At 38.9% G+C, this 144,179-nt stretch overlaps 2 protein-coding genes, 2 long non-coding RNA genes and 3 pseudogenes across 9 annotated transcripts; 2 read left to right on the top strand and 5 right to left on the bottom strand.

Annotated features, from left to right (window-relative positions):
• Positions 1–7,158: 7,158 nt before the first annotated feature.
• On the bottom strand, positions 7,159–8,167 carry LOC122657896 (annotated as a pseudogene).
• Positions 8,168–34,790: 26,623 nt separating this feature from the next.
• On the bottom strand, positions 34,791–34,894 carry LOC122660667 (annotated as a pseudogene).
• A 3,106-nt stretch (positions 34,895–38,000) lies between these two features.
• LOC122657779 lies at positions 38,001–54,321 on the bottom strand. Its single transcript, XR_006332357.1, has 3 exons — positions 54,311–54,321; positions 44,873–44,882; positions 38,001–38,104 (listed from the first exon to the last, which is right to left on the bottom strand). It is a non-coding gene; the product is annotated as an uncharacterized LOC122657779 (long non-coding RNA).
• A 19,708-nt stretch (positions 54,322–74,029) lies between these two features.
• On the top strand, positions 74,030–75,711 carry LOC122659345 (annotated as a pseudogene).
• A 4,504-nt stretch (positions 75,712–80,215) lies between these two features.
• LOC122658708 (pentatricopeptide repeat-containing protein At1g62350-like) lies at positions 80,216–81,799 on the bottom strand. The gene is made up of 2 exons (XM_043853791.1): positions 81,297–81,799; positions 80,216–80,655 (listed from the first exon to the last, which is right to left on the bottom strand). Exons 1-2 carry the CDS (start codon positions 81,387–81,389, stop codon positions 80,239–80,241), a joined length of 510 nt encoding a protein of 169 aa, XP_043709726.1. The 5' UTR covers positions 81,390–81,799; the 3' UTR covers positions 80,216–80,238.
• Positions 81,800–93,450: 11,651 nt separating this feature from the next.
• Positions 93,451–113,649, bottom strand: LOC122658709. Its single transcript, XR_006332481.1, has 5 exons — positions 113,557–113,649; positions 112,806–112,811; positions 103,667–103,675; positions 93,529–93,533; positions 93,451–93,463 (listed from the first exon to the last, which is right to left on the bottom strand). It is a non-coding gene; the product is annotated as an uncharacterized LOC122658709 (long non-coding RNA).
• Positions 97,733–137,224, top strand: LOC122658706. Of its 6 annotated transcripts, XM_043853786.1 has the most exons (15): positions 97,733–97,745; positions 104,472–104,651; positions 106,525–106,652; positions 106,954–107,025; positions 107,106–107,219; positions 107,597–107,665; positions 107,755–107,811; positions 129,477–129,530; positions 129,617–129,679; positions 129,840–129,902; positions 130,149–130,313; positions 130,395–130,550; positions 135,563–135,624; positions 136,025–136,145; positions 136,858–137,224. In XM_043853786.1, exons 2-14 carry the CDS (start codon positions 104,489–104,491, stop codon positions 136,104–136,106), a joined length of 1,248 nt encoding a protein of 415 aa, XP_043709721.1. In that variant the 5' UTR covers positions 97,733–97,745; positions 104,472–104,488; the 3' UTR covers positions 136,107–136,145; positions 136,858–137,224. The 6 variants fall into 6 exon arrangements, with proteins under 6 accessions (XP_043709721.1, XP_043709724.1, XP_043709722.1 ...); XM_043853787.1 differs by lacking the exon at positions 97,733–97,745 and having other exon boundaries at positions 104,397–104,651; positions 136,025–136,155; positions 136,867–137,224; XM_043853785.1 differs by lacking the exon at positions 97,733–97,745 and having other exon boundaries at positions 104,398–104,651.
• The last annotated feature ends 6,955 nt before the right edge of the window (positions 137,225–144,179 follow it).

Genomic DNA, 144,179 nt, shown 5'->3' with positions numbered 1-144,179 from the left:
AAAAACAACTTAACGTAAACGAAATCTGGATCTGTCTTGCGCATCAAGTTGAAGTTCATAACTAACACATGACGGCCAAGATGTAGAGTTGGTAGTTATTGATCAATATTTAGTGGTAATTTATTAATCAATGCCTTTTCACTTGTAGTGTTAGTGATTATTAGGGAATCTATTATTTTTGCCCCACTTTATTTTGCCTTGCTTTTGCATTATATTCTGTCTGGACCATATGTTTCTTATGGAGTTACTTTCTTTTTCTATAGTTTCAAGTTGTTGCCTACTTAAATTGTTGTTTGATGTTTCATTTGTTTGAGAAGCCCATGGTTTAGTTTGACATTGATATCTATACTCTTACAGTCCATGTATTGTTTTATGTGGATTTTGTTTTTAGTTGTGGGTTTTAGTTTTCAATGTGTTGACCGAATTTTTCCTTTCTTGGCTTATTCTTGTCTGGTTTTGTTCCTAAAATTAATTAGAAAACTCATTACATGCTATACCAACTCGACCTTTCAAGTTGATGGGAGGGACAAAACATTCTTCATATTGTAATGAGGAATTATGTTGATTATTATTACTCTCACAAAAATTTTCAACAATTCCTAAAAAAAAAGTTGAGCTTGCAGATCTTTCAAAACAGCCTGATCAAGATGGAAAACATCCCTTTGCATTTTGTAGTCATCTCCCAAGATTAATACTTTCTGGAAATTCTCAAAAAAGATGAAAGAGTAGACCAGTTTGTCATTAACAAGAAGAAGATGACAGCACAGAAAATTATGGCCAATCAACTACTCATTGAAAATAAGGTAATCCTTTTAACTTCCTACAAAAAGTATTAGATAAACACATCTGGAGCACCTCTCTAGAAGTGTACAACTATTTCTGTCATTGGGTTGAGATGACGTTGAGATAGACTCAACGTCTTGGGATAGGGATGAGATGTTTCTATTATAGGATCCCATTTACTGTGGCTGATGGGAAACTCAGGCCTATTTTTTTCTTGGGGAGGTTAAATAACCATACTGATAAAAGAAGGAAGAAAACGAAGCAAACATGAGTAAAGGATTTCCTCAACAAATAAGAGATAACTTAAACCCACAACAATGATATTCTTAATTAATAAGAAAATAACTTACAAGAAAAGTAGTAGTAAAAGAAGTATATGAGTTCAAAAGAAGGTAATAATATGTTGTCTATAAGAAACATAGACCATTATATGGAGTATCTAGGGCCTGGCATACACATTCCTTGATAACACTAACGACTAACCTTTGAAAGTAGAGCTTGTAACTTTCTGTTGTATTCAAAAAATTAGTAGATATTGATATCACTAACGAGTTTTTTATATGCTGATTGAATGAAAAGAGAAGAATAAGATCTATTACAAGTCCTTAAAATCAAACATATATCACACTAATCCGAAGGGTTTCTAAAAGACACATAACAAATATTCAATCATTTTAAAAAAGGAAAAAAAATCTAAGAAAAGGCATTTGGGTAACATCCTCATGTTGATGGGTCCCTATTGTACTCTTGAAACATAAAGTAGCATTACAACAGACACAAACAAAGCAATAAAGTATCCTTGTACATAAATAAATATACTAGCAATAGGTATGCCTCCTACTATGGGCTTGCCAAAGATCAAAGCAACTGCAACAACAAAAATTATAATATTCGGTAGTGTTTTGCTTACACTTATATGTCGACATATGAACCTAAGAGCATATCCTAAAATCTTTTTGATTGATGAAGCAATATGCATGATACTGGTCAATATAATAGTTGTAATTGCAAACTAGGAGTTAGTGGCCTTCTGAAATGTATAAGCACTAATCATAAATGCTACCATCACCCCGTTAACGGATATGAACATAAGGTATGTGATAATTTCATGATAATCTAGGACACCAATCCCCAAGTTTTTTGTTAAGTGTTTCGTCAAAGGGCAGGTATAGCACGAGCATGGATGATAATAGAACTATGGAATTTGATACAGCAAATGCTTTAAAGGAAGCTGTCATGTCTTATTTTGGACCGCCCCTTTCATTACCTCCAGCGATTTGAAAAATAACAGCAAAGGAGATTGTGGCAATAAGTGTTGCCACAATTGTACGTGTTTGGAAAAGTTTGTCTCTTATCCTTTGTCTCTCTTCTTTGGCCAGCATTATCCCTTCATTTTCTTCCTCCACATAATCTTCCTGAGAATTCACTGTACTACATTGTCTATCTCCTTTCTTCAATTTGATAATCTTTTTCAACATAAATCAGAACAAAACATAAGATGATAAACAGATTATCCTTTCACATTTTCATTGATTTAGACAATTCAATATAAGAATAAAATGTATTTATGCATACATGTATAAGAAGACTATGAAAAGGGAAAAGAAAAAGCCAAAAAAAAAAAAGAAGAAGAAATATAGCATTGCTATTCGAAGTATATTTACTAAGGGCAAAAGTTCCATGCGTGGGATGCAAGGCTGGGGCCACGCCCACGCACAGTAGGTGACGGAATGACCGCCATGCCCCTCATGTATGACAAAAATTCTGCCACCCATTGTGCTACCATTCGCGATCTCATTGGTTGGTGTGTGCGGCGTGGCCCTTGTATCCCACACAGAGAACAACTTCCCATATACTAACAAGATTGTAGAGTAGGCTTCCTAGGTTGTCACTAATTCTACTTAAGTAGGTAAGTTTTGATGACAGATACATGGAATTTCTTAAGGAGACTAACAGTTTCAGAAGACTCGAACAGAACAGTACTGGACCCCACAAGAAGGATAAGTAGGTAAGTTTTGATCACCTTGATCTTGCTCATTGTTCTCCCCTGTCGTGGTTGAGGTGATCTATGTTAGGAAATGAATCACACTTTATTAATTGAGTTTATCCCATGTACATACATATCAGGGAGAGGAAATAACTGAGTAATACTAATATAGTTATTACACGTGGCTAATCCTTATCAATCTACACAGCTGAGTGCGTATCTTCTCATTTACTATATATGGCTCATTTGGGATGGCAAAAAATCTGGGCAAATCTAGATTTTGATCAGATAGTGTGGCACAATGGAAGAAAAACTCGACCGAAACCTGTCGAAACCACCGAGTTCACTCGATTTCATAGGTTTCCGAGACGGGTTGAAGGGGGATTTTATAAAATCCCTGGATTCGACCGAGTTTCGATGGTTTAGACCAATTTTGACTGGTTTCGACCATATTTCGGTGGTTTTGACACATATGCCCATTGAAACTAGGAGAAACTTGGATCGAAACTAAGACAGACAGATATTTATGCCAGAAACCAGGACAGACACTTTGTTATGTCTAATATCATTTAAGTAAATGTTTTTGTATTTGTATTTCATTTACTTAAGATATTATTCATAAATAAGCAAATACCCCCTATTTAAATCCAATAAAAATAGTTAAAAAATCAAAATTCCAAAAGAAAAAAAAAAAGTCAACCCCCAGTTCAAGAACAAAAACTAGATTTTCAACGGTAGGTGCAATTTTCAACTTTCTAATGCTGTGGTTTTTCTCAAATCTAAAAAATTTATAAATCTTAATATGGTAAAACATTGCTAAAAACCAAAAGTGTGGTAAAAAATTCATTTGTCTTGATGTCCAAAAAAATATTTTCATTCAGAGCAATTTTTACAGCATTCGCGTACACTAAATTAAGTTTGACCGGTACATAACTCTTTCAATATAAATCAGATTTAAGCAATCTTAAACTTATTGGAAAGCTATCAAAACAAAGTTTTTTAACAAATCCAAGATTGCTTAAATCTCATTTATATTGAAAGAGTTATGTTCTGGTCAAACCTTATTCGATACCATGTCCAAGAACAATATCCAATTTCAAACTTGGATCAAACCACAAGTAATATTTTTATTATTCTCTATGTGAAAATAATGCATGGATTGAGTTTAAAATATCAAAAATAGGCAGCACAACAAGAATCGGGGCAAAAAACAAACTTCTGGACCTCGAAACCAAGGTTCGAGTTAGCTTGGAGAAAGTCCCAGGTTTTGACCGAGATATGGTCGAAACCAAGAGGAACTCGTTTTCTGGCAGGTCGAAACCTAGTCGAAACCCGAGTTTTAGAACCTTGTGTGGCACACATCAATGGCCCAAAGTAGACCAATGGAAGATTTAAAATTTGAAAATCAAACCCTAAAGTGACATCCATTTAACCTTCTTTGGAAGGAATCTTTTCACCTCATTTTTCATTTTTATTATAATGGGCAAGAGATCTCTACTTGATCGCATGGGTATCTATCCAAGGGGCAAAGGCGTCATCTCACAGTGCTTTGTGAGAGGGCGTAGGAAACACCATCAAGTAGAGATCTTTTTTCCTATTATAATTTAGGGTTACTATAATACTATAATGAGAGAAATATTACAACATTACTATTAATATCAGATTATGCATAATCATTCTACTTTGGGGCAGATATTAAAGTAGACCCATGGAAGATTAACTATGGGTTATGTGTTGTTTTTTTTTTTTTTTTTTGGGAATTATGGTATTGTCATTAGTTTCTCATCATATTAATAAAATTTTGTCCCCAAGCATCTTGATCCATGTGAGAAAAAGAGGAAGAAAGTGTTTCTGTAATTTGATCAAAATGATGAATAAAAAATCTAAAGTGGATATTCCTATGCCCAACTCCTGCATGCATGTCATCCCAAAGTTTAACTTGAGATCCTTACATGGAGATCCTATTGGTTATGATTTTTAATCTTTGTTATATAATGCTTTTTGATTAATGAAACAAATGTTATTTTAATTTTTATATCATTTATATATTTACACATATAATAATTGATTGATAATGTGAAACATGTACTACAAATATTAAAAATAACTTTCAAAATTCGAATTACTTTTTTTACGACGAATAATCCTCGAATCCGAATTTTATTTTATCCATACCGCCTTTTTTACCGAGTTCTTAAATGAACAAAACAAATTATTCCAAATGATTCTCTATTCGAATAATTCCTGAATCTGAATTTGCTTATTGTAGTCACAAGTAAGCAGGCTGCCTCTCGGCAAAAGGCATAAACAATTGACTTGAGTGAGGGCCTTATGAGAGTTTTTTCAACAATAATACTCGATTCTCATGTGTTTATCCAACGATTAAAGTGTTGATTGTGTATTAAAACTGATACTTTTTATTTGAATAGATTACATATTGAATGGGTGTATCCATAAAGTCCAATTTAATTATTATATATTAGTATTTTGCATGATATTATTTGGGTTGTGTTAGTCTTTAAATTTATATCTTAAATTGCTCAAAGCTAGAGAGAAATAGGGCATATGTTTACATGGTTGTTGTACCGTATGTTATTAGGAATGATGATTCTGATCAGTAGTGTCAAATTAAATATGTTTGTATGTTGAACTAAATCACTTGAGAATGGTTGAATTGGATTCCTATCACTTGTATGATGAGCAAGATTCTCATTACTATATTGCATTTAAACCCCAAACCTAAGAGGTCCTTATTGTTCCAGTTATGAACTATGAGTTTGATGTACTAAGGGTAGATGCCGACAAGCTATATATAAGTGCACTAAATTCATGCTATGTACTTATGAACAAAAAATATATTTGATATGGAATCCACTTCCTCTCTGTTCATGATTGGACTCAAAATTTAAGATCCGTTGACATGATTTGTAAATTGTTTGCAAAGTGTTTAAATATTATTAATTATTAATACTATTTTTAAGTGTTTTAAAAATTGTTTTAGGTATTCTTATGTATAATTATCTTTAGCAATAGCTAGGGTTCTCACGCTGCCCATGTGGGGATTGTAGGAAAGTTTTCTCTTATCAATATGGGAAAAGTTTTCATACACGACTATGTAAGCCGTGTGTGTGAGAGGGTGGGAGTTTCAAGGCATTAATTAATGGGTGGGGATTTATGACTTTTTCAACTCTTTGTGAGAGGAAACACGACCGTGTATAAAAACTTTCCCCTATCAATATTTTAGAAATAAAGATATACACACTAAAAACATGAGTAAAATTACCCAATCTCTCTCTCTCTCTCTCTCAGTTGTTGGTATTGTCCTCTCACTTCTCCCTAAGGATTGCAAGTCTGCTGCAAGAATTGCATTCCGTAAGGAATACTTGAGCCTGGTGGATATACGTAACTCTAGGCTTCTTTCACACACGAAGTTCTATTCAACAACAAAATTTAAAAACATAATTTTCTCCGACCAATGAACAAGGATTGAGATATCGATATCAGTCTCTGTCGATACCAATCTGATAACAATCTGGATCGACCAATTTTATCCTTACTTTTTCATTGAAAATCAAGTTTTTTGACGATATTACCCTTGATTCAATACCAACACCCGATCCAAGATCGGCCAAGGATCAGTATCGGCCTTGACCTATACTGATCCAATCCAGCCGATCCAATACCGAAACCTCAATCTATGCCCATGAATGAAACTCTAGATCCTACATATTCAAGTTACGTTTGAAGCCCACAGAATGAAGAAGTCTATTCTTTACGAGCTCTTTATGGTTCCCACCATTTTCCTAGCACTTAACAGTACACCAGACCTATGTAATCGAAATAAAAAAATGTTGAATTTAATTTATGGCTAGATCTAGTACCCAAAAAATTAGAAAACCAATAACTCACATAGAAAATAAAGAAAGAAAAAGAGTGAGCAGTCAAAGTTTCCATCAAGGCCATGTACATGATTATTTTTACACGGGAGATGGATTTCGCATGTGGTAGATTGGATGGAATTTTTCTTCTCTCAGGTTCCTGCCCGGTCAAGTTCGTAGGTTCCTCTCATAGAGAGGGTAGAAATGACAACCTCATCCCACCCGGGCAGTGTGTTCAGGAAGAGTAAGATTCAATTGTATAAGGTGATGTAGAGAAGATTTTTGAAGGATTTCTGGATCCGTTGGCCCTGCAGAAATCCACCTCTTTTTTTGTTTTTTGTTTTTTAAACCAAAGATAATAAATTCATCAAATATTTACTGAATCCATGGAAGAAGTGTTATCTACATCCATAATAATAAAATAAACAAAAACAAATTGAGGGCACTAAAATGGATAATTCATGCATATCGGACAAACTCAGACATCAAGTACACCACTGTGGCAGAGGTCTATTTTTTGGGAACTGCAAGCCTAGCACAGAAATCCCCCTCCATGAGGGGCAGGCCCTTACGCAGAGTAATCTTGGGTTCCCGGCCAAGCAACTCTTTCGCCTTGGTGATGTTTGGCTTCCGCTGGCGTGGATCATCCGGAGTGTTATCCACAACTGTTATCTTAACATCGCCATCAATTAGCTCCTTAACTGTCTCCGCAAGTTCCATCATTGTAAATTCACCTAGGTTCCCTAAATTGATTTGCCCAGTCTCAGCTCCTTCCATGAGTCGGATTAGGCCATCGACCAAGTCAGAAACTCCTTGTTTGTGTTCCTGGCGCTTGAACCGTCAAGGGTTCACCTCGAAGTGCTTGAGCTATGAAATTGCTAACAACACGCACATCATCAATATTCATTCGAGGCCCATACGTATTAAAGATCCTAGCAATACGTATTCCGATCCCGTGTTGCCGATGATAATCAAACATCAAAGTTTCAGCTACACGCTTCCCCTCATCATAGCAACTCCTGACTCCAATTGGATTAACATTTCCCCAATAAGACTCTGTCTGTGAGTGCTCAAGAGGATCTCCATATTACCTCAGATGTTGATGTAACCAAAATTCTTGCTCCAACACGTTTGGCAAGTCCCAGCATGTTCAAAGTCCCGATCACATTTGTTTTTATTGTCTTTACAGGATTGTGTTTGTAAAACATTGGGGAAGCAGGGCAAGCAAGATGGTAGATCTGATCAGCTTCGACTAATAATGGTTCTGTGAAATCATGGCGGATAAGCTCAAATCTAGGATGACCAATCCATTTCTTGAGGTTATCCTTTGAGCCAGTGAAGTAGTTATCAGCTACCCATTTTCCATCAATCTATCCACAAAGGTGAGAGCCAATGAATCCAGCTCCTCCGGTTACCAAAATCCTCATATTAGACTGAAAAAATTTGGAGTTTTGCAATGGAGATGGAGTAGGTGCCTTTGGATGGTGATTTCCATTGGAAGATCTTTTGCCATTCCGTAGATCTTCCTTCTGTTAACAGCACCAGATCAGTAGCTTAATCACTGAAATCGCCTTTTAAGACCCTACTTGACTACTTCTCCTTTCTTCGGAATGGAAACTCTAATCCACCTAATCGGGTCAAAGATAATAATTTTTTCAGTTCAACTTTCTTCCAACGGTCATAATTTTTCGTTAGAACAGAGTTACAGGAGCTATAATACCTTTTTGGAAAAGACAGCCAGTGTTCTACAGGTTGCCCAATAAATTCATTTATTGTACTGAAGTTTTGGAGCAATATTCGCATGTTTAAGGGGTCTATGTAGCCTCCGAAGTTTTGTGCGTGATTTCAAGATATTAGTTTCTTATTTAATTTTTATTTGTTTCCTATTTTATTTAGGTTTCCTTTTCCTTTGTATCCGTCCTCCTTATATAATCCAATTGCTTTGTTAAGTCTTCTTCCCCGTTGGAATTAGGGTTTTTTTTACCTTGAGGATTCTAAGGTTGTGAGCGCTAGAATGAGATCTACCCTCCAAACTTTCTACTGTGCCATGGGGTCTAACTGTTGTGAACAGGTAGATCCCGAAGTCCCCTGCTCAGATGTCAAGATCGTTCAGCCTAAACAAAGGAGTTCAGATATGCTACCCACATGGGGACGGGTGGAGACAGATCTGAACCCTCCATGGCGGTTGGGACTCGCCTCTAGGGTGTGGGACCGACGCCCCATGGAGGGGTCAGATCTGTCCCCATCCGTCCCCATGTGGGTAGCTGATCCGGATTCTAAACAAAGCTTATCAAATTACAAAATTGGGATTCAAAAAATTAGTGCAATGTAATATGAAAGCACAGTACCATTTAAATACATGCTCGAGATGCATGATAGTACATGGAGTTATATGTTTGAATTCAAATCTGAACTTGGACTATCCAAGTTTGAAATTAGCATGGGGCCAATGAGAGCACGCAACCAGCCAGGTGGCTGCTTTCTTTCTCCCAAATAATTATTGCTTAATCCCACTAAATTTATCACTCTAGGATTTATATTCCCATACAACATTTTTTTGTTTGGGTGTGCCTATTAACCGTAGTAAGTCGTAACCCATCCCACCCTACAATTCAGATCCTCTACGGCAAGCTGCCCGTAGCAGCCTGAGCAGCGTACAAACAGGGTGTAGCATAATGACCACCTTACCCCTGCCCGAACGCCTTGCCCGAGCTGGGGTAAGGCGGTCATTGTGCTACGCCTTGTTTGTGCACATCTTAGGCCGCTTTGGAAAGCGCACCATAGAAAATCTGGATCCTCCTCCATCTTAGTTACCTTTTTACGTGATAATGCCTATTCATTACATGCAAACTTCTCACAACTAGAGTTTTAGGCCTGTAACTAACAAAATAAGGACTAAAAATAATCATTGATTGTGGCTCCCTCACTTTGTCAGGCAGCAGCAGTCGCATGTGAAACTAGAGATGTGAATGGATATTCAAAAATCCAAAATCAATTCATATCAATATCCGTTTGGAGGTATTTAGATTTGAATTTGAATAATCCAAAACATAATCCATCTGATCCAAATAGTTATTCGACTAATAATAATAATAATAAAAAGTAACTAATGATCTTTAGACTCTTGAAGATTCAACAGGTTTTAGACAATGAGGAAAAGAAAATAATCATGAGACTAAGGTAACTAAGAGACATTGATTATGTTACGAACCTGGATTAGTTCACAACAAAATTCAATCTTCTTAGAGGAAGGATTAACCTTCTGACCTACTTCGAGGGAAGGGTCTTTCCTCCTACGCGTGCAAAGACACAGTTTGGGTTTAAAATTCGTCTCCCTCTTTAAAACAACTCATTACATGATATTTATAACCAGCTAAGTCTACTTAATTGGCACCTGGTGCAAATCTCCTAAAGACTAGGACCACTAACACAATACCTATCACATATTAAAAACTAGGGAAATTAACGAAACACCCCCTGAAAATGGGCCGATACTCAGATCACCCCCTCAAATTTGAAAATACTCAGATCACCCCCTCTACACTAACGGTGTTAGTTTCAGTTAACCCAAAAAAGTGAAAAGACACATTTAGCCTTTTAGGTTTAAACCTTTAAAAATAAATGAATGAAAGGTAAAGATGAATTTTACCGTTGGAGAGCTTTAAGCGTAGAACCTCTTCTCCTCTTCGTCTCTGCTAAGGTAGCCTGGGTTCGTCTGCTACGGTAAGTCCTCTATCTTCCATCTTCTTCTTCTTCTTCTTCTTCTTCTTCTTCTTCTTCTAGTAATGTCTGCTATGGCATTCTACTAGGGATCTCTGCTATGGTAAACCCTTTGATAATCCTCTCTCATTCCATCTTTTTCTCTACTAGGGCATCTTCAGATGCAATCTCTTCTTCTTCACTTATTTTTAGATTCAATCTCTTCTTCTCTGCTGAAATACCCATTATCAAATGCAATAATAATGTGTAATAGAAGCAGGATTTTAGAATCCCTTTAAAATCTGAGGAGCAAACACTTAGGCAAACACTTAGGCAAACATTTCGGTAGCATATGAAAATAGGATGTGAAAGGGCCATCAATTTTCCTGGCTATTTTTATTGTTCACTGAAGTGCTTGAAATGCTTGAAATCTACTTAAGAATAAGCAACCCATGCTGCTTGAAATTTCCTTCACTCTCTAATTCTGTTGTGCTTAACTTACTCTTCTTGATCAATGGTAAGTATAAATTATTGAGTTTCAGCAGGGAATGTATGAACTTTTCTCTGATTCAATTGCATCACATCCCTGTTCATTGTTGAGCACGCATCATGTGTAAAATGTACAGAAGGAAAGCGTTAGAACTACACAATTCTGGGTTTCATGTGAGACTGTCTTCTTGTTCCCTGTATCAGTTAATATCATGGGTCTCACACACACACACACACATATGTTACTTGATTTTCTTATGTTTGTCCATGAAATTTATACCATATTTACAGATGTCCATGTTTCTTTTGTAGATAAACCATGTCACAAACAAGTGTGAATGAAAGCTACAACCAAAGTGATTTGAAGTATCTGAATTGACTCTGTAGTTATAATAAAAGAGCAGCAGTGAGAATATCAGAGTCGCAACAGAATAAGCACAAACTATACTACTGTTGTCAAGATGCACCATCAAATGGATGTAGATACTTCGTATGGTGTGACCCTGTTAGTTCTCCTATAGGATTGTCAGTTCTCCTACAGGATTGTCGTTGACTAGAGAGAATTCCTAGACAGTTGTAGCTGAACCCAATAGAGAATTGCAGCAGATGAATGAAGAAATTCGAAGTCTGAGGAATATTATGGTTAATAGAATGGAGAAGTCAGATTCAAGAGTAGAACTTTTGGGTTATTTTGTATTAGCTTTGTTTGTTTTGGTGGTAGCAATGTTGATTGTAACAAAATGACTATTGGGTTGACTTTGTACTTGGGTTGGTTATTTTGGTATTCACAAAGTTTAATGTAAGGGAATCACAATGTTTAATGTAAGGGAATCACAATGTTTTATGTTTCAATGAAAATTCGGAGTCTTCTTTTTTCATGTATGAGCTTGCTCAACTTGTTGTAAATTAATTCCATGAAATGGCTGGTGTGCTTATAATTGAGAGAAAAAGATAATGCATGGATCCAAACAGCTTCTTCATGTCATGTATACCCACGCACAAGCCAATCTATGTGTTTTTTTTTTTTGGGGGAATGAAGCTATGTGTTAATCAGAAGCCATATCTGATGCTGCTATAAATTCAAGTGTGGTGTGTAAAGCCATAAGGTTTTGCACATGGCCATTGATAGCACCCCCAAGCCATGGAAGAGATTGGGAGGGAACCAACTTCAGAAATGTCAGAGGACTAGATCAAATAGCTCCCTGAGTTGAGTTGTAGCCATCATGAAGGTAATGAGATTGGGAGGGAACCAACTTCAGAAATCTCAGAGGGCATAATAGCAGGTGGATCCCAATCATGATCCAGCCCAATTTGTTTGCATAAACATACTAGATCCCAATCCAGTATGCCGGATTACCAAATCACCTAATTTAAACCTTTGTCTCAAGTCTCAACGGTCAGAACATAACAGTCAAATATGAATTTGGTATACTGGATCCCAATCCGGTATGCCGGATCAGGAATCAGTATGCTGGATCCATTCCAGAGCATTCCATTTGCTCTCTGTGATTGTACATCTGAAAGTTAAATGTGATCCGGTATACCGGATTCAGATTCGGTATACCAAATCAGCTGATTTCTGCAAGTCTTTAAAAGAACAGATATGGGGTGATGTTCAATTGGCAAGGGTATATAAAATTGGGTTATTTTTCACCTCCTAAGGTATTTCTTCATGTATGCATGATTGAATTTCATAAATAATAGATGATTGCATAGATAGTAAAAACTTTCAAGATTACATTTCAACCATGTGGAAACTTTCAAGATTACAAAACAAGTTAGAGGGCTTCGGGATTGGGTTGATCTTGAGAAGCCATCCCGGGAAAAGGTGGAATGGAGGGAATAGAGCTAGATTCTCCAGGGAAGGGTGCCCGAAAAGGTGGTTGAAAGCCTTGAGGTGTAAAACCTTGAGGAGTCGCTCCCGGAGTGTCAAGAGATAGAAAACCAAGATTCATAGTCAAGTTTTGGACCACTGTGAGGATCCGCTCTTGTTTAGAGTTTAACGAATCAAAACCGGTTCGGACTTCTTGACGCAAAGACACCATATCTTGTTGGAGCTGTTGTTGTCCCATTTCAAGATCAATCACTCTTGTGTTGGTCTCCTCCATGTAATACTCCAAGTTGGAAACCCAAGTTCAAAAAACTTTGGATGCCCAAGGTTGTTGACGGGGTTGTCTCCTTGGTTAGCGCTCACCTTCATTTCCTGAGTCTCCCTCCTCATATTCTTCATCAAAGTCCGGAATATTGATGGTATGAAAAGAATTTCGAGTCATGGGAAGGAATGAAGTGGTAGATTCCATCTCACGATCAAGGTCAATGTCATATGCCTTGAAGATGCGTGTAAGATGGCGACCATAAGGAAGGTTTGTGGACCTCCTTGAGTGTGCAATGGACTCAATGTACCACATAATAAAATAAGGTAGGCACAAGGGAGTAGAGGTGTTGACACAATAGGTAAGGTAAGCTTGAGGGGTCAAGCACTTACTCCGATCTCCTCCTCTAGGAATAAAGTTATGTTGGATGATGTATGAAATGACGTGAGGAATGAGCTTGAAACGAGAAATAGGCACCGATTCCTCATCTCCATGATATTAGAATATACTTCTTCATGATCGATGAGGTCACAAAAGGAAGTGCTCTTGGGGGTCTAAAAGATACACGGACCTTCACTAGAGATTTGAAGATATTTAGCAAGATCATCGACAAAAATATCCATTTGATTGCCCTTCACAAATGTATTTATCCTCAACTCCCTTTTCGATCCACTAAATCGGAGATTATTGTAGAAGTATTTAACGAGATTTGGGTAGCAAGGTTCCGAAAGATGAAGGAAGGAATCCCAATCCAAATTCCTAAATTTTTCTTCAAGATGTAGACTTTGGAAAGAGGCAACGTCCACTTCACATCCTTCTTCAATTTTCCTATCACGAAAGAGAGGCCAAGTTTCCCGACATTCATCGTTAGAAAAGATTCTACTAACACGAGCTCCTGCTCCTGAAGAGGCTCCACGAATTGGGCAAAACGACCTCTTTTAGAAGGTGGGGCATCTTGAGGCAATTGTTCCTTTCCTTTACGACTCATGCTTGAATGGAGAATAAGAGATTTAAGAGAAATGAGTGAGAGTAAATGATGTGTTTAACAGAAGGGGAGTGAAAAGTGAGTGAAAAAAAAATGAAGAAGAAGACAAAATAGTGCCCTTTATATAGGCAAAACATAGCCTCCAACAGCTAAAAAACGGCCAAAAAACTGCCAGAAAATTACGATCCGATTGTTGAAGGACTCTGTCATGTTATTGGTTATGTGATCACTCTTACAAGAGAAATCAAATGCATGCCAACTCCAAGTGGAAGGGTGACTCCTCATCAGCCAATCATGTGCTTCCTTCTCACATAACAATATTTTCTTCATTGCCTTCTGAAAGAGAAACTCATTTGGAGCTTTGGCTGCAGCCCAGAATTGTGTCTTCAACCATAGACCAGGAAATTTTTCCTTGAAATTACTGTAGATATGTCTATAGCAATTCCTATGGTTGGCATGGGGAAAAACTTCAGCTAGTGCATCTTGAAGGTCCTACAACATAATTTAGAAATTATATTAGGATGATATCATATTAACAGATATTGTAACTATACGTATACATAACACAATTTAGAAATCATACCTTTTGCTTATCTGACATAAATGTCAAGCCAATTGGTAGGTTGTCCAAGCCAAGTGCTTCTTCTAGGTTGTACATGAACCACCTCCAACTGTCTTTGTTCTCAACTTCAACCACGCTGTATGCAATGGGAAACAACCCATTGTTCCAATCCACAGAAATTGCAGATAATAGTATTCCTGCATATCTGCCCTTCAGATGACAACAATCTAGACCTATAAAAGGTTTGTATCCATTAATAAAGCCTTTCTTACACGCATCAAGACAGATAAACACTCTTTTAAATTTTGAAGCCTCTGCAAAGTCATGTCTTTCATGGCGGTTGATTATAAACACTGTACCAGAGTTCCTATCTATCAAAAGTTTCCCATACATGGGTAATTTTGCATATTACTGCTTATGCATTACCTCATTCTCTCCCTTCACAATCAACCTTGCTCTGTAACATTGCATCCGACCTACTTTTATGCCATACAACTCTCTAATCAAGTCCACCATACACTTAGCCTTCATATCAGGCTCTGTCCTCAACTTGGATTTAAGTTTCTGAGCAATCCATTTCTCAGTGGCATTACTATTTTTTTCAGGTCTTTTACACATATGTTGTGAGTTGCATATCTTGATCATAAAAGTTCTTTTATCTGCAACCACGGATGCATGAACCCTCCATGGGCAACCATCTGCAGCACATATGGCTGTTACCCTGTCCTTTTCATTTTTGGTCTTCAATGTATCAAAATCCATTCTTATAGCACACTCACCAAGTGCAGCCCTAAAGTGGTGCACATCAGTAAATACTGATTCCAAGCCAAAGTCAACATCTACATCATCATTTACATTAAACTCTTTGTCAAATTGCCCATGATATTCATCAGAATCATATTCTGCTAAGTTTTCTTCATCCATTTCTACATTTTTTTCTTCTTCTTCCACTTCATAATTTTCAACTACCTCATCCCTTTCTTCTTCCTCTTCATCTGATGTGACTTTGAGTTCCCTATCAAAGTCATCATCTAATTCCTTGTCACTTCCATCATCTTCTTCATTCCCTTGCTGTCCATACTCTTCTTGAATTTCATTATCACGTCCTCCATCAGCTTCTTCATTCCCTTGCTGTCCATATTCTTCTTGAAGCTGATTATCACTCCCTCCATAATCTTCTCCATTGCCTTACTATCCATATTCTTCTTGAAGCTGATTATCACTCCCTCCATAATCTTCTTCAGTCCCTTGTTGTCCATACACTTCTTTATTTGGATATGTACTTCCAGTTTTACCAGTTGTACTAATGTTAGCACTGGCATTAATTGTATTTCCCTCAACCATAGACTCAGACAGTTGTAAATCATGCACAAAAAAACACAACTGCTCTTCTTTCTTATGCAAACCGATGCACAGTAACTGAGTCTCATCATTTATAACATCTATCTCTTGAGATTCATCTGGTAATAAACAACTCACACTGAAATATACTGTATGCCCCACAGGGGCCTCATCTCCGATCACTGAATTGTAAACATCACATACTGCATCCAAATACCCATACCTATCTATGTCTATCCATTTCTCAGTTGTTTACCCATTGTAGTAGTAAAATATTGGTATCTTGGAATCCATTGCTTGTTGTATCTTTGAAAGGCAACTCTGCAATTCAAAGTAGAATCTCAATAATCAAAGAAGAATCTCAATAACCAGATGAGATCAAACCCAAAAATGAATACCATTAATGCATATATCCTTTATTATGAGATGGCAGGTTCAGAAATTTCCAATTGATAGAGAATATATAGCAAAAAGTACAGAAATTTAAACAAGAAAACTGCAAAATTATTGTGCTTGACTAATGAAGTCCAACAATTTAATTGAATAACTCTTAGCAATAAACAAAGTATAAAGGGCTGAAACCATAGGGTGGGGAAGCCCAACCTTGGCCTGAAAATTCCCAAATATCACAAGCATATCAAAACCGTAATGCAAGCACTTTAGTAGATCAATAAGTGCTTTTTAGTTTCTAAATCTGTGTACTGTTACTCTGAGAGAGAGAGAGAGACAGAGTAAACTAATAAAACCATGGGACCATTTCTAAGTTTTTAATTAGGTAGCTCAATCATTAGGATTAATATGTAATAACAAAAACCCTAACTGTGATTGTCTGAGCTGACCCCAAATTTATGAGCAAAAAATTGAAGTTAGTAATAGCATTGAATAAAAGGATGGGGAAATTGAAGACAATGGTTCAAGAATAACCTTCTATTTACTCTGGTGGCCGAGATGCTTTCCTCTTTCTTGGCCGAGAAGCGTCTCTGTCAGAAATTGAAGCCGATGGTTGAAGAAGAAGGGTACTTGAATAAGGGCGTGAGTGAAAGCAGACTCTTTGTCAGTGGTTTTCGTGTGTATCTCGACAAGCCATGTTTGAAATTTGTTGTCTTTCTTCTCTCCGGCGAACTTCAGTTTTGGAGTTGCAAGTCATTTAGGAAGAGAGTGAAGAACAAAGAGGAAAACAGTCAAATTTGGGGGTTTTTAGGTTGCAAGGGTAATATTGTAACTATACGTTGCACAAGGGTAGTTTAGGGTTTTCAAAAATATTTAAGTAGCTGACTTCATCGTTTAACGGTGTAAAACTAACGGTAGGGTGTAATGTGAGTATAGGGCTCTAATACAGGGGGTGATCTGAGTATTTTCAAATTTGCGGGGGTGATCTAAGTATCGGCCCATTTTCAAGGGTGTTTCGTAAATTTCTCAATTTTTTATTTAGCCCCCAGGTGGGACCCATGTTAGAATCGTTATTCCCTCTAATTCGCTGCCTCTTCCAATTCCTCCAATTCCTCACATGGGGGCGAAAATGACCACCCTACCCCCTGCTCGAATACACTGCCCAAGGTGGGGTCCACTCCCCCCCTATTAGAGGAATTGAAGGAATTGAAGGTGCCCGTGAATTGGAGGTGATAATTATTTCCCATGTTAGCACATAACATTTAATGTTAGGTATTTGATTGATACGCCAAAAGTTCCAAAGCTGATGAAACGCGTTAAATCAAGTCCTTTAACCTATCCCATACTAGGCTGGCCCAATCTAGTATCCATACACTAGAGTGGGTCGACCCATTAGGCACATAATAGATTAACAGCTAATTCTATCTGAGGAAGAAGGTCCGGGTTACACAAGTTAGGATGTAACGGGATAGTCCAAAAAAAATGAGTGGGTAGAGACAGCTTAGATTAATCCTAAAATAAATAAAAAATGGATGACTCAAATTTATCTTGAAATTTTCGGAGAAAAAAATGCCTCATTTGATCTGCCATATGGGTGTTGTTGGCTTTTAAAGTGGGTACATATGGGAAAGAGACCTGCAACCTAAGAATCACTTTGCTCATTAGTCACATTTCCTGGTTCTCTCTACCACTAAACACAATTAAGATGAATGTTGATGGTTCTAGTCATTATAATCATGGTCCAGCTGGAATAGGGGGCGTTAGCAGAGACGACATGGGAAACTTCTTATTTGGCTTCGCAGCGAATGTTGGAAATTCTTACGCTGTATAGTCGAAGCTTTGCAATTCGGTGTGCCTTATGCCTAGCTGTCCAGATGGGATCTAGAGAATCATCATTGAAGGGGACAATCTGATGGTCATCAATTGCATCCTTGGACTAAATGGCTCTATTCTTTCAACGCAAATCTTCTACGGCGCGCTGCCCTGTCCTGCCTATGCTGCACAAACACAGGGCTGCGTGTAATGACCGCCTTACCCCTACTAGGGCAAGGCATTCGGGCAGGTGTAAGGCAGTCAATGGCCTTGTGTCTGCGCAGCACGGCAGGACAGGCAGCCCGCGCCGTAGAAGATCTGAATCCCTATTCTTTGGCGTGTTGCTCACATTATTTCAGACTGCAAAAACGTTGCCTCAATGATTCCCCATGTTGAGTTTTCTCACTCTTTGAGAAGGAAATTTTGTTGCGGGGTTCAATCCTTAGGCTTGTCATCCTGGACTTCCCCTCCACCTTTCTTATTTGTTAAGCTTTTTTATGGTGTTTCTTGTACCCGCCTCCCTAGGGGCTTTCTTCCATGGATTTTCTTTTGATGAAAAAAATAATAAAAAAGGAAAGAGATCCTACCTTGGATGTGTAGGAAACAAACAATCCTCCAATTGAGCTACTGACGACCTCTTCCCTTAGTCTAGTTTATAATTTTTGTGGGAAAGGGTTCTCTCAACAAGCGGCATGCGGGAGAACTTTTATCCTCTCAATTACACTGCATGTACTTGACGTCAAGTACATCTAATAGAGGGAGGTGGACCCCACGTGGACCTCACCTCGGGAAGTGTGTTCGGGCAAGTGATAGGATAGTCATTTCTGCCTCCACTATTAGATGTACTTGACGTCAAGTACGGGCAGTGTAATTGAGAGGATAAAGATCCTATACGGGACCACCGTTTCTTACATAGGGCAAAGTGGCTATTTTAAGAGAGAGATGGGGGGATGCCAGTGCCCCTTTGCGACCTTTTAGAGAACATTTTACCTTAGGACCTGGCTCCTATCCAGTCGTGGAGCTGGATGGTCCAACTCCACTAAACGACAACAAATTCAGGGGTGGGGTGGTCATTTAACATGTGGGGCCCAGGTGGGACCCACCTATGAAGTGACCACCCCACCCTTGATTATTCTATCGTTTACCGGAGCTGAACAGTCCAGCTCCCGCCACGGCTGGACAGAATCCTTTTCCTTTACCTTAGCCAGAACTCATCAATCATGGATAGTCACCAACTTTAGAGATTATTTCCTTCCAACTCCATTAGATAACAAACATATGCTTACATTTTGCGAGTACACAATATGAGTACAATACCATTAGCTAAAAAAATATGAGTAAAATACAAGTGGCTAATTAACATTAAGTAAAAGTGATTCCCCATCATTTTCGGGCATAGTTGAAGAGCTCCATCAACTCCACATCCACCTTGATTGACTCGTAACGGTCGATGTCAGCATGGGCGATTGCTGCTAGTGGGGTTCATTTGAAATTAGTTAAAAAACTAATTAAGTGGTGCCTCGACTCGGTCTATCAAGTTAATGGGAGGGGCCGAAACATTCTTCATATTGTAATGAGGGACTGCAATGATAAGAATTACTCCCACGAGATTTTCCAACATCTCCTACAGAGAGTTGAGGTTGTGGGAATTTTAAATCAGCCTGATCAAGATGGAAACACCCCATTGCATCTTGCAGCCATTACCCAAGATCAATACTGTATGGAGATTCTCCAAAAAGATGAGAGAGTAGACCGGTTTCTCATTAACAAGAAGAATATGACAGCACAAGAAACCATGGACGATCAACTATTCATTGAAAATAAGGTAAAACACTTTTAACTTTTATATTGTCTACATGATGTTTGTATCGTCTACATGATGTTTGTGTCATAATTTATTTCTTTATATATATATTTTACACCCCTTTATGAATTGGCATGGGTCCCACAATCCTAGATTTGTGTTTTTTTTTTTAAATCTTTATTTAATTTTTCACTTGAACGACTCCAAGTAGAAGCTAGGATATTTGACATGTTAGCAAAGATACCTTGGGTCAACCTACAATAAAACTAGAAGCATCATGCAGACAATATAAAGATATCACAGTTTTATTGTACGGCGACCCAAGGTATCTTGCTAACATGTCCAATATCCTAGTTCCCACTTAGAGTCATTCAAGTGGCAAATTAAATAAAGATTTAAAAAAAAAAAAACACAAATCTAGGATTGTGGGATCCATGCCAATTCATAAAGGGGTGTAAAATATATATATAAAGAAATAAATTATGACACAAACATCATGCAGACAATATAAAAGTTAAAAGTGTTTTACCTTATTTTCAATGAATAGTTGATCATCCATGGTTTCTTGTGCTGTCATATTCTTCTTGTTAATGAAAAACCGGTCTACTCTCTCATCTTTTTTGAGAATCTCCATGAAGTATTGATCTTGGGTAACGACTACAAGATGCAATGGGGTGTTTCCATCTTGATCAGGCTGATTTAAAATTCCCACAACCTAAACTCTTTTTAGGAGATGTTGGAAAATCTCGTGGGAGTAATACTCATCATTGCAGTCCCTCATTACAATATGAAGAATGTTTCGGCCCCTCCCATTAACTTGATAGACCGAGTCGGGGCACCACTTAATTAGTTTTTTAACTAATTTCAAATAAACCCCACTAGCAGCAATATGGAGGGGCGTTTGGCCGTCTCGATCTTGAAGGTAGCCAATGCTTCGAGTGGCTTGCAATAACAGTCCAACTGCCGAAGGCTTCAAATTCCTCTTCTTTGAATAATAAGTTACTGCGTAATGCAGAGGTGTCCTCCCACAATCATCCTTCAATGTCACTAGCTCTTGCTTCTCTTTCACTAATTCTTCAAGCCAACCTAGAATAGATTTGATCAAACGGTTAAAAGATGACCTATATTTAATTGAAAATATAAAACATCAAGAATGTTAACCACTTAATCCGGGGGAAGAGAGAAAGAGAATATCATGATTCCCCGTGGATTTTGATTTCATAATGACCTTGCTTTTCTTGCCACATCATCACTTGGATGAATGCAAATAGATATAAATCAAGCACAATAAGTTTTCAAAAAGTGTTTTAAGATTTAATGAAATTATATATATCAGTACTTTTCATTTCTATTGCTTTTAAACTTTAGGCTCCCTCTTTTTGTTTTCCATGTAGTTAAAGTTAACTACTTCTATATGACATTTACGCGGAGCCCTATTTTCATTTAGGGCAAGAGATCTCTACTTGGTTGCAGGGTCTCTACACAAGCGTCTGGGTCAAAGACGTCATCTCACGGTGCCCTGTGAGAGGGCATTGGAAACACCACCAAGTAGAAATCTTTTTCCCTTTCATTGATTACCAAGGTCCTAAATTCCCAACTCTAGTTGGGCTAGGTGATTAGGCTTACCTGGCGCCAACACCAAAAGCATCCCATGTTTTTTCATATGGCATGTCAAATGGGAGAATTCAGAATGCAAGATGGGAGGAGACACCAATGCACTCTCAATGCATCCCATGTTTTGCTGGTTTGGTGGACATTTTGTCCAGTATTATCCTTCTTTCTATCCACTCTAGCCTAATTAATTATTTTCAAAGAAGTTATTAGCCATGTAAATACCTATATGTCCCTCTCTGGCAGCTGCGTACGTGTAAAGTTGTCATACCATTTGGGCCGCCATCAGCATGGGACTGTGAAGATTGCAAGATTTGATGTACTATAGATGTCAATCCATGTGAAGCAGCCATGTAAAGTGGAGACTCTCCGGCATCATTAACAAGTGAACACAATTCAAGATCCTTTTCTATCAACAGCTTTGCGACATCTTGTTGCTTGTATCGCTAAGCTTCATGCAAGGTTGTGTTCTTCAATTTATCTCCCTTGGCCAAAACATCATGCAACTGTCCTCCTCCGCTGCTACTTTCAACATCTTGATCATGAGAAGCCGAAGCCGATGTGTTGGAAATGATCTTCTCAATCAAATAATCAACTACAGAGAGAGATCCATTTCCTACAGCAATATGCAATGGTGTGTCACCGAATGCATTTTGAATGATAACATGTGGCGGAAATTGGTTATATATTTCTGCTACGATGCTTTTTTTTTCCACACATAGTAACCAAATGGAGGGCAGTATTCCCTACTGGATTCAGTTCTTGTAGGATGTCAGGTTTACGCTCTAGAAGTAGTCTTAGAAGATGATCATTGCCTGACTTCGCTATTTCACGAAGTTTGGGATCCATAATAGATTAATCTGATTACCCAATAGAAAAAGGGGAGAGTAAGACAGACAGAGAGAAAGAGAGAGAATAAAAAAATATTATAAATGGATCGCATGATCATAAGAGACTAGAGGACAAAAGAATGTCTCAAGTTCTGATGAGTCACTTATGAGCATGAAATTAAAGAGATCCAAAAAGTGAGTAAGAGAAGCATTGGCCCAAAGTGGGTCCAAGCAGGCAAACCCACCCGGGACCCCCTCAGTTTATACTCAATTACTCTAATGGCTTTGATTGGCCACATCAGCTAATTAATTTTCATAAGTAGAACTAGCCTAAACCTCATTGTTCATCTAAGGACTAAAATCCTTGAGGATTAAAAATCTTCCTTCTCATCTAGGGACAAAAAACACTCAAAAATAAAATCCTCACTCTTCTAGGGATTAAAAATATTGAGGACAAAAAAGCCTTTCTTCTTCAATGAACTAAAAACCTTTTTTCTAGGGACTAAGAACCCTGATGAGAACTAAACCTCACTTTTCTAGGGATTAAAAACCCTATGGAGTAAAACCTTGCTTCTCTAAGGATTAAAAACCCTGGGGACTAAAAACCTGACTCTTCTAAGGACTAAAAATTCTGAGGACTAGAATCCTCATTTTTTAGGGACTAAAAACCCTAAGGACTAAAAACTTCTCTTCTAGGAACTAAAAACTGTAATGGAATATTCAAATGTTGAAAATTTGAATTTTTAGTTGAACAAGTCAAGAGGTGTTGGAATCGTTCCAGTAGATAAAGATAAGAATAATCCCTACAGGTTAGGAGGATTTACATGAGATCAAACTCTATCTCTTGTAACAGATTAAGTGTAACGTTGTACAATCCCAACTACTATAAATTAAACCCCAAAGTCGATGAAGAAGATAAGGGGAATACAACACAGTTTCTATCCAATCTGAGTTTCAAATTCTATCTACAATGAAGACTAAAAACCTCACCATTCTTCTAGAGACTAAAAACCTGTCTCTTCTAGGGCCTCTAAACCTCACTTTTCTAGGAACTAAAAACCTTTCTTCTTCTTCTTGTTCTTTTTTTTTTTTTTTTTTTTTTTTTTTGATATCTCATTAAGATTTAAGACTTGAGGGAATAAAAACATTGGTTTTTTCTTCTTCTTCTTCTTCTTCTTCGTCTTCTTTTTTACCTTAAAAAGAAAAAAAAAAAAAAAAAAAAAATCACGAGAACACAATTAGTAACAATCACACAAGAAAGAAGGGTCGTCTAACGCCGTGTTTATTCAAGAGATTAGGTGCAGGCCACCAATTCAAGTGCAAGATTGAGACAAGCAAAATGGAGTGCAATAAAGTAATGATGTGGAATCGGACTGTATTATAGTCAAATTACAATCATCAACAAAAGGAAAGAAGTGTCGGGAAACAACTTTTGAGTGCAACATCAATTAAATGGAACATGTGAACCGAATAAAAAATAAACAAATTTTAATTCGATCATTATTTCATGCACGATTATTTTTTAGCCCGGCCAGTGGGATCCATTGTCCCAATCGTTTTTTCGCTAAAAGATACCTAATTTTCAATTACCTTGAAGGAGCTTTGAGTCATGAAATTCAGATTTCACATTTAAGGGTTATAATCCTTGAATTTGCAAGGTAACATTTAATCCATCTGAGCTGGGATTTAACCTAGTCTCGTCAGTTTTTTACATTAACCTAGACACCTAGTCTACACGACTCTTGACCAGGTTTTCTAAAATTTTGACTTGACTCGAATGACTCGTCCTAGTCAAAACCCGATTTTCACAGAAAAGTGCAAAACGCTAGAGTCTAGGTCTGGCAGTCGGAAACACAACAGTGAACAAGCGAAGCGAAACGAGCGTAACTAGAAACTTGGCACTTTGTTCTGATTCAAACTCTGTTGATTTTCCTGTAAGAGATGTTCTGGTTCCTGGTTTTTATTTCTTTTGCATAAATATTTGCTTTTAGGGTTTTCGTTTTGTAACGATTGGATGAGTTATGGCCGGTTTAGGAGTGTTGCATATGTGTTTTTTTACCTTGGGCTCCCTATTTTGGTTTGCCTTGCCGTTTGTTCGATTGTGTTGGGGAATTTAGGTTCACCATCTCTGAACCTTAATCCCCACTTTTATCCATCCATCACTGTAATTTGAGTTCTTTTTTATTATTTTTTATTTATTTATGGAACTGTAGTTTGAGTTCTTTGTTACACGAATCCAAATCTATTTAATGGCTTCGTCCGCTTCTATGATTCTTACTAAGTTATCTTGTCTTACAGTTTTTGTGAACTGTTGTTCGAATTTTTTTTTTTCCTTCTAATTTTTTATGAGCACATTTATATGTGAAATCTTAGGGCATAAAACATACATTTTACCACATTGGACAGAGTTACATCGGTGTTTTCTTGTGCTTTTCAGGTTTTAGGTGAATTCTTGTGAAAATTGAGCAAAAGATACCAAGAATAGTCGGAAGCACCCAGGAGCCAAGAAAATCAAGTTTGGATTGAGCACTGAAAGAATCATGCCAATCAATCAAATTTGAATGTGATTACAGTGGGCCCCTTAGCATAATTTTGAGATGTTAATAGTATGGATGCGTAGCCCGTCGAGTCAGCTTCGCCACGGTTCAAACGGCACTTGATTCCAAATTAAAACGAAGAAGTTACGGCCATTTTCGTGGACATGGATTTATTTGTAATTATTGATAATCAACTGGGGACAAAGTAAAATGAAAATTCTGACTCTAGGGGCCTTAGTGCAATTATCAGAAATTATCGTTATGTCAGTCGAAAGATTCCATTTGGAAGGCTCTGGAGCAGTCCAACTTCAACTTGAGATATCTTGGGCTCCAGAACTCTAAATTGGATGAAATTTGGGACTCTTTTGGGTGATTTTTCGTAAGGAATACAACCATGAGGCCCATATAAGCATCCCATGCTCCACTTTTTTGAAGGGCAGATTTGACATTTCATTAATTGTGAGTGGAATCCTAGTCATCATCCTTGCTCTCTCTCTCGTCCAACTTTCCAATGGCACTTTTGGGATTTGACTATTGATAGATTTAATTTGAAAAATATTCTCTCATCTATGGAAGGTTGAAAAGTCAAAGATGCCTTGATCTCATTACTTGGAGAAGACACCTACAAAGAAAATGAAGCACAAGTTAAAATTAGAAAGTTACTTTTTAATAAATAGAAAGTTTATGTATCTAGGATTCTTTTCTCTCCCTCTTTCTATTTTTTTCTTTTTTCTTGGGATTCAAGACAATGTAAAGGAGGAAGGAGAAAAGAGTATTCTCTTTTCTTAGGGAATATTTCTCCTACCATTTCCCTCTTCTCTCTTCTCCCTTCCCCATATAAATACCCCTTGCCCTTTGGGTTGTAAAAAAGTTAGTTTTTAGTTCAGTTTTTAGTTAGTTTCTAATTCAATTTTAATTCAGTTTTTAGTGTAGTTTTTAGTTAAATTTTTAATGAAATTTCTTCTCTTCTTTTCCTTCTAAATTGTGATTTTTGGCTTTCTAGTTTTTAGTTTTGATTTCATAAGATTAGTTCTTTCAAGTTATTAGTTTTGATTTCATAAATCTATATTAATGTTTGCAATGCTTTTGATTCATGCTTTAATTTTTTGTCTTCAATATGGTTGTAATAATTCTAGTTTAGTTTCAAGCTTTCTAGTCTAAGTTCCTAAGTTGATGACAAGACTTGGAGATTTAGAAGAGGAAGCCAAGCTCTTCAACTACAGGTTTACTCTCTAACTCTTAAACTCATTCTCCCTTCCTTCTATCTCATTCTCTCTTCTTCTTCTTCTCCCTCTCTTTCTTTTATTTATTTTTTATGTGGTTGTAAAGTGTGGCTGCAGTTTTATTCCTTTCAATTTGTGTTAGTTTGATAGGTTAGATGCTTATGAGTTAGGACACATTAATTTTCATTAGTTTAATTAGTTTAATTTAACACTTTAATTTGGTTCACTTTGCATTACTTTAAAGTTAGTTAAATAGAGTGACGTATATCTCCTCATGTTCGACTCGTAGCTACGATTGACCCGTACGCTTGCAGTATTATTTTAACTCAAACAATTTTTTCTTGTAATTTCGATATCCCTACACTCTAGACGAGCAGAGAAAACAGAAAAGTGTAGAGAAACCGATTAGGGAAGTTGCAAAGAGAAACAACATGATCCCTATTCCCTTGTGTCCTGTTGTCATCATGTTGACCATCATCTGTTCCATTTTGGCCATTAATCTATTTTCCATCACCTCCCATCCGGATGGGGGATCACCATGCTCACTCATTTTGCTTGAACTCTTGGAAATTTCTGAAATTTCTAATGTGACGTTTGACTGAGGCAAAGAAGGAACTCTGACAAGTCTACCAATAGTAGAATCTCTAACCCAAAACTCTCTTTGATGAGAAATGGTGCGAGACGGGGAAATTATGGTGTGTGACTCCGTATGACTGATAAAAGGATAGAAAGGGGAGTGTGAGAATGATGGAGATGACGATCTATCTTTTAAACATGGCTATAGACATTTGACACATGCAATGAAATTCGAACAAACAAAAATTAGATCAAAAGAGAGTGCCACCAACTCAAGGGCACATTAAAGAAATGTACACCTTAGTTGGGGGAAAGTCTCTTTTGACAAATCAAACAAGGTGGTCCAAACATGAATTTCTATAAAGGTAAAATAAAGGGTTGAAAATGTTTTCTTAATAAAGCCTGGTTTTAAAAGAAAAGTATTTATTGAAGCCCAATTTGATTTTAGTGAGAGAGAGGAAGCTGAACATAAGTTGTAATTATGACATTTAGACGAAAAAACATGATGATTATTAGCAAGGACCACACCACAATCTTTGCAATCCATCGGCCATTATGCAAATTTGAGAAATAAGAAATTTCCCTAGCTGACACGAAGGACAACATTTGTTTGGAACCATTCTTTAGTGTCAGCTGAGGTTTTTATCCGTGTAAACAAAAAAGAAACAAGTTGATGAACAAGTGAAGTGTTTAATTTAAAGGCACCATTCCAAAATTCTACCAAAAGAAAAATAGATAGGGGTCGTAGTACAAATAATACTTCCAAAATTTTATCTTTAGAAAAGGTTAAAACCGTTTCTCTGGTCAATAATTAAAGTGAAAAGCTCTTCACAGACCACAACTAATGTCACAAATTCACAAAGAAAGGTAACAAAGATTTATTAATGAGAATTAATAAGTACAATATCAGTCTAGGGAAGTTTTTGTAATTCTTATTATTTTCTTTCTTAGAAATAATTTGCTGTCCTGTCTCTGAGATTCAAGCATGCTCATGTTAGATTCAGGAGCAACAGTTAGTGGGATTCTAAGGCTCAGTTCTTGTTCTGTTTACAGTCCCAATATATTCAAACTCTTCAGTTCTTTGATCAATACATCTGAGATTCAATTCTAACCTCAGTTGCATCAACCGCAAGCCATTCTAAACCTATCAAACAGTTGGCAACTTATCAAATGTGATTCAAAAAGGCTTGATGATTGCCGGATCACCTCCAAACAAGTAGACAAGTTTCAGACTTTCAGTCATAAAGAGCCCTTATATGTAACTAAACAACCCTCCTTAATCTTATTCTATTTATAAGAAAAGGGGATTTACATGTAAGCCAGCTAACACCCATTGCCATGGTTTTAAGTATCAAGATGGATAAGTGGAATACAATGTAGCTATCCAATACCGATAACAATATTATTTCATAAACTTTCATCCTGGATCAGGATCGATTGGCTAATCCGGATCAGGAATGCCAGTGGCTGATCCGAGTCACATTCCCGAGTTTTAAAATTTTCCCATTGGCCCTCATACTATACATTTGAAAAATATTTAGGAGTGTTGAACTCCGACAAACAAAAATACAAATACCAAGATTTTACACAAAGTTTGAAGATGGCTGTAGTCACGAAACAAATCAAGTGCACCCTAGATGACTTCTCGGAAACAATCAAAACAGCATTTCTCTTTGTTCTCACACGAAAATCAATGGGTTGAAAAAATATTGTTGTTTTTTGGTGCCTAAGATGGTGTTAACAATATTACTGGCCTATTAGCTCTCTACTAAAGAACTTAGAGAAGAGATCATGTGTACCTGCAGATACCAAAACATAATGGCAACCAAAAGGACTCATAAAATAAAAACTTAATTAAAAAAAAAGACTGCCCAATCAGATAGTTATCAAGCTTGAAGAACACAATGGATAGCTATAAGCCTATAACCCACAGTGCCCCTAACTTTAATAAGGGTTTACAACAGGACCTGAAGCAGAATGGTGTTAAGAATCAGATATATCATTCCATCTTATATGAGAGAGTAGAGAACATCATTAAACAGCATCAGATTAAAATATTTAATGACTAAAATAAATCCTATTCATTTTCCCTAAGTCCTAAATTATAATACAAAGATTCTTCTCTTCCTTCACAGGTATGATAGTTTAGAGGTGTGGTATCACGTTGATATATAAAGTGTTAGAACTACATACGTAAAAGAAAATATAGCATTTCTATTTACCCTTTTCCCATCCTGGCCTATATACCACTGACCAATAGACTGGCCTTCCGCATGAACTCGTCTTTTGCCAGCATTTTTTGGCATGCAGGCACTGCTATTGGGGTTAACCCAATCCTCAGAAGGTTGTGAGAGCTTTTTAGCATTAGAACTTTTGACCTTCTTTTGACCTCTTTTTGAGCTTCCTACAAGAGCCTTGTTTCCTGCTCTATCAGGCTGTGGACAGACTCTCTGACCAAATTGACTCCTGAGGTGATAACAGTATACAATGTCAGAAATAAAAATATGAAAATGTTGTCAAACATCACAGGACAACATTAGAAGTAAAATATCTAAATAATCCAAATAAGAGAACTAAAAAAATATCTAAATGAATCAGAGAAAAAAAAAAAAAAACATAGCAGAAGTAACTGAAAATCAAAATCAACAACTGCAACATACAAAAGGAGTATATGAAAAATGATGGTAAAATAAGAATCCAAATGAAGTAGTACGTTGATGTTACCTATTAAAGAAAACAGGGAAATCAACAAATATCAGGGCACGAAGTGCTATTTTCTCACAAGAAGATCTGCAAATTGCATTCATAAAACAATGGTCAAATTAGCTATACAAGGAAAAGTATAAAATGGATAGAAAGTGAAGGGGAAAAAGTGCTTTAAGGTTAATGATCTGGAGGAAGATCTTGTTACTGTAGGAAAAAACTTGAACTACCATAGATTAAAACATGATCAAATTACCATAAATTTGGAGTGGGGGAGAAAAAAAGAAGAGTCAAGCATTGAGATATACTCATTATAGAGAGAATATTCCTCAAGCATCGAGAGATACTCATCATCGTCAAGGCAACATCCGGGGTGACAAAATGAAGTGTCTACACCCTCTCCACCCAAAAAAAATAATACATAGAAAACACCCTAGGCAATTTGAATAATATCACTTCATGATCTAGACAAATTGAATAGGTCTCATGACGGGCCCACTTTGCCCTGACATTCACAGTATTTTACTGAGCATACAATGAGTAGAAGGTGCTAAAGCTAAGAAAGGTTTTCAGACTCTCTTTTCAGGGAGATCAGTGTGATACATTTCAGGACAAGGTTTGCATGCGGGATGGTGCTTCTGTTTCCAAGCTGGGATTACAAGGGAAAAGTTTGTTTGGGCATGTTCTGGGTCAAGGATTAAGTGGTGAAGTTTTATCTGGTAACATCCAGCAATTGAATTCCGTCCCTGGGAATGCACATGTGCAGAAATTACTGGGGAGGCAGGAGCGACCTCGTTGGTCAGGAAACTTGCAAGAAAAGACGATGCCACAGGTTGCTCCTCAGGATTTAGTTGCCCTAGATCCAACAGAAGAAAGGATTTTGTTCAATTCAAATAATGGTATTTAGGATGCTCCTTTGGGCAGGAGCAACAGCATAGGTACAGGAGTCTATGGGCATTCTTTGGAAGGTGCAGATTACATCAGTGCATTTCCTTCCATTCAGAGTGGAAGCTGGAGTGCTCTTATGTATTCTGTTGTTGCAGAAAATTCTAGCAGTGACACTGGGTTACAGGAAGAGTGGAGTGGCTTGAGTTTTTAGAAAACGGAACTATCAACTGGGAATCAGCCAGCAACATTTAATGACACTGGGAAGGGAAAAACAAGTTGGGTTGATGGCAACTTGCAGACTACATCTTCTTTAACTTCCAAGACCTTTTCCTCTATTTGATGATGCTAGTATGAGTCCAACCAGTCGTAATGTTCCTGGTTCTTGGGCTCACCAGCAGAACATATCATCCTACAATATTGGTAGCCATCCCGGTAATAAGCCTAATGGTTGGAATATTAATGAGGCCCTGTCACCAAGTGGTGATGCTACCCTAAAAGATCGTGAGAATGAACACATTGTACTGTATTCTCGGAGCAGTGATGATAAGAGAGCCATGCAAGCAGATGGGTATCATAATAGTCTTTTATGGAAGGCTGATGATAATGCTGTGTCAATGCCCTTCCGTAATTCAGCTTCAGGATTGGAACAAATAAAATCTGGCATTGGTAGTCTACAGGTAAACTCAAAAGATTCCCAGATGAATAACTTTACTGCTTTACCCAATTCAAGCAATAAAAAAAGGAATCAGGAGATTAACCAACAAGTTGCACATAGTCATCCTTTCGATTATGGGCACCATGCTTTTGATTCTACTCTCAAGTATAAGGGAAATGAGAGTCGGGGAGGGTATCAGCATCAGCTCAGCAATGTTCTATAAGTTTTTGAATCATCATCAATTAATTCTAAAAGGCCTTCTGGTGAAACATATGACAACAAGCAGGAGGGCAGCTTCCAGAAAGAGATCTCTAATGACAGCTATAACTCCAGCAGGCCCCATCATACTGTTATAGGAGGGGTTGATAATGCATGGTTAAATACAAATGATTCTAATTCTTTGGCTCAGGCAAACCAAAAGTCTTTGGGTCAGATTGGCCGGAAAACCTCGGGGCCTCGTAAGTTTCAGTATCATCCAATGGGAAGTTTACTTAAAGTTTGTTGGTCATCTTCCTAACAATGTCATGGACATCGATAAGGTCTCTTATGTTGAGGATAATGCCATTGATTGCCATTTCCAGTCTCTCTTATTTAGCTCACAGTTGTTTGTAATCTTCCATTTACAGGGGCAAGTGGCAGAGTTCCAAGGAGGCATGAAAAGATTAGAGGAAACATCCTCACGAGGAGCTCTTCCTGGCTATGGATCCAATATGTCTGCACCCTTTGATGGACCGTCTGGGTTTTATGATCCAAACAGAACAGCTCAGACAACGTTCTGATACATTGAGTTTTTGCTACTTGTATTTGTTGGAGCTTTAAAATTTTATACAATTATATGATTGTTCATAGTAGTTACTTTCATTATTCATTTAATAGTTAGCTATGTTACCTCAACACTTCAAATTATGAGCCATACCCATGTCTGACAATTCATGTGAGCCAATAAAAATGCAAGAAATTTAATCTTTGCCACACCCAAGGTTTATCCTTTGCTGTGTCGGGTTAACAGAGATTGTTAGTTTCATTATTTTCTTGAATATTCCATCAGTATTATTCTCTGCTGTTCTGTTATTGGACCAACCTTGCTGCCAAGCTTGGTTAGTTTTCTATGCATTAAAGTTGGTGTTGCTATGCACATGGATTAATTTCCAAATGCAGCAAAGTGATTCTATGGATTAATCGAAGACTATTACCAACCACAAGGAGTGCAATCCCTGAACTAAGCAGTAGCAGGGCAGCTAACAAGTAGAAAACATCGAGGAGTTCAGATCTTCATAGGAAAAATATAACTGCAGTTCGGATATAATGAAAAATTAATGTCTAAAAACCACTAAATCCCTCTCAGCATGTGCAACAGCACTTTAACTTTTAGAGAGTGAGAATTGACAAGATTAACACATTTATGAAGCCCAGTGCAAATGCAAGATTAAACCCTGACAAGTGATAGAAGGCTTCGAAAAGAACAATAACAACTTCTTTTTAAACTCAAATAGAAAGTAACGAACCTGAAGGGATAAATCATCACTGCTAAAAATCAGATTTTCCAAATAACAAGTACGAACTCCAAAGATTCCTCGACGATAGCCACAGTTATCGGCTCTGCATGCTCAACTACTTTCAAACCACAAAGAGAACAATCAGATTACTCATAAGTAGGAAAAAGAACAAAAAACAAATAAAAGAAACATAAGATGGGAAATGTAAAATCGCACGTGCAAATGCACGTGTGGACAAAAATGTGTGTGTGAGTGAGATAGAGAGAGAGAGAGCGTAAGAAAAGGATGTGGAGTGAGAGCTGTATGGAGAGAGGATGAATTTCATCCAGCATTTTCTCATGATTAATTTTGTAAAATTTTAATTGACTAATCAGCAAATTGCTACCCATATGTCTGAAAAAAGTGGACTAAACAATTTTTGTAGCTTTCCCGTTAGGTGTTTGGGGCACAATTCATTATATTACTTTTTTTATGAAACAAAGTGTAATCACACAAACCACACACCAATAGAGAAGGAGAAAGTGACAGAATTACTAACCTTTTTCTCTTATTTGGCTGTGTCAATTGGTGAGATTAAGAAGTTTCCTATTGCTGTAGGAAATCTAAGAAACAGAGCAATAGAAACAAATTTTGATTTCAGGTAGCAACAGAAAAATAATTGATCGGTTTAATGGACAATATCAATTAGCATCTAAGAGCTAAATATCCCCAAATGGAATCAGTTTGTAACTACAATATTTTACTAAAGGAAATAGCAGAAATCAAAGATTTCCCATTGTTTAGACACCTTATATCAAAGATTTTCTATCCTAAACAGTGGTATTAGTAGACAAAATTTCTCTAATCCACTCTTTCACTGGCCATATGTGGGATGGAGTATGGGAAGGAATCAGTACAGGGAGTCGTATGAGAGTGAGAAGGGAAGAGATGAGAGAGACAATTGATCAAAATTAAGCCTAGAAATCAACTGATACATCTGTGTTTTGAATTGAGAACTAAAGCTACTGAATAAAATTAAAGAGTGGCACAAAGGATTGGCGTAACTATGATGATGAGAGAAATGAGGCCTATGATGAATATCAAGTACTTGACCCTCTTTTCCTGGATATTCACGGCATCTACAGGGTATGAAAGAAGCTTGGAAAGTTGAAGCCTTATCATCTCACCCTGATTTTACCTTCCTTTTTGTGTAAGGAATCCTTGATTCAATTTTTGTATCCATGGAAAGTGGAAAAGAACAGTAAGCGATGGTCATCTTCAAGAGAAGGAACCCAACAGTAGTCAACCCACTAACGATGGAGAAAAAAATAACAAAACAAACATGCAAGAACACGCCAACTTAAAGTGATTTCCAGTTGCACTATATTCAGAGATGATTCAGTCGATTGATGGCCTTTATGAATGGTCTTGCTATTAGTAAAAGAATTCAAGGAAACAGAGAACAAAAAAATGGGGGATTGGCATCAAGAACTTAGAATGTTGCAGTAAGAACTTGAGACACTTGCATCAATTTTAAGACCTTTCTAGGAAAAGTTTGGTGTTGGATCTCAACTTTTGTCTTTAAAAACCGTAATCTGCCCATCTTCTCTACCTCAATACCATCTCCCATAAAAATAATCACAGATTTATTCCGTCAGAATTCTCAAAGAAGCACTTGAACCTTTTACAAAATCCGCTTAAGAAAAGAAATTATGCAACATCTAAGCAATTCAACTATAGTGTATGACAAGTACCTGAGTTCAGCTACATCAATCACATTCCCTGTCTATTTTTACTGACCCAGAAATATAACATCACCAAACAGCATACACGGTGAACTTCATCCAATGTACGGTTAGCTCATCCATAACTAATACTATAAAGGTTACATGCTAAACCTTAGCGTAAACATGTTATGATGGGCATGGGGAATGCTCCTCTCTCCCCCAGCTGCTCTAGCAAGTCACAGCCCCATTATCCATGTCTTATTACACCCATTACATCAGCTTAAAAACTTTTTCTTTTCACACTCACTATCATATGAAAGGAACGTATTGAGTTCAGGGCTCGACTTGTAATTCGTTGATTACAAGTATGCAAATTCTACAATTCATCGGAACAAAATCCAAGGGCTCGGCTCCATTTCCTTTTTTTTTTTCCTGACTACGTATTGATTTCTCAATTCTGTAACCAGGAAAAAAGTCTGCGACCGTACGATGAACAATGGGTAAAGAAACCATGGCAATTAAGTCAAAGTGAGAACCGTGGAAAATTTAAACTTAAAAAAGTAAGTGAACAAAATTCACAGGAAGATTGATAATTCCAGTATGGTAAGGGAAAAATCTCCCCCTCCCCCTGTCAATCGAATGCAAAGAAATTTTCTTGGTTCAAAATTCACAGGAAGATTGATAATTCCAATACAACATAAACCATCAAAATTCAAAATTGAGAATGCTTAAAACCATTGGAAAGGATCAGAAATCTGGCTTATAAATCTCCAAAGATTTGGAGATGATTAAACAGAACAGTTTGAATCAGCGTCAATAATATGGGAAAATTGTCATCACCTCCCTTCTATTCGTTTCAGATTACTTGACCTATGATAATGAAATAGAGAAGACCAACTTTAAAAAAATAATAATTGAAACAAAAGAGATCATTACCTGAAAAAGGTGGAATAGCAGTAATAATTGACATTGCAATCGATAATACTGATTTAATCTGCGAATGGTTCCAACTTTCTAGCACTACTTTTCCATCTCCGATCTCCTCAGTTCCTTGTTTGAGGATCAACTTTGATTGAAGTAGAGTGAAGTGTCTGAGAGAAATCCTTCGGTTCCTTCTCTTTGAAGAGGAACTCAAGAGTTCTGCGAATGGTTCAACTTTCTAGCACTACTCTTCCATCTCCGATCTCCTCAGCTCCTTGCTTGATGATCAAACAAACTTTGATTGAAGCAGAGTGAAGTCTCTGAGAGAAATCGTTCCGATCGACACCACTGATTTAATCTGCGAATGGTTCCAACTTACTCTTCCATCTCCGATCTCCTCAGTTCCTTGCTTGAGGATCAAACAAACTTTGATTGAAGCAGAGTGAAGTCTCTGAGAGAAATCATTCGATTCGTTCTCTTCGAAGAGGAATTCAAGAGTTTGGCTATCCACGGCCACGGGGGAAGAGGTAATTGAAGATTTCCCACTAATTAAAAATTAAAAATAGTAAAAATAACTAACATTAAGGGTACCTAAGATTATAAAATTATTAAAAAAATTGACATAAAGATTAAGAATTGTAGAAGGAAATTTTAGATAAGAATGAAAGGGTAGAATAGGTACCTGAAAGATTTGTCACAACATGCTTTTATATAATAGTATGATAGTATGATATAGTAATTGATAAGCAAACTCAAATAAGTTCGATAAGGATGTGTAACAGGAAAATAATGTTGAAGATATGTATAACACTTACCCTTGATTTTCCTTTTAAAAAAATGCATTTTTTGACCATTTTACCCCTTGTCATTACCGTGCTATCAATACGGTGTCGGTGTCGGTGTCGGTGTCAGTGTCGGTATCGATATCGGTGACTAACAAAACCGATACATACGGGCAATCGATAGGATACCGATACTTAGAACCATGGTAGGGACTGGCTCTCAGATTTGAGTTGGGCTCACGGAAGCGTACGAGAACAGCTCCAGTTGTTCAAATGGAATCCATCCATGTGGGGTCCCATAAAGTGGATTCCATCTGAACAGCTGGGAGCTGTTCTCGTACGCTCACGTACGTGAACGTGAACTGAACTCCTCAGATTTCTCTTTGGGATTGCAATTGGATACCTGGAATTTCCCCTCCTTTTATCAATCAACCATGTCATAACAGACCTCCTTACACGGATCCCCTCTCTCTCTCTCTCTCTCTCTCTCCTCCCTAGGGGAAGAAGGACTTACTAAGCGGGCTGTTGAGGGTGAGAATAATGAACCTAAAGAATGAGATGAGGTGAATTGGTTGGCTCTAGCTTTCAAATTTATTTCAATATCCTGGACTAAGTAATCCCCTTCCCCATTCCCCTCCTCCCTTCCGGGTTCATTTCAATAATTAACATTAGTGTTAAGGGAAAATTACTTGGACACCCCTTGTACTATGGCCTAATTACTTATGATTTCCAACGTTTGAAACAATTACTTGACACCCCCCCCCAAACCTGACAGTGTTAGTCTGCTGTTAGAGCTAGAATGGAAATGTCTTTTTTACCCTTATATTGAAACTTGCAAAGTCGAAATTATAGACTTACCCTTTACATGTTTTAACCCTAAAATACACAAAGAAATTGAAATCAAAATCTTGGAACCGTTGGAGAAGAAGCTTGGCAGTGCTCCATCGCCGGCGAAAGGATAGAGTGAAAAAATCCCATATTTCCGGCAAGAATTGACCGCTGCAACTCTCAGAGAGGTATTTCTCTTCCTTTCCTCTCTTCTAATATCTCTTGTTTTTGTATATGCTCTACCTTACCTCTCTTCTCCAGACGATTTGAAACTAGGGCAAATCCCCAAGGTTTTGTTCCTGTTGTAAAATTAGTGCTCCCATTGTGTTTTGATTCATTGTTTGAAGCCACGGCAGGCCCTGAGAGAAACCCTTGCTGCCAGCATTGTGGTTTGATTCAATCTTGAAAGCCACAGCAAGCCCTGAGAGACTCTGCAAGCCCTTCAATCCCCTTCTCTGCTCTGCTCTTTCTGATTCCCCTCTCATCCCTTCTGCTGCAACTAGCTTCAGAAATTGGTAATTTTTTTCACTGTAATAATCAAGCTTTAGGTATATTTTGGTCCAATGATTAGGCAAAATCCAATCCTAAGATGTAGAGACAACAACCCTTTATCCTTGTCAACTACACTTGTTGCCACCTTCACATGTAAACATACAATTATTACATCCAATAAATGCAGAGGTTGCCCACTTTGCTTTTCCTTTCTATTTTTCGGCTTCTCATTGATTAATTGATATCGATAACCATATGTATTGGCATAGATGGATTTGAAGAAAATCCACGGATAGAAGAAGCTGCATTTACTAACCTAGGCTAGAACAGAATAAATACAAATGTATCTTTAAACAGATGCATTGAATCATAAATACAGGGTACATTTTTTTACATTTACAAATAGAGCAAAGAATTAAGGAAAACTACAAGCAAAATTTGGATTAACGTGAAAAAAAATTAGAAAGAGGATAGCCAAGAGACCTGAAACTCCCAAACAACAGCCTAAATATACAGCATGACTATTATACACAAGAGAAACTGATGCAATTTGGTCTAAGTAGTCTACCAACCATAGATAGGATTTTCTACATGTGGTGGCAACAAATGAAGGTCCTTACAGTGCTGCTTCCCATAATCTCGTGTGCCAAGTATCGCCCCCGTGGCCAACCTCAAAATCTCATTTCCAGTGAGAGAGTAATGGGCAAAAGCCAGACCCCCATCAACCACCTCTGACAAACTAGGCATTGAAATTGATTTGGTCATCTTTCTACTAGCTCTGCTTGAGTCTGCACTCTCCTCAGTGTTATTCAAGACTCTATCTAGCTGAGAATAATCCATGAATCTCTGAGTTGCAGCCTCCCAGGAGAGGTTGTATCTCTGCTCAGAGGTAAGAGGCAGAGGCTGGTTAGCCAATGCTTCTTTCAGCATGGTCCCTCCCCTTCTGAAATTTGAGGTTCAGATCTAACTTTTTGGCAGCAGACTGGACTTCATGTGCATCCTCTCCATTTCCAAAGACATCCAACTTAAAATCCTCAGGGTCATTCTTGTGCTTTGCTAACAAATGTATCAAGTTTCATGTCCAAATTGCATTTCTGCTGCCACTTTTTCTCCAACCTCTAAAAACTTGGGATTTACACCGTGGACATTGCATATGATAGACTTTGGTAGATCCTTTTAGCATGCCTTATTTGAATGCAACTGTTACCCCTACAAGAAGACCAACAAAGCTAATTTACTCAACTCTTACTTTACTCTTTTTCTCTAGCAATCAGATTTCTTCTCTTCAATTTTGCCTTAGTTGTAACTGTTACTCTGTTTTTGCAGATATAATGTCTTCTTCAAGTGTGTGTAACAAGAAGTATGAAGGTCCAAAATATGTTAATATGATTTGCAGATGTGGAGTAAGAGCTATTGTGAGGATATCGGAGTCTGTGGATAATAAGCACAAGCTTTATTATGCATGTGGAGGTCCTAATAACAAGTGTGGGTTATCTCTTGGTGTGATCCCATTAACCCATACCCTACTGATTCTCCGGTCATAGAAGCACCAATGAACAATCTCAATCCTACTGAAAGGCAACAAACGAATGAGGAGATGCAAAATGTGAAGCTGAGATTGCTAATGTTGGAGAAGTTCAATGAATCACTGAAGTGCTTTGGTCAATTTGTGTTTGTTTTCTTTCTTGTAATCGTTGTAGCTGTTATTGTGAAATTAATGTGAATGTAAAAGTATGATGAAGAACATTTGTGGGCACTGGTACTAATGTTTTTGAGACTGTTAAAATGGGATTGAAATGGTTGGAGAAGTAATGGAATGTTTCCTTAGTTCACAACTTTGTTTCTGATTCTCTATGGTGTTTGTGTAATCCCATCAAGACATTTATATCCAAGAAATGGACAGCTCTTACCTAGACTAACTTACTAAAAATTCGTTGCAACCACACATTATGTTTGAATGCTCAAATAAGAGATACTTCATTACCTAGTTGCAAAACAAAGTAAATGGACTGGGAAATGGTTGCACTCCATATTCATCATCCATTTCCCAATCCAATAACAAGACATCCTACTGACTCCAACTAACAAAAAAAGGGGAACTGAACATCATGTTGAATCCAAATAAGAAGAAGAACAAACCATCTCCTTCCCAATCTATATCACAATCCATAGGTCATTACATCCATATTGAATACATGACCAAAACAACCTGTTGAATCCATGAACTAAACATCCATATCACAATCCATGGGTCATCTTAAATTAATGTCAACTCCCAAAATAAACTTCCATTACTAAAGAGAAGTAAACACACATTCCATAAAACAAACCCAAATATCTGCCTTGTTTCTCAAATACAATACATTCATTCCCAATGTTTGAAATAAACAACTACTCTTCATTTTTTCCTATTTTCTAATTTTTTTTGCTTTTCTCCTTGCAATCTTGGCAACCATTCTGACCCTTTATCTTGTTTTCTGGACACTCAGCTATGGTCACATTAGATGTCTGTGATCTAGTAACTCTCTAGGAGCTGCATGCCTCCTCTTGGGTCTGGGTCTCACTTCTTGTTTTTCTCTACATGAAAATGAATGAATTTCATCAGTCAAAACCTTAAGTAATGAAAGATGCTCAAATACAGTTGTTGAATCAAAATTATACCTTCACACCAGTTGTTCTAGTACTAGATCCTCTCTTTTCCTTCACTGATTCTCTCTGGACTTGGTCCTATATTAGCATGAAATTAAACCTTATCAGTACTTCATGGCTCAGTGTATTATAGGATTAAAAAATCCAATAAATATACCTGCACAACAGCCTTTGTCCTACTACTAGATCCTCTCTTTTCCTTCACTGATTCCCTCTAAACTTTGTCCTATATTAGCATGAAATTAAACCTCATTAGTACTTCATGGCTCAGATAAGTATGCATTATAGGATAAAAAAATACAATAAATATACCTGCACAACTGCCTTAGCCCTACTACTAGATGCTCTACTGTCCTTAACTGGTGCTCCTTGCCCTTTTTCCTATAATTCAATAAAATTAAACCTCATAAGTACTTCATGGCTCAGAATAGCATGCTCAAACATAAATATAGGATTAAGAAATTATACCTGCATAACACCCTCTGTCCTACTAGATGCTCTCTTGTCCTTTACTGGTGCTCCCTCACATCTCCTCTTATTGTGACCCAACTGCTTGCAGTTGTCACATCTAACAGTTCAACTTCTCTTTCTGAATTCAGCAACAGGTCCCTCATCTTGTTCCCTTCTTCTATTGACATGGGGTCTACCAGGCATCCTTTTCAAAGGAGGAGGTTGCACTACATAGTTCATAACATCTTCTCTCAACCCATCTAGAGCAAGAAGTGGGGCAATGAACCCAGAGTATGCTGTCATATACTTTTGCATACTATAATATGCATCACAATATGTCTCAAGCAACTCCCTTTTGTGTAAGATAGCTGTTGCTGCATATTTGCATGGCATACCAGTATACTCCCATACTTTGCAACAACATGTACGATCTTTCAAATTGACCACACATCTACTTGCAAAGTTGTCTGTCACCTCATACTGAAAGTCATCTGCCAGTAGGACCCGAAAGACCCTAGACTCTTCTTAGACCTTGTTTAAGTTGCTTCTAGCTTTTGGTGTTAATGTATCATGATAGGTGCACCTCCTTGAATACATCTTGTAAAATCTATCCATCAGTTTGCTCCTTAATGCATCAACCAATATGAGAATTGGTTTGTTCCTCAGATCTATAATCCAGTTGTTGAAGGACTCACTCATATTATTTGTAATATGATCACTTCTTGCTCTATTGTCAAAAGTATGTCTAACCCACATGTCTGGCTTATTTCTCATCAACCACAGGTTGGCATCATTATCAATCTCCTTGACTGAATTCATTTCCCTTTCAAACACAATTGGAGTGTAGGATCTTGAGGCTGCCCAAAAATGATTTTTCAATAACAATCCAGGAAATTTTTTCTTAAATTTTGGTATAAATGCCTACTGTAACACCTTTGATGTGCACGTGGAAAGGTTGCAGTAATGACATCTGACAGTCCCTACAACATATAAAAACAAAGAGTCAAAGTCAATAATATATGGGTAATCATTTGACCTCAAAAAATTGAAATAATCCATAACTATGAACTTAGATTTTTTACCTTCTGTCTATCTGACATAAAGATCAAATCATTTGTACCATTGTGGAGAGCATTTGCTAACATCTCTAGGAAAAACAACCAGCTACTTCTACATTCAACCTCTACTATTCCATATGCAACAGGATATAATGAGTTGTTCCCATCAACAGAAATAGCTGATAACAAAACCCCTCCATATTTTCCCTTCAGATGGCAGCCATCAAGTCCTATAAAGGGTCTACATCCCCTCAAAAATCCTTCACTGCATGCTTTGAAGCAAACAAAAAGCCTCTTGAATCTTGGATTTTTAGACATGTCTTGCCTGTCATCATATCTGAGAATGAACATGCTCCCAGGATTCTTTTCTAACACCAAATTAACATAATGTGGTAACAGTGCATAAGAAAGAGCATGGTTACCTTCATTGATTTCTTCAGCAATTCTTTTTGCCCTCCACAACTTCATGTAAGTAATTGTCAGACCATATTCCCTAACCAAAAAATTCATTAAAGATTTCACTTTCATTTCCGGGTCATTCTTGAGTATAAGAGCAATGGTCTCACCTATCCATCTACAAGTGGCATCCTTATTTGTGCTCAACTTTGAACATGTATGAACATCATTATATGACTTCACCATAAATGTTTAACCATCTTCAGTAAGGGAGGCATTTATTCTCCAAGGACACCAAGAACTTTTACACAATGCAAACACTTTATGTTTCTCATTCTTCCTTCTCAAAAGCTCAATACCCTCTTGTATTGCATATTTTTTACGGGCCTTCCTAAATGCATATACATCAGCAAACACATGACCAACAGCAAAATTTATATTACCTTCAACAGCAATACCTTGTGCAGGCCCCAAAAACTCTTCAGAGTCATAGTCAGATAACTCACATGAAGGAACAACCTCTATGCCAGAATCAGCCATCAAACCATCAATCTTAGTTGGAACATCATCACCATCCTTACCCTCATCACTCCCATCATCGTTCCCCTCATCACTCACCTCATTACTGAGTTGTGTCCAATCTAAGTCATCACTTGAAGAGTTAGCAGATTGTAAAGAATCACTCCTGGTAGCACTCCTGGTCAGAGTCCTAGTAGCACTCCTTGTAGGAGTCTTACTAGTACTCCTGGTCAAACTCCTTGAAGGGGTCTTACTAGCACTCCTGGTCACCCTCCTGGTAGGGGTCTCACCAACATCTGTAATTTTTTTCAATCCACTACTAGTTGCAAAGCTTGTACTAGTACCTTTTCCACTTGGTTCAGTAATACTCTTGGTCTTTGCAATTGCTTTTCCATGATCAGGATACTTGGCATCGACAGTACCTCTGGCAATAACATTACCATTACCATCACCACTACCACTGTTGCTGGCATTTGAAATAGTCTTGCATACACCACCACCCCTTCTAACATTATGCTTTGCCCTATTACACCAAACACTGTTTTGTAGCAAACGAGTCTGACCATAATCATCAACTCTAGAATCAAATTCTACTTCCATATCTCTTTGCCTTTCCTTTTCTCTTTGACTTTCTCTATACACTATACTGTTGGGAAACCCATTTACTGTATAAGTCTCATTGTCAGAAGGACTTGCTTCAACATCATAAACATAGAAATTTATGTCATCCAAACCATGAGAAGTAAAATATTGATACAGAGTGTTATCATTTGCGACTTTCACTTCACCCTGTCTCGACTGTGTACTTCTGACCTTGAATTTCACATTATGTCCTACAGGGACATGGTCAATGACTGAATTATAGATGTCAAAGACCATGTCCACATACCCATATCTATCTGGGTCAAACCATTTCCTTTTCACTATACCATTCCAGTGGAAATAAATTGGATACTCCATACTTAGTGCTGGACAATTGAGGAAAACAAACATAATACATTAGAGGGGTTAACAACATCATATTCAATAGAGAATACAGTTGCAATTTAGAATAAAAAAGCAACTTGTCTCACTTTTTTAACCACAAATGGCCAACAAACAAAAGGAAATCATTAATAGGACAGATGTCTCACTTTTTTTATTCTCTCAAAGATCATTCTACTTGAAATCCCTTTTGAAACTAACATATATACACCCTTAACTGTCACATAAAATCATTTATAGGCTACAAGTGGCTTGTTGTATCTCACCATCCTATACTCATTACAAGTAACTTAAAGGTCCCATAGTTGAATAACCAAGACCCAAGGAAGACAGCACTAAAAACAAATGAAAGCAGAGTACAAACCCATAGTTGAATAACCATGCAAACTTTCAGCCAAATAAGGTATTAGAAGACAAAATCATGATTACATGAACATTTACTTGAATAGATGGGAATTGATATTTAAAGCATCCTCATAAATCTAACAATTGTCAATTGTCTGATTGGATAACCACTCAAAGCATCCTGTCATTCCTATGCACAAGTAGAATTTGTTTACTAAGCACAAAGAAGGTTTTTTTCTATAAGGAAATCTGGTGTAAATGAGTTAAATTCAGAGGACCCACCACTGTGCAATACAGGCTAGCATCTTAAAGCTTGGAAGTATTTGTTTCCTAGAAAAAATATCACAAAAAGCTTTGAGGGAGCATATCATTATGTGCTCTTCTTTGATGTTCTCTTGTACCCAACAGGAAAGTGGGTCATTTTAATCTACCAATGAAATCTGAAAAAAGTATACTTGAGACCTGTCTGGTGGGAACTAAAGAGAAAATATGCATTCCTCACTGGGATAGTTCAGACAAGAACTAAATAAAAAAATTACAGAGTTAATCATATTATGTCATGCAATCTGAAAAGTTCTCATTTTGAGATGAAAAAACTTCTTGCTACATTTAGTAGGCAGTCACAATGAACAATTGAATGGCTTCCATAACCTTCTGTGAAGGGATTTTCATTAAGAATTCGCTGGTGCTTCACTAAATTCAATGATTGTAGTGAATAACTAATTATGAGGCAATCAAACAGAACATACGAGGACTAGTGTTGGGTGTTTATGTCTCCTGTCTTCCAGGTTTCTATGTTCTACACCTCATCTATTAAACTAATCTTGTCTCTGATACAATTGTAACTAGAACTCCATTTGTTTTCAGTTAAAATCTGAATAAAAAAGTGACTTTGAAAATTTTCATTTTACATGGCTTTTACCTGGAAACAAAACAACTTGGGATAGGGGCAAACCTTGCGGAAGAAGCACGACAGAAAGGTATGAAATTGAGCAGATGTGGAGACCCTTTTGAAGATATGGAGACCCTTTTGAAAACGGCAAAGCTGAGTTCCGAAGCCTGATGAGGATGAAATCACCATTAGAATGAAATTAGAGTATGAAATTACTGATTTTTCTAGGTTAGGCTAAGAAGAGATAGAGATTCAGTAAGGTTACGGTAAGCAGAGATAGAGATTCAATAAGGTTAGGGTTTGAGGGTTTTCTTACCTGACCGGTGGTATGCTCACAAGGCAGCACGGTTTACTTCATCGACTCCAGCGACTGCAACTCCGGTGACTGCAACTCGCCTAAGGACTTGTGGAGATTGGAGAGTGGAGAATGGAGAGTTGACGGTGAACGATAGATAACATTAGTCTTTAGGTTTACATTTTGGATAGTAAAGGGTACACTTCACTATACCGAAAGGGTACTTTTGGTATTTAGAAAATATTTAACCCAACCTTTCGTTTACTCACTAACGGAACTGCAGGGGGTGTTCAAGTAATTGTATTAAACCTTGGGGAGACTAAGTAATTAGGCCATAGTACAGAGGATGTCCAAGTAATTTTCGCTTAACATTATGATATCTTTATAACCATCACTTGGTGATTGATCTTTAATTGGTTTTATCATGCAAATCACTTTCTATGAATGCCTTGAAATTACTTGTATTTGTTTTTTTACATCTGTTGACTGATGGAGAGTCATTTATAGACAAATACAAGGAAAGAGGAAAACTCGAAAGAGCAACATGGGGATGCTGAGAGGAATCTCCTAAAAGCTTATGTGACCTCTGAAATAAAGGAAAGTGGGGATGCACACAACACCATCTCTAAAATAGCCATTTTGATGAGAGCTAGGTAATTATGAAATAGAGAGATTTAAGGGGAAAATGATCTTGTGTAATTTCTTGCCCGGTCCAGTTTCCTAGTACCTATAATAAGAGGGGGGTGGACCCCACTCAGGTAGAGTGTTCGAGTAGGGGTGGAATAATCATTGCGCCCCCTTGTTAGGGGCACTAGGGAAACTAAACGAACAGGGAATTGCAGGGGTTAAAGATCCGATTTAAGGTGTAAGAGGTCTCTAATTTCACCAAGTCACATATCACATCCTTCCATCAAGTGTGTGAGTTATTGGGAGACACTATGGAGAAACTAGAAGACCCTCTATAGTGTTCCTGAAGCTCTTTTGTTGCCATGTACCACCGTTGGAACTTAGTAAATTTGCATATTATACGTGTATCCGAATGTTTGATTAAAAAATATATATATATTTTATCATATACATCCATATATATGTTAAAAAAACATGTTTTTAATGGTCCTGCCCGTATTATACACATATAAATTAAAAATTAAATGCATATAATACTTTTTAAACTTAAGATTAGTTTGTGTAAATAAAAATCAAAATTTTAAAAAGAAAAGACGCAAAAAAACCATCTTCTGGTATTCCGTCTTTGACTATTCGAACCCTAGCCACCGATTGCCCCCATTCCATTCATCTTCTTCATCGACCTTCTCTCTCTCTCTCTCTGTCTCTTCCACTTTTTTGCGTTTTTGGTTTTGGTAATTGGTTTTGAGAATAACAGAAATTGGATCAGCTTTCTGTGATTGATTATGTTTTTGTTTCTAAGTAAATGGGTGTAATGTTTGGCGGTTCATTAATTTTATCGCTAAAGAAGATGGAATATCTTATTTTATGTTTGTACTTTATAGCACGTACTCTGCTCTACTTCATTCCTGTTTTGAAAGGAAGAATCAATATTTGTTTTCCCTACACCAATTGATGAATGAATTAAGAATAGGTAAGGTCTCCTCTCAAACATCTCTCTCTTGACTGGCGTCTTAAATCGAACTTGGTGATTCCCTGTTTGATCCATCTCTATGATAATAGATACCACTATTTCTTAGTTGTTCACTTATTCCTCTTCCCTGCTTTGGTTTGTTTCTTTGAACTTGAATTTTCCGATGTAAGTACCGTGGTCCTCGGGACGAGGGTTCCTCAGCCTCTTGGCGACAAGAATTGGCTTTGATGAATAATGGTGTATCGTTCCGATATATCATCATGGGGATTGGGATCATGCTTTATAAAGAAATGGAGTCGCCACCTAGGGTTAGGGCCTAGGACCCAATGGGTGTAGCCCCATCCGGGGTTAGTGGAAAGGGCTAGTGATTCCATTTGGTCTGGTCAGAGATTCATGGTAAGTAGTCAGGTTGCGAGGGTGGGAAGATGTTAGGCACCCACCTCGCCCAGATAAATCGGTCTTTCTACTAGATGCTGGTTTTTGAATATTCCCCCTTAATAATATATCCTATACTAACATGTAAGGCTAAGTTATAATGCACTAATCATGACAAAGAAAGAAAAATCATTTTCTATGTACACTAAAACGAGTTACTTTAATTGTCTACATTATGCCAAAAATAATAAGAAGGAAAGATACAGATACCTGTCAAGAAATACACGAAATAAACGAAAGCGCACTGAGTGTGAAATATGTGATGTCCCACGGCTCAGGTAGAGACGGACGATCGGCTTGGCTCTCTCTTGTCGGATAGAGTAAGGACTATATGAGATGGGTTTCGCTACTCAAACTTCGGGCAGAGTAACGACTATATAAGGGATTTTTGTTATCTGTATGCATACAGAGTAACGACTGTAAAAGGGGTTTTTATATTAAGCGTACACTGACGGGCTAACCAATTCAAATAGCAGAATCGCTCTAAATTCGGATGGGTAATTGAAGGATCTACCCCACCGAAATGACTTTACTCACTCACACACTCACGGTAGAGAGAGTGAGGAAAAGGGGAGAAAAGGAGCAAAAAAGGGATAGAAATCGCCTGTGGAGGATCCTCTAGCCCGAAAAACCTTAAAAAATAAGGGAGGGGGACCCTCCTATTTATAGGGGAGGGGGGACCCTCAACCCTGGCCAGATAAGTCCTCCACGGAGCCATGGAGATGTCCATGGCACTATGGGGGACTTTTCCACGGCGTCGTGTGTGATGTCAATAGGCTGATGTCACACCCCTTCATGGCGCCATGGAAATCAAGTACTCGTCCCTACGGTGTCGTGGGAAGGAGGGTGAGCAGTACCTCCTTCAGCGTTTAGTAAAAGGGTCTGATAAGCCATTTTAGGGATGTTTAGGGTGATTTGGTTCAAATGTAGGGACAAGAGTCCTTCTTGAGAGAGATACCGATGTCTGTCCGTGTCTTGTTGTCATCATCGCCGGGGGGTGACAAAATTTAGTGTCTACACTTGGAAGTGGTTTGGTTTTAGCAAGAATTTTCCCTTTCTTGTTATCTAGCATTGGTTGTTCATTTTAATAAGTTATACACTAATTGAATATGAAGCTGGAATGATTAGTGAAGTAGGACCAGGATGTAAGCAAGGATTTTGATCCTCTACGACTAGGCAGGTAGCGGCCTTGGTGCGACCCACACCTAGACAAGGGAGAAATGATCGCCTTACCTATTGCCCGGGCATCCTACCCAAGTGGGGTCCACGCCCTTGTCTGGGTGTGGGCCACACCAAGGCCACTTTCTGTCCGGCTATAGAGGATCCAAATTGAATGAAGAAAAGGAAAAAATTCAAGGAAAGCCAAGATGCATCATACCTTAGATGAATTGGGAAGCCCATGTCTTGGCAACACCGGAGCGCTTGCTTTCTTCAACATGGTCTACCTAAATCTTGTGAAACTGAGAAGAAATAACTCAATAGTGTCAGCCTAAAAAAGATTGAAGTTTTAAGAAACATTTGGACATAGGTGAATAAATTAATGTTAGCGGGAGGGGACAGTGTGGAGGCAATTCGTGTAAACATCTAGGGGTGTCAAAATTGAGACCAAACCAGGTAAATCGGTCCAAATCAAAATAGCTTAGATCAAACCGCACCAAAGTCTTATTGGACAGGTTTCAGATTTGGGGTATTATGACCCCAAATCGAACCAATCCGAACCAAACCACACCAGACAATGACAGAACTGGAATCAAAACTGAAAAACAAGTTGATAAACTCGATAAGAAACTAATAACAACCTGAAACCCATTAAAATAAATCAGATTTTTCCATAGTTTTGTATAAATATGTATGTTGAACTGAACCCAAACTGGGTTGACACCAAAGCCGATCCTGATAACAAACCAATACAACCTGAAGCTAAGGGTGTTAGTCGGTCAATTTAAGAAACAAAATGTAGAAACCAAAATGAACCGAACCGAAAATAGGAATACATTCAAAACAACTGGTTCAGGTTTGTATTCATCTTCTTAGTGGGTTTTGATTTGGTTTTATATTTGGTTTCTATCCTATTTTAAATGTTTGGCCAATTTTTTTGCATCTTAACCAATAAATAAACCCTTATTTGTTAGGATTATAGTCCACCAAACTTTTCTCAAACACTAAAATGGAAAAGAATTTATCATCTACATTTAATTAAAAAAAATGAAAAACAATATAATTTTATATGGTTCCTTATTCAGTTTGAAAACAGATAATTCGGTTCGGTTTAATAATTTTAGTAATGAAATTGAAACCAAACCGAACCTAAATAAGATTCCAACTTTGGAAACAAAAAACGAACCGATTTAATTCGATTATAAAATGACACCCTTAACCAAAGTCAAACGAACTTTTGGTTTGGTTTTGAATTCACCATTCCCACTTCAAAATCAACTCAACCCTAACCTAATCCGACCCTAACCGATGGATTAACACCCCTACGTACATCCATCCAAATTTCCAATATCCCCCCCCCCACAATTCACTTGAGGACTGATCGGGCAGGGAACCTGAGAGGAGAAAAATTCGAGTGTTTGACCCTTGCCCTCGCCTCTTCTCTTCTCAACTCAGTGCTCCTCACCCAGGCCTAACCCTTACTGGAGGATTGGACTCGAGTAAGTCTTTACCTGCTCAGCGAACCCTATCCTGCAACACAAAAAAAAATAGGAGGATCCCACGTGGACTCCAAGGAATCTGTTCTGTTATAAATCCCTATCATAGGTTGTCCATGAGCTTACCTCTTGGTCAGTTATTGGTCTATGTCATGTACTATATATATATATATGCTAGACCCACCACCTTCACCCAATACTTGTGGAAGAGATCGAAGATGAAGTGGAGCTGGTGAGTGAGAGATCTTTTAACAGTTGAAGTAAGGTGGGTGTTGTACTGAAGTTTTTGAATCAAGAGATCGATGGAGAGAGAGAGAGTTGTAGGGTTTGGATGTGAAGAAGGAAGGAGGAGGGAGAGCAAGGAAGGGTTACAACAAGACAAGACAAGACTATATATGGCACTTGTAGTGGTTCATCATCGGGTTTTATTCTTTTTCTTTTCCCTTCCTTAAAACAGAAATCCAACAAACCAAACAAAGCTAGCTAGCTCCGGATTTTACTCCTCTCCATTTGAGCCAGTGAAGTAGTTATCAGGTTGCAGGTCTCTTTCCCATATGTACCCACTTTAAAAGCCAACAACACGCACGTGGCAGATCAAATGAGGCCTTTTTTTCTCCAAAAATTTCAAGATAAATTCGAGTCATCCATTTTTTATTTATTTTAGGATTAATCTAAGCTGTCTCTACCCACTCATTTTTTTTTTGGACTATCCTGTTACATCCTAACTTGTGTAACCTGGACCTTCTTCCCCAGATAGAATTAGCTGTTAATCTGTTATGTGCCTAATGGGTCGACTCACTCTAGTGTATGGATGCTAGATTGGGCCAACCTAGTATGGGATAGGTTAAAAGACTTTATTTAACGCGTTTCATCAACTTTGGAACTTTTGGCGTGTCAATCAATTACCTTACATTAAATGTTATGTGCTAACATGGGGAATAATTATCACCTCCGATTCGCGGGCACCTTCAATTCCTTCAATTCCTCTAATAGGGGGGAGTGGACCCCACCTTGGGCAGTGTATTAGGGCAGGGGGTAGGTTGGTCATTTCTGCCCCCATGTGAAGAATTGGAGGAGGCAGCGAATTAGAGGGAATAACGATTCTAACATGGGTCCCACTCTCACCTGGGGGCCAAATTAAGGATAGTGCTCAGGTCATGTTGGGTGATGTTTAGTTATCTTCTTTCTTAGATAAGAGTCCATCATGATTGTAGTTAGTTATCATGTTAGTTTTTGATATGTGATAGGTATTGTGTTAGTGGTCCTAATCTTTAGGAGATTTGCACCAGGTGCCAATTAAGCAGACTTAGCTGGTTATAAATATCACGTAATGAGTTGTTTTAAAGAGGGAGACGAATATTAACCTAAGCCGTGTCTTTGCACACGTAGGAGGAAAGACCCTTCCCTCGAAGTAGGTTAGAAGGTTAATCTTTCCTCGAAGAAGATTGAATTTTGTTGTGAACTAATCCAGGTTCGTAACATAATCAATGTCTCTTAGTTACCTTAGTCTCATGATTATTTTCTTTTCCTCATTGTCTAAAACCTGTTGAATCTTCAAGAGTCTAAAGATCATTAGTTACTTTTTATTATTATTATCAGTCGAATAACTATTTGGATCAAATGGATTATAATTTGGATTATTCGAATTCAAATCTGAATAGCTCCAAACGGATATTGATATGAATCGATTTTGGATTTTTGAACATCCATTCACATCTCTAGTTTCACATGCGACTGTTGCTGCCTGACAAAGTGAGGGAGCCACAATGAATGATTATTTTCAGTCCTTATTTTGTTATTAGAGGCCTAAAACTCTAGTTGTGAGAAGTTTGCATGCAATGAATAGGCATTATCACGTAAAAAGGTAACTAAAATGGAGGAGGATCCAGATTTTTTGTGGAGCGCTTTCCATAGCGTCCTGAGCGGTGCACAAACAAGGCATAACGCAATGACCGCCTTACCCCCGCTTGGGCAAGGTGTTCGGGCAAGGGTAAGGCAGTCATTGTGCTATGCCCTGTTTGTGCGCCTCTCAGGCTGCTACGGGCAGCGTGCCGTAGAGGATCTGAATTGTAGGGTGGGATGGGTTACGACTTACTACGATTAGTAGGCACATCCAAACAAAAAAATGTTGTATGGGAATATAAATCCTAGAGTAATAAATTTAGTAGGATTAAGCAATAATTATTTGGGAGAAAGAAAGCAGCCACCTGGCTGGTTGCGTGCTCTCATTGGCCCCATGCTAATTTCAAACTTGGATAGTCCAAGTTCAGATTTGAATTCAACCATATAACTCCATGTACTATCATGCATCCCAAGCATGTATTTAAATGGTATTGTGCTTTCATATTACATAGCACTAATTTTTTGAATCCCAATTTTGTAATTTGATAAGCTTTGTTTAGAATCCGGATCAGCTACCCATATGGGGACGGATGGGGACAGATCTGACCTCTCCATGGCAAGTCGGTCCCACACCCTAGAGGCGAGTCCCAACCCCCATGGAGGCCGGGTTCAGAACTGTCTCCACCCGTCCCCATGTGGGTAGCAGATCTGAACTCCTTTGTTTAGGCTAAACGATCTTGACATCTGAGCAGGGGACTTCGGGATCTACCTGTTCAACAAAGTTAGACCCCATGGCACAGTAGAAAGTAGGGAGGGTAGATCTCATTCTAGTGCTCACAACCTTAGAATCCTCAAGGTAAAAAAAACCCTAATTCCAACGGGGAAGAAGACTTAACAAAGCAATTGGATTATATAAAGAGGACGGATACAAAGGAAAAGGAAACCTAAATAAAATAGGAAACAAATAAAAATTAAATAAGAAACTAATATCTTGAAATCACGCACAAAACTTCGGAGGCTACATAGACCCCTTAAACATGCGAATATTGCTCCCAAACTTTAGTACAATAAATGAATTTATTGGACAACCTGTAGAACACTGGCTATCTTTTCCAAAAAGGTATTATAGCTCCTGTAACCCTGTTCTAATGAAAAATTATGACCGTTGAAAGAAAGTTGAACTGAAAAATTATTATCTTTGACCCGATTAGGTGGATTAGAGTTTCCTTTCTGAAGAAAGGAGAAGTAGTCAAGTAGGGTCTTAAAAGGCGATTTCAGTGATTAAGCTAACGATCTGGTGGTGTTAACAAAAGGAAGATCTGTAAAATGGCAAAAGAATCTTCCAATGGAAATCACCATCTGAAGGTGCCTACTCAATCTACATTGCGGAACTCCAAATTTTTTCAGTCTAATATGAGGATTTTGGTAACCGGAGGAGCTGGATTCAATGGCTCTCACCTTTGTGGATAGATTGATGGAAAATGAGAAAAATGAGGTAATTGTAGCTGATAACAACTTCACTGGCTCAAAGGATAACCTTAGGAAATGGATTGGTCATCCTAGATTTGAGCTTAACCACCTTTGGAACCCTACCATAACGAAGAATCAAGGTCATTCGATCATAGGGGCGCTTCCCCAACGAAGGATCCAAGATCGTCTGTCAATAGGGGCTTGTAGAAACCACTTCCTCTAAACGGCCGACCTTGTAAGAAAGGGAGGAAACAATATGTATATCATACAGGAGCTCTAACACGGCGGACTATCCAAAGGGGGACACAGGTGGATAAATAATTTTTTTAACACCTGCCCGCTCCCAGGGGGACTTGATACCATGATCCCTGCCTGCTCTGATACCATGTAGAAACCGCTTCCTCTAAAAGGCCGACCTTATAGGAAAGGGAGGAAACAATATGTATATCATACAGGAGCTCTAACACGGCAGACTATCCAAAGGGGGACACGGGTGGATAAATAATTTTTTTAACAGGGCTTTTCCCCAATGAAGAATCATGGTAATTCAATCATAGGGGCGTTTCCCCACAAAGGATCCATGATCATCAGATTATAGGGGCGTTTCCCCAACGAAGGATCCATGATCGTCTGTCTATAGGGGCGTTTCCCCAATGAAGAATCATGGTCATTCAATCATAGGAACATTTCCCCACAAAGGATCCATGATCATCAGATCATAGGGGCGCTTCCCCAATGAAGGATCCATGATCATCTATCCATAGGGGCGTTTCCCCAACAAATATTCATGCTCATTCGATCATAGGGGCGTTTCCCTACAAAGGATCCATGATCATCAGATCATAAGGGCGCTTCCCCATCGAAGGATCCATGATCGTCTGTCCATAGGGGCATTTTCCCAATAAAGATTCATGGTCATTCCATCATAGGGGCGTTTTCCCACAAAGGATCCATGATCATCAGATCATAGGGGCGCTTCCCCAATGAAGGATCTATGATCGTCTATCCATAAGGGCATTTCCCCAATGAAGATTCATGGTCATTCAATCATAGGGGCGCTTCCCCACACAAGATCCATGATCATTAGATCATAGGGGTGCTTCCCCAACGAAGGATCCATGATCGTCTGTCCATAAGGGCGTTTCCCCAATGAAGAATCATGCTCATTCAATCATAGGGGCAGTTCCCCACGAAGGATCCATGATCATCAGATCATAGGGGCGCTTCCCCAACGAAGGATCCATGATCATCTGTCCATAGCAGCATTTCCCCAATGAAGAATCATGGTCATTCAATCATAGGGGCGTTTCCCCACAGAGGATCCATGATCATCAGATCATAGGGGGGCTTCCCCAACGAAGCATCCATGATCGTCTGTCCATAGGGGCATTTTCCCAATGAATAATCATGGTCATTCGATCATAGGGACGTTTCCCCACAAAGGATCCATGATCATCAGATCATAGAGGCGCTTCCCAATCAAGGATCCATGATCATCAGACCATAGGAACATTTCACCAATGAAGAATCATGGCCACCCAATCATGAAACAAGTAAAGAACAAAGACCCAACATAGGGAAAGAACTGAGGATCTCCGAACTTATCAATAACCTGAATGAAAATTAGAGATTTTCAGATCATGATTACACAAAGGAATTGAGTTTATATGCAAGATCCTGCTAGAGATAATGTTGAAAGAATCTGCAGAGCATTGAACTTAGTGAAGTTCTTATCCTAAGTCTAGTAACTCACTCAACGGCGCTATCAGACAAAGGTGAACCGAGCATTAAAGTTGATGATAACTATCTATTTCCCCAAAGAGGTTGACTCGCGTCGATCTTGTAAAATCCAGTAGCAAGTAGAACATTTGTTACAATTTGGGTTGATACTCGGCGTGCCTAGATAGTGAAACTCAATCGATTTATTATGATAAAATCTTCCAGAAGGAGGAAAAACAAATGATCAAATATGAAAGTAAATTTTATTTATGATCAGATTTTACAACAAGGAAATAAAGTACATAAGAAGCGTTCTGTAGAAACAGATACAACGCTTACAACAAGAAAATAGAATACAGAATGATAATCATTCCTTGGATTCAATGCAAAGCCTTCTGGTAATCTTGGAACACCTTGCAACCTCCCCATCCTTGAAGCGGAAGAGCATAAGGGAACCTCAGCCGAATCCATGAACCCGAAAAACAGCCACTGGATTGGCCATGCTTGGCATCCAGAGCACCATCAGAAGAAGGAATTAGAGGTGTTGCAGGAGAGTAGCCATACAGGAGATGACGAGCTGATAAATGTCAACACGGACATCAGAGGGCATCCCCGTTGCAACATCCATTAGTTCCGTTATACCTTGGCGAGGTTCTTCACCAGCCATGAACTCCTTCACACACGCTACCCTGTTCCCCTGAAGACGGAATCAGTGCGGAAAAGGGTTCAAATCACCCCAGAAGTAGAAGAAGAAGAGGGAATGAAGCAAGGGGCAAGGTTGCTACCTACCACAGAACTACTCCAAAGCCTCTTACTTCCTCGAATCCCAAGGAGATTCGAAGCGGAGGGGAATAACCCACCCGAGGTAATTTTCCAGTTCGCTCCCACATGGGGATGCAGAGTCGAGGGCCGACCATGCGGAGCAAACTGGGGGTTTGCAGCCAACATAACTGTTTGACACTATGTGTCAACTGAGAAACATGACTACAACCCTTTTGTCGACCGAAAAACAAGGCCGAAAGAGAAAAACCCATGAAGGCCTCCAAGGCACTTAAGAATATTTCCAGCATAGCAAAGAAGAAGCCACGATAAAGGAAACACCATAAAAGAAGAAGGAAGAAGAAGCTGAAACGTGAAAAGTAGAAAAAATAGAAAGCCATATCTAAAATGGATGAGAAAAAGGTAAAGGGAGGCCTATTTATAGCAAGGGATACGATAGGAGTTAGTAAAAAGAAAAGAAAAGAGAGCAGAGAAGGAAAAGAAAGAAGAAGTTAGAATTCCCAAGTGTCAGAACCCTTAAAAGACGAAATCTCGAAGAGTGGAGCCGTCGATAATAATGAGAGGCCAATTGGTGACATCCCATTGTCCACGAAATTAATGGGAAGTTGTCAAAAGATTGAGTAACTCAGGGGTTACCATGAGTCTAATAGTTATTACCGAAATAATAACTGACGGCAGATTTTTTGAAAAGAGGTGACAATTTGGTTCAAAATTCGAATACCAATGACAGCACTGCAAACGAAGCGTTCGTTGGTTGGAGGAATGAAAAGCTGAGGAGTCCAAAAATTGCCATAGTCAGGCTAGTTATTAAAAATAATAATAAAAAAAAAAAAGAAAAGAAAGAAAGAAAGAAAGAAGAACAAGTCAAAATCAATTAAGCATAAGTAACCAAAGACAATTCCAATCTTATGAAGGAAAGTAAGACTTTACCATGCTCGAAATGGAGATCATGTATTAAGAGGTAAAGTAATCGCAATTAAGTCAAACGTTTGTCGATCCCTAGCCGCAACACACAAGGGAATGGGGGGAGGCCAACCAAGCCGACCTTCATAATGTAAAACCAAAAGCGAACCCACTTCCAAAATTGGGAGACTTCAAGAGCTGTTTGGAATAAAACCCAATTTTATCTCTCCCCATGGGAGTGGGGGGCAACGACACCCGTGAATCTTGGGAAATGGCAGAGAAAAGAACGATAATGAATGAAACACCCCAATAGCGGCAAGGGAATGACGATACACTCATGGATCTTAGCATGGTCTCAAAAGGTAGGACCAAACCCCGAACACGCTTGAAGGGAAAAATATATCCCCGTGATAGTCGAATGTGTACATGGCGCCGACCATCGAAGTCATATCCTCGATCACGGCCATAGGCATAACGTCCTAAGCTATATTCCATAGGAAAATTCAAATGCTCCTTATGCTCACCCTCTGAAACATAAGGAGTGGGGGGCAAATGATATAAACACTTTCTCACTACCCAATCCCATGAGGGCACGTGGCCAGCAGGATCCAGAAAGCAAATAATGGACCGGGAGATTAAAAAGATTGGTCGAGAATGGTCCGACTCATATGACTCAAGGGATATGAGACCAAGACCTAAGAAAGATATTGATCCGATGTAGCGAGATCCACATGAAACCAAGGATAAGAAATCAAGATTCCGAAAGGATATTCTGGTAAAATCAGTGAGACGACTCGGGGGCACAGAAAATCTATAAATAGAAGGTGTTGGAGCGAAAAGGGGGACATTCTCATTCGCCTTTAACATCTTCTCGCTCGCTCTCTAGCTCCCACTCTCCAGATCGCATTAGAACTAGATCTAGTTTCTCTGTTTTTCATCCCCAATCGTTGTAATCTGGTTCAAACCAGAAACATTGTAATCAGTTGAGATCTTTGATCTCATACTCATGAATTGAAGTGTTATCAAAGGATTCCTGCAATTTTCTTTGCATAACATTTTTGGCACCGTTTGTGGGAAACGAGATCTAGATCCACGAAGATCCACAATGCCTAAGACGAGAAATCAATCAAAGGCTGTAAAGGCGAACCACGTCATGGCGAACCCAGCAAACGATCAAAACTTACCGATCAGGAGAGCACAAGAGTTACGAGAAGACGTCATTTCACAAGAAAATAATTCAATGAAGGAAAATTTACCAAATGAACTGCCGGAGATCCACTACGATATGTCACGGTGGAGCAGTTCGATGCGATGCAAATGAGATGGAAGGATCAAATGGAGCAGATGATAGATCTACAATTGAATGTGATATAAAGAATTCCTCCTAAGAATCCTTTGCAGGATCAGGAACAGGGACGAATTTCATCTCCGGATCATAGCAAGAATCACAGTAATGCTAACTGCTGTTATAATTTACCAATGGAGGCACAAGGGGACAACAAAAAGCTTGAATCGCAGATGACTAAAGGAGAACCGGCTCTAAATGAAAAAGTAATTGAGCTGCAAGAACAGATACATGAGGTTCTAAAGAAGAACTCCATACCAAGTCGAGATGTACAATTCAATACAGATCTGGCTTTCATTGATCAAATCAGGTTAGAACGATTGCCAAAAGATTTCAAGATGCCACCAATCGAACAATACGATGGAAAACTTTCAAGTCTCTGATGTACCTGCAGGGAGCTTCTGATGCGATCCTATGTAGAGCATTCCTATCTAAGCTGAAAGGTTCGGCAAGGCAATGGTTTTCACATCTTAAGGCCCCGATCATTGAATAGCTTTGTAGATCTAGGAAGAGCTTTCCTGGTGAATTTCATGAGTAGTAGGATCCATAAAAAGACTACCGCAAACTTACTAGCTATCAAACAACAGCGAAGAGAATCGATCAGAGAATTCCTCACCAGATTCAATAAAGAGGCGTTGGAGGTCCAAGATCTGGATCCCATCGTAAAGTTCTAAGCCCTCCGTAGCGGAATTAGAGATAGGAAATTGAAGGAGTCTCTGATCATGGAAGAACCAGCCGATATGTTTGAACTATACTCCAGATGCGAGAAATATATAAATCTGGCGGAGGTTCTCACCGCAGAACAACACAAGGAATCAAGGATTGAGAAGAAGGATTCAGGTAGAAAGTAACTGTCGGACTGCAGAAATAGGACGACGGAGGATAGAGAACCGAACATGGGAAAGAGAAAGAGAGAAGAGCGTGTATGGGTGCCGACAAACAACCCAAAGCCTGGCCCATCTTACACGCCTCTCACTCATAGGCAAGCCTACATTTTGAATGAAATCAAAGATAGGCTGACCCTATGGTGACCAACTAAGATGATCAAGCCTGCTGACGAACGAAACTTGAATAAGTATTGCAGGTTTCATCGGGACCATGGACATGATATAGAGGAATGTAGGCAGTTGAGAGATGAAATAGAGGCTTTGACTCAGAAAGGTAGACTGAATAAATTTGTAAGGAGAGAGAAAGGAGAGAACGACAGACAAGAAAGTCGGGAGAAAAAAGGGACAGATGGAGGGAAGACATCCACACGAACAGAAGGAAGTCCGAACACCCGATCATGACACTCAGGGAATCAACCAATCAGGGAGGTTACAACTATCTTCGGAGGATCGGCGACGGGCGGGGAATCCTCGAGTTCGAGAAATGAACAGGTACGGATGATCGGCCTGATGGAAATCATGAATAAGAAAAGAAAAGCCGAACACAGGATCATCTTCTTCGATGAAGATTTAGCAGGAATTTAGTTACCACACGATGATGCCTTAGTTGTAAGGATGGTCGTCGTGAATCATTCGACAGCTCGCATACTAGTGGAAGTTTCGTAAACATCCTCTACTATGATACTTTTCTAAAAATGTAGTTGACACCTGGGATATCGAAAAAGTCTGATTTCCCATTGTATGGATTTGATGGGGGACCCATACCAATGGAAAAATCCATTGAACTTTCGGTCACTGCAGGGATGGAACCCTGACTGTCCACGGTGATGATGAATTTCTTAGTGGTGAAGGTAAACTCCACGTACAATGGGGTCCTCAGCAAACTGGGTCTGAATGCCCTACAAGCCATAGTATCCACCCCACACCTCATGATGAAGTTTCCCACTGAGAATGGTGTTGGAGAATGTAGAGGGAGCCAAAAAACATCTCGAAAGTGTTACGAGACATACGTACGGATTAAAGGAAAGGCTCTGCAGGCATTTAGCGTTACCTTGGAGGATGCTCGAGAGAGTGTTGACCAAGAAAAATCAGAACCTGCTGAAGAATTAATCCTGGTCAAGATCTGCGAAGGTGATCCGAGTAAACAATACAAATCAGAGCCAAATTGTCCGGCGAACCAAGGGAAAGGATGATAAACTTCTTGAGAGCGAATGCGGACGTATTCGTGTGGTTGACAACAGATATTCCTGGGATAGACAGGGAGTTGGCCGAACATAGATTGAAAGTCAACCCAACCACCAAGCCAGTCTTCCAAAAAAGGAGGAATTTTACCCCAGAGCGTCAGGAGAAGATGGTAGAGGAAGCAAACAAGCTATTAGAAGCACGGTTCATAGAAGAATCCATATACCCTAAGTGGCTGTCCAATGTGGTAATGGTACCCAAGAGTAACGGCAAGTGGCGTATGTATATAGACTTTACCAACTTGAATAAAGCATGCCCCAAAGACTATTATCCCTTGGCCCGTATTGATCTATTGATAGATGCAACAGCAGGCCATGAAATGTTGAGTTTCATGGACGCCTATTCGGTATATAATCAAACTAAGATGTATAGACCAGATATCCCGAAGACTTCATTCATGGTCGGAAGAGAAAAGGATGCCCTTTGGTTTGAAGAATGCCAGCGCCACCTACCAACGCCTCGTGAACTTTATTTTTTGAGATCAAATCGGTCGCAATATGGAAGTTTACATGGATGATATGTTGGTAAAGAGCATCAAAGTGCCCGATCATATAGTCGACCTCCAAGAGGCCTTTCATGCCCTGAGAAGGACCAAGATGATGCTTAACCCAGCGAAGTGTGCTTTCGGGGTCACTGCAAGGAAGTTCCTGGGGTTTATGGTCTCGGTAAGAGGTATAGAGGCAAACCCGGCTAAGATAAAAGCCATCCTGGATATGTCCCGCCCCCCCGGGAGGGTGAAAAAAGTGTAAGAACTTATAGGAAGGATAGCAGCTCTAGGGAGATTTATTTCCACCTCGGGAGACCGATGCCTGCCTTTTTTCAAAACCCTCAAAAATCGAACATGAGAGCGACAAACCAAAGGGGCTAAGTTGACCTTTGATTGGAGTAAAGAATGTCAGAAGGCTTTCGAAGAACTGAAAGGATACCTGACCAATCCACCCTTGTTAGCTAAGCCCGAATCAGGGGATGTACTCCAAATATACCTGGCAGTTACAACCAAAGCCATAAGTACAGTGCTGATAAAGGAAGATTGGCGAATTTAAAAACCAATTTACTATGTCAGTAAGGTACTTGTGGACGAGGAAACACAATATAATGATATTGAGAAATATTCCTTCGCGTTGGTAATAGTGGCTAGGAAATTAAAACCTTACTTCCAAGCCTACACTATAGAGGTGCTAACAAATCAACCTTTGAAGAAGATATTGGCAAAACCCGACCATTTTGGGCGTATGGTAGCATGGTCGGTGGAATTGGGTGAATTCAACCTGCGCTACAAGCCACGCACGGCGATAAAGGCGCAAGCATTAGCCGACTTCATGATCAAAGGAACATTAAAAGAGAACTCCACACCCATCGAAAGCGAAGGAAATAAAGCACTTGAGGATCCTTGGATGCTCTTTGTAGATGGATCATCAAGCAATGTAGGGTGTGGAGCAGAAGTGATGTTGTTCAGTCCAAGGGGTTTCATGGTGCAAAACACACTTAGATTTGAATTTCAAATGACCAACAATGGGGCCAAGTATGAGGCCTTAATAGCAGCATTAAAGTTGGCAAAAAGTCTCATGGTCGCAGATCTCATTGTGCACAGTGATTCCCAACTCGTTGTCAACCAAGTCAAAGGAGAATATGAGGCAAAAGACGAACATATGGCCAAATATTTGGAAAAGGTACGCCATCTGGTCGTAGGCATCCTATCTTTTCAGATATATCAAATTCCTCGATCAGAGAACACCACAACGGATGAATTGTCGCACCTCGCCACATCGAACTTCCTAGACCTGGACCAAGCGGTCTACATAGACATTCTCCGAACACCGAGCATCAGCGAAAATGAAGATTCGTTGTCTATTGACTAGGAACCTTGTTGGATGGATCCTATCATGGCATATTTGTCTCAAGAGAACTTTCGGAGAATAAGGATGAGGCCAGGAAGGTCAGAATGAGAGCTGCCCGATACACCATGATCGGTGGAACATTATATAAAAAAGCATATTCAATGCCCTATCTAAAGTGTCTTTGACCATCGGAAGCTGACTACGCCCTCCGAGAAGTTCATACGGGAATCTGCGGACAGCATTTAGGCGGGGGAGCATTAGCTCACAAAATCATTAGACAAGGCTATTTCTGGCCATAGCTATGCAAAGAGGCAATGGGTTTTGTAAGAAAGTGCACGAAGTGTCAAACATTTGCCCCGATCCCTTGCAAACCTACAACGGAGTTGACTAGCATCTCAAGTCTTTTACCATTCGTTCAATGGTGAATGGACATCTTGGGGCCATTCCCAAAAGCATCTGGAGGAAGGCAATTTGTGGTAGCGGTAGTAGATTACTTCACTAAGTGGGTAGAAGCCGAAGCCTTAGCCACGATCACAGCTGTAAATGTATGGAAGTTCTTTCTTCATTCGGTAGTTTATAGATATGGCATACCAAGAATTTTCATTACGGATAATGGAAAACAATTTGAATACAAATTCAGAGAATTCAAAGATCAATTTGAAATTGAGCTGCGAAAAACCATTGGGCACATCCCCAATCTAATGGGCTCACAGAAGCGACAAACAAAATACTGCTAGATGGAATTAAGAAAAAACTGGATATAGCAAAAGGATTATGGGAGGAAGAACTGCCAAATATACTTTGGGCTTATCGGACCACCACCAGGTTGGCAACGGGAGAGACACCATTTAAACTGACATACGGCACAGAGGCAGTCATCCCAGTGGAGATAGGGGAGACATCCCTCAGAGTACAAATGTATAACCCAGATACCAACGATGAAGAATTAAGAGGAAATTTGGATTTGCTGGATGAAATAAGGGAAATGGCCCTAGTTAGAAATGCAGCCTATCAACAGTGAACTGCATGGCATTTCAACTCAAAAGTCAAGGCGAGAATTTGTCATCCGGGAGATCTGGTGTTGAGGAAAGTTGAAGCTTTCGATCGAAGATCTATGGGGAAACTCGCGCCAAATTGGGAAGGACCATACAGAATTTTTAAACAGGTCACTTCAGGAGCGTACCACTGGGAAACTTTGGAGGGCACACCCAAACCAGGGCATGGAACTCAGAAAATTAAAAAAAAAAAATTATCAATAAAAGTCAATCCTGTTGTGAATCAGTTGTCTTCAATCTCATCTCGAACACAAAGCCGACAGACATGGAGCATTACCTACAGTTAGGAACGTATGGAACCCTACCATAACGAAGAATCATGGTCATTCAATCATGGGGGCATTTCCTCACAGAGGATCCATGATCATCAGATCATAGGGGCTCTTGCCCAACGAAGGATCCATGATCGTCTGTCCATAGGGGCATTTCCCCAATGAAGAATCATGGTCATTCGATCATAGGGGCGTTTCCCCACAAAAGATCCATGATCATCAGATCATAGGGGCGCTTCCCCAACGAAGGATCCATGATCGTCTGTCCATAGGGGCATTTCCCCAATGAAGAATCATGATCATTCGATCATAGGGGCGTTTCCCCACAAAGGATCTATGATCATCAGATCATAGGGGTGCTTCCCCAACGAAGGATCCATGATCGTCTGTCCATAGGGGCGTTTCCCCAATGAAGAATCATGGTTATTCAATCATAGGAGTGTTTCCCCATAAAGGATCCATGATCATCAGATCATAGGGCGCTTCCCCAACGAAGGATCCATGATCATCTGTCCATAGGGGATTCCCCAATAAAAATTCATGGTCATTCGATCATAGGGGCTTTTCCTCACAAAGGATCCATGACCATCAGATCATAGGGGCGCTTCCCCAACGACGGATCCATGATCGTCTGTCCATAGGGGCATTTTCCCAATAAAGATTCATGGTCATTCGATCATAGGGGCGTTTCCCCACAAAGGATCCATGATCATCAGATCAAAGGGGCGCTTCCCCAACGAAGGATCCATGATCGTCTGTCCATAGGGGCGTTTCCCCAATGAAGATTCATGGTCATTCGATCATAGGGGCGCTTCCCCACAAAGGATCCATGATCATCAGATCATAGGGGTGCTTCCCCAACGAAGGATCCATGATCGTCTATCCATAAGGGCGTTTCCCCAATGAAGAATCATGGTCATTCGATCATAGGGATGTTTCCCCATGAAGGATCCATGATCATCAGATTATAGGTGCACTTCCCCAACGAAGGATCCATGATCGTCTGTCCATAGGGGTGTTTCCCCAATGAAGAATCATGGTCATTCGATCATAGGGGCGTTTCCCCACAGAGGATCCATGATCATCAAATCATAAGGATGCTTCCCCAACGAAGGATCCATGATCGTCTGTCCATAGGGGCGTTTCCCCAATGAAGAATCATGGTCATTCGATCATAGTGACGTTTCCCCACAAAGGATCCATGATCATCAGATCATAGGGGCGCTTCCCCATCAAGGATCCATGATCATCAGACCATAGGAACATCACCAATGAAGAATCATGGTCACCCAGTCATGAAACAAGTAAAGAACAAAGACCCAACACAGGGAAAGAACCAAGGATCTCCCAACTTATCAATAACCTGAATGAAAATTAGAGATTTTCAGATCATGATTACACAAAGGAATTGAGTTTATATGCAAGATCCTGCTAGAGATAATGTCGAAAGAATCCGTAGAGCATTGAACTTAGTGAAGTTCTTGTCCCTAGTCTAGTAACTCACTCAACAGCGCTATCAGAAAAAGGTGAACCGAGCATTCAAGTTGATGATTACTATCTATTTCCTCGAAGAGGTTGACTCACGCCGATCTTATAAAATCCAGTAGCAAGAACAACGTTTGTTGCAATTAGGGTTGATGCTCGGCGTGCCTAGATAGTGAAACTCAATCGATTTATTACGATAAAATCTTCCAGAAGGAGGAAAAACAAATGATCAAATATGAAAGTAAATTTTATTTATGATCAGATTTACAACAAGGAAATAAAGTACATGAGAAGCGTTCTTTAGAAACAGATACAACGCTTACAACAAGAAAATAGATTACAGAATGATAATCATTCCTCGGATTCGACGCAAAGCCTTCTGGTAATCTTGGAACACCTTGCAACCTCCCCATCCTCGAAGCGGAAGAGCAGAAGGGAACCTTAGCCTAATCCATGAACCCAAAAAATGGCCACTGGGTTGGCCATGCTTGGCATCCAAAGCACCATCAGAAGAAGGAATCAGAGGTGTTGCAGGAGAGTAGTCATACGGGAGATGACGAGTTGATCAATGTCAACACAGACATCAGAGGGCGTCCCTGTTGCAGCATCCATCAGTTCTGTTATACCTTGGCGAGGTTCTTCACCAGCCACGAACTCCTTCACACACGCCACCCTGTTCCCCTGAAGACGAAATGAGTGTGGAAAGGGGTTCAAATCACCCTAGGAGTAGAAGAAGAAGAGGGAATGAAGCAAGGGGCAAGGTTGCTACCTGCCACAGAACTACTCCAGAGCCTCTTACCTCCTCGAATCCTGGGGAGATTCAATGCGGAGGGGAATAACCCACCCGAGGTAATTTTCCAGTTCACTCCCACATGGGGATGTAGAGTCGGGGGCCGACCATATGGAGCAAACTGGGGGTTTGCAGCCAACAGAACTATTTAACACTATGTGTCAACTGAGAAACAAGGTTGCAACCCTTTTGTCAACCGAAAAACAAGGCCGAAAGAGAAAAACCCATGAAGGCCTCCAAGGCACTTGAGAATATTTCCAGCATAGCAAAGAAGAAGCCACGACAAAGGAAACACCATAAAAGGAGAAGGAAAAAGAAGCTGAAACGTGAAAAGTAGAAAAAATAGAAAGCCATATCTGAAATGGATGAGAAAAAGGTAAAGGGAGGCCTATTTATAGCAAGGGATACGATAGGAGTTAGTAAAAAGAAAAGAAAAGAGAGGAGAGAAGGAAAAGAAAGAAGAAGTTAGAATTCCCAAGCGTCGGAACCCTTAAAAGATGAAATCTTGAAGAGTGGAGCCGTCGATAATAATGAGAGGCCAATTGGCGACATCCTATTGTCCACGAAATTAATGGGAAACTATCAAAAGATTGAGTAAATCAGGGTTTACCACGCGTCTAATAGTAATTACTGAGATAATAACTGACAACTGATTTTTTGAAAAGAGGCGACCATTTGGTTCAAAATTCGAATACCAATGACAGCGCTGCAAACGAAGCGTCCGTTGGTTAGAGGAATGAAAAGCTGAGGAGTCCAAAAATTGTCGTAGTCAGGCTAGTTATTAAAAAAAAAAAAAAAAAAAAGAAAGAAAGGAAGAAGAAGTCAAAATCAATAAAGCATAAGTAACTAAAGACAATTCCAATCCTACGAAGGAAAGTAAGACTTCATCACGCTCGAAATGGAGATCACGTATTAAGAGGTAAAGTAACCGCAATTAAGTCAAACGTTTGTTGATCCCTAGCCGCAGCACACAAGGGAATGAGGGGAGGCCAACCAAACCGACCTTCACAATATAAAGGATAAATTATCGATCACCCCTTGGTTTTCAAACGAAACTCAAATCACCCCCTGGTTTTTGAAAATACTCAAATCACCTCTTGAATTAGACCCCAATATGACAAATTAGTCCCTACCGTTAGTTTTATGCTGTTAAGTGATGATGTCAGCCAGTTAAATAAATTCAAATCCCCAAACTACCCTTGACCAGTGTTGATTTACGATTTTACCCTTAAAACTAAAAACCCCAAAATCAGTCATCTTCCTCGTATGACCTGCAACCCACCGCCGACCTGCAACCCACCGCCACTGGTCTTGGCATCTCTTCCCCCTCTTCTTGCATCAACCATGGATCCAACCTGCAAAAAGCAACCTAAACCGATCGCTACCGGTCCTTGCATCTCTCTCTCTCTCTCTCTCAAAGAAGAATTGAAACGGAGCAAGAAGACGACTCAGATCTAATAATTGGAAGAGTCATATCAGTATTTCCAGCTCCCTCCCTCCCTCAAATAGCTCTGGAAAAAAAGAGGTCATGCATTGTGAAAATATCCTGCCTTTGGGACCTGGGTTTTTAATATCTGGCTTTATCTGACAGCCAAACATGGCCCAGCTCTTTCTTTTCTTCTTTCCCTCGTCTCCGAAGACTCCAAACTCCAAATGGACTTAAAGTCGATCATATCAACTGTTTCAGTTCTCTTTGCAAAGAGTTTTACAGTACGAGTCTCTCTCTCTTTCTCTCCACCTACTTTAGTGACAGAGGCAATTGCAGAGTTGCAATAACTCCACATTGACTGGGTTTCAATCCAGAAAGGCATAACTAGAGCAGTTAATATCTTTGATCCCTCCAGTAATTTTCTCTCTCTGTGTTTTTTCCGTTTCAAGTGACGGCTGATGAACGATCTCCTCCATTAATTTTGTTTTTTAATTGGATTTTCTCGTTTTTCTATCTTACCGAAACAAAATATCAAAAACCCCAAGTTTACGGATTGCAATTTTTCTTTCATCACTCCCCACCTCATAGTATTGTGGCGGGAATTGGAATGCACAATGCCCTAAAGGACAAGAAACAAGGACTCATGGCAGCAGGTGCTCCTCTCAAAACCCAAATCCAAATCCAAATCCAAATCCAACCCATCAAAGCCAAATGACGTATTCAGATTGAAGATTTATGCACCGAGATACATGAAATGGATGTTCCAGTCCATGATAGAGAACTTCAAAGATTTAATCAGTAAGTGAGCATTTTGAAATCAGGTTCCTCAACCCAATTCAGACAGCCAAAATACGCACAATAGATAGAAAAAGAGATTTCTTAGGAACTTGCATAAAATTCTCGGAAAAGCAGAGATACTTGGATAGGATCAATCCACCCATACGGCTTGGACATCTCCATCTCCATCTCCGGCGGCTTCTTTGAGAGTGGGAGAGAGACAGAAGAGATTATCCTGAAAGTGGAGAGAGATGAAAAGTGAAAATGTAAAAAAAAAAAAAAAAATGATAATGAAAAGTCAAATTTGAAAAAGTTAAAATTTGAGGTTATATTTGTCATTTCACCTTTTGGTTTGATTTAAGTTAACACCGTTACTGTAGAGGGGGACATTTGAGTTTTTTCAAAATCCAACGGACGATCTAAGTTTCGATTGAAAACCAGGGGGTGATCTATAATTTACCCTAATATAAAATCAAAAGCGAACCCACTTCCAAAATTGGGAGACTTCAGGTGTTGTTTGGAATAAAACCCATTTTTATCTCTCCCCATGGGAGTGGGGGGCAACGACACCCGGGAATCTTGGGAAATGGCAGAGAAAAGAATGACAATGGATGAAACACCCCAATAGCGGCAAGGGAATGACGATACACTCATGGACCTTAACACGGTCTCAAAAGATAGGACCAAACCCCGAACACGTTTGAAGGGAAAAATATATCCTTGTGACAGTCGAATGTGTACGTGGCGCCGACCATCGAAGTCATATCCTCGATCACGGCCATAGACATAACGTCTTAAGCTATATTCCATAGGAAAATTCAAATACTCCTTATGCTCACCCTCTGAAACATAAGGAGTGGGGGGCAAATGATATAAACAATTTCTCACTGCTCAATCCCATGAGGGCACGCGGCTAGCAGATCCAGAAAGCAAAGAATGGACCAGGAGATTAAAAAGAGTGGTCAAGAATGGTCCGACTCATATGACTCAAGGATATGAGACCAAGGCCTAAGAAAGATATCGATCCGATGTAGCGAGATCCATGTGAACCCAAGGATAAGAAATCAAGATTCCGAAAGGATATTCTGGTAAAATCAGTGAGACAACCCTGGGGCACAGAAAATCTATAAATAGAAGATGTTGGAGCGAAAAGCAGGACATTCTCATTCGCCTTCAGAATCTTCTCACTCGCTCTCTCGCTCCCACTCTCCAGATCGCATTAGAACTAGATTTAGTTTCTCTGTTTTTCATCCCCAATCGTTGTAATCTGGTTCAAACCAAAAACATTGTAATCAGTCGAGATCTCTAATCTCATACTCATGAATTGAAGTGTTATCAAAGGATTCCTACAATTTTCTTTGCATAACAGCTCCCTCACTAACACGGGGCCACGCTCTCAGACAGAGATTGTTCCCATCATTTTTGAACATGTTATTTCATTAAAAGTTTTTAAAAAGCACACATTGTACATTCGTATTTGCAGCCCGAAGCCCCTACAACCCTCTCCCTGGATTAAAATTCTTTGCAATTTCTTTATTTTGCGGTGCCTTGCAATTTGGGCCTAAAAGCTCGACACGTGGAAGATGCTTCATCTAACGTTGCAAGCTCGATTGACCCAGTTTTTTTTTTATTATCTTCTACGTGTCATGCTCTCAAGCCTGAACTGTAAGGCACTGCAAGATTAAGCCAGTGTAGAGGATTTTTTCCCTCTTTCCCTTCCATCTATTTAGTATAGGGTTGTTAGAATTAGAATCGATCTGTGGAATCGACCGACCTCAATTCCGATTCCTAATGATTCCGATCGGCCGATCCTTACGCGATTCCTATGGTTAAGGTCGATTTCGCATTTCGATTGATTCCAGACCGATTCTGAACAACTTGAAATCGGAATTGGCTCAGGCCGATCCCTTGCCGATTCCACGTATTTGTACTTGGATTGAGCTCTGACGGAAACCCCAAAACCCGTGTGGGTTGCGCCACTCAGTGGCACTCACTGTTCGTCATTGCCGCTGTCCGTTTTCCGTTCTCCTTCGTGGCTCGCCGTGGCCGTGGCCGTTGCCGTTGACCGCTCTTCACTGCCTTCATCAGACAACACAGTGAGGTTACTCTCTCTCTCTCCTGAATTTCCCTTCCTGTTTCCGGTTGTACGGGTTCTGTAGCTTCTTTTGGTTTTCAATTATTTGGCCTATGGGATATAGAAAAATCATATTTTGTTTTTCTTACTAAGATTCTTGTATACTTAGTATTGCTTGTATATATAATACTGAGATTGCTTGTACAGTGAGATATTTGTTTGGCCTATGGATTTTCACAGTATTGCTTGTATTTTGGGAATCTGAGATTGCTTGATTCTTGCAGACCTTTTTAAGACCTTTGAAGTTTGAATCCTTCCAAACCAAGTCTGTTTTATTTGAGATTTAGGGCTTTTAATATTTCAACAAATATAATTGTGGAACCCCTTTATACACTAATTTATTGAGCTTTTATTGGTTTCTGAAGTGAAAACCTGTTGCTGGTGTGTGACTTTACCATTCACTGTAGCTCTTTGAATCTTAATGATTTCTCAAAGCTCCGGCAGGTATTCTGAGAGAATAAAGAAAAAAAGAAAGAAGAAGTACGTTCTGTCGTTCCATCATGCTATAACTAAAATTTTTCATCCTTTTTTTTTATTTTTTTATAAATTTTGGAATCCTTTTCCTAAATCCCCTTTTCTGCGTGTAAAGTGTGAAATGAAAAGAAACCAAAGGTTCACTCAATGACTTCACTCTTGTTGCGAGTGTTAGGATCCCAACGCGAAGTGTTGTTGCTGTCTGTTTAGATCTGGGTTCGCCGAACCAGATCTCTCTCTCTCTCGTCCTGAGTCTCTTGACCTCCTTTAATTATTGTATGATGTTCTTCTCTGTCGAGTTTGATAGTTACACAGCAGTGGCGCTTGACTCTGTAGCTAAGGGATTCAACAAAGTTAAATGAAATCCTTAAATGTAAAATGTACTCTACTTTTGAATTTAACAGTTCAGCTGTCAATCAACTCACAACTCTCTCTGCAACTTCATCGATTGTCGTCCCCATCCTACGAATCCACAGGTAGCACCAAAACCCTCTCTCTCTGAACCTAGGTTTCCATTCACCGGAGTAGAACTTCAAGGGTGAATGGATTGCGGGGAACCGGTGCTTCTCCCTCTCCCGATTCCATAAACCAATGTTTTTTCCATTGTTTCCAACCCCAAACCCTAAAAACCCAAAAATGTCATACGATTCCCCTCATGCCTGTGTACATTATCTTTCTTGCTATGTCCAGTCATGTAGTAACTTTTGTGACCCAAGTGGCAAAGGTCTATGTTCAGAATTGCTTCACCTCTTTAGGAGATGTATTTCAATCTCCAACCCGAGGAGTTTTGATGCAATTCATGTTTGATCTTGCTTATGGATTTTTATACCTGAGTTCTTAGAATAAATTAGAAGCTTCTGTTTCACCCCCCTTTGCCCCTCATTTATGCTCTTTAACGTTTATTGACTTGCTGTTACCATATGGGATCAGTGGGCACCAATTGGTGTAATTCATTGTTGCCACAGTTCTTCCCTGATCAGTACCTGTTCTGTGCATTCCTAATGGTATGGTGACTATTGTATTTTCTGTGGAGACTGTCTGCCGATACATCCCTCTCTGCAATAATGTATGTGATAGTATTTTCATTTAGTGCTTGGGGAGATGTACTCATGTGTTGGCTTGTTACATTTAAGGACTATTTTCAGTTTGGCTTCACATGCATACAAATTGGGCAAATTAAGTTGCAATATCCATATCTGGATCATACCTTCACCTATTCTCAGGTACCAAGTTTGAATATACTGTACAAATTAGAAGTCTTTTTCTTTCTTTTTTTTTTTCTGTTAAAAGGGGGGGATCATTTCTGAATGGAAAGCTTTTGAAATCACTGGATTCAAATGTTGCATCAATTTATTGTCCTTTATTTATGGAAGCAAAAAATTGGAGGAAGACTGCATATATCAGGTTCTCATTTGACTTTAAAGTGAGAATTTGCCTTCATTGAGATGGAAATATAAAGAAGTAAACAATGCCCATAGCATTCTAATTGGAATAGGAAGAGAACCCTCATCCTTATTCATTAACTGAAGTTCTTTGAGGTTTTCTGTCCCATATAGCTCTAGCTGATCAATGTCCTTCTATTTGGTTGATGATGGCAAACCAATCTGATTACCATGACCATTGATATTCAGACCTCCACCTCTTTCAATAGTAAACTCCGGCTTTTGCACTACATCCACAGCTCTACAAGAAAGAGGAAAAATGAATATACTCATAAATGACAATGGGTATTTTGTTCAGTTAAATGTTTGTGTTTTGTTAGGAATCATTTAAGAAGGTTTATGGATGGAACATAGAAGTCACAAGTTGCCTTAGAGCTATATGTGTCTAGGATGGATACCAGCCAAACAGAATGTCATACTGTTTGGATGATCGTAATCATCTAGTGTATGTTCTTCCTTCTCCAACTCTTATCCACATCTGAGTTGCACACCATGTCTAATCTGAAATGTTCAATAGGAATTATTCTTTCTCTATACGGGTATGGGAAATATAGCAGTACTGAATAATTTTGTATTTCTGTTTGCAGCATTATACACTATAATAGCCCATCGACTTGCAAAATTGATCTGTTAATTGTGCTATTACATTGATTTGGAAATTACCACGAGTCATAAGGGCAATATAGAGGAGATGCTTGTGTGTGTGTGTTCTTTTTATTGGCTTGTATATCATTGAAGGTGGTGTTGGGGTGGTAGCAGTGGCTGCTGCTGCCGCTGCTCTGTAGTGATGGCGGTACTGTTGCTTCTCTTCTTCTAATGCCTGGATTTTTTTTGTTAGTCGGTATTGAGGCGTATCAGTATGTAAAGAAAGCAAATCCCAATATGTATTGGACTGATATGCCCAATACGTATTCTTAAAGTGAGTCTTGGTTTGGGGTTGTGTTCCATGATGTCCATGGACCTACGTACCATGGGATTATGTCTAATAGCTTGGTTAGTTGTTATTTCTCTTTCCTATTGTAACTAGACTTATTAGGCTTAAGTAGTGTTTTATTTTTACTTAACTTTCATTGTAGCAAGTCTTTGACTCTTAGTAGACTGCCTACTAAGAGTCAGTTCCTTTTTTATAAATAGATATAGTTGCTCACAATAGATCAGTTCAATCTATCGTGTTCATCCTTCTCCTCTCTCTCAGTTACTCCCTCTTGGCCTCTTCTACTCATCTTCTTCTTCTTTTCTCTGTTGCTGGTTTCTTAATTTCTGGTATTATTTCATGGTAGCAGAGCATTATTAACCAGTCCCTCATTACTCAGATTCTGGTTTGATAGGCTGTTCTCCCCCCCCTGGTTGCGGCACGTACGCTGCCCTAGTATCTGAGGCCTTAGTTGCTGATTATACAAAGATTAACTGAGGTCTCCTGGTCTTACTACCTATATCTGGCTTTATATCAAAAGATCCAAGCAAGAATCTAGGTGTTAACTGGTCTTTATTCCCTATATCATGGCGGTTCTCTGTTTTTTGGACAGGTTTTATTTTTTGAATTTATTCTGCATCAAGCCACAATCTATATTCAATATTTTGGGGTCTTATTGGCCCTAATATAGATGTCCTTAGATTTTTAATTCAGGATGGTCCACGCATCCAATGGGGTGCTATTAATCATCTCAAACATCCTGGCAATACCCTGTATAGATTTAACTCTCCAGCTATTATCGATCTGACCTTCAGATCAAGTCCTGTTTTTGGGGATTGAAAGATCACCCCTGAATTAATCTTCGATCAGAGTTTGGACCAGATCAGGTCCTCTGATCTCTTGGTTTCTGAAATCACTTATTGTTCTGGATTTTTCTTAGTTAACATAATATTGTAACTGCTGCATCTGATCCTTCGTTCATATTTTTTATTATCTCTTTCAAGTCCAAACCGTGACACACTTCAACATGTATCAAGACTTAACATCTTGTCCTTCAGCAAAAATTAGATGCGAGTCAATTGTTTAAATCATTTAGTTTCTCTTTAAAGAAAGCATGATGTTTAGTCTCAACTTTGGTGTAAAAGTATAACGTTCAACTCCTATTTCTAGCTATTAATGCAATAGAAAGTTGTTCATCCACGTTGGCTTTGTTAGCCGAGATGTTGATTGATGAAAGTGTGTTATGCTGGTATGTTAAATTGGTGACTCGGAATCACCACTATGCTGCTAATAAAGGTTTGACTTATAGTCGAGATTTATGTGGCACAGAAGTTGGCATTTAGTTCTTGTCCAAGGATTCAAAGATTTAATAGTTGCAGCAATAAACATCTAGTATCTTTTTTCGCCCCTTGAGAAAACCTTATCGACCTTAAAGTGGGACCTAGAATTATGGTTATGCTGCAGGATTTAGAGGGAGAAAAAAGGATTATGGTATTATTCAATGCTACATTTGGGCTAGACCAGTTATGTGGTGGGGGAACAGAATATGGTCTTAATTTAGGTTGCAGTCTACCGTTAGACTTGAAATTTTGATATATATATATATATAAAGCATTTTTTGGTATAAAACCTGCTGTCCATTGAGTCCACTTTCCTTCTAATCCATTATGATATATGAAACTGCTTCTACTGTCCCGAATTTTCTTTCAAATGTTTTTGCTATCTGCAACTTTTTTTGACATTCTTATGTAAATTTTTATGACCTTAAACTTGGAGATATAATCATGCAGGCTCCAATGGCAAGGCACAAATTCCTAGAAAAACCCTTATCCCTAAGGAATTCCAGAGTTTGAATGAATTCTATTGCTGATCTGTCTGTGAAGTATGACTAATGAAATTGGAATAGTTGCAGGTCGGTTGATGTTGCACCTGCTGAAATCCTGCACAGAAAGGAAATGACCAGTGTTGCTAGTAGTTCCGTTGGTCCTTGATAATCCACAAGTAGATGATGATGGTCTACAGGTCACTTGTTTCACTGAGGATATTCATGATGTGACTTTCCATTTTCAGATAATACAGCTCAAGAAACAGGTGAGCAATCCATAATACAGTGTTAAGGTGTTGAGTTTTATAATTGCTGAGTTTTCCTTCACCCTTGGTCAATGGAGAAATGGTGTCCATAGGCTATTGTACAACAGTGGGGTGGGGGTGTATTTTTGACCATTTGTAAATAGGGGGGGAGAGATTTATGGCCATTGATGGCTGTACGGTTCATGGAAAACTTTCTCCTATTATTAATTCTACAAAGTTTTCCGCTGTGCTCGAAGTTAATAATGGCCTATGTAAATTTGTAAATTTTCAATTAGTACCTCCGATGACAATTTTATTTTATTTTTATAGGGAAAAGTGTCTCTGAGCCTGAGGCGTTTCCTATGCCCTCTCACACAAGTATTTATTATTATTATTTTCTCTTTCCTAAAAAAATGAATAAAATATTACACAATGAGATGGTGTAGGAAACACCTTTAGCTCAGAGAACCCTTCCCCACTTTTATATTACTTGAGGTTGTTCACCCTCACTTCAAATTTGACAACTAGCTATCAATCTGCCTGATGCACTTTAGCTGCTAATCATAGAAAAAAGCATGCAAAGCTTGGAGGTTTATTGGAAGCCAAGCTTATATTAATTGGAGTATGGTGACATGTGGAGTGTCATTATGTCAATCACGCCTAGATTGTATGGCTAATTGAGAATACCTGTGTGTGTGTGTGTGCTTTATCTCGCTTACTGGTAGTCCGTGACGCGCCAGGTGCTGGAGGTAAGCAGTCGATGTAGTACTTCTGCAGAGACAGATGACCAGTAAGTACACAAAGCACTGTATGCACGATGAGATAGTAAAGCAGTTTTATTTGATAGTCTCGAAGGTAGTTCTGGTCCCCCCAGTGTATTTTCTGAATATTAGTAAATGTTGACTGTAGATATATGCATGGATTGGATGCAACACTGCCAAATTTGGGCATTTATATGCAGCTGCACCTACTCGACCTGTAAGTAGGCTGTTTTTCATCAGTCTTTCACCATTCTCTTTACCAATGGTTGTGTGTGGACGTTTCCTTTTGTGTTCAATATTTGATGGTCCACGCAGAACAATACAGTGAGTGTTACATCAATACTTGGAGGGACCTCCGACAACTCGGGGTCAAGCATTGCTCGGCGATTAGGTAAAACTAATATTTTAATTTGTTGAGAGTACTCTTCTACTGGGCTAATGTTCTATCATTCTCTCAGTGTTAAGGACTGGTCTCAGTGTAATTGTGGCTTGCAATTCCCAAGAACAGTCCCATGCTTGAGGTTTCCTCTCTCTCTCTCTCTCTCTCTCTCTCTCTCACACACACACACACACACACACACTTGTATACCTTAGGTAGAATTCCTCTATATATATCACCTGAGGATTGTTCTTTTTAATTATTTTTCTTAGGCGCATGCAGAGAGAAAGTTAATAGAGAAGCTGATGGCTCTCGGGTGCACGATATCAAAATCTCAGGGATTGGCCCTTACATAATCGAGAGTTTATTTGGTAAACGTACATAGTTGATGATTGAAGCTAACATTTTGTATCATTTAGTTATATGAAAAGGAGTGTTTTCCTATCTGTGGACTGCATTCTTTAGTTAAAAATAAAAATAGAAAAAAAGACTATTTTTAAATCCTTTTTTTTTTGGTACTGCTTTTGTTTATCTGTCTTAAATGCTGATATTTAAATGCTGATATCGCACACAAGCTTTCCTATTAGTGGATTCTGCTGGAGATTCTTGCTTTCAATTGTTTGCCTGAACTGAACTTGATTAGCCAATTTAAGAACTTAAGATTGATAGAGGCAATAGTTCTAGGTATGATGCATATATAATGTGTGTAGTGTTTTGCTTCCTAAAAGTATCCAATATCTCAGAAACTTACCATACTTGGTCAAAATGGGTTAAGCACAGTTAGTACCCAAAGGTGAAATATCTATTTTACCCCTTAGTTATTTAAATAAAAGGACAAAACTGTCATTTCATCTTCTTCCCTCCATGATTGCGGCTCCGGCGGCCATCACCTGCTCCGGCCGAGATGAAGGGAAGTGGCAACCATCCCTGGTTTCGCCTCTTCCTCTGACGAATCTGTGACTACATAGATCTGACCGCCCTTTCCACCCAGTGCCCCAGCTCCAAATCCGATCCCACAATCGGCTAAGCGTTACCGGTTGGCTGCCCAGTTTGGGTCACATCTCCAACAGTCGTGGATGGGGTTTCCTGCCCACCTTCTGGTTAGAAATTCTGTTGAAGCTAATAATATTTCTCTGGGTGGCATAACTACTTGTTTCCACGGGACAACAGAGAATCAAGGACCAGCAGGAAAGTCAAATTAAGGGCAATTATTGACAGTTTGAAAGTATACAGCTCTCAAAAAGATTAGGAAATCGAAGTTTGAATCTGATTCAAGAGACTCATTCTGCAAGTCATTTTGTGGGGAGAAATGATAAAACATAATAGAGATTTCAGCCTAATTAATTGCAAATACTGAAATTTCTCTTGATCTGTGGGTTACTTGAATTGCACTTGTAGCTTAATAACTTGTTTTGGTTACAGCTCCAAATTGCTAGAAGAATTTGAGGATTATCGTGTATATACAGTGTGTATATATCATTAACTTCCACGGAAACCAGAGGCATGACAACAAAATTAAATTTCTCTTGATCTGTGGGTTACTTGAATTGCACTTGTAGCTTAATAACTTGTTTTGGTTACAGTTCCAAATTGTTAGAAGAATTTGAGGATTATCGTGTATATACAGTGTGTATATATCATTAACTTCCACAGAAACCTGAGGCATGACAACAAAATTAAATTTCTCTTAATTCGCAAGGTGAATTGTCCATCTATCTCATTTTATCTATAAAATTGGAGGCAAACAGACTCATCTTTGACTCAAGCTATTGATGCACACGAGAATTTTTAAATCAGAATGGAAATTTGAAAAAGGCGGCAATGGCTTTTATAAAAAACCCTAACCCTAACCCGTCTGGGTCTTTCTCTCTGCAACCACAGCAGCAGCAGCGGCAACAAATGGCCGCAACCACCCCGGCAGCAACCCAAGCCTGTGGAGCCAAACCCAAGTGAGGATGGTTTTTATATAAAATGATTTAGTTTAATTATTGTTGTTTTTTTGTTGTATGGGTAGCTTTTTTGAGGATTTGCAAGAAAAGTAAGGAATTGGAGCATCTGATTAGGGGTTTTGTTTGAGAGATCCAACTGGAGTGAGAGGGGAAAATGTCGAGCAGTGGGAACACACATTGGTGTCACAGATGTGCAACTTCGACGGCGGCCTGTCACAGTGAGAGGGGAAAATGTCGAGCAGGCAGCCTGTGCAACTTCGACGGCGAGATGCAGTTTGCCCTCATTGTGAAGGTGGTTTTGTGCGAGAGCTTGATGGGATTAGTCCTTTTAATTTCCTTGGACTGGATGATGATGATCATGACCATAGATTTGGGATAATGGAGGATTTTTCTATTCTTCCTCTAAAAATCGTTTAGGGTTTGAAAAAAAAAGAAAAATTGCAGAGGTTTGGGGAAGATGGGTTGGATATTTTTTATGCACTGGGAAAAAAAAAAGAAAAATTGCGACTGTGTCCGTTCCGTTATTTTTATGCACTGGAACTGGAAGCCACAACACATAAAACACCTGCTGGAGGGGGTGGCGGTGGTGGTGGTGGTGGTGGTGGCAGCGGCGGCGGAAGAAACAGCAGAAGGACAAGAAGGAGAAGAAGGGGAGAAAAAAGGAATAAAAAAAAAAGTATTGAATAAAAACAAGTTCAAAATTGTCTTTTCCTAAAAACTAACTTCTAACATCATTAATTCATCATTAAGGGTATTATAGGGATTTCACTGCGCCATTTAAAAAGAGTTAACAAACACTTAACTGCAGAGACTAATGGAGTGGACTAAATTGAAATAAATTCATAAAAATACGGGGTGTCTGTGACATTTTGACCAAGTATGGTAAGTTTCTGAGATATTGGATACTTTTAGGGGGTGTATATTGGATACTTTTAGGGGGTGTCTGTGAAATTTTCCCAAAAAAAAAAAAAAACCCCAATAAAAAAAAGGTTAAAAGATCCCTGTTGGGTTGCACCTCCCTACGACCTCTCACAGGATGCCGTGAAATGATGCATATACCCCCAGTTGGATCTCCAAATGCTCCACCCATTGTTTGGGGTGCGGGTGCTGGTGCTGGTGCTAGTGCAGGCTACAGGCGACCAAGCAGCGATCCCTAGCCCAAAAAAGAAACCACAGGAAACTCAACATCAACATGTTTCATGAAACCCATCTTTATACAAGATGAGGAAAGATGGTCGTGGCTCTACATCATGATAGAGATGCCCAATAGAGGATGGCAATAAGGAAGGACTTAGAACACAGAGTTGGGCTACGTTTGATAACATTTCTGTTTCATTTTGAGTATTTCTTTTAAGAATTGTTTCTGAACCAAAAAATAAATAGAAACATATATAAAGTAGGGACTTTGGACTTCAGCAGAAACACTTGTACGCAGGGCTGCAATAGGGTTGGGTTGGGCTGGGCTTTTCAAAACTCCAGCCCAACCCTGACTCCCCTTAGCTAGGCCTAGGCCCGACCCGATCTTAACTCAGGGCCTAGAAAATCCAACCCTGACCTGCCCTCAGGGTCAGGCCGGGCTGACCTTGATTAGCCCGGGAGAAAATGGGGGAAGGTAGAGATGTATGAACTGGAGTGAGTTGGGCAGTGTCCGGGAGAAAATTATCAATTTTACATAAAATAACACTATAATAAAATATATTATCACTTATTATCTTCACATATAATATATTATACAACAAAATATGTGTGACATTTAAAGTTTATAATATCAATATATATATTATAGTATAACTTAAAATAGAGTCGGGCTGGGCTGAACCGGGCCGGGCTCAGCTCGAGGCTTCAACCCTAACCCGACTGGGCTGGGCTGGGCTGGGCCTGGTCGAGCTTAGCTCTACTTGGATGAGATTTTTTATCTATTGTACACTCCTATGTCTAGGTAGAGGAACCACACGACCAAACACAAGAACCATGGGTTTTCATCTTCTCAAGTGCGGTGCACACTTAAGAATCCAACCTTAAAAACATGGGCAATAGCATCTTTAGTGGTGGGTGGACGGTTGGATTCTTAAGTGCGGTGCACTGGACTGTGTATCGCACTTGAAAAGATAAATTTCCAAAGAACCATACGACCAAACATTATTCCTTTTTCCCAAAAAATAAAAATGCTATATTAGAGGGCATGATTTGACACTTTGAGAAGGGTTAATAAGAAATTCCCTTTATAAATTGGTAGTGTGAACTGTGGAACTTGTGAAGGTCTTTCTTAATAGGAGTGGACATCCTATTTGGGCTTTTGCTTGGGGAATTTCAATTATAAAGCAAATTTTTTATAAAGTCTCAGTTTGTCATATAGACCAATTTTAGGGATATATCCACATCATCATATAATTAAACTATATATGTGTCATTTTAGTGCTTTAAAGACATCTTCTGTATGAAATTTGGTACAGTATAAAAGCTACAAAAATAGCAAAGGGAAATCCCCCATACACAGTAGTCATATCATTGAGACTCAAATTCAAAATACCCTAATTGTTTACTACTACATTCTTTTCTTTTCTTTTCTTTTTTTTGGGGGGAGGGGGAGGGGGAGGGGGAGTGGGAGGGGAGGGTACTGAAACTATCAATTCTAACAATTAATAAATAAATTCGTTAACAACTATTCATAATCAATTTTTCCAAAAAAAAAAAAAAAAAGGGTCTCCCATGCCCAATACATCTAAAGCTGAACATTAACACCTAACCAAGCCAAGAGAGTTGCTGAACCTGCTAATAAAAACCCATTTACAGGAGAGAGAACTCAGGAAACAGCCTCTGCGCGAATTTGGAAGTAAGGCTGCATACATATGACCCTTCCCAGACCCTACAGTGGCGGAAGCCTTCTACACTAGGTACGTCCTCTTTCACATTCAATACATACAGGCTCCCTGTTTAATCATCTTCACTCTCCTTAATCGGTTGTTGGTCATCGAACAGGTCTTCAGGTGGATCATACACAATCATACTTGGGAACAATTCCAGGAAGTCCTCTTTTACCTTCTCTCTCAGTTCAGGGTATGGTATAAGCCCTTTTAGTATGACCCGATAAGGCAATGAAATGGGAGGGTCAGGAGATCGTCTCATCTCATCATATAATTCCATTGCTTCCAAAGGCAATCCACCATCCAAGAAAGACCTAATTATGTCACCATAAGTGTGATGATCAAACAGAACTTCCTCCCTCCTCAAATCCTCCCAAACTCTCTTTGCCTCATCTACCTTTTTATTCCTTGCAAGCATCATAAGCATGTCCCTGTAAAGGAACATGTCAGGACGATACCATATTTCTTTCCGCACCACTTCGTATATCTGTAGAGGGGTGAAAGACAAGGGGATGGTCACTACTTGCATATACACTAAAAATATGTTAAAACATCTTCAGACTTCATTCATGTCATGCTTGCTTTTCTAATGCATCCCCCCCATTTGGCAACCGAGAGTCATAATATAACAAGAAAATAGACATACAAGATCTAGGAGAAGTTATGAAACAAAAACGAAAACAAAAACAAAAACAAAATAAACAAGAAACTAAAATTCCTTAATTTATACTGTCTTCAACAAGGCGTCAAGAACTAAACATCTTGTGAGAGTTTGAATTACTGAGCTAGAAAACCTGTGGCAAGACCAAACTGAAAATAGTAAAGCTTGTTTGGGTATCATTCCCCATGATATCACACCTGCAAAGCCCTCTCAGAAGTTGGAACCATTGAAATGTTCAGTATAATGGTTCTTTCATATTGGGGTTTTAGTGTGATTACAAGAGAAACACGAGCTAAGATGAGTTTGGACATCCTAATTTGCAATATGTAGAGTTGATGAAAACCAAGTCATGATGTTAATGGAGACCATTTTTAAAGGGCTTTCTTTTCTAAGGGAGGAGGATGTCTACATATTCTAATTCAATTCTTTATTTGACAAAATTATCATAAGGGATGGAAGTCGCCTACCTTCATAGCAAGAAAAACCTGATCTTGGCGCTGCAACTCAGCAAGGACGGCAAAGAGATCGGTTTTGAGGAGATGAGAGACATGTGAGTGCATAAATCGATCGAGCCGGATAGTGTAGGGACTGTAATCACTTCAGCTCCTTCACAAGTTTCAAACCCTCCTTTCCCATTTCTTTCTTTCGTCTCCATATTGTCAAACTAGGGCTTGAAGCTGAACCAGAGAGGTGATGGATGAAACCTTCACCCCAGTGATTTTGTGTTTGTTCTACATCTTTGGACCGCCACTATTGTTGCTGAAAAAAAGTCAGAGTGCAACCTGTAACTCCACTCGCTCTTTGCTTCAGTGAAATGTAGCTAAGCGCAACATGGGTGACAGATCCTCTCAATCCATCGGGCATACCCTCAATGTTTTTGACTACCAGGAGAAACCTAAAGACTCAGGAACATGGAGACCATGGAGGAACCCAGCTGTTCACTGTGGAATCCCTGAATACAGAGAGGTATACTATTTCAAGTTTTGAACCTTTTGGTAAAAGCATAGAAATAAATTTGAATAGGAAATCCCCAACTGTATCAATTACTAACGATTTAGGATCGATTTCGCTGCAAGAAGGCAGAGTGATTCTCCATATGTTACTAGTGACTGCTATTGTGTATGCTTTGGGACCTAAATCTGAATTTCAGAATGAATAGGAAAGAGAAGAATTTGGATTTGATCGATTGTTCCAGTTTGAAACCCTATCCTAACCCCACATTTATCTGCATCCATGGAGAAATATCCCTTAGGATTTCGTATTTGCTCAATACTCAACTAGGTTTAACTGCAACTACAGTCTGGGACACTCTTACTCTCCTGCTTCTGTCCTTGATCATACAAAGACTAAGGGTTTTATCCACCCCGTTAGTGAGTTTCAACTACAACAATAGTTCAAGTACACCCTCTCCTGCTTCAACCCTTGATATACAAAAGCTAGGGTATAACCCCCGTACTGTCCAACTCCCAACTGGACTCCCAACAACAACAATAATAAATGGGCTTATATGTTGCCCTACAATGCAAATACCAATCCCAATGCAAGTTCCCAGTTACAACATATGCAATAACTTAGGTATTTTAACAAGCACCTAACTTATAGTCAAGCTCCCAACAACAAGCACAATGCATATGGGTATGCAAATTCCCCCAATTTAAGCACATTATGACTAAGGCATTTCATTCCCAAGTTAAGTTGCATGAAATGAGGAGAAGAATTGATGGGCGTTGAATCCGCTTGGCAAGTAAATGGAATTAATGGCTATGAAATTGATAGACTGTTACTCAAAATGGTCAATTGGGTTGACTGAATTAAAATATTCCCTCCCCCTAACCTACCACGTTTCTCTCCAAACGGCTGAGTCGGCAGAGGTATATATCTTCTCTGGTCACGGTAATTTCCATTGATCGTCCTTGCTGCCTCACCAGCCGACTTTGATTTTTTCCCATAGCGTTTCTTCTTCCTCTTCGCCGATGAGAAATGGTTTGATGTGACCAGCTGTTGGGTGAGCATCTGAACTTTAACAAAGGACTCACTACTAGCAGCATAATCTAAAATATTTTCAAAGATGTCATGAACAAAAAAACGATAGATATTTGAAAATCCATAAAAAAGAGAAGGTGCATTCTCAACCATAGGTTCATCCATCGTATCTCCGCTCCATACCTTCTAAGTGATATAGAATCACAAACACCCTCTTGATAGACTGCTACACAACGAGCCAAAGCATATCCATAGAAGAAAGATGCCCCAATTAGAAAACCACTCCATTGGGAGGAGAAAATGGAAAATAATCCTCTCCAATTCCCTAAAAGTGTGCAGTATGGCAGTGCTAGTAGGAGATGTCAACACCTGACAGCTCAGACAATCAACGATGCCGAGCTCGAGAAGAAAGAAAAAAAAATAGAAGTCAATGAGCTCAGAGTGTTGGATGTCCGAGCTGTCAGGTGTCGACATCTCCAGCTAGCACTACCACACTACACACTTTTAGGAACTGGAGAAAACTGCATCTTCAAACCTAAGGAATACCACCGCCATCACCATCATCCCCACGGTTTTATTTACAAGACGAGGATGTTTATTCCTTGAGAACAAGACTAATTAACAACTTATGAAACTAGGTCAACCACCTGTATATTATGAAAGGATTTTCTTTATCTTTGGTGAGAGAATACATATGCCATCTTGCCTCGCCCATCAAATGCAAGTATTATCGCATCTATCACTATCTCTCTTAGTTTCAAACACATCAACATGGGCATGAATATTGTTTCCCCATTGCAAATCATAGTAGAATAGTGTTGTCCTCCAGATGTTCACATGAAAACTCCAATTGATGTTCTGGCCAACTGCGATCGAATGCAAACCCAAATCATTATCTTTGGATTGGCAGTGAACATTCAGATTCATGCCATTGGCGAGGTCATTGATGACAGATACATGGAATTTCGTAAGGAGACTAACAGCTTCAGAAGACTCGAACAGAACAGCGGCCGCTACAAAGGATAAGTAGGCAAATTTTGATCTTGCTCATGGTTCTCTCTTGTTGTGGTTGAGGTGAACTATTTCATGCTCCCAATGTAGCACCAGTAGCATCCCTTAAATAATGACCATGACTCCCATTTTTAGGGATATGGTATTTTCTAAAAATATTACAATATTAAGAGAAAAAAACTTTACATTGTAACTTAATCATTGACACAGCGGGGTTATTACCATATGAGTCTTCATAGCTCATCCAATGACTAGGATAATTGATCCTTACCATATGAGCCTCCGTAGCTTATCCAATGAATAGGATAATTGATTCTTTCCTATCCATATCATATTGATAGGAGTTAATTAGGGAATAATTAAGGGTGATTGACCCATGTAAACCTTGTATATATTGATACATTAACATCAATAGAAACACACCAATTTATCCCATAATTCTAGTGCTATACACTTAACATAGACTCATATGGTAAGGATCAATTATCCTAGTCATTGGATGAGCTATGAAGACTCATATGGTAATAGGGGTACCTTCTCATTTACTATATATGGCTCATTTGGGGTGGCAAAAATCTGCAAAATCCACTGCTAATAATAAGATGGGTCTCTGTTTTCTGGGTGGGACGCAGAGGCCACGTTGTGTGCTCCAACCAATGAGAGCGTACGTAGTGGCACAAAAGTGGGTGGAATTTCTGCCATACATGGGGGCCAGTGGTCATTCCGGCCCCTTCGTCCCACGCAAAAAATAAAATTCTCCCTAATAAAATTTATAGAAGGATTTATTCGTATCTTTAATTTATTTGACGCCTAATATAAGGAAAAATTTCACCAACCATATCTTTGGAAAATCCACAGGTAAACTGGATCCTCTCCGGCATGCCAACGCGCCCAACATGCATCGGAGGACTGACCGAGTGGCATGCATCCCAAGAATGTATTAGATTGTAAATACCGTAGGTAAATTACTTGATTTTTTTTGTAATGATATTATTAGACGTGGACGAGGATTTTTCATCCTTATCCTCTCCAAGTGTACATTGATTCACTTTGATTCTTTTTCTTTTATTTATCTTTCCTTAGTTTGTAATTCTTATCCTAACAACATGGGTTGTATGCTGCCCTATGTATTTGAGAGATTTCCGCCTAATGAAGATATCATTCAATTCCTAAATCATTCCATTTATTATGGTATCAGCCTAAAACATGATTCTGCAATTTTCTCCAAGCCTGCTTCCTCTTCTTCAACGATTTCTGCAACTATGTCTACCGATTTAGATGTTTCTTCTCCTTATTTTCTTCACCATTCAGATAATGCGGGTGCTATTCTGGGGATCCAAATCCTCTACATCTGTCCAGCCCCTACTGTTGTGCACCCTACACACAGCAAGGCAGAAAAGACCGCCTTACCCCCGCTCGGGCAGGGGTAAGGCGGTCTTAGGGGTAAGACGATCTTTTTGTGCCCTGCTGTGTATGGGGCGCACACGACAGTACAGGCAGCTCGGCAGTAGAGGACCCCGATGCGCTATTCTGGTCACTCAATTGTTGAAAGGTGACAATTACCCTACCCCATTACCCGAGCGCCCTACCTGGGTGGGGTATGGCGGTCATTGCGTGCCTGCCTATGTGAGGAAGCACAACGGCAGGACGGGCAGCGCGTAGTAGAGGTTCAGAATTAGATCTCCAATTGATCGTTTCAAAACAACCCAAACATGTGGAATTGTGCATTTGGATTGAAATTCAAGGGTGGAGAAATAAAATGTATAAATTTTATAAGATGAATTTAAATATAAACTTAAATATGAGAACAAAATTATCTCTTTGTAGAGTAAATCTGGAAAGTATATGTATAAAAATAAAATACCTTAAAAGTTGATGTTGATATCACGGACACAACGAACAACACGAACCAAAACAGGATTGATACATATTTGATACTTTCTTTAAGGTGTTACTGCGCCCCTATTAGTTGCCAGAATAGTATATGGAGGAAGCCCACCAAAAAAGTCAGTCAATTTGATGTTGATTCTTGGGAAGGGATGAGGGCTTGCGAAGTTTTATTTCTAAACACTCGAACTAACATTGGCTCCGCCCCACATTACACGACTTGTTGTTGCAGAACGAACAGAGGGCATAAATAGTTGAGATGGTCTAGCGGTGAAATGAAATCCACCATTTGTGTAATTATCCCAACTTTATTGTTAGAGGAACAGAGGAATTGACTGAGGCATCCAACAAAAATTAAATCCCTTGACGTCATCGTTGGGTCCTCCGGTTAGGATCTGCTTTATCTTATGCATCGACAGAGATGAAACTTTTGGCGGCTTCTTCAACAGTGAAGATCTTAGCCTCTACAAAGCTCTCCACCTAATGAAATCTCAAACTTCCAGCGCTTCGAGAAGGATTGAAACTCTTCAACGATCTAAATCCCTGCAACCAGATCGATAGCGACATTGAAATCGCATGCAGGAGGTAGGTGCAAAGTTGTTTGATTGAGCACGGCAACGAGAAGGGCATCGAAATCGGGGCAAAGTGTGTGGACGTGTTAGGTTACTGTGTAGAGTTGCGAATTTACTTATTTAGATTCTTTAAGTAATTGACACATAATCATATAAAGGGCAAAAATGTCCGGTTAAAAGTTCTGTTTGTAACCTGCTTGGTTACAAACAGACGCACTCAAAATGAAAAATTGTTTGGTAGATACTAGACATAAAAGAATATAGAATGAGAAACCATTTGGTAACTACCTATGTGTAAATAATTTTCATAACATTTTTTAATTGGTTCACCCATCTTCTTCCCCAATTCAGCTCTACAGAGAGGGTCAGCTACTATAGCGATGAAAACCATCTCCGGAATATTGAACAAGAGGCCTTGGGTTTGAGTTTTCTAACGGAATAGTTGCAGAAAAGAACCTTACGAATCCATCCTATAAGGGAATCTCTCTTAATGGACAATGAAGTGATAGAAGAAGAAACAAAAAAGGATTACGTGGTTCGGTTTGATAACCTACGTCCACGAAGGTAAAGAATGATTTCACTCACTGAATATCTCTTGGGATACATTCTTATACAATATTTGATCCTCTATTAATGGAATGATTAGGTGTATTCATATCACCAGCCTTGTCACCATCGGTTGTTGAAGATTTTTTGACATTAGTGGGTTGAGATAATTTAGGCAAGCTACCTTGATTCTTATCAACACTAGTGGTGCCACCTCAATGCTTATCAATAGGTGAAGCTGGCGAGAGAGATTCCCTTATACATCATAACCGGCCTGGTGCTAGTTCGGCCGTTCTTGGCGGCCCCAGCTTGCTTGGATCTTCGTACGAGAACTTGCCCAATACAGGTGACCTTGGGGAAGAGGGCTCCTGGGTTTCCACCGCTACAGTAGCATTCTTCTTTCTGCTGAACATAGGGCTCAAAAGTGACCTTCCCTTGCTTCGACTCCCCATATTGTTTCTAAGAAACCTCGTTAATGGAGGCAAAAACTTATCTGCTCGACTTGGGCTAGAGATGAGTTTTAATGAAGGTCGCATTTAATGCCCTAACATGCACCATCATCCTTGTAGATGCATTACCGATTAGGTTGGAATAACCCTATGCTATCTTTTCAATAGGGGGCTATGTGTTGGACAGCCCATCGTGGTAAGCTTGATGAGATTTATCGAGGTACCACATCTGTTATACGATGATGATTTCTTCTAGAAGCGGACTGAGTTTGGGTTCCAACTATTTCTTCGGAACCGAATGCTAGTATGGGGTTTGATTAGGGCGTTTGCGGACAATCTCTTAAGGAGTCTGATACTACAGGCTCCCACCTGCAACTTGGGTTTGACATCGTTGGGTTCTGCCGTCTTCGAACCAAAGTTATTGTCTAGGGTATTGCAGTAGCATTATACCAAGACTTAGTATTTGTTGTTAGGTGGATAATAATTAAAATGAATCCATGCATCTTGTGCTATTGCATTCATGGACTAATATGTCTGCTTATGTGTTCTAATTCTCTTACTAGCCTTAGTAAAGCTCATACCACGTGTACACATTTTTTTTTAGATGTTGATGCAGGATGTTTTATGCCAGTGGCGCTAATGGTATTGTGAATATGATTGATCATGGTGATGACTGGTTTGTTCTAGAGTCTAATGCACATGGAGCCGATTGTGGTAGTAACGAGTGTGTCTATGGGGCATTGTGATGTGATCGAGGATAAAATCCTCAAGAACTCTTTTACTTTTCCTTCAATTTTGTGATGTATTCTTGGACTTGGCCCCAACTTATTTTCAGTTCTACCTTGGGATGTAATAACTAGGATTTATTTACTATTTATGTTTGTTTGGAAATTTTGGATATTTACAAGATAACAAACTCACAGTTATGTATTTATTATCACAAATTAGCTTACAAACTCTGATTTATTTCACTATATTCTATTTTCTACTGCTTCAATTATAGTTGTGTTGGGTTAAGGACTTTGAGGGTTAACTACTACATCTGGGATCCTAGAGAGGTTGTGGTGCATGTATGCATCCTAGTCACACTACCGTGGTCGTGGGAAATGGGGTGTGACACTATGCCCTTAACTCATGAATGTTTCTGTTGAACGATGATGGTTATTATGCTTATGGATCTTGTGAATGACTACCTTTAATAGTAGATGAGTTTTAGACTCTAATAAATGTTTTATGATCAATGCATATCATGTTTTTATGTTCATGTTAAGGTTAACTTACACGGACCCCATCAGGTCTAGACGTACTGGGGACGTGAAAAAACTTGGTATCAGAGCAGAGTTTAAGGGTTCTATAGACTTATAATCTGTTGGCATAGGATAGCTAGAGTGAGTTGCTCTAAGTTTTGATGTATAATCTTTAAGTAGATTCTAAGTGTAGACACCTAATATTTGTCATCCCCCCTGACGATGATGATACACAGAGGACCGACGACATTATCTCAGGGAGAATCTCCAAACCCCTTGTTATTATAAAAAAAAAGTGTTTTAAATTTGGACTTGGCCCATGAAAGCTATTAGTGTCAAGTCCATGAGGGGTTGCCACATGACACCTAGTCCTCACCCTAGCAAAAGAGTTGATTCCCAAAAGAAGAGGGCTAAAAAAGGAAAGGAAGAATTAAAAAGAAGACAAAACCTAAATCTAAAAGAGAGAATAAAAGGCAAATGAACTTAGCAAAGAAAGGGAGGGTCGTCATTCTCAGGAAAAAAGAAAGGAAAAAAGGACTTGAGACAAGGAAGCCGGTGACTCGCTGAACCAAGGGAAACCAAAGCCGAGCTTCTTCTTCTATCTTCTTCTTTCCTTCTACTTCCCCATCAATCCCTGCAACCCCTCAATCGAATCCATCTACCTTAACTCAAGCCACCTGTAACCCATCTCTTCCTTCCGTTTTCCTGAAACTTCTTCTTCTTCTCCATCTCTTCCTTTGCTTTATTTTTTTATTCTGAAACCGAGTAGCCATTACTCCCCACCTCTATTTCTCTCATTTAACCCTCCTGAAAGGGCTCCTGTCCCATTTGTACACTTATTCTTCTCTTTATTTCACCATCACCAACCCAATCCACCTTCATTTTCTTTTTTATTTCTATTCCATCCGTGACCCTAAAACCCATTTTCTCCTTTCTTCTTCCCTGGAACCCACTCATCAAAACCCATTCTCTATTAACCCCCATAATTGCAAGCCTCCATCTCTTTTTCTCCATTTCCACCAAACCCATCTTCCCATTTCAATCTCGCAAGGAGCTGTAGGATTGATTAAAGTGTAACTGTTGTTGTGGTTTTGACGGTGATTCTTACTTCTTTTTTTTTTTTTTTTGAGTTTATTGTGTTTTATGATCTGTCATGATCCCCTTCCTCCGTTCTTCTTTTGAGTTTGATCGCTACTCCACAACCGATTCAATTGTTACTGCAATCGGACACATCACTCCAACCTTCGATTCAGGTAAGCTCCTCATAAATACCCTGTTACAGTCTCTTTTTGCTTATAAACCATGATTCTGATAGTTTCGTTAACATGAACATGATCCCCATGCTTGGCTGAATAATGATTATATTCCCCTGCTCCAATCGTTTTTCCTAAGAGTAAATCCCCTATGCTTTGCGTTTGTCCCATTTCCACCTTTTTGTTTTGTTTATTTTTATCTTATTGCTACTGTAATTTGGTAATTTCCCTTCCCATTCCATGTATGGTATGAGCTTTGGTAGGAATTCTAATAGTCTTCTTTGTTTGACAATCATCAGCTAATGGGTTCTATGACAATACCACGAGGAGAATATGGTGGGTTTGGTGACAACACCATAAGACATCTGATTACAGAAATCAAGCTTTGATGCACATTCAAAACCTCATTGAACTAACATAATGGCAATGGATCAAAGGATGGGATTCTATTTCTCAAGAAAAGAGAGTTCTTCGGGATTATTCTTGCCATGCATCTTTCATCTATTGGATGATGGATAGCCCGAAATGATCAAGTTTTTGGTCACCGGACTTGGTCACCTAAAGAGATAATAAAAACTTCCTACTTAGCTTTCTGAGAATTCCATAATTCCTTTCCTTCCCCAGGATCACGACAACAACCAATCCTTACAGCCTTTAAGTGTTTCAGGAAGGTCTGCCCCTGCATCAGGTATGGTTAAAATCAATTGTGATGCAAGTCTGATCCCCAACACATCAACCAAAGGTTTATGTGTAATCTGTCAGGATTTTAGTGGATATCCTCTCCATGTTGTGTCAATTCCACCAACGTTTTATGTTGTGGCAGCTGGTGAAGCCTTGGCCATCCGCTCTTCACAGCTACATGCACTCTTAGAACGGTTTGAGAAGGTGGTTACTAAGTCAGATAGCAAAGATGTGATCTCCTATTTGCAGAAGGGAATTACTTCTTCTCCACTAAGTCTGAGAGCTATTTTAGAGGATTTCATATTTCTATCAAACTTCTCTGTTAGTTGTATTTTCACTTTTGTTCCAAGAGAGAATAACAGTTTGGCTCACTCCCTGGCAAGGAGGGCCGTATCGATGACGTATACGCTAGTGTGGCCTATTTCCGATCCATGATTGCGTGATTTGTGTAATGCCTAACCATGAGTTTCTCACGTTATCCTTAATAACATTTTCTTACAAAAAAAAAACCAAGACGGCACGTTAATATATAACGATAAAATGGAGGCATACAATAGCATATGGTGCAGCTCCACACTGATATTTTATACAAACTAATTATGCACATCAAGGTAATGGGATTATGCGTAGGTCTTCAACAATAACTATATCTATATCAAGATTGGCATGGATTATATGACCATCAGTGCTATGGTTAACAGATTCATTTTTGCCCATCAAACAATGTTCCTTCATCATAAGAAAATGGAACAAAAGTCAGCACAAAGCATCACAAGCTTGAGACAGTTTAGGGAAATTTGATGTGGTAGAAAAATCTAAAGTAGGAACAACGTGGTAAAGAAACATTAAGAACCTTTGAATGTTGAAACAAAATATGAGAAGCAGGTTTTTTTTTTACAAATTTCCTTCTATCTTGTGGTTTTCGACATAATTAAGTAAATAGATTCAAAGCAGAACACTACTTGTTAACAAGTTTTTTAGCAATAATTATATCTTAGTTTAAGCTGTACATTCATCCATTAACTAAGATTAAAAAGTTATGCATAAAATCATAAGCAATACAATGAAACTATTTAGTCTTGTAAAACTATATTATTCTTAAAGCTTTCCTTTGTCAGAGACTACTCTTCTCAACAACACTTCACAAATCCAAAACTCCTTAAAAAAAATACATAAACGAAGATTTTATCTTGATAATTTTAACTACAAAATGCAAGCGAGTGCCTGCCAAATAAGAATAACATCAAGCCACACAAAGACTATTAAAACATATTAGATAACTACTAATGGAGTGGTCAATAGGAAATGAAAATAATATCGAAATAGATCCGAAACTAAAGAATTAACTGATAAGTAATAGTATCCATGATCTACAATGGTGGATCAAAGTCCTCTGATTAAAAACTTGGAGATTCTACATCACAATCAACGATTTAGTATTCTATTAAGATAAAGGTATTACAAGACAAATTAAACATGTTATCGAGCTTAAAATAAACATATTATCATTCAAATCTAATTGCACCGGATGATGGTTGCCTTGTGTATTATCATCCACGGTCAAAGTATTAACCTAAAATTACACTGGGCAAAAAAATTTGTCTACCAACTTTAGTGACTACAAAAATAAAAATTTCGATACACAATACAATTACCAAAATAAGAAAACTATTACCCAAGTACAACTTGTGAGCCCTGTAGCATTGTAACCAGAACAAAGGTAAGTCTTTCTGTTATTGAAATTTTCAGTGGCTAACTTCGGGCGGGCTATGTTTAGTCTGTCTCATGTTAAAGAGGTTTGTATCGGATCAGGTATGTGTTACCCAACTAGAGTTGAAGGACCCAAATTAATAATAAAATTGCTAACAATTGGTTTCAATCTCAACACTTACTCTAGACCATCATTCAATACTTTAAGAGTAACCTTATACTTATCTTTGGAAAAAGATCCTTCTATTGATAATCGGTTGGCAATGTCATATAGAATCCACATGGGTTGCTGGGGCTGTCCCTGAGATGACCCTTCACCAGATCCAGACCATATATTAACATATCGGCAACTTTGGTCCATCTAGGCATACTATACCTCGTGGGAATCTAGGATCTGTCAGTTATCACGTAATTCCTAAGTATGTGCCTGTAAAGTATCCTTTTATGATTGAACAAGTTGCATCCACAAATAGTGATTTTAATCTCTTGATTGTCCAACACATATTGCACATCAATCTCTCGATCCCCATCCCTTTTACAAACCTTGTATCTCTTATCTATAATTTCATTCTCGCATCAAATGGCCTTAAGGCCAAAACATGTATACTACTCTTCAGAGAAAACCTTGAAAATCAGTGGCTTGATGCTCGAATTGTGACCTGTAGCAAAAGAAGGGTTTGAAAAGATACAGGTAACATCTACCTTAGTTTCTTTTTTCGTTTTTTCTTGATAACCTCTTCATATCGAGTAACAAATTCATTTAGAGGGGTTTATGATATGAAGAAACCCTTAAAATGTTTATTCATTGAACCTCCTCTTTGTGTCATACTCATACCAGCAAAAAATGTGTTATGATAGTAACAAAGCACTCAATGTTGACGTATTCTGAATTGCTTCTTAAGTCACTTATGATCCTGTAAATTAAATCTGTGTATCATGCTATCCCATCTCTCTTCAAACTCAAGGGGTGTTTTAGAATCATTAATAGAACTACTATATACTACCCTCAAGTCCAAAAATTTCTTATACAATAGTCTCATGTGGTTGCCCTTGTGTTCTCCAAATGCCATCCACAAAGTCGATGGACAGTCAATGGAAAAAATATGCCTAATTCCTCTCACTATCCCTGGGTCTTCATCAGTTAAGATTGACTTTGGGTGGATTTTCATAGCTTGAAGCCTCTTGAATAGCCGTATAAAATGTCACGACCCACTCCTTGTAACCCGAGTGGTGTGACTCAGGGTGTATTCAAACACCCGACTCAACAACCAGGATCACAAGTGCATTGTATAATCCTCACAGTCAAATCAAATAAAGATCATAGCTTGCGAAAGATAGAATATAACAAAAATCAAGGCACAAAAACTAAGTGGTATCATATACAGTAATTGGTAAGTTATCAAAGTTACACCATATTTGATCCAAAACATATGTAATAATTACAAGTTTAATTATTACATCAAAAGAATAGTGTTAAATATATTGATGGATAATGTACCCAAAAGCTATCAATCAACATATCAAAAATAATATGGACAACATGCCCAAGAAATCATTGTGCCTCGAGGGCACTAGTATCGTAACCACCATTAGGATCACCTCCCTCTACCTCGGGAGTCTACCAGTCATCGGTCCCATCCATTGGAGGATCAACATACTCTGAGCCCACCAGCTCTAGCGTACCTGTATCACAATCTAAAAAGAGAGACCCTCGAGGGATGAGCTTCACTAAGCCCGTTGAGCGATCAAGTCATGCAAGCATACACAATATTATATGATTGCACAATACACATCATGTATGAATGCATTCATTTTATTATTCCACCTAATATGCATACTAAGCTTGAGGATAAGTACTACTGCAACACCTTAGGTAGCATCATCGGTCCTGGAATCGCCGTTGGACACTCGGTGATGTCAAACCCGAGTTGCGAACTGAAGCCTGTCGGTCCCCGAATACGCCCTGGGTCCCCCAGCAAGCCCATAGCCCCATCTTGGCATTCGAAATCACGCATCAGACACTGAACTCGGTCCGCCTCCAGCAACAATCACATCGTACCGCAGAAAGGGTATTCTGAAAGTCACATTAGACCTATCCTTATGGGCTGCCCAACACGTAACCACCTGTGGATAAGGGGTCGTAGTACAGGGTACTTCGTATCCTAACCAGAATACATTTATATACAAAATGAAGGTATGCGTATATGTATACCAAGGGCCGAGGCCATAGTACCAGCATCCCCATCGGCCACACCATGCCCCGTATCCCTTAGAATATACACACACATCATAGTAGTACGACGATTGTGGTACTGGAATCCACCTCGGCCACACCACAACCCCGTTTCCAACCTAGTGCCACAATATCACTAATGTATTAATAAAAATACAGCAAAAGTACGGACGATACGGTACCAGGATTCCCATCGGCCACACCGTATCCCATTTCCATACCTAACCTAATCATGCATGAATTATAATAATCAACATGACGATCACGGGCCCGACAATACCTTCGGCTCCTAGATCCCAACACATTCACATCACACTCTATTCAATTCATAATTCATGGTCTCGAAGCACTTAAGGACGTGTTTGGTTGCATAAACCAAACGGTGCTGAATCAGTTGGTTCACGAATCTCGCTTTGAGAAACTGTTTGGTTCTACTCGACGCTGCACTGATTCAGATTCAAGGTGACTGACGGATTCACACTTTCAATGTAAATGTGTATCAATATTGGGTTTTTTTAGAATAACCCTGGTATAAATACCATTTTCAGAGATGAATCCACGAATAAATCAAATCGAGTTCTTGGGACGCCTCATTGTCGTGTTTTTCTTCTCCAAGGAAGCGAAGGCCATCGAAGAGCTCTGCAAGTCCACAATGCGCGTTATGACTCTCTCTCCTTATCTATCATTGCATTATATAGTTAGGGTTTTTTAGGAATATTTAGAATGTACCGATTGCTAATCAGTTTTTCTCCATTTCAGGTTTTAGGATCGTTTTGAACATCTCCAGTGGAAGGAGCATCTGCGATTAACACAGGTATGGCATATTTGTTATCTCTCTCTCTCTCTCTCTGTATTTTATGCTTGACTATCGTTTGCTGTATTCTATTCTTATTGCTCATTTGAGCACAACATATGAATTCTGTGTAAACAGAACAATGAGGTTAGAAATTATAATTTCTAGTCTGCATAAGAAATTATGGTGTTGTAGGCATAGTATTTTTACTAGGCTGCATAAGAAATTATAATTTTGACTGTGCTTGCTTCTTCTGGAAAGAAATATTTGAGGTTAGAAATTATAATTTTGACTGTGCTTGCTTCTATACACTGTTGGTTATGAAGACTATGATTTTTAGAGATCAATACCCAAGTTTATGAAGTCCACGGTTGACAATTCTAGAGTTTATGAGATCTGAAATAATTTTTTTATCAACCAACAACTAGAATAATTCTAGAGTTTATGAGATTTGAAATTACTTTTTTATCAGACAACTCGATGGAAGCCATATTTTAGGTCTGATTACACCTACCAAAACCTACACTGGATCCAATTTTTGGGACCAATCTGTGGTCTGATTCTCTGCAATCAACTTCCTCCATAATGATGATGCGGTACTCTATTTTCTGGTTAGAAATCAAAACCCCTCTTATTTTCATTGTATTAAAAGGCTGCAAACAGCCATGTAAAGGACAGAATTGAAGAATGGAACAATGAAAGAATGAATTGGTGACTTTGTGCTTGTGTGCACTCTTCTCTTCCCCCCCCCCTTCTTCTTCTTCTGCTTCTTATTCTCCACTTTCTTCACTTCCCCCCCCCCCCCCCCTTGCAATACTGATTTCCTTCCTGGATTCTCTTTCTTCCTTTCCCCGCCCCCATTAAGTATGGTAAGAATCATCCTTAATGGGGATACTAGAAATAAAGATGCCACCCAATGGTAGATTGGAAAAACAAAATATGCACTCTGGGTGTTTATTTAGTGGACTTGTACAAGGAATCCATGAAGTGTATAGTTACTAGTTATATCATATGCTAATTAACTTGAAATATATGCACTGCTAGTCTTTATTGAGTGTATAGTCTAGGTGATGGGCTTTTCAAATTGATTAAGCACATGATTTCTTTCTTATCCTTATGTTATGATGTTATTTTATGGTATGTTGTAGCTGCTATGGTTTAGAAGTTTAAATGGGCAGAAATTTAAGTTGTTTTGGTTTTTTTTGGTTTTCTTAGCATGAGGGATCATTGCAGATAGTAGCTGAAAGCTTCATGCCAAACTTCTAATGTTGGCTGAGTTTATAGTTGTTTTTTGTTAGTGTTTGGAGTGTTTGACCCTGTTACAGGCCTCTTTAGATTGCACTATCTTGAATAGTACTGGTGGTGCCGGTTGAAGCTAGCAAAGTTGGGGTGAGAGGCTCTAACATATCTTTTTCTTTTGTTTCTGTTTTCTCTTTCATCTATCAGTTCTGTGCATCCTACTATCTACAGTGATCTCTAATATGATTTTGTCACTGTTAAAAGATTGTTTTCTGTTCTGTTACATGTTCCATTGCTACTTTGATTTCTGGGTTTGAGCATATGGTGCTCTGTTCATGGCGTGATGAATCAGTCTAGTAGCAGTGGTTTGGCACACATTTATTTTAGTTGGCATTGTTTGGTAAATTTCCTTCTCTCTTTCTCACACATTTATTTTAGTTCCCATACCTTGAAGCAACAGCCTTTTGGTGAGAATGGGAAAGAATAAAAACCACTCTAAACTGTGTTGTGATCATCCTTTGTGGCTTGTGGCTGACAGTATGATGTGTATATGGGAGATTGCTTCTAGTCGGCTGGTTATGATTAGGTGTTGATTGCTTCTACTGTTGGGCTTGCATTTGCTATTAACCTGTCCTAATTGTGTTCCTCAATTGTAATTTAGTTTTTTTTTTTGTTTGGGGGGGGGGGGGGTGTACAACCTTGGGCAGGAATTGATCCTGCTGTGTAGCATCATTCTTCATTATGGATAAGAGCTCACCTTGTTGATGACTAACTTGATTACCCCAATGAACTTTTGTATTAAGCCCAATATGCATTAAAGACATGAAGTCTTGGAGCAGTTCTCTGATTCTGTGATTCAAGAAAAGGAAGAAAACCCCTTTCTGTAGGTTACATGAACAGATGACATGCCCAAATTAAGCCCAATATGCATTAAAGACATGTCGAATCTGTGCTTACATCCTTCATGAATGTAGTGATTTAGATCCTTCAAGCCTCAAGCTCACAATCTGCTGCCTTGGCTATTTGCTAAATCCATAAGCTGCCTTATTTAGAAGTTGGTTAGCTATATTTATTTTTGTTCTAGGATTCTTCCTATTTCTGGGTCTTTGATGATATGTGGGAAGGATCTATGAGAAGGAATTGATTGTGATAGGATCCATTTGAGGAAGTCAAGGAGAGAATGTTTGTGAAACAGAAATATTGAAATTGTTGTCACTTTCAGATTTCCAAGCCTTGATGGCTTCTTTACACCTCACCAACAATAAGCCTTGATGGTTTCATGTTTTTGTAAATTCCAATATCTACTTGAAGGGTCTTTAGCTCAAATTGGTAGAGCACTTGGAACATGAGCATGTTCCGAGGGTATGGTGGTTCGAATCCACCATTTCTTATATTATAGGATTCTTTTTACTTATATTTTATTCATGTAATGGATGACAATGACAGTTATGGATATGAACTCTATTAACTGCCATTTTAATTCAAGTTTAAACATTAGTTGCATGCAAATTTCTTCATAATTGTTTCATTTTCTAGCGATAGAGTAACCAATGTGTTGATAGATCTATATGAACCAAACAGTTTTTCACACAGATTCAATCTGAATCCAACTGATAGAATCAGGGAAACCAAACAGTTTTTCATATAAATCCAAGTAGAATCCAACTGACAGACTCAGGGTAACCAAACAGTTTTTCAGGAAGATTCAACTAACAGACTCGGGGTAACCAAATAGTTAATCTGTCAAGACAACGGATCCATTGGTGCACCACCAATTGGTTCCTCACCAATATCAATGCAACCACCAGTTGGTTCGCCGAACCAAACACGTCCTAAATAAACAACACATTCATAATAGGAATCAATTTCACAATCTAGCAACTTACATGTATCAACTCATAACATTCCTATACTAGCATATATTGTGAATTTATCAATATACATGCATCATTAAAATGGCATGGGGTGCACACACACATAGTCCATGCCTTTAAAACATTTCGAAAACTAATTTCAAGTACTCAACCCATACATCTAGGCCTGTAAACGGATCGGATTCGGGTCGGATGTAATCGGATTCAGATATTTCCTGGTCGAATACGGATACCTCTAAATGGATTCGGATGGATTTGGATGCGGATCGAATTCAGATTTTCGGCCATCCGTTTACACCTCTACCTTGTGTAACTTGAACCTTCCTCCCCCTAGTGGATACAATTCACTTTTAATCCATAGTTTTAGATCATGATTCTCTTTTCCTGTTGAATCTTCAAAAACCCCAAAGATCGTTATTTACTTAATTTTTTCTAATTAAGTATTCGGATTCGGATTTCTATCGGAGTATTCGGATTTTTTACGGATATCTCTAAACGAATACGGACGCCCCTAAACGGATACGGATGCGGATCGAATTCGAATTTTCGGTTATCCATTTACAGCCCTACACACATCTAGTCTTCTTGGGTTGGTTTGTAAATTCTGAACTTGGACCCCGCGTAGCGAATAATCTCATCGGAAGTTTAGTTCACTCTAATTGTGCTTATTTAACCCTACATTAGATGGTGTTTAATTGCCATAAAGTCCTATAAACATTCCACAAAAATTCCCCCTCAAAAACCCTTGGACAACAACCACTTTGCTTCATGCGGTTGATGGAAGCAGTGGCTTCTTGAATTCATGCGGCTGATGGCTTGATCAGCTGCACCCATCAACTGCACTTCCCCAGATGTTGTATTTTTGGTTAGGGCTCGGGTTCAGCCATTGTGGGACTTGTGTAAGCCGAGGGAAGGTGTTGGGGGACCTTTCTACACCTATGGGGAGTGTCGACACTCCAAGGGTCCTTCCCTACATAAGGTCTAATACTCACATTGATGTTGAAACCCCAAAACCCCAAACGTAAACCCTCCGAGTATCTAAGGTTGGTTGGGTCTTAAATAGGGTAGGAGAGGGTACTAAATTATGCGTGGAGGCTTCATTTGAAGCATTAAACATCACACATACAAGGCCTTAAGGCCATGGTCTCCAAACCTTAATTTGACTCACAAACCCTAGGTTAACTAAATGAAAAGAGAAGGAGAAATGGGTGCACTTACCAAGTAGGGCATAGGCCAAGGCTAGGTGAGCCCTATCTAAGTCTTCCCCTCCTTCTCCCTTTCCTTTTCCTTTCTCTCCTTCCCTTCCTTCTCCTTCTTCTCAGCTTCCTTCCTTGCTCGGGCTTCAAGAGGGGAAGGAGAGAGTGTGAGTGAGAGAGTTAGACAACAAGGGTCTCCCCCTTTCTTCCCCCCTCCTTCTTCTTCTTTCTCCTTCAGCTCTCTCCCATGTTTTCTCTCTCCTAGGAATTGTGAAATGGCTAAGAAAAGCATGCATCTATAGGTTAGGCTTTCAAGCATGCCCACTAGGGCCTGTTTAGTTCACTCATTTAAAATCCTAGCTCAAAACACCTTAAACCCCTAGTTGACCAGTAGAAACCCATTTCTGGGCATGACAATACGTGCAACTGATCATGCGGTTGATGGACTTCCATCATGCGCATGGCTCTACCCATCAACCGCACAACTCTGTTCTTGCCTCCCAAGTACTGTCTTGTGCCTCGACTGACCCGGGGTCTTCTCCGACACTCTCGTACATGTACACGTACCTCGTTAAAATAATTTAAAGGCTTTGGATGCACTAACTACTATGCATGATAAGTTGAACAGTCATGGTTAGTGACTTACCACCAGTTATCCCAAAGTGGTGGAGGAAATAGGTACGTGCCTTAGTCCGCTTGCGGAGGGTATGCCATGAATACTCCGTTGTCGACAAACTTCCCTTGTCTCTGTCAATGAACCTTTCCTTGATGACTTCCCCCGTTTTATGGCCGACAATCTTGTGTGATGGTTTGAGTATCATAACCCGCAAGTCTCTAGCGTACACCATTGTCGATTCTACACACAAAGTTCAAATCAGACCGGGTTTTAAACAAAGTTTTGGACACGATTTTAACATAAAATATTCTTTCGTTTCATCTAATATTAGGTCACAACTAAATAACGTACACTGCATATGGTGATTAACACCAGTAAAAGGAGCAAATGAGAACTTATATATTTTTTTTTTGTAAATTGTGTCAAACACTACTACATCACCAAAAATCTTATATTGTTCTTATGCATGACTATCCACCCAAAAAATCCCTGTAAATTATTGCTCTTCGTTGATTGTCCAAGTAGTTGATTGCTTGTCGACAATCAACCCCTATGTAATTCTTTCACTTAGCCCTCAATAGATTCATACAAAAATCATCATTTATACCATTATACTATTGTCCACCAATAAAATCTTTAACAACTGTCATTAATTGGGCTGGTGTCCCACATGCAGTCATTGTATAAGCTCAACTGTACCTCTGCCACTTTTTTGTGCAACCTAAGTCTAAATGACTCATTCTTGTCTACCATGGATGATTGTGCTCCTTTTCAAAAATATCCAACGCCCACACTCCATTACTACACTTGATCTTCATTAAAGCCCGACAGTTAGTTTTTTTTGTTACACGAGGATGGTAATCCAATGGTTTCTGTTTGTCATTTCTTTTCTTGCCTTGTTTTGAACATACATAGTATCTTGATACTACATGTTTATCTACCTTTGAGCAATCCACCATGTATTTCAGACTGAAAAATCCATCTCCTTGGCATAGTTGTTACAATGGTGATATGCCTCATCCTCATTTTGAAATACCATACCAACAGTAGGTTCCAAGTCATTAACAAAACTTCTCACTTGTGGCAGGTTGTCATCCCCATCTATGCTAAAAGTCACGACTTCTTTCTCATTAACCTCATCAACTAAATCATTCTTAGAATATATGTTGTTATCATGACTCCCATCACTTACAGAATTATTAGGGTCTTCATCTTCTATTCTACTATTACCATCATGACCATCATTTTCTTCTTCATTCAATGTATTGTCATTATCTATCTCATTATTTAATACATCACTAGACCCAATCTCATTTGGATCCAACACATAATTTTTTGATCAATTAATTCATTGTATGTATCCTCTAATTCATTCAAGCCCATTTTAATACAACAAATGGATGATCTCGCAATATGTAACCATATGCAGGAACATGAAACAGAAAAAGATAGGGAAAGAGAGAAACAAAGAAGGATCATTAAAAGATGAGATAGAGAGAAATAGAACAACAATGGGGAATACCTGCACTTGAGAGCTCTTCATCTCTGCCGATGCCAGTGAGAATCCTGATAAATGTTCTCTACTACATTCTATTAGGTTCCCCCTACCCCCCCAAAATAATCGGTGGACATTAGACTTCAGCAAACTAATCAACTGAGACATTACACAAATATGAACATTGAACAAAACGTGGAAAATGGTGACAACAGATCATTACAGGAAGAATTAAGAGAGCCACTTACAGGACACTACAAGAATGAATTGGCCAATCAAGAAGAAGAAACAACTTTCGGGAGAAAGAGTAAGGAAAGTTGTCGGATGCTTTACTTGAATACATTCATCGATTACTTGGGCCCATAATCAGTAGGTAAAAACCAGGGTAACTAATAAAATAGAAGTTTTATATGTTAATGGTTCTTACAAAAAAAAATGTTTAACGGTTAATATATCATTCCACTAGCGTCAAATGTACTTTTCCAGATGCTCACAACTGGCCGTGGGAACTTTACTATTTGCTTTTTGATATTATGACTATTGTTGAATATTTTCAGTCTGTAGTTATTATTAAACAACCAAGACATTTGATTCAGCCAGCCCACAATTTGGCTCATCATGCTTGGACAACATAATTATCTTCGGATTGTATGGATGTTAACCTTAAAATTATGTTTTAACACATTTCATTTCATAACAAAAAACTAGCGCCAAATGTTTAGATTTAGGTGTTGCGTTTAAGGGTTCTTTTAAGGTTATATGGGCGTTAGCCCTACTACTACTCATCCAAAACTTGTTTAACTCTGATGTCTTTTTTTTTAGGGTAAATTACACTACAACCCCCTGAGGTTGTCCTAAATACAGAGCAACCCCCTGTGTTTCTAAATTATATAGCCGTACCCCCTGAGTTTAGGTTAGTTGTTACAGTCAGCCCCATTCCGTTAGTTAGGTGTTACGGTGTTGGTTAAGTTTACCTTCAAATGACTAATATACCCCTAATGGGGTGTGAGCTTACCATTTTGCCCATAGGGCATTCCTAACTTCACACTCCTGTTACTTGAATCAAAAAGAGGGTTTAGGGTTCTGGCACTCTTTCCTCTGCTACTTGAAGGAAGATGCATATCCTTCCGCTCTTGAGCTTCATTGCTTTCATCTCTTCTCGGAGCAGCAGTGGCATGACTACGACTATAGCAACAACAACAGGAGCGTTAGTCTTTTGGAAGCAAAGATGGCGAATTCCAAGGAAATTTATGACCAACAAGCTTCTCGCCAGGAAACAGTTCGTTATTGATGTTATTCATCCCGGAAGACTGAATGTTTCGAAGGTGGAACTAAAGGAGAAGCTCTCAAGGATGTATGGGGTGAAAGATCCGAACTCAATTTTTGTTTTCAAGTTTGGAACCCATTTTGGTGGTGGCAAGTCCACTGGTTTCAGTTTGATCTACAATTCTTTAGACAGTGCCAAGAAGTACGAGCCCAAGTATAGGTTCATCAGGAATGGACTTGATACCAAGGTGGAGAAGTCAAGAAAGCAAATGAAAGAAAGGACGAAGAAATGACGAAGAGGTGGTACTAAGACGACTAAGGCTGGAGATGTTACCAAAACTGGGAAGAAGAAATGACGAAGAGGTGGTGTCAGATTTTGTGCTTACCTTTTTTGCTAGTACTCTTTATACTTTAATTTCATTTTCTTATGAGTGGGTGAGGTACTTTAGGTACCTTGTTTAAGTTTGAGGAGTTCTTTTGTTTTCTGGAATTTTGACGTTTACTTAGAGCATATATGATTTTACAACCAAAATGCAGCAATTTTTGTTGGCCATTTTCTCTTATTTCAGTATTGAAGTAATGGAAGAAAACCATTTCTAGTACTAAAAAAAAAAAGAAGGAAGATGCATATGCATTTTAGGGTTCTTCTGGTTCTAATGGAAAAATTGAATTTTGATTGCATTACTGTGTTCTTGTTCTTCTCCTTCTTCTTCTTGTTGTGTGTAAATAATTTGGATTTTTTGGTAAATAAAAGGGAATTGAGAGACCTTCAGCAGCTCCTGTAACTGGAAGGTTCTAATTTCTATCGCTGCAGATCCATTCTTTGATCGTGAGCGCGTCTGCTAGAATTCCAACATAACTTTAGAATTTATGAGCATTAAATCCCGGAATCTGAGACAGGTAGGGTTAAACCTCATTGAATTTCGTTGTTTTCCTGGCTTAAATGCATTGTCTATTCCTCAATGTTCAAATGTTTGAATTTTTGCCGCTGCTGTTGCGTCTTGGGTTTTGTTTAGGGTTCAACTGGTTCCGGTGGATTTTTTCACCGTTCTTTTAGGGTTAATAGCGATAAGGGATAGGCGTGAGCAGGAAAAAACAATACGAGAGGAAAGAGAGGGAGAAGAAATGAGTAGTTGAGATGAGGAAGAAAAGACATAGATAATGGCAAGTGGAGAAGGGCATACCTGTGTGGTGGAGTTATAGGTCCAACGACTTCTGCAACTTCAGTTTTAACGAAGAAGGCAATGCTAGAGGGGGTTTGAATAGATTATTGGTTTATGATCTTAGAAGAGGATAAAATTGGCATTTTACATTATGTGTAAGTTACCCCTTTTTTTTTATGTAGAATCTTTGACAACCTTACTTGTTAACGTGGGGCTTTACAGCGTACAATCACTTCTCTTTATTAACCAACACGTGTCTGTAGTGTCCGAAATCCAGAACACCACCAAGAAAATGACGAGAACTTGAAAAAAAATCAAAATTTCCCCTTTCTCTCTATTCTCTTGGTGTCGGTTTTCTTCATCTTTCAGATTTTCAAACACTTGAAGAGATCAATTGAAACGAAGCAAAACTCAAAATCCCTACAAAGATTTCTGTTGACTCGTCATGGCTCCTTTGAAGTTCCTCGTTTTATCGATCTTCTTAGCTCTCATTTTCACGAAAACCACGGCCGATGCAGGGGTTCACGATGAGAATATCACACCCAAGGTCTCCGATTCGTCTCTAAAGATGGAATTGGAGCATCTAAAGTCGAAGATCTCCGTTCTGGGTAACTTCATGCCCTTGTTTCACTCTCATTCCTCGATTTTCCCGTTTATCTGTTTTTAATCTCGTCTTTCAAGTGTTCGAAGTTTTGTTTTTTTGTTTTTTTTTTTTCCCTTTGAATTGGAAATGGTTTGTCGTTTGCTTGGAAGTTGTTGGTTTTCATTTTGGGTATTTAAGCTCGGAATGTTGATGGAATTTGAAATATTTGTGCAACCGAGAAAGAGAGAGTTTTATGGACTTCTTTTGTTGCGTTTTAATAATTTCACCTCTCTTTGGAGGAAGATTCAGGGACGTCGCTTTATTTTTCCTATGATGACTATGATCTATCTTACTCAGGGACTTCGCTTTATTTTTCCTATGATGACTATGATCTTTCTTACTTTAGGGCAAAATCATCTATGCTTCCCAACTGATAGTTATTTTTTATTGTCCTCCCAACCCCTTTTCTAAGTACTATTTTCTTTGAAAAGCCAATACATATTCCAATCAAGAAATAGTCCTTTTGTTTAAACCAAAAAGGTCTCTCGAAAACAGTTAAAAAAGGATATGGGGCATTTTTGGTTCATTTGAGTTCAGCATTGTATAAATAAGGGATAAGATGATGGTGAAAGAAGAACCGAAAGAAAAATAAAAAAGCTGTATTTCTTGTTAGAAGGAGCTCTATGGGAAGTTTAATAATTGGGGCTGTCTGTAAGTGTTGGACTTTGTTGCTGGAAGAAAATTGGGTTATCTGCAGCTAACCTTAGGGCCCGTAGCTGTTTCACTTGATGGATACAAGCTGTATTTTAAAGAGGACAAAAAATAGTTTATTTTTTCTTTGCTTTCCGCACCCTTCTCTCGGCATATGCATCATCTGCCAACTTCAAATAAGAGATTTGTTATATTTTTTTTCAATTTAGGGAGATCGTGATCCTTCTCTCTCCCTTGGGTTGTTCTTGGGTAGATTAGTTATTGTAGGATATAGCTTACAACAGTCTCTTGCGTTGGTTATTTAAGTTTGGAGTGCTGATGGAATTTGAAACTTTAGGAATACCGAAAAGAGAAAAATAGTGTGAAATTTTTTTTTGTTGCATTTTAGCATTTTCTCCCTTTTTCTGTGTAGCAAGATTCAGAGAATTAGCTTTGTTTTCTTTGAAAGGACTAGGATCTTAATATAGGTCAAAGCAAATGTTTTACATTGGATAGATTTCTTTTCCCTGTCTTTTTCCCGTTCTTTTTCTTTGGTTTTAAAGAACTGTGTTCTTTGAAAAGGCAAGGGATATTCTAAGCTAGACATATATGTCTTTTGTTTGAAAGAAGAAACATTTACTTGAAACTGGCATTGAGGTTCATTCATAAGAAGAGGGGGGGGGGGTGCGTTGGTTTATTTGAGTTCAGAATTTTTTAAAGAAGGGAGAAAAAATTGTAATAGAAAATTTGAAACAACACTGTACATCTCGCCTAATGGAGCTCTATGGAAAGTTTAGTAATTGGGATGTGACTTAGATTTTGTTAGTGGAATAGGATTGGGTTATCTGTAACTAGCCTTAGGCTGTAGCTTTTTTGTGTAAACTTTATTCGTGGATGCAAAGCTATGTTTTAAAGAAAATGAAAATAGTTTAGTCTTCTTTATTCCCCCATCTTGGGTTATGCTTCATCTCCCAACCAAAGATTAAACTCTATTTCAAACATAAGAGATTCATGATATATTTTGGTACTCTAGGAAATCTTGATCCTTGTCTTTCCTGTGAATTGGTTTGAGTATATTTAGTTATTCTGGGTTACAGATTTCAGTCTGTCATATTGGTAAGTTATCTTCTTCTGCCTACCGATGATGATCGAATGATAATGATGATCGAATGATAATGATGGTCTCTTTTATCCTATCTATTTTGAAGAATCTAACATCGAAGAGAAAACCCGAGAGTTGAAGAGCAAGGATGAGAGCATTGCTCAGATGGAGAAGACTGTTCAGGAGAAGTCAGATAGTACTGTATCTTTACAAAGTAAGATAGATTTGCTTCAGGTGAGATTTTATACTTTTAATCAAATATACTTCACAGATTTTTTCTTTGGGGGGGGGGTCTTTGAAATGGGTGGTCATTCAGTCTCAATTTTAGCAATAAATGTCTTCTTTTACTGTTTGGGTTGGATAATGGTCACTTAGTTCATGCGTTCTATGTTTTGATAATGATTCTATACTTAATGTCTACGCATGAAAAATATTTATTCATTGCTTGATTTTGAAGGTTCTCTTGACAACTGTTGGGTAGACATTTCGGGTTTCAAATTTCATTATAACAGAAATTGGTTTTCTTAAATACTAGAAAAAAGGTACTTTAGATGCTGAGGAGCAGATGGGAAAAGTACATGCTCGGGCTGGTGAACTTGTGAAGCAGGTCAGTTATGGCAGGAATAATATTCTAGAAACTATCAGTGAATTGTTTTGATTACTTTGATTATATATTCTTTCATTCAGGTTGAGAAACTTAAAAGAGAACTAGAAGTGCAGAAAAGGAATAAAGAAGCCCTGGCAGCACAAGGAAGTCAAGCTGAAAAGAAAATTGATGTACTAAATATGAAGCTAGAAAATGTAAGTAATTTGAACTGCTTGATTGGCAGTACGGTCTTTAATAATTTATCATATTTGAGGTCCAGCTGCCACCATCATTTTATACTCCATTCCGACTCTCTATGTGCTAGTCCAACTTAATGCAGTACTGCACCATGATTATTGAATAGGAAACTAAAAATTTCGGTTTCATCTAGTTTTTCTCTTTGTGCTAATTTTGATGTTTATCGACTTAGATATTCTTCCACAGTTTTTATGACTAGTGACAATGACAGGGCTTTAATCATTTTGGGTGAAGAGAATGGTTGTCAATCATAAATTCTATTGACATGATTGAAGGATGTTTTGTGGAGTTGAAAATGTTTCCCTGATGCCCACATCTAATGTTCCTTCTGCAGCTCCAGAAGATTAATGATGAACAAAAGATCAGGATTCGCAAAACTGAACATGCTCTTCAAATCGCTGAGGTGTATAACTATCATTTTATTGGATTTTGTATTTTAATATGCCAGATGATGGTGTTGATAGTGTAAATTCCATGTCGTAATATCTTCAGGAGGAGATGATGAAGACAAAGTTTGAGGCAAATTCAAAGATTAAAGAGTTGATGGAGGTGTGTAGCTGTTTTATTTATTTATTTTTCCCATTTCTGCCTACTGGTGAGGCTTGTAGTATTCTTGTGATTATGTATAATCTGATTAATCTCTGCAATCTGTATTTCTTATGCCAATAAAAAATCAATTTTTGATTGGATTGTGTTTGGTGATGATGTTCATCTTCAATGTGGACAAAAAATGATCATGTTATGTTTAATCTCTGAAATAGCTTATTATCTCTTGTTATAAGAATGCTTATCACCGATGCTGGGGAGTTTTCTGTACCTTCTAAATTAACCTACTGGAAGTGGCATCACTATAATCGCTGTTGATATGTGATAGTGGTTGTGGAAAAAGGGTAGTTTCAGATTGTGGGAGGAATGGTTGTCAAGTTGACTACCTTATTGGTATTTTGCAGCAATGATGGAAAAAAAAGCCACCACAGAATTGATTCAGATTGCATGCAACTCCACTGAACTAATTCAGAGTTGGAGTGGAAGGTCAAGGTGCGCATTTTAAGGATTGGGAGCCAGGCTTGGATTGATCTCCTCTGATCCCTCTCCTGATTTGAGTATTTGACTGGATGTGCCAGTCTGCTGCCTCTCCTACTGATCTCCTGATATCAGCTTGTGCAAGACAATGGCTAGAAAGGAGATGGAAAACAAATGTTATGGGGCAGGAATAAAAAGTTTGCACCCAAAAGGGACAAGTTCATATAAAATCCTAAATCAAAGAAGGAAGATTACTGCACCCTTAAGGACAATTTAGAGAAAGCCCTAAGGACTGAAGAAATAGGTTTGTATCAGAGGATTAACCAGAACAAAAACTCCTTAGCATTAATATGATCACCAGTCCATGACTGGGTTGGGACATAGGCTTTGAAATAGCAGTTTTTGCCAGTTTGTACACATCATGGCTTTCATCTCATTTGTTTTCGGCTTCAACTCCTATGGGATCACCACTCATATATTCGCAGTGAAGGTCATCTAGACATTAGAGACTTGAATTGGTTCGTGACGGCATCGGAGCTCTGAATCTTCTCATAGAGCCATCGTAGGGTTTGAGAAGAGTAGTGAATGGTCATCCTCTGCTTCTCTAGACTTCTAGAATGGTGATGCAGTTGCATGATCGGTGTTTTTCTTACTTAGGGTTATTTTGTAATTGTTCTTTTTTCGGGAAGTAGACAGTAGGAGATTTGATTGACTTTCTTAGTTGAGAAGAATTGTTTTTAGTAGATCTTTTTTGCTTAGGAGTCTTTTCCTCTTTATATAGAGGCATGCAATCTATGATAAAAATTAGATTTGGTTTAAAAGGAATTGGAGTTTGAGTTTACCTCTTACGGTTTTGGAAGTGCTTGACTGCTCTGTTCTTTCTTCCTTCTACTATTTTCTCTCATCCTATCCTCCTTGCATCTCAGGTACAATCTTAATTTAGATGGGGTTCAGCTGGAAACCACTCTGCAGTAGGATCGATGATAGGTTGCAGCAGAACATCAAATTAGAAACAAAATCAGAATTAGTAACTTAGTAAATAAGAACCAAACCAGCCATTGGAAAGGGATCAACCTTAGGTCGATTGGTGCTTGTATGGAGTAGAAGCACTGCTGAAAGTCTCACTTGATTCTGATGATTGTATTGGAAGATATGGCAGCAACACCAAAATAGAAGGTTAAGGGCTCTCACAAACCAGCACTTTGTTTGGGCTCCAATGAGGATCGAGTGGAGGCCTTGTGGAGTAGGTGATCTGCAGCAAGTTAGGTGATCACCAGTTTAGAAGCACTGCTGAAAGTCTCACTTGATTCTGATGATTGTATTGGAAGATATGGCAGCAACACCAAAATAGAAGGTTAAGGGCTCTCACAAACCAGCACTTTGTTTGGGCTCCAATGAGGATCGAGTGGAGGCCTTGTGGAGTAGGTGATCTGCAGCAAGTTTGGTGTAATTTTGATGGACAGAAGTGAAGTTATGAAGAGGGAATGAAAATAGAAGGTTTGTGAAAATGGAGAATTCTAGCCACTGGAATGGGGTAGAAGTGGGGATTGAATGGAGTGGTTGATGGTGTGGTTCTATGCTAAAAAACCCAGCAGATTCGATGGATGATGATGTAGATCGAAGCCTGAAGAAGAAAATAGCAAAAATAAAATTTGGAACAGTAACTTCTCCAAAATTTTATTTTTGCTATTTTCTTCTTCGGGCTTCGATCTACATCAGATGAAGGTGGAGATATGCAGCCTTGAAGTTGCAGCTGGAACTCAAGTCCAGGAGCAGCAGCAGTCTTCACTTGAATGGAGGAGGCAGTAGCAGCACAGCCTTGGATTGTATCTTCACAGCGCTAGTATTGATCACAGGGTAGCAGCAACACAACAGGGGATCGATTGCAATGGAGGAGAAGATAGAGAAGAGAATGGGGGTAGGGGAATGGTTCTCTGAGCCTTGGTCTCTCACCCACAGCTATCCCTGCTGTTGAACAGGGGTTTTACTCCAATAATCGAGTGCTAGAATGCCTCAATTTTCATCATTAATTCTGTCTCTATTACAAGAGGGGCTGCCTATGTAATGGAATAGGTCAGCTTACAAAATTAGAAACTTAAGAAATAGTAACTTCTAAAAGAAATAGCAACTTCTGAAAATAGAAACCAAGTCTAATTAAAAATAGAAACTTAAGTCTACTTTCTAAATCTGAAATTAGAAACTAAACTAAACTTCTAAATCCCTACGCATAGACAAAATTGATCCTTCTAAAAAGTCTTCACACGAACTGGTCTTGGGCCCCACAGGATCTTCTAGTAGCATTCTCACCAAGGCAATATGGGTCTGTCAGTCTGTGACATTGTCCATGTGAACAGTGTTTTGACTTCTTTTTCTTCATGTTTTGTCTTACACCAAATCTCCCTATTCCATTCTTACTACTGTTCATGTTCTGTCCTATCTCCTTGCTGTTAGAGATACTAATGGAATTGAGAAAACTTCTTAGAGATCATTGGAGCCTTTACGGATTGGATTGAAACCAAAACGGTGGAGTCGCTACTTCTGGGCGAACCTCCCTGTAGAACCCTAACTTGAAAACCGGTTGAAATATAGAGTTTCGAATCAAAATTCAGGTCTATTCTCTTCTACCGCCAGGTTAAGTTTCAGAAAATCTTTAATTGATTTTGGGTTTCCTAATCGAACAGCTAGTGGTTGATCTTTTCAGGACTGTGGAATAGCTATCTCCTCAAAATTCAAACTAAATAGAGCCCTAGTGAGATAGCTTCATCCATCGATATTGAAAGGGTCACTACTGATTTCCTCTTATGAACGAAATTTATTTAGGTTTGAGAACTTGGTTTTGGTACTGATTTCTCCCACTCAAAAAACCGAGTTGGGCTGAGATCTCGGCAAGTTGGTGCATTTTTTTTGAACTCAGTTGATGGTTTTGTTGGATTTTTGACCTAGTTTGGTCATTAAACTTGGTATACAGCCTATTTTGAGCCATTTAAACACAATGACACTATCAGATTGTTCAAATTCAAAGTCCAAATAGGAGTTTGACTTTGGACCCTAGTTTGGTAGGCTACAACGTACTAATAGGCCCTATTCTACACATAATTTAGTAATAGAAAGCAATCAAAGCATACAATTAATGTGAAACAACTTAAAAAAGCATTAGAAATGTAAAAGTGTAAAATACATCAATCTTAACATATACCTCTGATTCCAAGCCATTCTAGAAATGTAAAAGTGTAAAATACATCAATCTGAGGAAGGTGCTCATGGTCAGGGTGGATACCGTGGGGGTTCCCTCACACTCTGTACAACAACAACAACAACAACAACAACAACAACAACTCAGCCTTATCCCAACTAAATGGGGTCGGCTACATGGATCCATTCAAAAACAAAGTAAGAGGAATCCAAGGTAAGAAGAATAAATGGGATAAGAAAAGTAAGCAATGAAAATGAAAAATAAAAGTAAGAGGAAAGAGGATAGCCCAGGGAATTAGGAAAATCTCAGCTACATGGTGTCGATAACACGGATCCTTGCCCTCCAAAAGGCTCTATCTAAGGTTATACTTGGCACAAGGCCCAGATTATGCATGTCATTCTTCACAATCTCACCTAAGGTCATTTTGGGCCTGCCCCTAGCTCTTTTAGCTTCTTCAATCGGTATCAGATTACTTCTCCGTACTGGGGCGTCCCTAGGCCTCCGTTGCACATGGCCAAACCACCTCAAACGACATTCTCGGAGCTTGTCGCTGATAGGGGCAGCTCGCACATCAGCTCTAATACGTTCATTCCTCACTTTATCCATCCTAGTTTTGCCGCACATTCATCTCAACATCCTCATCTTTGCAACACAGTGCTTCGCTATATGACATTTCTTAACTGCCCAACATTCCGCCCCATACATCATAGCAGGTCGGACAACAGTCTTGTAGAACTTTCCTTTAAGCTTCAAAGGAATGCGTCGGTCACACAATACTCCAGTCGCACCTCTCCACTTCATCCATCCCACTTTAATTCATTAAGAAACATCATCATCTATGACACCTTCTTTGTGTATGATAGACCCTAGATATTTGAAATGGTCACTTGGTTCCCTCACACTCTGTGCTCTCCTAAAAGGAGGAGGAATCTCCCCCTCTCCATGTCTATACTTTTTTCTTCTCTCACTTCCTTGCATTGGTTTTGTTGCAGTTGAGCCAGATACACCAACTCCTCCTGTTTGCTCATATGACCTTATATTTTTAAAATAGAAAGATTGTCGACTGGTTGCCAAAGTTTGCTGGTACTATCTTAACTTGGCCTCTGACTGGAAATCCCCAGGAGGCTGATAATCACTATCAGAGTCATCTGCATCGACCTCTACTATTAATATCTTTAACACTGCCTCATCAAACTCTCGCTGTTGCCGTTCCCTTTCAACCTTCTTTAATCGTCCTCCTCTTAAGTGCCTTGATATGGCCTGCTGCACCTCATAAGGAACTTGTGTGCATTTGGCCACATCCTTATACCCACCAACCAAATGCTACTTCAATCTAGTGGCCTCTCCAGAATTAAGCAACTTCCCACAATATCAACACTTGGATTTCTTTTTATTTGCCGACATTGGGTTTCCATGTTTCCATGCTCTCTCATCATGGTCAACCTTGTGTAGCAAATCTCTTACTTTTTACACTGTTACATCAAAAAAGTAATGTATTAAAGACTTAAAGTAATGTATTAGTAACTATTAAACATAATGTTAATCTACTAAAACAATCAAATAGATAAATCATATTTATCCCCCAACTCTAGTAATTATTTCTTAATAAAAAAATAAAATTTAGAATTTCTATTAAAAATAATTATACCTTAAAGTACAAAACATTATAATGAAATGATGCATTTGACACCATTTTAATTTGACATATAGTACATATGTTGTAAATAAATTTTCCAACAAAAACAGGTATTTTTCCTTAATATTTGATATTTTTTGAAAATTTTTATAGAATTCCATAATTCACAAATTGGATATTTTCAAGGGCTTTACTAATTGACTAAGAAAGCGAATCCATAAACCAATCTCTCAACATTTTATCGAGATAAAAAGTCTCCAGGACCTATTGTTAAGAATAATGAATTACTATTCTCATCAATAGCATTTAACCAGCCCGGCAACCATATGCTTCGACCCTCATTGAATGTTGGGCCATTGGTTGAAGATAAAAGTACATCGAACCCATATGAACTACTCCATCTAGAAAGGGCTTTCCCTCGGGGGGAAGGAGACTGAACTACTAGAACATGAAAACGTGACTGAATTGGTCCAAGTTACTCTTCGGAACGAAGTGGAAGAAGGGAGGAGATTCTCGAATGAGGAAAAGGATCCAATGAAATAAAATAATATAATTTATGGGTGAAGAAAAAAGTGACTCGGTGAGGCCGTAGAGCATCCAATGGTGTCCAACATATACATAAATATCACTTCCAAACAATCACTATTGACCCTATTTTTTCAAGGTACTAAAACTCGGTTCTCGGTACCAACTCGACTCTTGGAAAAACCGAGACGAGTCGAGATCTCGCCGAGTTGGTGCATTTTTTTTTTTTCAACTCGAAGCCTCAACTTTGGGTCAACCCGAGATCTGGACCCGAGATCTCACCGAGATCTTGCCGAGATATGTCGAGTTTTGTTCAATTAGGTAAGGTATTTAAGTGGTTGGTGGGTTAAAATAATGGGTCGAAACCGAGATCGAACCGAGATTCGAGATCTCGCCGAGATATTGCACTTTTGAGACTCGTAGGCAGTCTCGTCTCGGCTTTTCCAAAAACCGAGAAACTCAGCGAGATCTCGCAAGTTCTCGAACTATGATTTTTTTCAATTTGTTTTTTGCAAGAAATACATTTAAAAAAAAAAAATAATAACAGGAAATAAATCGGACTCCATCAAGTCATAGATCGGGCAAAGTTGTGTTACATATATTAAATTGAAACATAACCACCAAGGTTTTGGAGGTTTGAACATATTTTTTTGGAAAAAAGGAGATTTAGGGAAAAATGTTAACTTGGACTTGGAATGTGCAAATCTTCAAATCACAAGATTCTTGATGTAGATCAACGTTTCCACGCTTTTGTTGAAGTTATGCAGTGATTTTCCGTCAAAAATTGAGAAGAAAGATGAACTTTTGAGTAAAATTTGGCAAACCAGAGAAATACTCACCGAAACCACCGAGATGATCTCGACTGTCTTGATCGAGTTCTGTTCACTTTTATATGGGGATAGGTGATGTTGAAACGAGATCTCAATAGAGATAATGACTTATTTCTATTTCGCTAGGCATCTCGTCTCGGTAATCCAAAAAACCAAGTTTTTACCTTGATTTCGGCGAGTTCTTGTTCCATAATAACAATTGTACCCCTTAATTATTGATACTATCTATTATACACCTTTTATAAATTGTTCCTATTTTATCACTAGCCCTATGAATTCCTAAGACTATCCTTGATGCAATCCAGGGTTCCGGAAACCCGTGGTGGATCGCTGATGGGCCCAATCGAAAACAACACAACTTAAGTAGCAAGGAGGGGGCAAATCCATAATGTGGGTCAAGTAACCAAAGAAGAAAGAACAATTTGGGGGCAGTAGCAAAGTTGTATAAAAAGGGTGTTACAAATCAGAAACTATCTAATCAGCAGAAGAATGGAGAAGAAGAGAAGAATAAGAAGAGAAAAGAGAAGGAGAAGCACACTGCCGAGAGAGAAGAGACGGCAGCCTGCGATAGGTATAGTATTTCCTATCACGGGACCTGGGTTCTATTAATAATAAAAGACAGATCAATATTAGGTAAGTTGGTTAGGGATTTATTATGAAATTACCCCTAAGCCCTTACCTATTACAACTTAACAAATAAAGACATAAAAGAAAGTAAATAACATAGAACCCCAAAACCCAAAATAACTATGACTAAACTACCCCTAATTCTCAACACTCCCCCTCAAGCATATACGTCTCCCATGCTCAGCTTGTTACAACAGGTGCAATAATTAGGGGCAAACAATGACTTGGTGAAGACATCAGCTAGCTGTTTTGAAGATGAAACAAATGGGGTGTCAACTTGCTTTTTCAAGATGGCATTGCGAACAAAGTGACAGTCCACCTCAGTATGTTTAGTCCGCTCATGGTAAACAGGGTTACTAGCATATGCCGATTAGCTACTTGGTTATCACAATACATCTTCATTGGTGTAGGCATAGGCAATCCCATCTCAAGAAGAAGAGACCTGAGCCACATCAACTCAGCTGTAGTGTGGGCCATAGCCCGGTACTCCGCCTCTGCACGCGCAATAGTAGTATGCTTCTTACTACACCACGAGACAAGATTACCCCAAAAAATGTACAATAATCTATAGTGGAACGACAATCACTTGCCGATCCAGCCCAATATGCATTAGAATAAGGAACCAGATCCATATGCCGGTTAGGATCATAAATCAACCCTTTACCAGGAGCATCCTTTAAATAACGATGAATGCGAATGGCAGCATCCCAGTGAGCCTTTTGAGGAGTTTGCATAAACTGGCTCAGAACACCAACAACAAACGAAATGTCCTGTCTCGTGACAGTATGGTAAAACTTTCCAACTAAACTCCTGTACTGGTGCACATCCTTGAGAGGATCGCATCATCTACACCAAACTTCTGATGAGGATCCATGGGAATATCCACTGGCTTGGATGCAAGTATGCCAGTATCAGACAAAAGGTCTAAAACATACTTTCTTTGGGAATATTGATACCCTTCTTGCTTCTCACAACCTCAATGCCAAGAAAGTAGTGAAGATCACCTAAATCCTTGGTTTTAAAGTTCTGTTGTAAGTAAGCCTTTACCTCAGCAATGCTTAACACATCATTACCAGAAACAATAGTATCATCAACATACACAACCAGGACAACCAGCCATCACGACGACGAACAAACACAGAATGATCAGAGTAACACAGTGAAAAACCGCACGATACTACTGTGACATTGAACTTCTCAAACCTGCTTTGGGTGATTGTTTGAAGCCATAAATTGCTTTTTGTAATTTGCACAACCGAGTACTATTCTCCCCTTGAGCAACATACCCAGGATGTTGCTCCATATACATCTCCTCATGAAGATCACCATACAAGAAGGCGTTTTTAATATCCAACTGAAGCAAGGGCCAATCAAAATTAACTACTATAGAAATAAGAGCGAATAGAGTTCAGCTGAGCAACAGGAGAGAAGGTCTCAAAGTAGTCCACACCATAAGTTTGTGTATACCCCTTGGCAACCAGACGGGCTTTAAGCCGCTCAGCAGAACCATCCGAAAGGTATTTGATTGTGTAACCCAGCGACACTTACAAAGATCCTTTCCAGGAGGCAGATCTACCAAACTCAAAGAGTGACGAGATTAGAGAGCATCCATTTCCAAATCCATGGCCTTCTTCCAATCAGGAAGACGAAGAGCCTTAGTATGATTTTTGGGAATAGGGTTGGAAGACAAGGACAAGGCAAAAGTATGAACAAAAGAGGGTAATTGAGAAAGGGACACATATCAATAGAATATAAAACATTGGACCTTTGAGTGCAAGACCTTTACGCAAGGCGACGGGCAAATCATCAGTGGAAGAAGGAAGTGGAGCTTCACTAGACAAAGAAGGCTTGAAGAGGTGGTGAAACAGGTGGAGCCGGTGGAACCTCTTCCTGTGTTACGGACCTGTCACGCCGTCGATAAACCTGTAATAGGGGTGTAGAGAATGGGACTAGTACAGGGATAGGAGGAGGAGCATCAACATGCCACTTATCCTCTGAGATGGAGGAAGATGAAGAAAAATAAGAACGGTCCTCAAAGAAGGTGAGATCAACACTCACAAAATACCCATGGGCAACAGGGTCATAACATGTACCCTTTCTGGGTACAAGAATATCCCCAAAAAAACACACTTAGTAGACTTGGGAGAGAGTTTATCAAAATGAGCATGTAGATTGTGAACAAAACAAATGCACCCAAAAATACGGGGAGATAAATGAAAACTGAGTTGACCAGGAAAAACAATGGAATATGGAGACTTGTCGGCAAGAACAGAAGAAGACATTTGATTAATCAGGTAACATGCAATAAGCACCCCTTCACACCAAAATTGCTTTGGATTATGCATATGGAACATTATAGTGCGGGCAACCTCAAGTAAATGTATATTCTTACGTTCCGCCACCCTATTTTGTTGTGGAGTATAGGAATAACTAGTTTGGTGAATCATTCCATGAGTAACACAAAAATCAGAAATATCATGCTGAACATACTCCAAAGCATTATCAGAACGAAAAACCTTAATAGACAAACCAAACTGAGTTTTTATTTTATTATAAAAATTTTGGAATACAGAGAGAAACTCGGAACGATCCTTTAAGAGGTATAACCATGTAAGACAAGAATGGTCATCCACAAAGGTGATAAATTACATTAAACAACTCCGATTCTTAACACGACAAGGACCCCAAATGTCCGAATGGACAAAAAAAAATAAAGACGAACTATGAGCCATAGTACGAGAAGGGAAGGAGGCACGATGATGTTTTCCCAACTCGCATGCTTCACACTCTAACCGAGACACAAACTTAAAATAAGGAAATAACAATTTTATTCTAGCTAAAGACAAATTTTCTAAACGACAGTGCCATTGGAACAGAGTTACCCCACCAACAGAAGCAACAGTAGCAGACGAGGTAGTACCGTAGTAGTACCATGGTCAAGGTAGTAGAGTCCATCTTTTTCAAACCTCCACCAATCTTCTTCCTCTTTTGAAGATCCTGAAAAACACAATAAGAACGAAAGAAAGTCACAGAATAATGCAAAGCTTTAGTTATTGACTGACAGAAAGGAGATTCAATGGTAACTGAGGAACATGTAACACAAAGGAGAGATTCATGGAGAAAGTGGGAGAGATGGTACCATGCACAGAAACAGGAGTAGAAGAACCATTTGCAAGGATAACAGGAGATGATGAATGTGTATGTGAATAAGCGGTAAATAATGATGACCCACTAGTCATATGAGCAGAAGCCCTGGAGTCAATAATCTAAGATGGAGTAGTAGTGGTAAGGAGAGCAAGTGTACCTGCATGAGCTAGAGTAGCAGAAGAAGATGAGGGCCTAGTGGATGTAATATTGGATGCCTCCAAGTGTTGTAAACTCCATAATATTTGGGGGAGATCATCAAGGTGAAGAGTTGTAGTAGAACCACTACTTGATAGGGAAACTTGTGGAGAATCACTATGGGCAGCACCATCACTACCTCCTTTAGACGCTGCATGATTGGCAAACTGAGTTGCCCAATCAGGCTTACCATGCTTGTCCCAACAAAAATCAACAGTGTGACCAGTTTTCCCACAATGAGTACACTTCCGAAAAGGGCACCTGACTGCCCACCAGTTCCATGACCACCACCATCACCACCACCACGTCCTCCCCTGAGCTACATCCACGGTCACGACCAGCCACAAAGGCAGAGTTCTCCTTGGGAGTAGAATCAATTTTTCCAGGAGAAGAGATATGCTGTAAGCGGGAGAACGTGTCAGCAAGAGCAGGAACAGTTTCTCTAGCAAGAATATGTCCCTCGATAGACTGCAAATCAGAATCTAGGCCAGCCAGAAATTTAGACACAAAAAATTCATTCCGCTGAGCTTTTAATTTGTCAATGTCGATGGTGAGAGGCTGAAAAACATTTAATTCCTCAACCAGACCCTTAAAAGTGCTATAGTAGTCTTGGAGAGGCTTGTTGGACTGTCGGAGTTGAAAGAGTTTCTCATATAGATCATACACTCGGTTCATGTTTTTCTCCTGTGAATAGGTATCCTTCAAATCCTCCCACACACCCTTAGCAGTGGTGTGAAACATCGTATTTGCAGCAATCAAGGTTTAAAGTATCGTTATCGAGTATTGTATCGGAAGGGTGATTTTAAGAGAGGTATCGTATCGTATCGAAGAGACGCAAGATACATGTGGAAATGTCTAGGATACCTGCAAAATACAATTTTGAAGCATAAAACACTATAAATAAGTAATATGTAAAATATAGTTTATAAGAGATAGAGATGTATCAAGTGTATCGATCAGTATCGACCCTGTACAGTTGATACTTTTTTTAGGTGTCGTATCATGTTGTATCGTATCAGTGCCCTAAAAATAACATAGATATCGGTTAGTATCGGTGGATATGTTAAGAGACTTAAAACCTTGGCAGCAATGTCTGGTTTTATGCTATTCTATAACCAAATCAAAATAACAGCATTGTCTTGCATCCAATCCTCATAATCTTTTTTTTTAATGAAAAGAAAATATTATAAAAGGTTAAATATGAACATAGTCTATATGACAAGCGTTCTTGGCCATATTCCTAGCTAAAGTTGTACAAAAGAGGTTTCCATCCTTAACAAAATTCACATCTTGAGTGTGGTCAGATATATATAAAAAGCCTTTGAATAACTTCCACGGCCATAGGCATTTGGTGGGAGATGGAAGAGTATCTGAAATGAGCTGGTTGTCACTCCAAACTTCTTTAATCTTCAACCCAATGCAGGCAGCGTGATCAATACCTTTACGAATCGCAAAAAGGAGTGGTGTAAGGTCGTCCCAAGGATGAACAGTTCCTGTATCAAAAAACTTAATCCTGCCATCTATCAAAAAGAAATATGACCATCCTGCGAGGTTTAGTCCGGTAATATAGTATCCTGCACATATCAAAACAGGAAGGTGGAGCATAGGCAATTGAAAGCAATAATTACTAAGCGAGATAGGTTCAGTAACATCCATTACAACCAGGGAAGAAAGGAGGGGGGGAGTAAATTCTGATATGTGATCCATTTTTGAGTGCAACAGATCACCCATAATGGATCAGCCAATTGTGAGGCATGAATCAGCCTGTTTCTAGCTGTCCAAATAAAATAACAAGTTATAAAAAACACACCAAAAACCCACAAAACCAATTGTTTGTCCAACCTGAGAAGAGAATAAAAAAACAAACATAAAGTCTTAATACTATCAAACGCCAAGGAATCAGTTCTAAACCCCAAAGGTCCTGCTGCCCAGATGTGTTTAACCCAATCACAAGATATGAAAAGGTGCCATGAGGATTCAACACCATTTCCACAAAGAGCACATGAGGAGTCAATCTGGATCCATTTCGATAGAGTAGCCTTGGTAGGAATTCCTGCATTTAGCAAACTCCAGAAGAAAATCTTAAATTTTGGGTGAATTTGAATTTTCCAAAAGAACTTTCACCAATGTAGTTCTACAGCAGGCAAATTACTAGAAATTGAGGTAAGATAACAAGCAGCAAATTTAGTAGTGAGGATTCCGTTTTTGGCATTTAAGCACCACCATTTATCGTCAGAATCAGTGATTAACAAAGATTGAATACGAGAAGATAGTAATCGAGGTACACAGTTATTAAGCAGATCAGAATTCCAAAAATTTCCTTGTAAGAAAGAACTAACAACCTGTGCTTTATCTGAAGGTTTAATCAAAGAAGTGTTTGAGGTAGAGAGGTTACCTGGTATGGTTGGAACCCATCTATCAAACCAAAAGAAAGTGGATTTCCCATTGCCAATCTTTTGAATCGGAGGCAGGAGGGCGGAGGTAATATACTTGAGTTTCTTCCTAGCCATAATATAAACTTTCACAGCTTGAGCCCATAACAAGTAATTTGAACTTCCTTTCAGCTTTATAGAGGTAATAGTGACATTCACTGTTTCAGATTGAGATGTAACAACTGAAGTAGTTTTATTCTCTCCCATAGCACCAACAGAAAAACCAGCCAAAAATCAACACAAAAGAACAGCCATAAACCTTCAGCCAATAACCCAGCGATAGGGCAGCAAGCAGCCAAGCACTGGAGTTAAGAGACCAAGCTTGCAAGAAAAACAACTTCAAGAAGTAGATATCAAGCTGAATACACAGCCGAAGAAGAAGCAATATAGGACAGGAATGGTTTCAAGAAGAACCAGGAACAAAACAATAAAAAATAAAGCCAGGAAGGGAAACCGATAAGCATCTGGATTTTAGAGCAGCACCACGATTGAGTATGGACCACAGGTCACCAACCGTAGCAGAATTTCAGAGTAATAGGCAGCAGAAAAATAAAAGAAGGCCCAACTTCAAGCTTAGAACTAGTATAAACAGCCAACACTTGAAGGAGGCAATCGATCTCCCAACCAAAACCTTGAACCCTTACCGATTTCAAAAAACCATGGGTGAACTGAGGAAAACCTTCAAGTCCCCAATCATCCATCACCAACTAGTCACAAACCAATAGCAGGGGGTACCAAAGAGAGCCAGCAACCAATTGAACCAGCAGCAATCAAAGAAGAAACTCAATTCTCTTGAGTTCTGAAAATAGAAACATAACTCTATCGGTTTCAGAAATTAGAAACCATCTCATCCTCCAATCGAATCTTCAAGGGAGGGTCTTCAAATCACCAAACTATCACAAATAAGTACTCCATTCGTGTATATGGAGTCTTCAATCCATCAACGAAAAAGGGCAGCAACAGGTGGCCGCACACCAGAAAACTAAAAAACCGAAAGGAGAATCAGCAGGAGGAGATTAGAGAGAAACCTTCTACTGATTAGTAGTGCTCTGGTACCATTTTACAAATCAGAAACTAACTAATTAGCAGAAGAATGGAGAAGAAGAGAAGAATTAGAAGAGAAAAGAGGAGGAGAAGCACACTGCCGAGAGTGAAGAGAAGGCAGCCTGCGATAGGTATTGTATTTCCTATAGCAGGACCTGGGTTCTATTAGTAATAAAAGACAGATCAATATTAGGTAAGTTGGTTAGGGGTTTATTATGAAATTACCCCTAAGCCCTTACCTAACAAATAAAGACAGAAAAGATAGTAAATAACAACCCAAAATAACTATGACTAAACTATCCCTAATTCTCAGTAAAGGGCAAACAAATCTAAAATAAGGATAAACTAGGATGAAGAAATAAGAATCAAGTATTTTTGGAAATAAATATTTTTAAGCAAAAACCATGACTTGAGTTTTGGGGGGGTTGATGCAATACCATGACTTGAGTTTGGGGGTAGTTGATGCAGATCTGACGACTTACATCCGTACAAAGAAGAAGTCCAAGTAGCTGTTTAGTCTTTAGTAGTTCCATACTTAGTTTATTTTGATGTAATTTGTGTTCTTAAATTGAACCGGGTCCAAGCTGGTCCAACCAGTGGCTCACTATAAGTGATTTTAGTATATTTCTTTAGTTGCTTTTATTATTCTTTTTAAGCAATGTAAGTGGGTCCACCCCTCTCCACGGTTTTTAGAAAGGGGGTGTTAGTTAATTAAGTTGGCTAGGGGGATCTTTTCCACTCCTAGTCTGATTAGGACATGGCCTTTAGGCCTTATAAATAAAAGGAATTTGTGGGGTTTCTTTTTATCTCATAGAATTTATAAAAAAACATCTTCCTTGCTGAAGATTTGTCTTGTGTTTGATCAAGGCTTATGGAATTGGTGTTCGATCCGATTGACACCTTGCGATGGGAAGCTTGGGTGGTTCGTTTGGTTTTCTTTTGCATCTCCATTACTGTTCTACAGTCAAGTAATCTGATCTCAAAGAGTTGTTCATCACCAACTAGTAAGTTCAAGTCCCCAAACCCTAGATTCCTTTTTCTCCCCTTTCTTTTCCCCAAGTTCTACATTCAGTCTTGACCAACCCAACCGTGGGAATGCTCCCAAAGTTTGGTTGAGTACTCCCCTGCTCCATTGGGATACTCGATCCAAATTTGGGCTGGTTCTGCCCAGCCAAACCCTGGCAAATCTATTTTTCCCCTCTTAAATCCTAACCCTAAATCTAACCCCGTTTCTCCAAAAAACCTTGCTGCTGATTCTGTTTTACACCTCACTGGTTTGCTGAATTCAGTTTATTACATCACCGTAGTTGTCAAGGCGTCGCCAAGGCAACCATGGCGTCCAGACTCCTTGGTCGCCTTGGGTGAGATAAAAAGAGAATATGACAATAAAAACCAAAATAATAAATAAATTAATTTAGCATTTTCCATGGTTTTTAAGCCCAAAATTAAGTCATCTTTGAAGACAGATTCTGGTTTGGCTTCTAGTTTGAGCAATTCAAATCTAGGACTACTTTAGTTGTTTTCAACCTCCCGCAACACATTTAATGGCAGAAAACCAGCAAGCTTTGATGGAGAAAACTCCTTCAGTAACTGTCAGATGGGCCTGAAATTTCAGGCATTCGCCACTTCAGGTTATAATGATTCCACACAAGAAAACCCAGAACAGAGATAAAAGGGAGAACAGAATCTCTGCTACTCAGGTTTTGGCAGAGAACTCAAGAACAGCTCGATAAATGGTTCGATTTACCCAGCTGGAAAACCTTAGAGGATGGAACTCAAGGGTTTGGGACATCTACAATTAAGCAACCTATACCCAGACTCTTAGAAATAAAGAAGCAAAGATGAGAGAGAGCGACACAGTTAAGTGGGGACTGATGGTAGCGTCAACAGAATAGGACCAAGGATATAGAAGGAAGAAGGAGAAGAGGTAGGGGAATGGAGTGGGAGGGAAAAGATCAGAAACGAGAGAGAATTTAGAGGAGGAGAAAGAGAGATGCGCACCACAGTCTCTTTCTCCTCAGCGTTTTAAAAACTTCATTCCAATTGTAAAATCCAGATTTGTCCAACGATTTAAAGAGTTTAACAAGCTGCAATTTAAAGAGTTTAAACAAAAACTAAAACCTATTCAAACTCTAAAACTGGAATAAAGTCCCAAGTCAACTCTACCATTAATTATCCTATTAGAAGTAAAACAGAATATTACAATAAAAACCAAAATAATAAATAAACTAAAGTATCCTAATTCCTACGCATAACTGCATTAACCCTTTTGGTCTTAAAAGAACTCGACTCTGTCGAGTTAGGTTGTGTTCCCAGAATACTCTTGCAAACCGTTTGTCAATGAGGTGACACATATCTCAAGATAGATGACAGGAATGTAACTCCAAGAGGAGGGAGAATAGGCTGAGGTAACACTGAAGGAGGAGACTGTCACCGGCGAAGCATGTCTAATAACAGGTGGCATCATTAAGTATGTACAGCCTCATTGCTTCACCTTGGTGGTGTTCCATTCACCATCATAGAGAATACTAGCATGTCGTTGCCAAGGTCGCCTTAGAAGAATGTCACAGTGTGCCAACGGGGTGACTAAGCAAGGCACATGGTATTGTAATGGCCCAAATTGTAAATGTACTTGAGCTACTGGTTGTGATGTCAAACACCAGATCTCACGTAAAATGAGGGCAAAAGGATACTTACCAGTATGAAGAATTTAACTCATGGAAACTGTTGAAGTATTACCGTCAGGATCTAGGGGCAGTTTAGTCTTTCTATTTTCTTTTCTATTAGTTCTTGAAGTTTGTGTAAAGTCAATTAGTTGTAAGGGGCAGTATTGTCCTATATTTTATTTTGGTTTATTATTAATAGAGAGGGACAGACCTGCAGTTAGAACATTCTGTTCTAGCCGCAGGCTCTCTCCCACCTTTGGAGCTTGTGTGGTTCTCTTCTTCCTCTGTTTCTTCTGATCTGGTTATAAGAATCTGATATTTTAATATGGTATCAGAGCTTTTATAATCAGATCAGGTCCCTTCCACGATTTTTTTCTGCTGATCGTCCTTTCTCGATTTTTCCTTGTGGTGTGCAGCCACCTACTACTGCTTCTACCATGAATTAAAATCACTCCTTCCATTATTAATGGAGTGTTTTTATCCCTACCAATGCTACTGATGCTTGCTAAGTTGAAGCTTGTACTGCCTACAGCCAAGGACTGCAGATATCGATCCTAGGCAAAAACCCTGAAGAAATCGATCTCCTCTGTGTGGCTGTGTTGAGGCTATGCTGATTGAAGACTCTGGTGCTGTGGTTTTTGGTTATTAATTGCAATTGTTTGCACATTAAATTACCTGCCTATGCTGCATAATTGAAGTGGGTGATATTTTTCTCCAAATTCTAAGTTCAATCTCCTCTTGAGCAATTCCTTCGATTTTTTTTTTCTGGTTGCTGTTGGGTTGTATCTTCTGCCCATTATTGAAGACTGTTATACTACTGTGGTCAGTGTGTGTTGCTGCTTCTTGTTTCCATCCTCAAGAACCATTGCTGCTGCCTTTATTGGTTCTTGAAATAATACTCTTACCATGGCTGATACAAAGAATACCACAGATACTGTTAATGTACATATTACATCCATTAAACTGAAGGGGAGTTCCAATTATCTTCTTTGGACACAAGCTGTCCGTGTCTACATTATGGCTAAGGACAAACTTAGCTATATTGCTTAAGCTCCTCTGGCTCCAGACTCAAAGGATTACAGTACTTGGGTCAAGGAGAATTCAATTATTTTTATTTGGTTATGGAACAGGTGGAACCTTATATTGCTGCCAATGTCATGTTTCACATGACTGCGAAGGGAGTGTGGGATGACTTGCGCGAGATATTCTCAAGAGAAGAGTATAACCCCGATTTATGATCCTTATGAGAAGCTGTTCCAACAACAGGCTGACAAGTCACTTCAGGAGTACTACAGTGCTTTTAAGGGAATTGTTGAAGAGCTGAATGTGTTTCAGCCCCTTACTACTGATATTGAAAAATTAAAGGCTCTATGGAATGAGTTCTTTGTCTCAAAATTTTTGGCTGGGTTGAGTCCAAATTTAAAGGCTGTGAAGGGTCACTTACTGGGTGGTGAATCAGTCCCCACACTCAATGATACTTACTCTAGCCCGCAGCGTATTGCCTCTCCTAGTTCCAAACTAGACACCACTCCCAAGGAAAACTCAGCTTTCACTACTAGTAGAGGCCATGGCAGAGGCTGTAATTCAGGGGGTGGACGTGGTGCTGGTGGTCGTGGCTTAGGTGGGGCAGCATATTGACAAAGCTGCCCGACGGTGTTTTTATTGTGGGAAATCAAATCACACTGTTGAGACGTGCTGGTCCAAGCATGGCAAACCAGAGTGGGCTCAACACTTGGCCAATCATGCAGCTCCTGAAGATGGTGCAGACATGGTTGCCCCCAGTGATACTAAATCAGGTTCAGACGTGGTAGGATCCTCCACCACCCTTCATGATGAGGTTTAATAGTTGATGCGCCGCCTAAAGAGTCTAGAGTCATCCACTTCCACTACTAGGGCATCTACTGCAGCTGCCACACTGGCTCATGCAGGTACACCTGCTTTTCTTTCCACCACTTCTACACCTTGGATTATTAATTCCGAGGCTTCTGCTCACTTGACTGGTATTTTCAGTTCCATTTCATCTAATTCTTATACTCCACCTGTTATCCTCGCCAATGGATCTTCTACTCCTGTAACTGGGCATGATACTGTTTTCCTTAATTCTATCATTTCTCTTTCTTCTGTATTATATGTACCTCAATTTCCCTTAAGCCTTCTTTCAGTTAGTCAACTCACTAGAAATTTGAATTGCTCAGTAACATTTTTTTATTCTCATTGTCTTTTTTCAGGATCTTCACATGAGGAAGACGATTGGTAGAGGGCGTGAGAAAGATGGCCTATATTATCTTTATGATGCTGCCCCATGTGCTTGTGCTGCTGCAACTATTGTTGGTGGAGAGTTGCCATTCCAATGGCATTGTCGCTTAGGACATTTGTCCTTGTCTAGGTTAAAAATTTTGTTTCCGTAATTTAAGTCTTTAGATAGGTTAGAGTGTGAGGGCTGTGAGTTGGGTAAACATCATCGTGCTTCTTATCCATCTCGTATTGTGCCCTGTAGTAGTACTTTATTTTCTTTGGTGCATTCAGATGTATGGGGTCCTTGTCGTGCAAGTAGTAGACATGGTTTTCGGAATTTTGTCACATTTGTGGACGACCATTCCAGACTTACATGGTCATATCTTTTAAAGGATCGTTCTGGATTTTTACATGTATTTCACAATTTTTGCAATGAAATAAAGACCCAATTTAAATCTTCTATTTAAGTGTTTCGTTTTGATAATGCCTTAGAATTTGTTCAAAATGAAATTTCTTCTTTTTGTGATGATATGGCATGATTCACCAAACCAGTTGTTCCTATACCCCTCAACAAAATGGGGTAGCATAACGGAAAAATAGACGTTTACATGAGGTCGCCGCTGTTATGATGCTTCATATGCAAGTGCCTAAACATTTTTGGTGTGATGCAATTCTTACGGCTTGTTTCTTAATTAACCGAATGCCTAATTCTGTGCTTGCCGATAAGTCTCCCTTCTCTGTTTTATTTCCGGACATACTGATTTTTAACTTACCACCTCGGGTTTTTGGCTGTCTGTTTTGTTCATAATCTCCATCAACCGGGTGACAAGTTAGATCTTAGGTCCACTAAGTGTGTTTTTCTGGGTTACTCCCATACTCCGAAGGGGTACCGGTGTTATGACTCTGTTACTCGGTGATAGTTTGTTAGTACTGATGTCACCTTCTTTGAAGTTACCTCCTATATTTCTGATCAGCCCGTTGTGTCGGATGATCCTTTGACTGTGTCTAACCCTCCTCCCATCCCTGTAGATGTTGCTCTATCTAATCCTCCATTGCAGGTGTATCAGGATAAGAGGCATATTGGGTTAACACAATACAGATACTACTGGTCCGTCTCCATCTCTTCCTACTCTGACCTCAACCTTTGGTGCGGATGCTCCCTTACTTGCTCTTCCTGACTAACCAGCTGAACCAGATGACTTGCCAATTGCTGCTCCTAAAGGTAAGAGATCATGTACCAAAAAAACCTTAGTTGCTTAGCCCATTGATAAGTTTGTGTGTCTCACATCTTCCATCCTATTATCATAGTTTTGCTCCCTCTCTGTCTACCTATACCATTCCTTGCGCCCACATTGAAGCCCTTGAGTGTATATTACCAAGTATCACTCTTATGGTTCTGTTGGGCGGCTTAAAGCTCGCCTGGTAGCTAAAGGATATACCCAGACTTATGGTGTAGATTACATTGAGATTTTCTCTCCTGTGGCATGGTTGAATTCAGTTCGCCTTCTTATTTCTATGGTTATAAATTTTGATTGGCCTTTGTTTCAGTCTGACATTAAAAATGGCTTTCCTTTATGGTGACTTACTCGAGGAGGTCTATATGGAGCAACCTTCAGGGTATGTTGCTCAGGGGGAGAATGGTGGACATGTGTGTAGGTTGCACAAGGCTATTTATGGGTTGAAATAGTCCCCTAGGGCATGGTTCGAGAAGTTTAGTGCTATTGTGACTGGTTATGGTTTTTCTCAGTGTTTTTCAGACCATTCAATGTTTGTTCGTCGCCAAGGAGAGAAATTGGTTGTTTTTGTTGTCTACAAATTATGGCAATGTGGAGATCGATCGTGTTGACTAGATCAATCTAGTGTTGCTCCATAAGAAGGGCAAAGAGTTGAGTTCTCTGAAGACTACCCGATAGGAGCCCTCACTGTATCAACAATGAAGTCGCTGGTGTAGAGTTTGTCTCTTGTGGCTGCTAACAATGTTGTGGAGCTTCTCAAAAAACGTAAGAAAAAGCACCATAGTAAGAGTCATAATACCAAGTCCCTTGTGGTCCCCACTTTTGGAGGTATCTCTAATACGTGTTCTATGGGGAATGAATTGGTGGATGAAGATGGATTCATGGAAGAGGGAGGCACCATCTATATTGATCTTAATGGCCACCATGTTGTGTTAGATGAAGCCAAACAATTAATGGGGGTCCATGTGACCGTGAAGTGGTTGTACAGCATTATCAAAACATGTAAGCAACCCCAGGCCCAGGCAATTAATGGGGGTCCATGTGTGTAGCCTTGTTGGTCGACCAGTTAGCTGACAGGCCAAACTGTGTGCTACTGCTTGCTGCCCCCTTGCAATATATATTTTTATACCAGAAAAGAACATGTGATTAGGTAAATATATTTTCATGTTGACTATCTTCCTGTCTTTCCTATTATACCCTAACCATGTCCCTGATGCACTTTTGGGTGTCAGAAACTCTCTCTCTCTCTCTCTCTCTCTCTCTTCTAATGTTGATGCTTCATCATTCATATGATGTGTGCATGCTATTAGCTGCAGCAAGTGTATGACCCTTCATGCTCTTTTTATGTTCAATATTTTTTGAATGACTATGCCTGAAATGTGTATTGGTTGTAAGATTAACAGGCTTGATATTTGTGATTGATCAGGTTCATGGTGCATGGCTTCCCTCTTGGCTTGCAGCTCATTTAGTTCATTTTCAGGTAAATTTATGCAGGGTTGGTATATGTACTACAAGACTTTTGCTTGTGACTGTCATGTTTATTTATATATATTTTTTGCATTGCAGTTGGTCATGGCAGAACACTGGAATAAGCATGGGAAACCAGCCATGGACATTGTGGTCGAAAAGGTTTTATTTTCCCACCCCCCCCCCCCCTTCCATTCAGTAATTAGCTCAATTTTTCAAAATCTTGGCTACCTCTTGGATATGTCTTTGTGGATAATGTGAATCATTGGTTAGATATTTGACTGCATCATTTGATCACTTTTACATTTCCAATTTGTTTTAGGCCTCGGATAAAAAAGCTCAAGTGCACAAGTGGGCCGAACCCCACATTGAAACAGTTGAAACTGTAAGTTAATTATTTCTAGTTGATTTCCACATTTTTATTTCCCATATACATATTTTTGTTTGGTCATTATGTTCCTTCATGAGAGTCAATTTCTCTAGATGCTGGTGTGAGATTCTTTTTTTTGCATTTTATTTATTTATTTTGATGAATGTTACCTCAAATTCTTTACAAATTCAGCGTTTGAAATGTAAGTTGTAATGTTGACTGGGTTTTATCCTTCTGATTCTTTATTCCATATTTTTGAAGAGATGGATCCCAACTTTAAAGGAACAATGGTTAACATTTACAGCATATGTTGAACCACATGTCCAATTAGCAACTAAGAGAAGCATTGAGGTCTATGAGACATCCAAAAGTGCCATAGCACCATATGTGGTTCAAATACAAGAATTCTCGGATCCTTACTTACAGGTATATTTTTTTTCCTTAATGTTTCTTGTTTGTTTGCTTTGCATGACTAGTATTCATGAAGCCAGTGTCATGACTTGACAGGAAGCTAAGAAGTTTACCATGCCGTACATCGATCAGGTTGCAACTGCAGCCAAACCTCATGTTGATAAAGCATGGGTTGCCTTGAAACCATATACAAAAAAAGTAGTTCACAGTTATGAAAAATTCCTCGAGTCAGCATCCACATACCACCTTCAGGTATCAGTTTCTTGATTTTTGTGGTTTATTTATGGTTTATTTATGACCATATGTTGTTACTTAAATAGTATTTTCTCTTCCATTTTCATAACTAAAAAAAGTCATTTGCTTGGAGATGCAAAGATGAACGACTGCCTTCTTCAAAGGGTTACAAATTGGTGTTGCAAATTTAATCCTGTGAGCTTTTACTTTTGTTCAAAGAAAACACTAAAAATTTGCTCAGGGTGCACCTGCTGTGAAATGGATACTTTCAAGCTTCTCGGTATACTCTCTGATTTGGGATTAGATGGGAGCTTATATAGCTTCATAATACAGACCAGAAGGCTCTGTGTTGCTTTTGAAGGGGATCTTTAATAGATGTTTCCTTCTGTGCATCAATCACTGCTTGTAAGTGTTGGTGTCTGCCTTAAATTCATAGGAGAGGTTTTGTATTCAAGTCCTTTAGGTGCATCCCAGTAGCGATAAAGGCACTGATCTTGTGTTAAATGCTGTTCTGTCCTCTGTGTGCGTTGTTGGCTCTTGTAAAAGGGATTCCTGAATTTCATTGCAGATGCATTACCTAGAGATGGGATTGTGAAGATACTAATGTAATTGGAACATGTCCTATGCTATATCAACATTTGCTGATTGAAGCCAACATGAGAGTTTCTTGTGCATTCTCTTTTTATTGAAAAAGTTCCCTTCTTTTTGTCAGAAAATAAAAAAAAGAACAAGAAACTATTCCTCTCGCTTTGACTTTTACTTGACAAATAAGTACAAGCAAAATTTTTTCTGAGCCGACCTGCTTGGATAGGTTTTCTAAGAAGACCACCTATTTCTGCCACGTGGAGGCATGATCTGGAGATTCTGGCTGCTGGATTTTGAGGGAGTAGTCTGAATTGGCTATGTGTGAAATTTGCAGATTCAATCTAATACCCTCCCATGTATGCCTGTGTGCTCCTGTATTTGTCAGCCTCCAATTTTCGGTGTACAACCACTTTATGGTCATTTATTTTCAATACTTGATTTTGCCACTTGATCAACTCCAATTAGGATAAAACTTGAATTTTTTGAGCAAGGGACCTTGAGGTCCACCAATCCGCAAAATTACAGCCCCTTGCCACTTGGTAGAACCAAGATCCACCTGGGGAACCCTCTCAAGACCAGCCCACCTAGAAACACAACTCCCATAAGTATATGAAAATGTCTAATTTGTGGTCCTGTAACAAAAGGGGCTCAAAGAATTAGTGCAAGACTCCCTGATTATATAGAAAGCACTGCACTTCTTTTTGTACAAGTAACAAATTTTGTGCAAGAGAATTTTTTTTATTAGCCATTTTTTACATCTTATGGCATTAAATTAATAAATTTGTGACCATCCCATCCAGAGAAGTCTGAACACTTATGTATAGCAATAAAGCTTATATGATGCTATGATGAACTTATATAGATTTCTCTGACAAAGGTGTTTGGCTCTTGAGAAATATCTCCTTTATGGAGCATCTATTGGCTCCTGAAATTGATAAAGGCCTTAGAAGGGCCATAAAGTTCCCATTAAGTTGTTGTAGTGAGAATGTTGTATGTGCGTGCGTGTGTGTTTTTTTTTAAATATATAATTTGGGACAAATAATGTGGAAAGTGTTGTTGTAATATGGATGTGTGTGCTGCTGTAGTCTTGAAGTGCCAGTGGTTTGTGTTAGGGGTAACTTCCCCCCCCCTCCCTCTAGCCCCGGCCTCTTTGGGACTCCTGATTAGCATCAATGGCAATTTGTGTGATTAGCGAAAGACAATGAATTCCACAACCAGACCCTAAAGCTAAACAACAGAATGAAAAACTGCGATACTACTGGAAAAAATTCTCATGAAAAAACAACTGAAAACAACACTCAAGCCTCTCTCTTTAACTTTCACTTTTATGAATGAAAATTAATTTAATTTCACTTCAGATCTAAGGAATCCCCCATGAGAAGGCCTAGGGCATCTACCTAATTTTACTAAGGATTCCACCTTTGCATGTAAAAATATCCATCCCCACCGTCGTGAATCCACATGGCATAAACAAAATAGTAATTCCAGTCATGGTTGTCAAGCAAAGGGTGCTAATCTAGTCCTAGATTGGTAGGAGACCAACTAGGAGCCAGTAAACCAGGATCTGTTATGAACATGTGAATCAGCTAGGTCAAAATAGGGTTTTTGGTGAAATTAGGGTTAGGGTTTGATGTATGGGTTATGTCAAGTTGAGTTAGGGGAGTCTATCAGTGAAGGTCCTGAGATGTCTTGATAGATGGAAGTGTGTAAACTTGAATAGGCAGCAAGTTAGGGTTATGGTTTCGGGTTTCTGAAAAGAGGCAAAGATGGATTTGTAGGGTTTGGCTGGACAGAAGTTAATCAAACTTGAATGGTTTTCTTAGAAGGGTATGAGGGATAATCGGTCAGATTTGTAGACTGTTCTGATGGTTGGTTTGGGCTGTGGGAGTTTTAGGGTTTTGGGAATTGATTTGAGATGGGGGAAATTAGGGTTTCAGTGGTTGGAAGGGGCAAAAAGGGAGATCGAGTTCTCCTTATGGGCAGGGGGTGTTGTGGTTGAAGTTTGATGAAGTTTTGATGGCTGGTTAGGTCTGGGGAATTTAGGGTATGGGAAATTTGAAAATAACAAAGGGGAAAACTAGGGTTGGGGTTGTAGAGGATTAGGAGGAGGAGGATGGGGATGGGGATGTCTCAAACTGACTGTAGTTGCAGATTACTCTTGGCAGCAGCTTGTTTGAGGATGAAACTTGAATAAAAATTGGATCTTTAACTAGAACTTCAAAGAAATCTGTAAGCAATTTGAAGGAGAGCTTCAAAAGAGCCACCCGGGCTTCACACCACATGGTGTTGATTGGATCAAAGCTTTGATCAAACACAAAGCAAATCTTCAAAGAAGACACAAAGTTGCAGACCAAGAATAGCAGTTTTCATAATTCAGAGGTAATGTGCACCTCCCATGATTTTATTAGTATATATAGGTGACCAATGGCCTTACTCTTATGCAGCTTAGGCCGGCTAAATCTAATTTCACCTCCCTTGACTAATTCATGGGAGGTGTGGACCCAAAAAAAAAAACAAAATTACATTAAATAAAAAAAATGGGACTTAAGTATAGAGCTAATCCCGTATGCAACTTATGTACCCCTACTTTAGGTTCATAAAAGTGACTTATTTCATTGGAAACCCATGGGATCAAAGGTCCAACATATATATAACCCAACCTTGACTTATTCCCATCAAAATAAGCCTCTTTTGGTGATGCATCAGCATTAGGTGCCTTGGTTTGTCTCCTAGGCAACGGTGACACCTTGATGCCTTGTTGGTGTCACCTTGATTCTTTCCCTCCTCCAACACCTAGGATTACTTAGATGCCGTGACAACTATGATTCCAGTGCTTCAGTAATGATATTCATGACGCGTGAAATATAGTTGTCAAGGTGACCAAGCGACCCAAGGCGACCAGACGCTCGCCTAGGAGCCCTAGGCATGCAGTATATGTTACATAACAATGATATTTTTATATAATTATGCTTATATGCAACATAAGAGCCATATCAATACAATATGATATAATTATGCTATCGATGACCTAATATGAGAAAATCGATATATAATAAACAAAGCATAGACATAATGTAAGCATATTCATAAAAACATAGATCAACGGAAACTGATGAAAGTGTCAAAAAACTGATAATTTAAGGTGTGCTGTCACAAGGCCACAAAAGCAACATTTGGTGGCCAAGGCGATGCCTAGGCGTCTAAGATGGTCGTCTTTCTTGCATCAATCAAGGCGTGCTGTCGCCTTGGAGGACCCAAGAAAGCGCCTGGATGCCTAGGCAAAACCTTGACAACTATGCCCTAAAAGCTGGGGTACAGGCCCATTTATAAATTTTCAATACCACTCTAAAATATAAACTTTAAATCTTGAATTCACAGAAATAGAAACTGCAAAAACACTTAGGATATACTGTGTGTATTAGGATAGGTGAAAATAGAAGTTAAAGAAAAATAGAAAGTAGACTCTAAAATGCCAAAAAACAAAACTCATTATAGAGGCTTGTTGAAGGAGACCATTACATTGAAAACCAATTGGATCATATGCCCAATGTACGTATAACCTAATCCACTAATTATTTGACTAAAATAAGTTAGTCTGTTATTTTTCCTGCATCAGATTGGAATTCTAGGTAGTTGCAGACAATATATATTTGTATGCATGGCATTTGATAATATGGTCATACTTCGGAATTGACTAGGATATTTGTTTTTTTGGTAATGAATCGACTAGGATATTAGTCATTATTTAGACGTGAAGGTTGGTTGTAGTCTCCTTTTCAGATTATATTAGAAAATTTCATCTCAAATTGGTGTCTTTTATTTGATATCAACTGTTCCACTGCAGAATCCCATAGGATTTTCTTTGGTTTTGTCAAGGTCCTAGATTTTGTATGGGACACATTGAAAAATCATGAATTAACGAGTCCTCTCGCAAGCATGGACTGAGCTATTGGTATAATGGTATCGGATCGGCCGGATCGTATTGTTATCGGTCGAGGTCAATACCATTACCTGGTTGATCCTGGATCGGGTATCGGTATCAGATCAAGGGTAAAATCGTCAAAAAACTTAAATTTTAATGAAAAGTAGGGGTAAAATTGACTGATACGGATCGGTATCGGCAGCCGATACCGATCCGATATCTCAATCCCTGCTTGCAACTAATAATAAACTGGTGTAGCTTGCGGTGAATAATTTATGTCAAGGGGGAATGCCTAGATCTATGATATAAGAAAATTAATTATAAAACAAGTAGGTTTGACTTTGTTTTACACTGTTTTCTAAAATTACTTGTTTTGTAATTCTTTTTCTTTTACATATATCAATTGCATATCTTTTAAATACTTTTTTTCTTCCCCTTCTGTTTTTATAAATTTTCTGGACAATAGTTTAGTCATCCATTTTTATATTAGTTTATCTGACATTCCTTTATGCAATTGTTGTAGGCTTTGGTCTTATTGGCTCTTCCAATAATAATCCTAATTAGACTGTTCTCAGCCATTTTCTGGTATGTTTTATTATTTATTCTACTGTTTCTAGTTAAATATACTAATTCCTCAATTGTTTATGCTATGAATGCCACAGTTAGGTGCTCCTGGAAACTGTGTGTATGTGTTTTTTTTTTTTAAATTATTTAAAGGGGCATACCTAGTGCAGGAGGCTCCTGCCACTGCGGAGTCTAGGGAAGCATCATATGTACGCAGCCTTACTCCCACCTCGTGGTGAGGCTGTTCCCCGACTCGAACCCGCGACCACTAGGTGCCAATGGATCAACCTTACTGTTACGCCATTTATTTTTCTAATTTTTTGGCAGGGAAAGAGGGGCAAGTGCTTTTCCCTTTAAATATTCGTTTTGATATATTGACTTCTATTTCAACTTTTTCCCTCTTTTTGATTAACCTTTGCAGTAAGAAGGCAAAGAAACCTGCTCGGAATGCCCATACAAGCCACACACGCCGTAGAGCTAAACGGGGGTATCCTGACAAGTAGATGCCATGGGGTATTTGGATGGAGATTCTTTTTGCATGTTTGACTCGAGGTATGTTTTTTGCCTTCTTGATTTGAAGCAGCCTTCAGTTTTATGGTTTCAAAAACCTTTCATGTTAAATGTTATGGTATTTCTTGAGTTTTGTTCTATATGTACAATTTAAACATAAAATCAATTGATGAATCCTTTCCTAGGAATGTTGACGGGACTTTAATGTAGTTGAATAGTATAACAAAAATGTGTTCTTGTGATGTTTATGATTATCTACTCTGGTGGATCTTGGCTTGCATGAAACGGAATTAACAATTATTCAGTTTACTACTGTTATCTGTACTGGTTAGGAAGAAAAGGGTGAATGACTGGAAAAGAGTGTTATTAAGATGGGAGTTTCTTTGGTAGCCAAAAGGATCCTGTCTAGCACCTTGCCCGGGCCGCATGTGCAGCGCCAGACACAGTGAGGCGTGAAAAGACTGCCTCACCCCTGCTCGGGCAAGGCACTCGAGCAGGGGTGAGGCAGTTTTTTCACGCCTCACTGTGTCCAACGCTGCACGTGCAGCCCGGGCAGGGTGCTTGGCAGGAGCCGAGTCCGGCTAAGTTGCTAATTGTCTATCGATTTTTTTTTACCTCATGATCCCTTTTCTTCAAATTGAACATTTGGAGAACATTAATGATTTGATAATGTGCTGTAAATGAGATGCATATTTATTACTCATCCTGGTTTTGTTTCTTTTGTCTTTCGCGATTCTTACTCTGCAACTTCAGCATAGTGCCAGAAAGAGCTTAGCTTCTGCACTGTTTAAATACTCTCTTCCATGGAAACCTTGAGGACTGCCTGTTCCAAAGCTCTGGAAGATAATTCGACTTGTATGATGTAGACAAAGTTTGTTGGTTAATGAGGGGAGAAGATGAGGAATTTTTTTGTTCTCTTTGATAGAGCTCTTGATAACAGTCGGCATACAAGTTCTAGTCGTGTTGCTCCAAAAGTCTGAATTTCATGAATTATCTTCGTTTTTTGAGATTTTTTGTAGACTTGAAATCTTTAACGGTTTTTTTTTTTTTTTTTTTAACACGATTCATAAGATATGTTACTGTTAAATATTTCTTTATTAACACATTAGTGTAAATATTGTTTAGGTTTTTATGCTCTTCAAACCAGGAAGGTCCCCAATCCAATTTTAGGTTCATTACAACAACCACCATAACCTTATCCCAACTAAATGAGATCGGCTACATGGATCCGAAGAGGCCAATACAATAGGGATGTAAACAGATCGATTCGGTCGGATAGTAGCATTATCATATTTGTATCCGATTATATTCGGACGGATTCAGATAATATCCTATCGGTTTTCGGATGGATTCAGATAATTTTCGGATAGTGATTTTTTGAATATAGGTTTTCCTAAATGGATATGAATTCGGATCGAATACGATTTTTCGACTATCCGTTGACATCTTTACCGTTTCTATGATGAGGGCTAGGGTTGAGATTTGAGAGTTGAGTAACTACCATTTTCTCTACTCTTCTTAGCCTTTTATTCTGTTACGTTTTTTTACTTTTGATTTTTTAATAGATATGTAATTCCAAGCAATAGCAAATCTAGAAAAAGAATTACATTATCTAAACTTATAAATTTATAAAAATAAAATAACATAATCTAATAGGGTAACTTAAAAGGATAGACAAACATAGAGTTATATTTCAGATATTTTATTACCATCGAACTGTTAAACAAATAGGATAATAATTGGTTGGATAGGGGGTTTATCATATTCGTATCCGATTAGTTTTGAGCGGATTCAGATTCTCCTAATCGGATACGAACGCGGATCGAAAATGGATTTACGAATATCCATTTACATACCTACAATACAATAAGAGAAATAAAGGAAGTAAAAGAAAGTAAAAAACGTAAAAAGAAATAAAATAAATAAATATAAATAAATAATTAAAATAAAATAAAATTATTAAAAAAAAAAATTTAAGTATTAGTCAAAGCAGCATCCCAGGAACATTTCCAACAAGGGAATTTTAGGTTCATTATGTACACGAAATTAATAATTTTAATTGGATAATATTAGTAGTGAGGCCCATTAGCTTAGGAAGTTATCTTGTTAGATCAAAGTTTTTCTTATTTGTGGGAACCAGATTGGAGGAGATAAGATGATTAGTTTTGAGTTAGCTTAGGACTATTTCCAAAGCCTGCTTATGGTAGAATATCCTTTTTCATCTCAAGTCTCTTATTATTTTTTAGAATAAATGATATTATTTTTTGGGGTATTTTTTTTCTTTCATATTTCCAACTTTTCCCATACCACCTCCACCTCCACCACCACCACCACCACCACCGTTGACGGGTATGGCTGCTGCCTTGCATCTCTCCCTTCTCCTCCCTCTTGCATCCACTCCCCCCTCTCGTAACCTTCGTACCCACCTCTGCTACTCCTATGCCGCTATTTAAAAGTACATGTTGATTATTTGTTGACTTCATGGACTCTCGTGGAGGAGGCAACACAAGGTAATTCGAGGGGCTACATGGATGAAGGACAACCTACCTACAAGTCTTCAAGAGCATGATTTGAAGTGGTGGATGGGATAAGATTTATCTGAAGGTGTTTGCTACTTTCTCGGTTTAAAGACCTCTTGACATAGTTTTTGCGACTCAAAAGATAAATCTTGACTTAAGATTCTGCTTCAACTTCTCTCATACGATATTGGATTGCACTCCTGCCTCAGTTGCTCCAAGGATTTTTTAATGTTCGAAGAACATTAAAAATGAAAGAAATACGAAGCAAATGTTTGAAGATGATTGGAATTATATCTTATTGTCCTTTTGAACGATAGAAAACACATAACGAGATCCTTTGAAGGGAGAGTTTGCACTGATTTAACTAATATAATCTAAATTACCCTTACTCATAAGAAACATAAAAGTGTAAGTTTGTTTGATTTGAAAAAGGTCTCTTCTATTCCTTTTGTTGTCCTATTTATACTTAGATGGTTCTGAAGCTGACTCTCTCCGTGTTCTCTGATCGGCAGTTATAACTTCTTCTTGATTTAGCAAAACCACTTTTAGAAAGACTTAATGCACCTGCCATAACCGTCTTGGATAAATGTGGGCCTTTTATTTTGATCCAGAAAAAACTGGTTTATTCGTCTTCTTGCCGTCCTGAACCTAGATATTTTTTTTTTATGGTAAAAAGCCAAATTAAAAGAAAGAGTTACAAGAGTCTATACAGCAAGGAGTATGGGGGACAGAGTCAAGAACACACCTAAATCAACTTACAAGGGGTAATTGAGGGATTAATTTGACAGATACATTGTTAAGATTAGCAGAAATCTTCACAAAATAGTCAAGGACTTCAAGGGGCCAAGGGGAAAGGGATGGAGTTGGAAGAAGTCCAGGTAGCACTTCACTAGAGCACCAAACTTCTTTTAGCTTCAAGCCTCTCAGGCAAGCGAACTGAAGTCCATTGAGGATACCGGTCAGCTCAGGTTCCAAAAAATGGTTGTTTTCACTTCGGCCAGCAGTCAGAAAGAGAAGTTTCCCGTCAATCAAAAAACCAAAGACCCATCCAGGCTTACCTAAATCTTTGTAGTCAAACCCTGCGTAGAGCAAAACAGGAAAATCTAACATGGTTAAATCCAAACTAGATAAAGGAGATGCGCTAGTTAGAATATTCAGAGGAGAGGAACAAACATCAATATAATTAGAGAGGGGAGCGGAAATGTTTAAATCAGACAACCACTGATTTATTTGACGTACAGTCTGTCCAGGGTCAGGGTGCACAGAATTAAACATAAATTTGTTCTGAACGTGCCAAATAACATAACACGTAATAATAAACACAGAAAAAAACCAGATTAAAGTAGGCTTGTCAAGCTGTCGGTCCAACAAAGTGGAGATGCAGAAATGTCTGAGAGAAGGAAATGAAATGAATTCAGTCCTCAGACCCAAAGGACCAACTACCCAGATGTGCTTAACCCATTCACAAGAAAGGAGGACATGCCAGAGGGTCTCACTACAAGTGCCACAGAGAGCACAAGTGGAATCGATCTGAGTCCATTTCGAAATAGAATCCTTAACTGGAATCCCTGCTTGTAATACAAGCCAAAAAAAAAAGTTTAAACTTAGGAATAAGTTTGAGTTTCCAAAAAAATTTCCCCCAAGCGATAGAAGTAAAGTCAGATAAATTGGAGGAAGAAATAAAAGCAACCGCCAATTTAGTTTTAAACTAGCCATCACGTGCTATCGTGCACCACCAGGAATCAGGGGAATCCGTCAACCGAATGTTAAGAATTCGGGGCAAAAGAGAAGGGGTAGCCTCTCTAACACGGTCCACATTCCAATCTTGGTTGGAGAGAAACAGGTCCACTTTCTCAAGAAATAACCGCTGTGAAGAACCAGGTTTGATAGTAAACCCAGGTAAAGAGGGGACCCAAGGGTCGGTCCAAAAGAAAGTATTCTTACCATTACCAATCTTACGAAAACAGAAAGATTGAAGTGAAGGAATAATTTTTGTGATACTATTCCAACACCAAGAACCTTTTTTAAGGCGCGTCTTGGCATCAAACAAAGAAGCATGAGGAAAATACTTAGCCTTTAAAACCTTGGCCCAAACAGAGTGATTTTCAAAAAGCAATCTCCACCCATGCTTAAGGAGAAGGGCCAAGTTCTGGGTACGGGTTGCGCGAAAGCCCAAACCAACTAGAAAGGTGGGTGAGCTCATAGTCTTCCAAGAAACCAAAGAATGTTTCCTGTGAGAATCCGAACCACCAGACCAAAAATTATAGCTAATAGAGTCAATTTGTTTACAAATGGACTTTGGGAAATAGAAACAACTCATAAGATAAGCAGGTAAAGAGTTGACAACAGATTTGATCAAAACACCCCGTCCTGCAAAAGACATATTGTTAGTTTTCCTAATAGATAATCTAGAAGAGATACGATTAACTAAAGGAATTAGCTGTTTAACCCTAGATCTCAAAGGAAAAAGGCCAGTTCCCAAATAAGAAGTATTTGAGTTCATCTCAGGGATACCCCAAAACTTGCTCAAACGAGATTTCTCATAACCTGAAACATTTTTACTAAAGTACAAACCACTCTTAGAAAAATTAATCTCCTGCCCCGAAAGGTCAGAAAAAAGATCCAAAATAGCCTTAACAGTACCAAAATCTTCCAAAGAGGCTCTGCAAAAGATAAATATATCGTCAACAAAAAGAAGGTGAGTTATCTCAAGGGCACCACGAGCCACTTGAATTCCTTTGAACAGATTAAGGTCTTTATAGGTAGAGATCAGGCGGGACAAAACCTCCATACCCATAATGAATAAATAGGGACTTGAAGGACACCCTTGACGAATGCCCCTAGTCCCCGAAAACATCCCAAAAGGGGTCCCATCAACCTTCACCGAATAAGAAGTAGAGGAAAATATGCTCTGAATAAAATTGCACCACCTCTGTCCAAATCCAAGAAATTTGAAAATTGCAATCACAAAAGACCATTCCATGTGATCATAGGCTTTAGACATGTCAATCTTTATGGCAGCCCATCCATCCTTACCCTTCTTGTGTTTAAGGAAATGAAAGATTTCATGTGAAATTAGGATGTTATCAGAAATTTGTTGACCCCGTACAAAGGCTCCTTGAAAAGGGGAGATCAGAGATGGGAGAAAGGGTTTTAGCCTATTTGCAAGTAATTTAGCAATGATCTTATAGAGGGTAGTACACAAACTGATAGGTCTAAAGTCATTAAGAATAGAGGCAGAATCAGATTTAGGGATTATACAAATAAGAGTATGATTGATATCAGCGGGTATAGAAGTAGTCAAAAAACACTGACAAACAAAACTCAACAGAGAATCCTTGATATGATCCCAAAATTTTTGGTAAATACAGGCTTGAAAGCCATTAACCCCAGGGTCTTTTAGTGGCCCAAGAGAAAACACCACCCATTTAAGTTCATCCAAAGAAGGGGGGGGGGGGGAACAAAGAGAAGAAACATCAGAATCAGAGATACAAGAAGGAAAGAGACATTCAACAAAGTCCACATCCAAGGGGGAAGAAGAAGTGAAAATTTTGGAGAAATGTTCAACAAAGGAAAAGGCAATGTCCTTAGGATTAGTGAGCTTCTCCCCATTTTCTAATCAAAGGACATCATTCTTACGGCGCCTGATATTTTGCTTAGCCACAACATGAAAAAATCTAGTATTCCTGTCCCCAGAAAGAATATAATTTTGCTGAGATTTTTGTAACAAAAAACATTCCTCCGCATCCAAAATTCAGTTAAGCCTCAAAGTTGAAAGTTTGAGGCTATCCTTACAGAAGGAAGGGGCATCCTCCAACTCACCAATCTCACTAACCAATTGACTTTTAAGTAAGTAAATATGACCAAAAACATCACGATTCCATCTTTTCAAAAGATTGGAAAAGGAAGATAACCTACAAGGAAAGGAATCCAGAGAAATCCTGCTCCAAAAGTCCGACACCATAGTATTGAATTCTGGATGACAAGTCCAAGCTAATTGAAAATGGAATAGCTTTTTGAAGGACTTCTGAGAGGGGGAAGTGTTTAGAAAAATTGGGTTATGGTCGGAACAAACAGCAGGTCCTTTACTAAGGGAGGTCAGGGGGAACAGATTAAACCACGCAGCCAAGCAGAAAGCCCTATCCAACCGTTCCTTGATAAGGTGGGGAAGCTTCTAATGGTTAGACCAAGTGAAATTGGATCCAACCAGCTTGACCTCCTCCAAAGCGCAAGAACCAATTAAATCCAAAAGGAGGGAAGACGAAGGAGTAGGGTAAAAAGGCTTCCCACCCAGCTTATCCGCTGGATCCAAAATTTCATTGAAATCACCAATGAGGTAAAGCAGATCCAGAATAGAGCAAATAAACGTATGAACAGCCATCCAGAAGCTATTACGCAGATGCCGATGGGGTGGAGCATAAACAAAGACACACCATAACACACCCCAAACTTTATCCATAACTTTAATACCAATAAACTGAGGTTCCACAACAATATTCACCACCTACAGATCCTTCTTAACAAATAGGAAGAGGCCTCCCTTCCCCCAAGCTCTAGAGGGAGAATTGGAGAAAGAAACTAAATCAAAACAAGAAGGAATACCAGAAATACGAAGAGAAGAGTGATCATGGCACTTAGTAACAGAACATCAGGATTAAAAGAATTAATATTTAACCTAAGACATCGACGAGAAAAGGGTTGTTTAAACCCCTGATATTCCAAGACAAAATAATCATCAAAAGAAATAGACAAAACAGAGCACAGAAGAAACAAAGAAGGAAAAAAAAGTAACCCAAGTAAAATAAATTAAAAGGTATGCCTAGGAATAAAAGCATGAGAAAGATAGCGATGGTTAAGAATGCAAGTACTAACAAAAATACAAATCATTATCGTAAAAAGAACCACACAGTAATAAAAAAAGTCAGAATGGAAGAAAGGAACCTATACCGAGCTAGGAACACGCAGCTCCTGTGTCCCCCCCGACTCGGAGCTCCGGGACGTGCCAGCAAGCGAAAGAGTATCCGACCCAGAGGAAGCACAAGAAGGAAAATCATCCAACCAAGCTTTAACCAAACGGAGGAGAGCATTAAGGTCATCAGTAACAGCCAGAGACGACTGAAAGAAGTCTTTGATAGAATCAAAAGCAAAAGAAATATGGGGAGGAACATCCATCATCACAAGCTTCCTTTTTTTGCGGGGAGGATTCTCAATAGCGGACCCTACAAAGACAGGCGCCCTGCTAATCGGGACAGCAAGCGACTGCAAAGGGGCAATAGGAGTCGTCGACATGAGACCCTCCACCCCAGTACCCTCAGTACTCTCATCCAAAGAAGCCCCGATCAAAGCCTCAACTGACAGAGTGTCAGCAAAAATGTCACCAGACAAAGGAAGGGGTTGCAGATCAACGAACAAAGATGAAATGAAAGAGTCTTCACTAGAAGGACTGGAGGTCTTAATCATCAACCTAGCATCACCAGACTGAGTGACCACACATGAATCATTAAACCCTGCATCCACAGTCACGGGAAGTGGACACAGGACAGCTAC

The sequence above is a fragment of the Telopea speciosissima genome, chromosome 4 (assembly GCF_018873765.1).
Source record: "Telopea speciosissima isolate NSW1024214 ecotype Mountain lineage chromosome 4, Tspe_v1, whole genome shotgun sequence".
Lineage (NCBI taxonomy): Eukaryota > Viridiplantae > Streptophyta > Magnoliopsida > Proteales > Proteaceae > Telopea > Telopea speciosissima.
The sequence above is the reverse complement of the archived record's forward strand: the minus strand, read 5'-3'. Positions and strand labels throughout refer to the sequence as shown.

Coding starts and splice junctions, on each gene's coding strand:
- LOC122658708 (XM_043853791.1), bottom strand. CDS start 81,389: ATGCACTCACATGTCTCTCATCTCCTCAAAACCGATCTCTTTGCCGTC. Junction 80,656..81,296: donor AGGTTTTTCTTGCTATGAAG/GTAGGCGACTTC, acceptor ACCCCTCTACAG/ATATACGAAGTGGTGCGGAA.
- LOC122658706 (XM_043853786.1), top strand. CDS start 104,489: ATGGCTCCTTTGAAGTTCCTCGTTTTATCGATCTTCTTAGCTCTCATT. Junction 107,220..107,596: donor TAAATATGAAGCTAGAAAAT/GTAAGTAATTTG, acceptor TTCCTTCTGCAG/CTCCAGAAGATTAATGATGA. Junction 130,551..135,562: donor CATCCACATACCACCTTCAG/GTATCAGTTTCT, acceptor CAATTGTTGTAG/GCTTTGGTCTTATTGGCTCT.